The sequence below is a fragment of the Pinus tabuliformis genome, chromosome 5_1 (genome assembly GCF_031772625.1).
Source record: "Pinus tabuliformis cultivar Carrire ecotype Pingquan chromosome 5_1, CPIR1, whole genome shotgun sequence".
NCBI lineage: Eukaryota > Viridiplantae > Streptophyta > Pinopsida > Pinales > Pinaceae > Pinus > Pinus tabuliformis.
The window spans coordinates 663,913,404-664,057,582 of NC_142305.1; positions in this window are offsets into that span (position 1 = coordinate 663,913,404).

The following is a 144,179-nucleotide window of genomic DNA, read 5'->3' on the forward strand; positions in this document are numbered from 1 at the left end:
TTAAGTTGTGTATTTTACACAATCAAAGTGTCCAATGAAATTTTCAAATAGTTGAATCCATTTATGCATCCAAAAATCCAATTTAACTTATATATATGGATCAAATTTCTAGAAGTACAAGCAATATTTTATTATTTAAAATTAGTTTTCCCTTTAAGGAGTTTGGTCCCGCTCCGAGATTTTCTAGATTTGTAGTTAAGATATCTTTCTCACACATCCCATATTGTCAAAAATTAACTATATTATAATATAATTTTAATATATGAGGAAAATATATATACAGTTCAAAAAAACATGTAACAAGATTCTTAGCCATGGAGATTTAACCCCATTTTACCATGGAGATACTTAACTTGTACATAGGATATGCTACAATACCATGGGCTAATACTATGTCTTACTAATGAGGTATGCCTCAAAAATCATAGCTTATGTTCGTATAACCTTTTTTTATTAATCAACTCAATAAGAGAATAATTTTTTTTGACATAAATCATAATCTTTAATTTCTCGCTATCAAAAAATAAACAAATAAGATATTACATGGAGGTTGAATCCCTACCATTCACCTTAATTATTTATTATTAAATTAAAAATTTAGAAACTCTATTCCAAAATAAAAACATATATGAACATAATTAAATTGAAATTCTAAAAATCTTATTTCAAAATAAATACACTTCTCGATATATATTTTTTAAATATAAAATATCTGTGAAAATTCATCATAATCAAATTTTCCATTTATAATTTAAAAATATAAGAATGATGGTCAATTATTCTCAACCCATCTTGAAGATAGGTGTAACACCCCTCGGTAAAAAGTTGTAAATGATTTGTTTTACCGCAGATGATTTTGTAAAACTGTGGGCAATGTGAAAGGCCAAACATCGATGATAAATGTTGTCTAATTTTCATAAATAATATTAATTGTGGTTAGCCAAAAAACTATAGGATGCTATATTAGAGTTTCACTTACCATAAAGTTAGAATACAATTATCCTCTCCATAGAGATAAATAATCTCAATTGGGGATAATGGAGTGAAGAGGGGAGAGAGAAGAAAACCTAAGGTTACCTTGGAAACTTGGTACCCAGTTCAAGGAGGTCTAAGAGAGGAGTGGAGGCTTTAAGCCATGGAAACTAAAAGAAAAAAACATTTTTGAAGGTCGTTAGGATATTTCCAATTAGGGAATTCTTGAGATGGTGGGTGGCTAGTGGAATCCCTAAACCAGACTTGTGGGGCTAGAATTCTTGGTCTAGACTGGTAAAGTCTTGATGCCTTGGACAAAACTAGCTAGATGACTATCAAGATGTTCTGGAAGGAAGCTAGCTTGGGGGTGGGTCTTGTTGGAAAACAAATTACTCATTGGTTAGGAGAAGCACTTCCATGCCGTAGTTTTATTGCTAGATTAGAATGATTATTAGAGATAAGTATATGACTTAATGTTTTTGCAATGAATTGTTTTATTTTGTCTCATTTATATGATTTTTCTCTTTATATCCATTATGTGCACCGTGTAAAGAAAAAGACTAAAATTTACTGGTGAGCAGATCAGTAAAGTAGGTTAACACTGGGCCACTGGTTAAGATTAGCCCTGAGCAGTCTTGGATTTTGTTTGATAGAGGTATGGAACTCTGAGAAGGCCCTTTCGAACATGCCCCGATTGAGGAAATTCCTGAACCATGAGAGTAAATTGAACATAGCTATAGATGAAGTTAATAGCTAGTGAGTGGAAAAACATTAATTTCTACGATATAAACCTTGACTGTGATTAAAGATAAGAGTTTTCATCTCTCAATGTTGTAACAAAATAATATGTTGAAATAGATATACGAAATTGAATTATATATAAATATATATTACAGCGAAGAAATATCTACATGTTCCAAAAATTAGTGGTTATGTGTTACAATATATCTGTATAACTATAAACTAATGTTGCAATATGAAAACCTTTAATAAAAAGAAAACACCTTAATAACAGAAAATGACATACACCAAGTTTGGTAGCACTAAGAAAGCTCCATATTGGTAACTAAGGAAAAAATAATATTCCAACGACATCAAATATATATATATATATATATATAAATAAGAATTCCAAAATTAACTACCAAAAGAACTGTTAGTTCAGGGTTTCAAATTTAATGTGAGTGAAAAAAAAATTGGACTAGATTACAATAAAAGGTACTTAAAATAGTTTAATCCATAAAAAAGCTACAACCGTAATACAAAATTCATAGGCTCATTCAGGCTGGAGACCGAAATCTGAGCTACAAGAGTTTAATATAACTGATAATCCCAAATAACCCTTGCACCGAGAATAATTTACGAAGTTAATATCTCGGCTCCTTACAATATTAAGATCCCATGAACCTAATTCAAGAAAAAAGCCCAGATAGAACCTTGAGGAAAAACAAGTTAATGAAATAGGGGTCGCAGAGACAATATTTTTCCTGGAATATGGATATATTTATAATGCAATATTATACGGGAGGAAAAGATTTTTATTTCGAAGCCAAATTGTAACGTTACAAGTATGCAATTGAAAGTACAACAAAACAATAACATTAGAAATTATGTGTGGAAATCTCATAGTTGATGTACAAATACACTTCATAAGAAAATCCCCTTTAAAGGGTAAATAGAAATTAATTCAAAAGAAAGAGGTTGATTTCCATGCGGGTGAGGGCCACTGACCATCTTCACTAGAAAATCAATGCATGACAAGTATCTAAATTTAGGACTCAATCTTAGACCCTAGCCAATCCCAAACTCTAGATTCAAACATTTGGATGAACTTTTATGAAATTCCTGTGAAATAACTCTAACCATGTGAGTTCTCCAAACTCATTCCATACATTTAAAGTGTGACACTGTAACAAGATGTAATTTTCCAAGAGCGATACTTTTGTTTTTTGCACCCATAACTTACGTATTATAAATAATAGAAAGAAGTAGGAAATACTAGAAACCACTTCATGCCTCATGTAATGTAGGGAGGAAACTGATAAGATGTTCTGAGTAGTGGGTTACTTGTAAAACACCGTCTCTTCCTTATGATGCCTCCAACACAAAGCCTGAAAAATAGAAGCTAGGGTTCCTCAGAGGGAAATACATAGTTTCATATTGAAGTATGAGGACTAAAGGAAGGCGTATAATACCATAATGGAATCCATCTAGTACTATAACCTTGAAGGAACTCGCAAACCACAGTCATGGCTTGATTATTCTAGTAATCCCAGCATCATTGTCCTCCCTTCTAAAGAAAACACAGGTATTAACGTATCAACACCAGGAAAATGAGATTAGAACTTGAAATTAATAAGAAAAATACCCTCGATTTTAAAAAAAAATCTAGAGAACCAAGGTTACTTGTTATAGTCTACGTCAGATGAGAAATTGATCCAGGAGTTTGGCCATGTGGATATTTTTCTTTTCACCATTGTTGCAGAGATGAGAACAATGGGGAGCGAGAAGTTGAATGAGTTGTCTCCAACTCTAGGAGAGTGCGCATATACTCTACAACCACCTCCTCCACATCAAATTTTCCAAGGATACCCTAGGTGCTATGTACCATATATCAAATTTGCTAATCCCAAGAATGTCAAATTACTAGGTGCGAGGTGATCAGATCGCGAGAGTTTGTAAAACATTCTCATTATTTCATGGTTATGGTCTATGAAGGTTATACAACATTGTTTAAATAAGGAAAATATACAAAGATTGTGACATGCATATAAATATTCAAGAATAAGCATATCCTTTTATCATTCACACAACAAGTCAATTAATAAGTAATATTGCAATGAACATTCTAGGGTGGAAAGTGTGATGTTAATGGGAGGATAATGTAAAAAAAATTAATTAAGTCTTCCTTTTGGTCGAGGATGTTGCAAGTGGTATAAGAGCCATATGTTTCAATATTGATGTGTATGAACTCATCTAGTGGTAAATAAGCCACCAATAAGGAACCAAATAAATCTCTATGTTAATGAGACAAAGAAACAAGAAGTGAAAGAACCATGTGAGGGGTAAATTGAAATAAACTTTATTATGTAAGTTAAGTTGTGGATCCAGTTCGGTTCAGAGAAAGCGCATCCTAACCAGCGCATCTCGGTTTCGGTCTGTTAGAAAGAGCGGTACGGCGCTAAGCGTCGGTCCCTCTCCTCTCCTTAAGACTAGTTCGTGTCTCCTTGCACTAGGACCCTTTAGGGTGCGTTAGCACACTCGACTAATAAGGATGCGTAAGCAGGCTCGACCATAAGGGAGAGGACCCTTTAGGGTGCCAAGGAAGGCAAGAGTAGTTCGCCAGAGCTGAGAATCCTCTACCGGCCACTGAGCTCTCGAGAAAGGAATTATTACAGGGGGTACCTTTTCCTGCAAGGAATGATGTGTTGGGAATCTAGGACAGTGAGTAGTTGTTTGAAAGACTTATTTAGTCTTAATCTATCACTGTTGAATGGTGAGAAACTGGTGAGAAGATATATAAAAAAGAAATATATGCAGAAGAATCAAGAGATAAATATGTAAAGTAGCACTTCTTATATTGTTAAGAAATTAAATTATCAAGAAAATTACAAAAAAATACATGTGGTAAAAATTACCTGATCAATATAAATGACCTCCATACATATATATAAACTATTGATTAAGAACAAGAACCGTGTAGCAAAGGAAACAAATACATAGTGTGTTGATGTAATCAATAAGGCCATTTGTACATACTTAATGAAAAAATCTTGTCAAATTTGAATGGAAACATAAAATTCTCATGATTACAGGTATGTACGAATTGATTGGGGTACCTTGGGGATTAGTAAGGATGATTCAAATAAACCCCCATAGATTAAGAATTAGTAAGTGATGATAGATAACATTAAATAATATCATACCAGTAAGATAATGATGAAAACCATATGTAATAGTCTAACCTAGGTTTGAACTAGTCCATACAGTGGAAGTTAGTATGAGTGAGTTTGGAATTTAGGGTAGAAAAAAAAGAATTTATGAACCTTACTCTGGAAGGTCCTTTCATGAATAGATTCACAAGTAGTTGCAATAGTAGGATAATTAGCTATATTAGCTTCTGTCACTCGACAAAGTTCTAAATCATAGCGTTTCTTGTGTGGGGAAGAAGCTTGGGCATATTATAGCTGCTAGACTTTCAAAAGAAATGTTTTTTTTGGGACTGCAAGAATCAATCCTTCAATAAACATAACTCTAAGTGCATGTCAATGGGATGGTAGGGAATCATTTCCAAAATAGGTTAAACTAGAATGTGTCAAGAATATTTTCATGGAGCATGGTTGATAAATTTTTCTACCAAAAAAAACAAAACAAGTAACTGGTAAGTGTTGTAGAATTGTGAGGAAATATTCTTGTTTAGAAATAGAAAAACATAAGTAAATTGTGATCAACTCTTGTCGTAGAAAAGGGGTGGACCTAAGAACGAATGGAAATGGAGGAAAATATTTGAAACTTTTAAGTTGAAAATAAAATGATGCCAGTAACTTGGGTACTCCATGGTACCCAGTAAACACAGAAGAGCATCATAACAACACTATGGATGTTAAGAAAAATATTAGCCTCACACCAAATTTAATAAGTACAAATAAAGCATGAGTAAAGTCAATACGAAAATTTATTAGAAGGGAAATGAAACAGAGCTAAATATTTGAAGCAGTCCAAATAGCCTTGAAATTTGTTTTTCTACTTGATGTAGACAGAGGTTTCTAGGTCGCAATGAGTTTGAGATTCATAACACTAAATCATGCAATGGTTCATGAACTGGTCTAACCTGTAACAACTTCTATATTATAAAAATTCAAGTTTGATTGAAAATAAGATAAAAAGGGAATTTTGATTGAAATGATTTCAAAATTCGACATCTCAAAATTTGATATGAATTGTGCAACATGAAAAAATAATACAAGCTAGATTCCATCTATGGGTAGTCTAGTAGAACTAAAATATATATGTGTGTGTGTGTGTGTGTGTGTGTAGGTTGAATGATACAATCGCAATCTATGAGAGGAAAAAAAATAAAACTCTTAATTTGGTCTTTGTAAGTCTAACACTTTTGGAAAATATCATAACTTGAAAGGAAATATAGAAACCTATATTTATATGTGCATATAGGAACACTTGAAGAGGAAAAATTATTGAACGCTCTGAAGAATTTGTTGTCTGAACATGGTTGAGACATTTTCTAGTAGGTATAATTGAAGTGTGATTAGAAATAAGAGATAAATATGTGGCACAAGATCTTAAGATAATTAAAGGTGTGATAAAAGAAAATGTTCGTAGGAAATTGTCATAAGCATAACCTAAACATGTTATCGTATGATGTATTAACATGGAAAATGTAGATCACCACCAGTTAATGGCACCTAGATGAGTGAGTGAAAATTTGAAGTTGGGTTACACTTTTGTGAGAAACGCCTCTGAAAAATTCCCAACCTCATTTTTTTGGCTGAATTCCCTAAATTTATACGGCTGAACTATTATACAAACATTCGGCTGAACTTTTGGCCATTTAGACTAATGCTGATCGTTAAATGAAATTTTCACCGCAGATGAAAAAGTCAACAAAAAAATTGTTCGGCCGAATAAATAATTTGGCAAAAAATATTATTCAGCTAAATTAGGTTTTTTAGCTGAAATATTTATTCGACCGAAAAAATGTTTATATATATGTTGGGCCATATATTGTTGGGAATTTTTCCACTCTACTGATTTTTCTGTTGTGTGTAAGCCGAGCGTTGTTGTGTTGTGTTGTGTGGTCTATGATCAAGCATTATTGTGTTGTGTGGTATGCTATTGAGCATTGTTGTGTGGTTTGTTGCCAAGCGTTGTTGTGTTGTTTGTTGCCGAGTGCTGAAACCAACCAGGTGATTGACACATTTTGTTTTTTATGAATTTTTTAATTTAGTGAAATATTTTTTAAGATATTTGTGTGATGTTTTTTGTTTTCTTTTCAGCGTGGAACATTTCTCGCTTTGCTCATCCACCCTCGTAATTGTAATATTTCTCTCCTCATCCATCCTCGTTGTTGGAACATCTCTCTCCTCATCCACTCTCGTCGCTAGAATATTTTTCTACTCGTCCACCCTCATTGTTGGAAGCTCCTTGTTTAGACCAGGTAAGTCATCATCGCTAGTAAATTCTTTTAGTAGAGAATAAGATGCTTGTATCTAGTATGAAATGAAGGCAAGCAATAGAGGTTGCTGCTATGACATCCATCATTGGATCTGTTCATATCTCCTGGTTTTCTTTTCTTTTATAGCAATTTCCTAATAGGAAACCGAATCTTGTATTTTCCCTTATTTTTAATGATAATGGGCATCTACTGTTCCTCCCATTTATACCATTGAAAAATAACAATATCAAACAAGCTTGCTAGAGTTCACCAGAAAAGCACTACAATTTTAATCAATCTCAAATTCTTCTCCTCTATGAACCATATGGACCCCTCCTTTCTCTATCATCATAGGAACATCATTCATTGTTAGGTTGGGCCTTATGATTATAACATCTCCACTTCTCATGGCTCTGACCCAAAATACATCAACAAAGAATACGTGCAAGTGGATAATGTTTGCATTCTCCATATAATAGTGAGAAACATGCCTTGTTCTTTCGTCATGCTGAAGATAAAGATCTAGCATAATGAAAGCTTAATATGATCCAAGTGATTAGGGAAACCTGAAACCCCTGCTCATTTCTATACATGTCATGTTCAATCTTATGTAGGAGTGTGATAAGTACATGTAACCAATTATGGAAACAATGCATATAGGTAGTGTTACAACAGAGTTAGTAAGCTTAATCGTACAAGAAACATAGAGACATTATCATTCTTACTTAGATTAGGTGAATAGCTCATATTACACAAAGGTATAATCTTAGTTATGATATATGTCCGATGTATTGAATATTGGAACACTAGTAATTAATGTACACAATAGATATGGATTATTAAGTTGTAAGTAAGTCATGTTTGATTAGAGTTACAAGCTTAGATCGTCATAATACGAATAATATATTCCTGTACAAGCTCGTAATACACTCTCTTTGTTCGATGGGATTTTAAATACTAATCCATGTCCATATTTTTCTCTTCCATTCAGTGAAAAGGCTTCAGCAGTTGACTCAGTCCTTTGTTTAGATCTGGGAAAATTAAATCTGCACTTATTTTGATTTCTGCTAGAGAGGGCAATCTATGTTTACAAAAAATAGATAAGAAATATCGATATGTTTTTCAAACTTATAAGGATTTAACTTATAATACAAATCTGAACAACAACCAAATTTACCTTTAACCATTTGCATTGTCTTTGAAGGGCTTCGTGGTTTGCACCCATCCTTTTTCTAGCATCATAGGAACATCATTCATTATTAGGCTTGGACTCATGATTATAACATCTGCACTTCTCATGACTCTAACCCAAAATACATTAACATATAATATATGCAAGCGGATAACATTTTCATTCTCTGTATAATAGTAAGAAATGGGGCCTTTTCTTTCATCGCAATGAAGATAAATATCTAACGTAATGTAAGCTTAATCTGATATAATTGATTAGGGAAACCTGAAACCCCTCTTCATTTATATACATATAATGTTCAATCTTATGTAGAAGTGTGATGAGTGCATGTAGCTTATTATGAAAACAACGTATACAATTAGTGCTACAACAAAACCTGTAAGCTTAATCACACAAGAAACATAGAACCATTACCATTGTTACTTAGATTAGGTGAATAACTCATATTACATAAAGGTATATGCTTAGTTATGATATATGTCCCATGTATTGAATATGGGAACATTGGTGATCAATGTACACAATAGATATGGGTTAGTAAGTTGTAAGTAAGTCGTGTTTGGTTAGAGTTACAAGTTTAGATCGTCACAATAGGAACAAGAAATTCATGTACAAGCTTGTAATACACTCTTTGTGTCCACTGGGATTTCAATTTCTAATCCATGTCTGCCTTTTTCCTTTTCCATTTGGTGAAAAGGGTTCAGTAGCTGGCTTGGTCCTTCACTCGAATCTAGGGAAATTGAATCTACAGTTATTTTGAGTTCTCCTGGATTGGGCAATGTTGGTTTACAAAAAATAGAAAACAAATCTCAATATGTTGTTCAAACATATAAACATTGAACTTATAATATAAATCTCGACAACAATAAAATTTACCTATAACCATTTGCATTTCCTTTGAAGGGCTTCATGGGTGACAAAAATATCTAGCACCTCAAGCCTACCTGCACATTTTCAAATGCGTCATATAGGGGCTTCCTATTTCGCATGGAGATCCACTCGAGTACAATCACAGAGAAATCATTAGTATAGATAGACCTTAAGTTTAATTGATCATTTAGCATGTGGAATATGCACCTATACAAAAAAAATTGTTGATCATAATAAAAATTTTGATCAATGATTATTGCTATTCGCCTACTGATTTCTCCTTATGCATACTATTGTTGTTCATATCCTCTCTTATTGAATGAACAATTCGTCCATCGCGGTAAAATACTATGTATGCCTGAGGGCTAATCCAAGCATGATTTCTTCAGTTGAAAAATCACAAATAAACCATAAAATACTCTCTCAATTTTACCAAAAAATCCTTCCCAATATTACCTTAGAAAATTCTAATTACAGGTTTATTTTTCTTTCTGAAACTTCTAAAATGTTGTGTTCGTTTAATAAAAAATTAACAGATTAATGAATTTAAAAGATTCAAATAGGAACGAAAAACACTGAATGGATAGACGTGATACTTGAGAAACTCCCTGCCAAGGTTGAACAAAATGTATCTCATTTTAAGATGTCCAGGTTAAAACATTGCATAAAATAAATTCCATGAGGTGATAAGAAGAATAGAGTTTGTCTAAATCCTCCTAAGATATAAAATCACCAGAGTATTAATGTATCTGCATACTTCTGGAAGAGGATTCAACTACCACATTAAATCATAGTACAATTAAGAAATATCTAAATTAAAAAAGATTATATGTAGGCAAAATACAATATATATATATATATCATATATAATAAAAAATTAAGTGGATGATTCCACATTACAAACTTATAATGAATCAATGAATGTACAAATCCTCTACTAAAATTAATTGAAATAAAATTAGCCAAATGAAAAAATGGACAAAGATTTAAAAAGCACTTTTCAGAAACAGATATTTCCACTTGAGTTGAAATGGTGGCCTGGTCACTATCATTTACTTACATCTTGCAATAACATTTACTTTCCTATATGAATTAATTTCGTTACTTGTTTGAATGGTGATGGAAAACATTAATGAGTAATTGTAGTGTTGGCATTGCTTTGCCATATTTTTCTGGTGTTTTAATTTTAATGTTATTGGGTTGCTAATTACAGTGTTGGAATTTCTTTTTCATGCTATTTTTGGTTTTTTAATTTTAATGTTATTTTGTTGACTTGATCTAACTTGATTTATCTCCTAGAACTATTGTCAGATGCTCCATAATTCTTCGAAGAGAAGCCCTACGATTACTATGAGCCCCCACTTGATCAAAACGTTTTATGATGAGAATATGGGCATAGGATGCAGTGCCAAAGAACTAGAAATTATGCACTATCAATAATGCTAATATCATATCCCCATCTTCTCAACACATAACATTTTAATTGACAAAATGAAAAAAATGATCAATGAACAAGACACCAATGAAAAAGTAGATGATATCATGGCCATTGAACAACCTTGATGCTTCTTGGTAACATATTTTCCATGCTTTTGTTGTTATATGTTCATTTATGTTTCTTTTTTCATCATGTGTAATTCACGTTGCTTCCTTATTTTCTTGGAACGTTTCCTATTAGCTTCCTATGATGAAACATAATACACTTAATTGAAGGTTATTGTACTTTCTCTTTTCAAGTAGTAGTTTCTTTTTGAGATACATCTTTTAAATTTATATTTTTTTGGGTGCATGAGATTGAAACTGATTAGAGTGTTGGCATTGATTTGTCATCTGATTTTTGTGTTTTATTTTAATATTATTGGGTTTCTAACTAGAGTGTTGACATTTATTTGTCATCCATTTTTGGTGTTTTAATTTTAATGTTAATGAGTTGACTTGTTCTACCTTAATTTTCTTCCCTAATTGATAGGAACATGGCTCATATCATCTTCCTAAGATGAGGAAAAATACACTTAATTGAAGGTTCTTGTACTTGATTTTTTGAATTAGTAGTTTCTTTTTTATATGCATCTTTTTCATTTCTATTTTGTTGGGTGCATGAGATTGAAGCTAATTAGAGTGTTGGCATTGATTTCTCATTTATTTTTGGCTTTTTAATTTTAATGTTATTGGGTTGACTTTTTCTACCTTAATTTATCTCATAGAAAAACCTTGATGTTTCTTTTCACATACTTGTCTTTGTTGTTATATGTTCATTTATGTTTCCTTATCTCGTAGAACAACCTTGATGTTTCTTGGTAACATGCTTTCCTTGTTTCTGTTGTTATATGTTCATTTATGTTTCCTTATCTCGTAGAAAAACCTTGATTCTTCTTGGTAACATACTTTACTTGTTTCTTTTGTGATATGTTCATTTATTCTTCGTCAATTGAAGTTTCTTGTACCTTCTCTTTTCAAGTAATAGTTTTTTTTTAGATACATATTTGTCATTTCCATTTTGTTGGCTGCATGAGACCGAAGCTAATTAGAGTGTTGGCATTCCTTTGTAATCTATCTTTTGTGTTTTAATTTTAATGTTATTGGGTTGCTTATTAGAATTTTTGCATTTCTTTGTCATCCCTTTTTGGTGTTTAATTTTAATGTTAATTGGGTTGACTTGTTCTACCTTGATTTACCTTGTAGAACAATCTTGATGATTCTTGGTAACATACTTTCGTTGCTTTTGTTATTATATGTTCATTTATTTTTTCTTTTTCATTATTTATATTTCACTTTGCTCCCATAATTTATTGGAACATGAGCCTTATCATCTTCCTAAGATGAGGCAGAATACACTTAATTGAGGTTCTTTTACTTGCTCTTTTCAAGTAGTAGTTTATTTTTGACAACATGTTTTTCATTTATATTTTTTTGGGTGCATGTGATTGAACCTAATTAGAGTGTTGGCATTGATTTTTCATCTATTTTTGGTGTTTTAGGTTTATCGTTATTGGGTTGCTAATTTTTATTTTGTTGAGTGCAAGGGATTAAATTAAATTAGAGTGTTTGCATTGCTTTGTCATCTATTTTTGGTGTTTTAATTTTAGTGTTATGGGGTTGATTTATTATACCTTGATTTATCTCATAGAACAACCTTGATGCTTCTTGGTAAGTTCATACTTTCCTTCTTTATGTTCATATATGTTCATTTATGTTTTCTCAATTGAACGTTCTTGTACTTTCTCTTTTCAAGTAGTAGTTTCTTTTTGAGATACATCTTCTTCATTTCTATTTTGTTGGGTGCATGAGATTGAAGCTAATTACAGTGCTAGCATTTTTTGGTCATCTATTTTTTGTGTTTTAATTTTAATTATTGGGTTGCTAATTAGAGTGTTCGCATTGCTTTGTTATCCACTTATGGTGTTTTAAGATTAATGTTAATGGGTTGACTTGTTCTATGTTGATTTATCTTGTAAAACAACCTTGATTATTGTTGGTAACATTATTTCCTTTCTTTTGTTGTTATATGTTCATTTATATTTTATTTTCATCATGTGTATTTCACTTTTCTTCTGATGCAGGTGCAATATGTCGAGCACATAAAAATGATAAGTTACTGAAGTTAGATCAAGAGCCTAGCAATGTGATGGATTGATCACATGCCAAGGCTAGAACATTTTAAAGTTTATTTGTGAAATTTTTTTGACATTTAGTTAAGATTAGTTAGGAACATCTAGTTAAAAAAATTATTTCCTAGCTAGTAGGGAGTTAGAGCTAAGGGAAACTGGTTAACATCTGTGAACTCATTTCTTCGACACTTTTTTTTTAAGTTTTGAAAAAAAGAGCAACATTTTTATGAAATACTTTGGAGTGTGTATTGGAGGAGGGGGGTTTTATTCTTTGTGTGAGATTGAAGTTAACTGAACAACACTTCTTAGACAAGTGGTCTTTTTTATTAGCAAGTCGAATTTGTAAGCGTGTGTGAGATATTTAATTGTATGAGCATTTGTGAGGCTTGTCATATTAATATCTGGTGTTCAAAATTGTTTTGGTCCTTACTCTTTATTATATCTCCCAGAGAAATCACTGTGTATAGTGAGTAATTCGTGCATTGCATTCTTTCTATTATTTACATTTAAATGAGAACTTGGAGAATCACATTTCAGTTAATCCTTTCATCTAGTGATTTTTCATCCAATATTGTGTATGGGAAAGAGCCATTTAGTTACAGGTTCAAGAAAATAGAACACTTTGTATTAAACCAACATAAGAAGTGAAATTCATAAGGGAAAATCTTCATCAAACTTGCAGGTAAATTTCTGATCATAGGAAGACGAAATTCAAAATTCCGCCATCTGGGTTTTGTGTAGAGTAGGGTCTATTTAGTAACTCAAAGTGATTTTCCAAAAAAATATTTGGTTGAGGAGTCTCGAAGTGATATTTAAACTGTGTTTTTATAAACTACGTGACTAGGAAAAAACGATTTGTTGTTCCCTTGCACCAACGCTTGTGTTTGTGGAAATTGAAACTGAAAAAAATTACTTGATGTTCCCTTGCACCAATGCCTATGTTTACAGAGATAGAAGCCATCAATTTGTGGTATCAAAGCCTTGAATGTGTTGGTCTCTATAATATAGAAGGATGAATAGGCAAGCAGGAAGGCATAAGGATGAGGAGGCAGACTAGTCGGTAATGTAGAACATCAGGAAGAGATAAGGAGACTATAAGTTTGGTTATAAGCCATGGATGTAAGGATACAATGAGATCGTGAAGGTGGAGATGTTAGTGAGGACGAAGAGGAACTTGAAGAAAAGGGAGCAACACTTGTTGAATAAGCCGCTGAGATTAGGTTGTTAAGAGCAGTATTGGGCTCAAGTTCAAGGCCAAAGCCTAAAATCTCTATTTACGACGGGAGTTTGAAAGATGAGAATCTAATAGATTGGATCAGTAAGATAGAAAAGTATTTTGAGTACGAGGAAATTGATGAGGAGAAGATATTCAAGCTTGTTGTGGCAAGGTTGAAGGGCCATGCTGCACTATGGTGGGACAATGTACAGGCTAGAAGAAGGAACAAGGACAAACCATCGATCAAGAGTTGGGATAGAATGGTGGAAAAGATGAAGAGTAAGTTCTCGCCAAATGATTACCATCTAACTCTTTATGAATAGATGCAAAACCTTAAACAAAAGATGATGACAGTGAGGGAATACACTCAAGAGTTTTACAAGGTGAATTAGAGAGGAGGATATGTAGAAGATGTTGGAAATAATACTGAGAGGGGGGTGAATCAGTATTATCAGATCAATAATTTTATTTCCCAAACAGATTTATACACGCTACTTCAGTGAAGTGAACTAGTGTGTACACACGACTGTACTTAAAGAGACCAGCGTATATGCAGAGAACTTGTGATTTAGACAGTTTATCATATGTTGAGCTTAAACCAGTATATCAGAGATTTATTAGACACTAGAGTAAAAGTAGAATAAATCATCACACATAAGCAATACACATGAACACCAAGATTTGAGGTGGAAATGCAATGTGGGTAAAAACCACCTGCTGCTGTCATCTCTGTTTCTTTTAATAATAATAAAATCTATTTACAATCTTGTACTGGTGCAGACTCATACTAGTACGTAGGCTTCTACCTACAGAAGGTTACAACCTTCTCTCATTTTCCAGCTTCTATTGGAAGGGAGCTCCAAGCCCCTAGTTCTTGTACTAGCCAATATGTTTACTAGTACGTAGGTGTCAGCCTACAGAAAACTCCACTCTTCCACCAGGGACCAAATTTCATGAATTTTAAGGTTAGACACTTCTGGATCACAACACCACAAGCTAAAGGCCATGTCTCATCAAATTTTCACACTGGACCCATTAAAGCCTTATGAAGTTAAACTACATCAACCAATATTCAGATAATCTAAATAATCAGATCACTGACACCAGAGCACTGTTCTGAACCTAGAACATTGCATCATCATCCAGAACTAGTTGTAACCTCAAAAATCACGCATTGGATTGTATACGCTACTTGGTTAAACCCAACCTGCGTGTATACGCTCCTTCCTTTAACCCAACCTGCGTATATCTCTAAAGATACTAAATCATAAACTTCTGAACTAAAAACTGTACCAATCATTGACATTTTGAAGATCTATTGTCATATTACATAGTTCAAAATAGATAGCAACAAGGATCACCCTTCCTTCTCAATCAATCAATCAATCAGATTCAATTTCCTTATACAATAGTTCTATGTTTAGATCTAAGAATACTTCATTGACAGACAACAGCAAGACAATCAAATTTGATCAGCTAGATTAGTCAGATTTGAAAAGAAGCTTTTCTTTTTGTATACGCTACTTGAAAAAGTCGAACATGCATGTACATGCCCTTTGGCCTGGACAAACCTATGTACAGATCTGCCAATTTTGACATAGAAATTTGCTGCAATTCCAGACTTCAGACAAGCCCAGATCATAATACATAACAAATAAAACATGTGCAAAACATCAAATATGGTTTGAGCCAATATCAGATCATTCAAGAATAAGTCATTTCAAGTTTCATGATTCCTGATCCAATGTTGAACTCAAGGTGCACATGAATATTTCATATCCAATACCAAACATAACCCTACAACATAATATATACTTCAGATAGAAGTATTCCTTAGAATCTCATTGCTTGCACACCTTGGACTAATGATCTTCTCCCCCTTATATACTCTTAGGCCTTTCTCATTACCTTGGACCAAAACCACTTAGGACCAACACCTTCGACCCAATACCTAGGGTCAATACATTGGACCAAATGCCTCAGACCAATTACCTTGGACCAAAATACCGTGGATCAAATACCTTGGACCAAAAACTTGGTTTTCCAACATGGATGCACTTTTCCTCCTGTGAAAGTGCGAGTATACGTTATACACTACTTTTGTTCTATTAAAATGCATGTATACACACCTTAGACAAAGTGAACCAGTAGATATCTCTCTTTCTTCATTCTTTGGAGTCTGATCTGTAATCCTTTGTTGTTGACCTACTGCACTGTGAACTTTCATCTGAGTGAGTTTGTTATAGACATTTTTGTGCCTTACAGCATTGAGCATGAAATGTACATAATCTAAGGGATCCAAAGTCCCTAAACATGTTGTTCCTACCCCTAGAGGAACAAGGCTAACAAACCGCAGCAATTCACAGAAGTTCTCCACCAGAAACTGCTCAAAAACAAGTCAATTCAGGATCAATTCAGTGGCTCCACTAGCTGTCTGCACTGAATGTCAAAGCCAACACTGGCTACCTCCACTGCAACGCAAGTAGAAGCACTACCAGGGTGCGATGAGCGAGAGTTGACAAATGGCAAGTTCATTCCAAGAGGTGTCAAGACCCAGGAAGCTTCCAGAATCTTCCTCAATGACACTTGCCTCAGTGAATTCGACTATGATGAGTAAGAGGTTCCCAATCTCCAAGTGGAAGCAAGAACCTCCAAGTGGAATCAAGAACTGACAGAGGGAGAGGACACTAGTCAGATCTCAAGCTGACTCATCCTCTCTCCAAACATCTATATATGGATCTCTCCTCCATGAGATCTAGGGGCTGAAATTTCGTTATTGCAAAGAATTGCTGTTGGTTTGAGATTGGAATCATTGGATGCTTAATGCTTTGAAGGGGGTGAAGATAGGAATTCCATTTGTTGGGAAGGAGATGCTGGATTGGAGCCCTCTGGGTTGTATCTCTTCCTGAACCTTGTTATTCATCAATAAAGCTATCTTGGTTTCTCCTATATACTGATGTATCTTTGATGTATGATTGCATTAGTATGTTTAGTTCATTTCTAATCCTGAACTAGTTATGAATATGAATCCATGTCTTTGTGTAGTGTTCTCTTCTTGTGATCTTGCAGAAACCTCTTGAAGCTGGGCGAGCGAGAAGGCAAGTAGCTGGGAACTCCCAAAGAGAAGAGAAACCGGATCGAGGGACAAACGGAAGACACCGGTTAGTCCATCCATCTCTCTTCATTCTTAATTCATAAAGGAAGAATACTAAAATAGCTGTCTCTGTTTGTTGCTAAGGCACTGTCACACCTTAGGTGGATAGGATCGTCCTGCATAGGCATTTTTCCCCACAACAAATTGGCGACTCCACTGGGGAGATCTATTTAGTCATTTTATTTGTGTCTCTATCATTGTTTGTTTCATAGACTCAACAGCAGCAATCGAACTGCATCTGCTATTCTCAGATGCAAAGTAGACAGCTGCTGCTTTGATCCAATCACTGGATTTGTCTATGATCTGAACCATGGACTCACAAATGATTTGATGATCCTTTGTGATAGATCTTAGTACCCCCTCAAAGCATCCCTTTGATTGTACCTTGCTTGTTGCTTTTATTTGGCCTGAAACAGTAGATTAATCAGCAATCTGTGACCCAGAACCCAGTGAGAAACTCTCGTTTCTCCTTCAGCGCAGACCCTGTTAAGAGGTTCTGCATTTCAACGCAGGTCTCGTGAAGGCTACCTGCGCTGAATTTCAAAACCCCTGTGTTGAGGTTGCGCTGATCCAGTTAGCCCTTGTGCAGCTGGGGTTCTCTGCTCTGTTTTTCCTTGTTTTGATCTCTGATTTTTGCAGCCTGTAACCAGCATAGGTGCCAGTCTGATAACTCCTTTTCTCTGCTTAAATTCCGCCTCCTTTTGTACAAAAAGACTGTGAGTGTTTTTATGTGTTTGTGGTGTCATTCGCAGTTTTCCTTTGCAAGAGTGAAATAGTCATCCAGTAGCCTTTGATTCAGATCTGTTGATTGTGATCTTAGGAGAGAGTTCAATGGCTGTGTGCAGTTGATTATACATTTACTTTTGCTTTTGGTTTGAGTTTGTCTCTTTTAAGTGTCGAAACAAGTATTCATTTCGGAAATCGTTGAGTGTTGTAATCTCTTCTACCCTCTATGATTTCGAAAAAGTAAAATTGTTTGTATTTGTCATTTAAAAGCAAATTCAAAGTTGTACAAAAAGCTTTCTTTGTAGGCATCAATACTAAGAAAGCGGAAAACAAACACCTGCATTGTGCATTTGCATCTTGATAGTTTGCATGTTTGATTTAGGAAAAGTGCATTAGAGTGTGCTGATTGCTCTTTGAGAAAAGATGGTGTCTTTATTTTCCCTTTGTAGCTAGGATTTTCATAAGTTGAAAAGATATAAAGCTTGCTTATCATCTTTAGACTGCATTTAGGAATTGTATCATACATCTCGTGGTGAACCTCAAAAGGCAAACTTCTAAAAAGATCAACCTAAAATAAATTGAATGAACTTAACAACGCTTTGCAACATAACGCACAACATAGAGGTCTAGGCTAGAGACGTGTTCCGGCGTCGTAAAGCCTGGTGACTGTCGATCTCGTTGATGGTGGGTGATTCCTCCTGAGGGACGATAGCGCCAGTACGGATTGTGCTCCCACATACCGTCGCGTATATATTGGGAGACCCCTATAGGCATAAAACCTTTATCCTTAGGAAGCCGTGTCGGCCGCCCTACTGATCGCAATGCACTGAACACAACATTCAGGAAGATCGACCGCCCGTACCCTAAAAAGTATTCTGCGGTTTTGCGAGAAGTTTGGCACACCCTCTGCCTAGAACTCCAGAGCAGTTCCTTTTGGCCTTTTTCAGACTCTGTAACGAAAAAAGTCCATCCGAGCATTTGTCACTTCGGGTTCGTTAAAACATCGAAGGAGACTAGAGTCATCTTTAGCTTTTTCTCGACTCTTTAAAAGTGAAAAAGCAAGTTGTGTCTAAAGCGTCGTTAAAATTTATTTTAAACAGAACAATCACCCCTATTCCTGCGTTGATCTTTAGGTTGAGAAAATGGAGCACACAAACCAAGGAATTCCCCTTGGTGGAAATCCTAGTCCCTTCTCCTCTTGGGGAGATGTTGGTGCGCCCCATATGGCCACATTGTCGCTTCCAGGACTGACAATTGGCCTGCCGGTCTGGCTCTTTTCAACCAATGTCATTCAGAACACCATTATTCCTGAACAGTCGAGTCAACAGTTAGACCAGACCAGAGTTACCCACCAGCCTTCGACTTCATCTAATTCTCCCTCTGCTCCTTCCTCTTCGCTTGACGGAATTGGTAAAACAAAAAACCAAGTTCCTAAAGAGAAGAAGGAAAAGAAGAAGAAAGAGAAGAAGAAGAAAGAGCCAAAAGCGACTGGGGGCAAACAAGTGTCGTCTGACAAAAATCCACACACAGCACTGACTAGGCCTAAATCGCCATGTGTCATATGCAAGGGAAACCACTTCCACAGAGATTGTCCCTGCATCCCTCGGATACTAAGGGATTGGTCTCCCCATTTGCACAATTCCGTGGCGTCAACCTCTGATAGCCATGTTGACTGCACACCCTCAACTAGTGAAAGTGAAGCCACAGGACAGAGAGGGAAAGCTAGATTTCCCTGCAAACTGTGTGAAGGTGATCACGCCATCCACCGTTGTCCCTTCTTAGACGAGGCTAAAAGAGTTTTGGAAGATCGCCCGATCTTACGAGCGCAACTTCCTCCTGGATATCAAAAACTCCTGCCAAGTCCTTCACTAGTTGAGAACCCGGCTGGCCCGCTTAGGTGGTCAGCCAAAGCACCTATCATGGAAGATGAACCGTCTGAATCCATACCTGAAAAAAGTCAAAAGGTTGAGGCGGCAGTTGACCCGGTTTTGCCTTCAGAGGCTCTATCTTCGAATGATACCATCACAGAGGGGAATAAAGACGACACCGTCCAAATTCTTTTCATCAACACAGACTCCGATGAACAAGGGGGCAATTTGCCGATTCCTTTATCGCAGGAAGGAACTTCGTCAGAGTCATATCCGGCCGTCTATTCGGTCCCACCACCAAGCAACCTAGTTGTCTCGTTCGACTGGAACCAACTAGGCAGACCCCGTTTGCCAGCAAGCATACCATTCAGAATTATCGTTCAAATATACATAATGGTAATGGCTGGCACTATCATTGATGAGGGGGCATTTGTGAGTGTCCTTTCCTCTATTGCTTGGAAAGCGCTTGGTTCGCCAGCGCTTTTGCCTGAAATGAGAAATCTATCAGGATTTGATAAAGGAACCAGTCGACCTTTAGGGATCCTCCCCAATGTGCCCATAACACTGAAAGGGAAGACCGTTCAAATGAACGTGATGGTCGTTCAAGGACCCTTGGATTATAACCTACTCCTTGGACAAGACTATATATATTGCATGGGAGCCGTCGTCTCCTCACTCTTTAGAGTAATGTGTTTTCCGCATGAAGGAAGAGTGGTCAAGCTCGTGGACCAACTTTCATTTCCCGGATCACGCATCGCAAATAGTCATGTACCATCCCTAAATGGTCTCTTCACGCAAGAAGTGTCTCAACCCACGGTCCGTCCTCCTGATGAGCGCGAGTAATCCGGGAGGATATGACTAGAACCCAGGGGGCATGCGTCCTGGTCTGCTTCGGCAGGAAAACTTTAGGTATAGGGTAGGTTTCCGCGGGAGAATATGACTAGTCCGTACCTCATCCGTGAGTGGAAGAGGGGTGGTTCTAGAATAAGATTCTTTTGTCAAAGTTATGTGAGTTGGCAGGCATCGTCGCTCACCTTTGTCTGTTTCGGTAGACATCGCCGAGGAAGTGTTTTATTCGTGGCCGCGAATGGAGCAATCTTTGGGTAACCTGAAAGGGGTAGGCCCCTCTCGGTAAAACAATTGTTTTGGCGGAAGTGAAGTAGAGGTAACCTTGAAACTCTGTCTTATACCTGGGGGCATGCAAACCTTTTGGAGTGCAAGCAAGGGGCGGCTATTTATTTTTTAAATTTTTAGGTCCTCCCTTTAAACCTGTAGGTCTAACCCTTTAAACTCGTAGGATTAGTCGTTTCCGAACTTGCATAACGAAAGGATCCGAAGCAAAGCTTCGTGAGATGAAGCTCCATAAAAAATAGAATCTTGATGAGACACTCTTATAATATGACTGGGTTAATCGAGCAGTTTTAGCACACAGTTCATGCTCGTTAAAAAATAAACGCAAGATCCGAGCAGTTTTAGCGCATAGTTCATGCTCGTTAAAAAATAAACATAAGATCGAGCAAATGTTTCCACCCGCGTTTAAGCTCGTTAAAAAAACTATCCCGGTAAATAACCACAGTGAATCTAATATCACCAGCCATTAAAGCCTTGGTCGTGTTTGCACCGTCACCTCCACTTTTCCATTGGCCGATCTTTCACCTCCATATGATTGTTTACCCATTTTGAGGAACAACTGCGAAGAGTGATTTCACTAGCCATCCTTGTGACACTGCCGTGATTGGAAAATTCCAACCCGTACCTGGAATCAGCTGCTAACCCGTTTTATCACTCGTTCCTCAGAAGACGAGTCTTCTTTAAGCTCTTTTCATCTGACTCGTAAAATATGAAAAGATTGCCGAGTTTTGGCCTTCCAGCTCGTTAAAGCGACCAGAAGTGCTATCCCTCCTATAGATTTTAATCTTTTTGGACCTGAGGGATTATTGCACAAAAAGATCGAGCGCTTATTTTATTCGGCTTGTTAAAACTATCGAAAACTCATCCCTTCTGTATTGTTTTATACTTTTTCGGACCTAAGGGATTAGATGACGAAAAAGGACTTTTGGAGTTAACCTTATGTACCTTTTCCGACTCTCTAAAAATGAAAAGGACTGAGTTATCCTTGTCGTTAGACTCGTTAAAATCATTAAATAGCGACAAACTTGTCTTTAGACGAGAACGAGTTTCACTATCGCTAGGCTCGTTAAAACATAGCGATGGGCTTGCCCGAAGGGCACGTTATAGAACAAGCATATGTTATCCTCCTCAAGCTTGACAAAAATAAAGAGGTACTGGTCAGCAATGACTGGGGAAAAATTGGGAGAAACTCAAGAAAACTTTGATGGTAGCAAGTCGCTCTTGAACATGACACTTTTCCTCCGTACCACAATCGGGTTGGGTTGTTTCATTCACTAGTCACATCACCATGGTCTCGCCATACCATCCATATTTGGGGTAATGCTACCGATCCATCACATCAGTGTCGCCATATGTTCAAGAGAAGTCGTTCAGAAAAGTCAACCATGTCCCATCCACTGCCGTACATTATCCTTCATCCTTTCGTGACCGCCACCCTGAATCATATGTCACAGATCGTTTTCACCTCCATCAAAATCATTAGCTCCGTTCCGTGTCATTGATGTGGGATTCATTAAGGCTCTCCTTTGACGGATCGCTTCTTGTCGACATCAGCTCATTATCCAAGAAGTTGATCTAGGAACAACCTCTTCAGTACTTTGAAGCTTGCATGCCTCAATGGAAAGTTTCTCACTTCTGGCGACAGGTATACATCAATGACCTTCGACCGAAAGATTTTGCATGGTGTTCGACGCCAAGTCCTTTATTCACACCACGTGAATTGTACTGCAGTACCTTGAGGGTCATTATCATTATCGGTGATTCCTCTCGCGCTTGTTAACGGTTTACCTCATTGACCGGTAATCAAGCGATGTCTTTCCATGTTCGACTTCAAAACATTTCTCACATGGATTGACTTGTACTTAGAGTGAAGATCGAACGAGTTTGAAGACCCTGGATCTAGTTTCATCCACCCGGGTTGCGATATATATTCAGGAAAGATAAAGACATTGACATGTACATCATTGCAGCAGATAATCATCCTACCCAAAGGATGATAATTTCATCAAAATTATCAGTCTACCACCAGACGATTGTCTGTTCTATGTACAGAAAAATGAATTTATAAAGTTGAGCATGGGAATGCCTGCCTTAGCTAGATCATGAAAGCAGTGTGAAAAATAATGTATTGTATTGTATCTTATTACAGGTCTCCTCCCAACATTGGATGAACTTCGGATCCTCCTGATAAAGCATTTCACCCGATAAACGACCTCATATTTTAGGGGGCAACTGTTACAGACATTTTTGTGCCTTACAGCATTGACAACGAAATGTCCATAATCTAAGGGATCCAAAGTCCCTAAACATGTTGTTCCTACCCCTAGAGGAACAAGGCTAACAAACCACAGCAATTCACAGAAGTTCTCCACCAGAAACTGCTCAAAAACAAGTCAATTCAGGATCAATTCAGTGGCTCCACTAGCTGTCTGCGCTGAATGTCAAAGCCAACACTGGCTACCTGCACTGCAACGCAGGTAGAAGCACTACCAGGGTGCGCTGAGCGAGAGTTGACAAATGGCAAGTTCATTCCAAGAGGTGTCAAGACCCAGGAAGCTTCCAGAATCTTCCTCAATGACACTTGCCTCAGTGAATTCGACTATGATGAGTAAGAGGTTCCCAATCTCCAAGTGGAAGCAAGAACCTCCAAGTGGAATCAAGAACTGACAGAGGGAGAGGACACTAGTCAGATCTCAAGCTGACTCATCCTCTCTCCAAACATCTATATATGGATCTCTCCTCCATGAGATCTAGGGGCTAGAATTTCGTTATTGCAAAGAATTGTTGTTGGTTTGAGATTGGAATCATTGGGTTTATGTGGGTTTAGTCCATTTAGGAAGGTTGATTTTACATCCATTTGGTATACTTTGAATTTCTAAAAGCTAGAAAGAGAAAGAAACATCCTTATGGCTTCAAGTCTGGCAACAAGTGCAAAAGTTTCTTCAAAATCTATACCTTCTTATTCAGCATACCCTTTACAAACAACTATGGCCTTGTTTCTCTTGACTTCTCCATTTTCATTCAGCTTGTTTTTGAATATCCATTTAGTTCCTATAATATTTTTATCATGAGGTCTACGAACTAATTCCCAAGTATCATTTTTTTCAATTTTCTCAAGTTCTTCATCCATGGCCTTGACCCAACATTCATCTTTGCATGCTTCTTTTACATTTTGAGGTTCGGAGGAGGATAGTAATGCTAGATAGCTTGAGGTCCCTGTAATAGTTCTTCTTGTCTATACACTTGCCTCTTTTTCCCCTAAAATTTGAGTTTCTGGATGATTTTTCTGAACATACCTGGACGAAGTCTTTTCTTCTACCATTATCTCTTCTTCTAGTGCTTCATTGGTTTCTTCTTCAATATGATTTTGATTTGATGTGGGAAAATAATCCCCATCTTCTTCATTTTCATAATCTTTTGTTGGTTTCATCTGTTTTGGATTTTTGTATGCTTCATCAACTACAACATCAATGCTTTCAACAATTTCTCCAAGTATTTTATTGTAACATTTATATCCTTTACATCTGGAAGAATAACCAAGAAGAATACCTTCATCTACTCTGGCTTCAAACTTACCAAGTTTTTCATCAGTCCTTTTGAGATAACATTTGCTTCCAAAAACTTTAAAGTATTTTACAGTAAGATTCTTACCATACCAAAGTTCACGTGGAGTTTGAGTGTTGTTTACCCGAACATTCTCTTGGTTGAGAATAGTTACGACAGCGAATGCAGCGTCACCCCAGAAGGTTGTAGGAGTTCCAGAATCATCTAGCATAGCTCGAGCCATTTGTTGAACTGTTCTGTTCATTCTTTCTACCACACCATTTTTTTGAGGAGTCCTTGTGGTGGAGAATTTCCTTTTTATTCCATGTTGTTCACAAAAGTCAAATAATTCATCTGAGGTAAATTCCCCTCCTCGATTATATCCGAGGCATTTGATTTTTCCATCTGATTCATTTTCAACCAAAGCTTTGGAGGCTTGGAACTTTTCAAAAGCTTCGTCTTTATGCTTTAGAAGAACTATCCAACACATTCTGGAAAAATCATCAATGAACAAAATAAAGTATTCTTCTCCACGAGGTGAATTTTTCCTTGATGGTCCACATAAATAAGTATGGACAAGTTCAAGAGGCTTACTAGCTGACCCTTCTTTTTCCATGAAGTGAACTCTGGTTTGCTTGACGATTTTACATGGTTTTCATATTCTATTTTCTGGGATGTTGATATCTGGAAGATCATGAATAACCTTGAATCTACATGCTTTTCTTATTTCAGAAAAGCTTAGATGTCCCAATCCTCTATGCTACAACTAGTTTTCGTCATTTTTGCTTAGATAGCGTTGTTATTGTCCTCCCTTGAGTATGTATAAGTTGTTTGGAGTTCTTGTACCTTTGAGCATGGTATCTTCTATATCAAGATCATGAGAAACACATCCGTTTGATCGAAAAACCACTTCATTACCTTAATCACACATTTGACTGACACTCAACGGGTTATGCTTTAAACCGTCTACATACATAACATTTCCAACTTTAACCTTTTCTTTCAAGAAAACAGAGCCTTTACCCTTTATTACAACCTGTTACATTCCTTTGATTTCATGCTTTTGTTGTCATGATAGTTTTGTAATAAACACATTGAGCATCTTTGTGTCCAAACTTATGACATGAAAAACATTGCCCATTAAAGAAATTCCCGCGACTATCAAATCTATTGACCTTGTGATTGTAGTTTCTATTGATATTCATCTTTGGAGCAAATTGAGTATGATTTACCTGAGGTTGGTTGTGGCTTCTATTCATTCTTGGAGTAAATTTAGGTTTATTTACCTGGTGATATGCTTTATGCCTTTGCTGATGATTGCCATACTGTTCACTGGTCTTTGCTACATCAAGATAGCTTTTGGTGGAAGTTTACGGTTTCTGTGATTGAGATGCTTCTTCAGTATATCCAAGACTTGTCTTTATTAGAGGAGAATGCTAGACTTTTATAATTTAATTTAAAGTTTCTGATCCTTTAGCAAATCTAAGATTGAGAGATTTTGTTTTCTCAAGATCATTTCTTAGACCCACAATTTCACATTCTAGTTTTTCATTGTGTTTTTCCTTTTCAGCAAGTTGGTATGTCAAGGTATCTATAATCATATTCTTTTCTTCTAAACAAATTTTGAGTTTAAATATTTCTTCATGAAGGTCTTCCTCCTCTAAAGCATCCAAAAAATTATCATCATCATAAGCCATGAGAAGTCAGTAATCTTGTTCAGTTTCATCTTCATCACTATTAGATAAACTATCTCTATCTTCATGAGTATAGTAACTCCTTTTATTCACAACATGTTTTCTATTCGCTTTTGCATATTCCTTTCCTTTTTCAAATTTATCTTTATGAGGATAGTTGATAGCATAATGACCGACTCTGCCACAAGAAAATCATTTGAAGGGTAACTTACCTCTAAACCTTCCAGAACCCCGTTGAAGCTTTTTGACAAAATTTGCCTCATCTTCTTCTTCTGAAATATGTCCTGATTCTTTGTGTTCTTCCTTTCATTTTTCTAAAGCTTTAAATGCAGCTTCTCTCATATCTGATGGTCCTCCTTTTCTCATCTCAAAGGCAATTAAGATTCTGTGAAGCTGCATCATAGTGATATTCTGCAGATCCTATTTTTCTTCTATGGCAGACACTTTGGATTCAAATTTAGAAGACAAGGATCTCAAAAATTTCTCAAATAAGGTAACTTCCTTAATTTCTTCATCCATATTCTTCATACAATTGACAACCTCATCTATACATAGGAAGTAACCAACTATACTTTCATCACTATGAATCTTAAGAGTTTCATACTAAATTATGAGAGTTTGAAGCTTAGCACGTTTTACCTGAAAGTCTCCTTCGTAGGTCAGAATGATTTTGTCCCATATTTCTTTGGCTGATTTGAGTTGCATGACTTTGACAAACTCTGATTGTGACAAACTTCCCAATAAAGTATTGACAACTTCGGCATTGGTTTCATATTGCTTTTTACCTGCCGTATCTGTTGGAATTGCTATTGGAAATGTATATTCTCCTTTCGCAATTTCCCAGACATCCGTTCCAAGCAATTGTAGATAGGTTGTGATTCTTATTTTCTAATAAACAAAGCTTCTCCCATCGAAGTTTGGCCGTCTAATGGATCCCATGCTTTCTTGATTATTCATGATGATGGATCTCCCTTCAAGTGATCAAGCTTCTTCTGAAGGACCTGCTCTGAAACCAATTGTTGGAAATAATACTGAGAGGGGGGTGAATCAGTATTATCAGACAAATAATTTTATTTCCCAAACATATTTATACACGCTTCTTCACTGAAGTGAACTAGCATCTACGCTCGACTGTGCTTAAAGAAACCAGCATATATGCAGAGAACTTGTGATTTAGATACTTTATCATGTGTTGAGCTTAAACCAGTATACCTGATATTTATTAGATACTGCAGTAAAATAAGAATAAAGAATCACACATAAACAAAAAACATGAACAACAAGATTTATGGTGGAAACTGTGGAGCGATGAAAAGGTGTCTTTTGAACTCCTAATTAACTTCACATTAATTATCAACCCAGGGACGACTTTTTATTTCAAGAGTGTACTCAGTCTGAGGCGGCTATTTACTCAAGAGTAATGTTTTGTAGTATAGTTCTTAAAATGCAAAAGTAAATGAAAGCTGGAAACAAAATCTAATTGGAACAACAAGAAACTGAAATGTTCTGAACTAAATCATTCACTCAAACAACCATCAATCGAGGATACAGTAGCAATAACTCATTCCTCTGGATATTGATGTGATTGAAATCAAACTGGAACAAGACAATCAATCTGGGAACAAGGAAGCAATAACCAATGTTCTCTACAGTTGACAGTCCTGCTTTAAGGCAATCAAAAGGAAATCGAAATTGAACTAAAGCTGCCATTGAAAGTAAACTATGAAAACTCTTTAAAAGCAAACTATTGCAATCAATCAATAGAAATGAACAACAAAGTAAATGGCTGCATGTCTATAACTTAACTACTTCAAAAGGCTAAATCACACCAAGCATTGCATTAGTCGAAGGTTCGGTAGCAATAACCCATTCTTTTCATAACTGATGAGAACAAATCCGAGGTCTGGGAGCTAAGTAGCAGATGTTGGGGCTCACTACATCCTGAGATCGTCCTTGATGAATATAAATGAAACAAGTAAAGAAAATAACGATGAAATAGAACAGCTCATCAGCCAAGGGTTTGGTGGCAATAACCTATCCCTTTCATAACTGATGGGAGCAGATCAGAGGTCTGGGAGCCAAATAGCAGAAGCTGACACTCACTACAGCCTGAGTCTGTCCTTAAGAAATGGCAAGTAAATGAAACAACAAATCAACAATCTTGAAATAGACCAGCAATTAAAAGGGAACAGCAATTCAGAAATGGAACATCAGCTAACTATGAATGTACAACAATCCAAATCAAGCACACAACACACTTATCATTAAAAGGGACAGTAATCTGAGCTTCGATACAATATGCATGAATCACAGTTATAAAGTAACAGCAATTGTAACGGAACAACAATCCCGAATAAACAACAGTCACAATTTAAGAATACATCATACAGTTATACCGATTTAGGAACATACAGCGCGGTTAATCTGTAATCGAATGACAATCTGTAAGGAGCAGCAATGTTATATCAATTATCAAAAGGAACAGCAATGTGATACAAAGTTAAAATGATAAGATAGCATTCCTGTTGCAGATAACGATAGTATCCAATCAAGTATATCTAATAGCGCTGATATGTAAAACAGTAAAGTGCGTCAGATTACTGAACAGAGTAAAAGAAGGAAATCAAACCACACATGAAGCATAAAGATATAATACAGCAGCAGCGTACTCCACCAGAGGCTGGGCCCTTAGCCGCCAGCGGATGCTGCTAGGTTACTTCAGGATCAAAGATGGAATTGCAACTAGATTTATATTAAAATATCAAAGCAGAGTTACAGTGGATTACAACAAGAAGTCTCTCAATCTCTCATCCATTATCCATTCTCTCTGCCATCCTCAATTCTGAATCTCTAATTCATCCTCAATTCCATCATTCGAATCCCTTTGAAATCCCCCCCATCTCTGATCTCTGTTTTCATTTAAATAGAGAGAGAGATCAGAGAGCAGTTACAATAGAGATAACTACAACATGATTTCTATTACAAAATTGGATTGTTTCCAACCAATTGATAAACAAGAAGATATATTTCCATCCAGCTTTCAACAAGAGCAAGACGAATTTGGCTTTTGCAGCTGAGATTTGGAAAACGGCCACACAATGAATCTGAGAAAATCGTGCTCAAAGAACCCTGTGTTTCTCTCAGTACAAACCGAATTTGGCAAACCGTTCTTTGTTAAAGTTAACTCGATCCGTTCTGGACAAAACCCATGTTCCGGATTTTCCAGATTCTGCTTCATTTGCTCAGAATCTCAACCACAAAACCATAACTTCTTATTCCAGCGAATTTCTGAGTTGGCACTTTTAATGATCAAATCTTCAATCTGGAAATTATCTTGGAGGCTAAAAATAGTGAATAATGTTACAACTGATTTATTAAAACTATCATTGATAAAATCATGCATAATCATCAATTTATTAGAAATAAAGGAGAATAAATCATATTCATCCATAGAAGCATAAATCGTCATAAAATGGATTTATATAATAAATTATAATAAATGACATGATGAAGAATAGTAGAAATGGGTGGAATAAGTGTTCAAAAGCGATAATAATAATGGCATATTAACGGCCCAACATACCCCCACACTCAATATGTTGCATGTCCTCATGCGACGAAAATTGAATATATTGCATGTCCTCATGCAACCCAAAGACAAAAACCCATGTGTTAACCAAGCAATAAAAAATATGTTCATCTCAGCTCATGAAATGGATAGAACAAATGAATTCTTCCTTAATTAATGAATATTCACTTTTAGTAATCTTGATGAAGGCATAACAATTTTTACATTGACATTCAAATATATGTATATATGAAGTTGCAACAAAATATGATATAAGTAACAAAAAACTTCATTAACCATTTTCTCAAAAACTACAAACCAGCTTTTGTTGAAATTTGGCAAGTAAATTTATAATATATGAATTCCTTTATGATCCAAAAAATCAGACTGTTTTGATGCACGGATCATGAGATATAAACAAAATGGCTGTAGGTGAGAGTGCATGATTTCCGAAATTTTATGAACCAATTTATCTTGAAATTATCTAGGTATGTGTATTTTAATAGTATGTCTGTGTTTCCTAGAGATCACAAGAATTGAGTTCATAGTTTTAAAAATATTATGGAAATCAATTTCTACACTGAAATTGTATGCCTTAAATGAGAAAGAAAATAGAAAACATCCATCATGCGTAGCAATTCCTCCCCCGCTTTGAAAAATTAGCATGCCCTCATGCGATGCTAGAAAACAAATAGAGGTGGTTGCTACCATCTGTTGAATTCTATGCTTTGTGTAAAACAACATGGAATAAGGGAGGTGTTGAGAATGAATAAGAATAGCAATGGATGATAAAGAATATGAATGACATGGTCATAAGAAAGAAATGAATGAAAGCAACACTCCCCCAAACTGAAAGATGATATGTTGGTGAAAAATGGGAAGTGGTACAGATGTGGAGTGAAGGATGATAAATAATGCTCAAAATGGATTTTTATGAAATTCTCCTAAATTCGTAATAAATCAGAAAATTATGTGATTTTACCTCAAGTTTTACCTCCAAAGATGTGGAATGACATATATGCACTGGCAGTTGTTGAAGCTGATGTAGACAGAGTTGGCACTGAAAGTGATGCAAAAGGTGGAATCCAGGTAAGCACATCATGTCTAAAGAATTGTTCACGTTCACGAGTTGCTCGAGCCTCTTTTGTTATGTGCAATAGTGTGGTCATGCTATGAATAGAATTCTGCCCATACTTGTTGTTCTCCTGTAAACAAAGCACTAGTTTGCATACAATGTTCTTGAATCCATAGTGTTAGCTTTGAATAGAAACAGATAAGATGCATGCAAAATTTCAATTAAAAAACTTATGTATACATGCCATACTAATATGTTGTCAAGTCAACAAGGTATGGCAAAGTGCAGTAATCATATCGCATGCAATCCCGTAATGCATACATTCCCCCCTCCAATTGGAAAATGGGTTCCATAACCATAAAGCATATGAAAGGGGTAGTGTTGACGGCAAGGCAATGGAATGAACAATATATCAGTAAATGAAGCAGAGTACACTTATCAATGATAGGACGGTGAAAGTTATGGTTATATTGAAAGCAAAGTGTGTAAAGATAGTTATGAATAAGAGATAGGATGCTTGGAATTGATGATAGGTTATGAAAAAAAGAACAACAATATGCCAAAAAGATGCTTTACTGATAGTATGCTAACTGAAAATGATGCAATTGATCATAAAACAATTTCTCATGCATAAAGGTTCAAAACAGGGAAAAAGTTAAGGAAATAACTTCTCTGATAAAAAAAATAAATAAGAAAAGGGTATTATAATAATAATTGACGATAAGATATAACTTCAATACCATAAGCAAAGCCGCTGCTGCCAGCGGGCGTCGATAGCCTCGGCAGGGTTGCTTTTTAACCCATATGAGCCAGGATCCTCAATTTATAAATGGAGAGTTACAATGCTGTTCTACAGAAGAGATCAGTGTGCTGGCGTGGTAACCAGATAATCACACTGCCATTCACTGGGATGTAGCAAAAGTGATCAAGCCGGCTCGTGATGAGACCTCTTGTTCCAAGGATAATTTGGCTATCCAATGGATCATAACCCTGGTGTGGTGGCCATAATGGGAATGTCATTTTCTTACAACCTTATGAACATGGTAGGCTGGCTCATAATGAGACCCCCTATCCTCCATCTGCGAACAAAATTTTGTTGTTATTACACATTTTTATGATAAAAAGAGGGAGGCTCAGTACTCCTTAAGAGCAGGGATGGTGGAAGAAGTTGAACATGTCAATAGAAAAAAAAATATACCCATAATCTCATTTATTACAGATAGAGAAAATTATAACCAGGGAGGATGGAACCAGCATGGTATTAAGATGATCAATCAGTATCATGTACAACAGAAAACAATGCAGTAAAGTAATATATAAATAATTGTGTCCCTTTTGAAAAGAATCTATCATCAAGGAGCTGTCTTGTTAAAGATCATAACGTGAATGATATTAACTCGCTTCAAAAGAATCCATAATTCTTGTCCTCATAAAAGTAGTGTACTTCATTTCATAAAATGGAATCAGTAAACTGTGGTTGAGATGAATTAGGAATAATCCCACAAGAGGAAGGAAGGGTTGCTCTCAAAAATACTCCCAAAGGGTTGCTCTTTTGAAGGAACAACAAAAACACTCAAAAAGTGGTGTTCCGTGTAGGGAACAACAAATCAAATGCACACCAAAAAGCAAAAATACACACAAAAAAAAGTGTGAAAATGCGAATGTCGTTCTTTTGGAAAAAGGAACAGCAAAAACTAAAAGTGTCGTTCCTTTAGAAAAGGAACAGCAAAAACGCAAGTGCCGTTCCTTTGGAAAAGGAACAACAAAAATCAAAAGTGTCGTTCCTTTGGAAAAGGAACAGCAAAAATGCAAGTGTCGTTCCTTTGGAAAAGGAACAACAAAAATGAAAAGTACAAAAGTGTTGTTCCTTTCGAAAAGGAACAACAAATCGTGAAAGTGCAGAAGTGTTGTTCCATTTGGAAAGGAACAACAAAACGTAAAAGTGCAAAAGTGTTGTTCCATTCGAAAAGGAACAACAAAAAGTGAAAATGCAGAAGTGCTGTTCCATTTGGAAAGGAACAGCAAAACGTAAAAGTGCAAAAGTGTGAAAGTGCAGAAGTGTTGTTCCATTTGGAAAGGAACAACAAAACGTGAAAGTGTAGAAGTGATATTCCATTCGGAAAGGAACAACAAAAAGTGAAATGCAGAAGTGCTATTCCATTTGGAAAGGAACAACAAAAAGTAAAAGTGCAGAAGTGTTGTTCCATTCGGAAAGGAACAACAAAAAGTGAAAGTGCAGAAGTGTTGTTCCATTTGGAAAGGAACAACAAAACGTGAAAGTGTAAAAGTGTTGTTCCATTCAGAAAGGAACAACAAAAAGTGAAAGTGCAGAAGTGTTGTTCCATTCGGAAAGGAACAACAAAAAGTGAAAAAGGAACAGCAAAATGAGTCGTGGAAAAGGAACGACAAAATGAACCGTGAAAAAGGAACAGCAAAATGAGTCGTGAAAAAGGAACGGCAAAATGAACTGTGAAAAAGGAACAGCAAAATGAATTGCTGACCAAAAAGGTGTTGTTCTTTTGGAAAAGGAACATTAAAACGAAATTGTTGTCCCTTTGAAAAATGAATAGCAGAAACGACAAAAGTGCACACAAACGCTGTCCCTTCAGAAAAGGAACAGCAAAATGCACAAGCATGAAATGCAAGCACGCAAAGAATGAATTAGTTGTTCACTGTATTGATGCTGAGGATGGGTCACAGTTTGAATGAAGCAACACCTGAAACACAAAATATAAGAAATATCAGAAAAGAAACAACGTTTTATTTAAAAACAATATGTAAATAACTAAATTAAGTTACAACAGCTTATGATGTTATGTCAAAAACATGATCTCTTTGAAAAATGTTTTGGCAACTGTGATATGACACGAATCTTCAAATTGAAATCAATTCTTCATTTGTTCTATTATGAATCCGTTGGGTAATGAGTTGGATGAAATTCCTTTGTTTTATTAAAATTTGTTTCAAGAATCACTCGTCCATAAATTGACCTTCTTTTTCTCCTAGGACCTGCAAAAAAACGAGTGTCTACCTGCAATAAAACATTAAATCATGGAGAAAGAGAGGTGATCGGGCTCCCCTAATCCAAGAATTATGCAAAAAACAACAAGTAGTTACTCTGTATAACAAATCCATTGAGAAAATAACAAAGTAAAATTTATCTGTCACTTGCGGGAGAGCAGTGACCAATCATGCTAACCCGCAGTGTTTTAATCACAACTTCTTTGTTTTTCGTCGAAATTGAGTGATTCCAAAGAAAAATGAGAGCTAATTCAAAGGGTTATCTCCAGTAGCAACAGGTTTTAAAAATTCAATGCTATGATATGTCAAATTTGTCTAGAACAACCTGCATAATAGAGTCATTTTCGATTACCCAATCTAGACCAACGATTGATATTTCAAGCATAGATTCTTCGTTTGATGTCGGATTCAAATGATTAAAATTGGAAATGAAATTAGATTCATTTATTTATCTCCAATAGAAACAGGTTTTGAGGAAAAGAAGAATTGATAGGTCAAATACTGTAAGGAACAGCCAGAAAGACATAGTTTTAAGGGTGCTGATTTACGATAGACAGTCAGTATTTTGATCATAACTTCCCCATACGAAATCGAAAATGAGTGATTTCAATTTCATTGTAAACTATATTCACAGGAGAATCTATCGTAGTAACAGGTTTTAAAAATTCAAACATTTATGCCTCCAAAAACTGACTGTCCCAACTCTGTCCCTGAGCTGCCCACTAGACATCCTGTCAATGTTTTGTTTCTAACTTTTTCGTTTCAAATCCAAATTGAGTGGTTCAAATTGGGTTAGAAAGTAGACATCAAGGGACACCTAGGGTAGAAACAGGTTTTAAAAATATTCACTTTTGGTCCCTCAAAACATGACTGTCCCGACTGTTTTTCCAGAAATCTCATCAAGCCCGAAAGCCAAAAAAATGATATTCAATCATTTTTTCATATTGATGATAAAAATGAATACAAGTGTTTGAGAAATATTATTTCCATTATAAGTCATCTACATACACAAATGAATTTAAAAAAATTATCACCGATGTTGATTTCCATAGCATGTTGCAACAAAAAACAACTAGCTTTACAAAAATAAAAATAAAAAAGATGTGTTTGTTTTATTTGTTTATTTATTTTATTTTCTCCACTATCCTACTCTTCTTTGAGAATCAAATATGTTTATGTATAAGAGTACTTCCAGTGGAACCATTTTAGAATTAAGGTTTGACGTATGCACATACCCAAATTTGAAAAATGTATGTTGATAAAAATTAGGGTATGAGAAGCCAACTTCCCTTGAAAAGATGGTATCAAAAATTGTTGAAGTATGGAGTGATGATGCAAACACGTGATGGAATGAAACCAATCTTCAATATATCCGTTACTTTCTTTATTTCCCATCATACCATGAAGTTCTTGAGCTTTTAAAATGGTTTGTTGGTGCAACCTACAAGAAACCTCATTTTCTTCCATAGCTTCTACAATTTTTGAATTTAAAACATTCTGAATCTCATTGTAAATTTTCTGTAATGGCACATGTGAGATAGAATGGGTGGGAAGGCTGGGTAAATTTGGCAGTTCAACACTGTAAGCATGTTGTACTAGTTTATTGTGGTGAGGGTGTGGAATTAGTTGAGCAGGAAATTCAAAAAAAATGTTGGGCAATTTTCTTACCATAACAGAAGATGTTCTTCATGTGTTCCTTCGAAGCTCCTTCTTCCAATGTTCCTGTCAATTAGTTAGTGAAATGGGTGGTGCTTACATCACCACTTGAACGAAATCATGTGATTTGTTTTTCAAAATTTCTATTTTTTCCTAGTCATTCACACAAAAATTCAAACATCTATTTCTACACAACAAAGCAACAGCAAATCTATTAGGAAAGCGGACAGTGGAGCAGGGCTTTTACATGCTCCGCACACAGGTTCTTACCTTCCGTTTTTAAGATCCAACTCTTCCCTAGCAGACACTCATCAGATTCACACTACTCTTTAGAAATGGCTAGACTCTCCCTCGTAACGGCGCCAAAATGTGGAGCGATAAAAAGGTGTCTTTTGAACTCCTAATTACCTTCACATTAATTATCAACCCAGGGACGACTTTTTATTTCAAGAGTGTACTCAGTCTGAGGCGGCTATTTACTCAAGAGTAATGTTTTGCAGTATAGTGCTTAAAATGCAAAAGTAAATGAAAGCTGGAAACAAAATCTAATTGGAACAACAAGAAACTGAAATGTTCTAAACTAAATCATTCACTCAAACAACCATCAATCGAGGATACAGTAGCAATAACTCATTCCTCTGGATATTGATGCGATTGAAATCAAACTGGAACAAGACAATCAATCTGGGAACGAGGAAGCAATAACCAATGTTCTCTACAGTTGACAGTCCTGATTTAAGGCAATCAAAAGGAAATCGAAATTGAACTAATGCTGCCACTGAAAGTAAACTATGAAAACTCTTTAAAATCAAACTATTGCAATTAATCAACAGAAATGAACAACAAAGTAAATGGCTGCATGTCTATAACTTAACTACTTCAAAAGGCTAAATCACACCAAGAATTGCATCAGTCGAAGGTTCGGTAGCAATAACCCATCCTTTTCATAACTGATTAGAACAAATCTGAGGTCTGGGAGCTAGGTAGCAGATGCTGGGGCTCACTACAGCCTGAGATCGTCCTTGATGAATATAAATGAAACGACAAGTAAAGGAAATAACGATGAAATAGAATAGCTCATCAGCCAAGGGTTTGGTGGCAATAACCTATCCCTTTCATAACTGATGGGAGCAGATCAGAGGTCTGGGAGCCAAATAGAAGAAGTTGACACTCACTACAGCCTGAGTCTGTCCTTAAGAAATGGCAAGTAAATGAAACAACAAATCAACAATCTTGAAATAGACCAGCAATTAAAAGGGAACAACAATTCAGAAATGGAACAGCAAGTAAATATGAATGTACAACAATCCAAATCAAGCACACAACACACTTATCATTAAAAGGGACAGTAATCCGAGCTTCGATACAATATGCATGAATCACAGTTATAAAGTAACAGCAATTGTAACGGAACAACAATCCCGAATAAACAACAGTCACAATTTAAGAATACATCATACAGTTGTACCGATTTAGGAACATACAGCGTAGTTAATCTGTAATCGAATGACAATCTGTAAGGAGCAGCAATGTTATATCAATTATCAAAAGGAACAGCAATGCGATACAAAGTTAAAATGATAACATAGCATTCCTGTTGCAGATAACGATAGTATCCAATCAAGTATATCTAATAGCGCTGATATGTAAAACAGTAAAGTGCGTCAGATTACTAAACAGAGTAAAAGAAATAAATAAAAACACACATGAAGCATAAAGATATAATATAGTAGCAGCGTACTCCACCAGAGATTGGGCCCTTAGCCGCCAGCGGATGCTGCTAGGTTACTTCAGGATCAAAGATGGAATTGCAACTAGATTTATATTAAAATATCAAAGCAGAGTTACAGTGGATTACAACAAGAAGTCTCTCAGTCTCTCATCCATTATCCATTCTCTCTGCCATCCTCAATTCTGAATCTCTAATTCATCCTCAATTCCATCATTCGAATCCCTTTGAAATCCCCCCCATCTCTGATCTCTGTTTTCATTTAAATAGAGAGAGAGATCAGAGAGCAGTTACAATAGAGATAACTACAACATGATTTCTATTACAAAATTGGATTGTTTCCAACCAATTGATAAACAAGAAGATATATTTCCATCCAGCTTTCAACAAGAGCAAGATGAATTTGGCTTTTGTAGCTGAGATTTGGAAAACGGCCACACAGCGAATCTGAGAAAATCGTGCTCAAAGAAACCTATGTTTCTCTTAGTACAAGCCGAATTTGGGCAAATCGTTCTTCGATTAAGTTAATTCGATCCGTTCTGGACAAAACCCATGTTCTGGATTTTCCAGATTCTGCTTCATTTGCTCAGAATCGCAACCGCAAAACCGGCACTTCTTATTCCAGCGAATTTCTGAGTTGGCACTTTTAATGATCAAATCTTCAATCTGGAAATTATCTTGGAGGCTAAAAATAGTGAATAATGTTACAACTGATTTATTAAAACTATCATTGATAAAATCATGCATAATCATCAATTTATTATAAATAAAGGAGAATAAATAATATTCATCCATAGAAGCATAAATCATCATAAAATGGATTTATATAATAAATTATAATAAATGACATGATGAAGAATAGTAGAAATGGGTGGAATAAGTGTTAGAAAGTGATAATAATAATGACATATTAACGGCCCAACAGAAACCAATGTGGGTAAAAACCACCTGCTGTTATCATCTTTATCTTCTTTTAATAATAAGAAAATCTGTTTACAATCTTGTACTAGTGCAGACTCATACCAGTACGCAGGCTTCTACCTACAGAAGGTTACAACCTTCTCTCGTTTTCCAGCTTCTACTAGAAGAGAGCTACAACCCCCTAGCTCTTGTATTAGCCAATATGTTTATTAGTACGTAGGTGCTACCCTACAGAAAACTCCACTCTTCCACCAGGGACCACATTTCATGAATTCTTAGACTGGATACTCCTGGATCACAACACCACAAGCTGAAGGCCACGTTTCATCAAATTTTCACACTAGACCCATCAAATCCTTTTAAACTTAAACTGCATCAACCAATATTCAGTTAATCCGAATGATCAGATCACTAACACGAGAACATGGTGCTGAATCTAGAACCTTGCATCATCATCTAGAACCAGTTGTAACCACAAAAATCATGCATTAGAGTGTATATGCTACTTGGTTGAACCCAACCTATGTGTATATGCTACTTCCTTTAACCCAACCTACGTATATCTCTAAAGATATTGAATCATAAAGTTCTGAAGCAAAGACTGTACCAATCAGTGACATTCTAAGGATCTATTGTCATATTACAGAGTTCAAAACAGATAGCAACAAGGATCACCCTTCCTTCTAAATCAATCAATCAATCAGACTCAATTTTCTTATACAATAGTTCTACATTTAGATTTAAGAAGACTTCATTGACAGACAACAATAAGACAACAAAATTTGATTAGATAGATCAGTCAGATCTGAAAAGAAGCTTTTCTTTTTGTATACGCTACTTGAAAGAGTTGAACCTACATGTACACGCCCTTTGGCCAAGACAAACCTACGTACAAGCCTACAAATTTTGACTTAGAACTTTCTTGCAATTCCAAAATTTAGACATGCCCAAATCATGATAGATAAAAAATAGAGCAGGCACAAAACATTAGATATCGTCTGAACCAATATCAGATCATTCAAGAATAAGTCATTTCAAGTTTCGTGATTCTGATCCAATGTTGAACTCAAGGTGCACATGAATATTTCAGATCCAGTCCCAAACATAATCCTACAACATAATATATACGTCAGATAGAAGTATTCCTTAAAATCTAATTACTTGCACACCTTGGCCTAATGATCTTCTCCTCCTTATATACTCTTAGGCCTTTCTCAATACCTTGGACCAAAACCAGTTAGGATCAACACCTTCGACCCAGTACCTAGGGTCAATACTTTGGACCAAATGCCTCAGACCAATTACCTTGGACAGAAATACCTTGGACCAAAAACTTAGTTTTCCAACATGTATGCATTTTTCCTCTTGTGATAGTGCGTGTACACGTTATACGCTACTTTTGTTCTATTAAACCGCGTGTATACATGCCTTGGACAAAGTGAACCAGCATATACCTCTCTTTCTTCATTCTTTAGAGTCTGATATGTAATCCTTTGCTATTGACCTGCTGCACTATGAACTTTCATCTGACTGAGTTACCATTAAGGATAGCACATGTATCATAATGGAAACAGAAGATACCCTAAAGAATACAAGAAGGTATATCAATGGTTTGAGGCTATATATCCAAGTTGAAATCAACATAATTTCTCAAAGGACAATAGAGGAAGCATGCCAGTGCACCTTGAAGGCACAAGAAAAGATATCTAGGAAGTGAACGTCTGGAAGAGGACATGCTTTTTCCAAAGGGAAAGGACAGATAAATGGAAGAGGAAAGCTTTCGGTGCAAAAGAATGATGAAGGAAACTCAAGTAAGAAAGGGCAGTCAAAGAAAGAAGGTGACAGTAGAGGAGGAATACCTTATCAGAGAGGTAGAGTTAGAGTTAGAGGAAGAGGAGGAGAGATTGTCTACCGGTGTTATAGATGTAACAAATTGGGTCACCAATCTTTTGGATATACTAAGAATGACAGTGCGGGAAAATGAGGTTCCTACATAAATGAAACTAAAGCAGCAGAGGCACAAGTACCTGAGGTAGAGAATGTGCCAGGGACGGGAGAGGTGTTGATGATGCACAAAGGCTTTTTAAAACCAGCAAAGGAGACTGTTGAACCTGTCCAAAGGAAATCCTTATTCAAGAAAATATGTAAGGCAAAGGGAAAATGCTGAAAATTGGTGATTGACAGTGGAAGTACGGATAATCTTGTCTCCCAGGAAATGGTGGAAAAATTGGGATTGAAAAATATTAATCACCCCACACCTTATAAGGTATCGTGGTTGCAAAAAGGACACCAATTTTTGGTGCATGAAGAATTTGAAGTTGTTTTTTAGATAGGCAGGTATAAAGATGAGGTGCTTTATGACATATTGCCAATGGATGCTTGTCACTTTATTTTGGGTCACCCATGGTAGTTTTATAGGAAGATGACACATTATGGAGTGAGGAATTGTTATAAGTTTGAAAAGGATGGCATCAATCACACTCTTGTACCATTGAAAGAGGAAGGTATATCTAAAACAAGCAGCCCAAAAGCACTGCTTTTTAGTGGAAAGGAATTTCTACAACAGATGGAAGAAGAAGTGGTAAGCTTTGCAGTGGTTTTCAAGCCAAAGGTAGTACTTTTGCACAGTGAAATTGTAGATTTACCTATTGAATTTCAGGAGTTATTTCATGAGTTTCATGATATTGTAGTTGATGAATTACCAAGTGAGTTTCCATCCAAAAGAAGCACCAGCCATCACATAGACTTGATACCGGGAGCAATTATTCCAAACAAGGTTGCATATCGAATGACACTAAAAGAGAATGAGGAAGTGAGGAAGCAAGTCCAAGAATTGTTGGACAAAGTACTAATAAGAGAATGTTTGGGTATGTGTGTCGTACCTACAGTACTAAGTGCAAAGAAGGGTGGAGAATGGAGAATGTGCACTAAATATAGAGCAATCAAAAAGATCACCATTCATTATAGGTTTTCATTGCCATAGATGGACGATATGATGGATTTCTTCTGTGGGGAAACTTACTTCTCAAAGATTGACTTGAAAATTGGTTATCATCACATTCGGATCAGAGAAGGAGACGAGTGGAAGACAAATTTGAAGACCAAGGAAGGCTTGTACGAGTGGATGGTCATGCCATTCGGCTTTTCAAATGCACCCAGTACCTTTATGCGACTGATGAATGAAATCTTGAAGGAGTTCACAGGTAAGTTCGTCATTGTTTACTTGGATGAAATTTTAATTTTCAGTCAAACTAAAGAAGAGAACTTGAGACATTTGAAGTATCTTTTAGAGAGATTCCAACAAGAAATGCTATTGATTAACATGAGGAAGTGTTATTTTATGAAGAGTGAGCTTCTATAGTTTGGTTTTTTCAAATTAAAGGGTGGATTGAAAAAGGATTCGGGGAAGGTAGAGGAAATTGTAAATTGGCCCTCACCTAAGAAAATTTTTGAGGTGAGAAGTTTTCATCGCTTAGTCAGCTTCTACAAAAAAAATTATTAGGAATTATAGTGGCATTTGTGCACCTATCATTGAAACCATCAAGAAGAATAGGAAGCTATTTTATTGAATAGCAACAGTAAAAAAGAAAAAATCAACTATTGAAGAAGAGGATCACTGGGAAGCTAGTGTTGAAGTTGCCAGACTTCAATCATCCCTTTCAAGTAATATGTGATGCCAGTGGGACATCAATTGGAGATGTACTGAGCCAAGAAGATAAGCCTATTTCATATTTGAGCGAGAAGCTAAATGAGTCAAAACAGAAATACTCTTCCTACGACAAATAACTTTATGCGATGGTTCAAGCTTTGAAGCATTGGAGGCATTACTTGATGCCTAAGGAGTTTGTTCTATACACAGATAATTTTGCTCTACAATACATTATGCAGCAACATAAGTTAAATCATAAAAATGCAAAGTGGGTGGAGTTCCTTCAAAATTTCACTTATGTTTTGAAGCACATTAGTGGGAAGGAAAATAAGGTTGTCGATGCCTTCAGTAGGAGATGCTTAATCATGTAGGAAAGTCAAATACACATTTTAGGCTTTGATTATTTTAAGGACTTGTATGACATTGATGTTGATTTTAAAGAAGATTTTGTAACGTGTAAGAATGCAGTCTGTTATGCTCCTATACCAATAGGTGTCATATTTCATGATTGACTTGATTAGCTCTGCAATATGTACATACCTTTTCTTGTTGCAAAGGTTTTCCATATTCTCAAAAAATAAAAAATTAAAAAAAAATATAAAGAGGGTATAAACTAAAAGAAAATAAAAGGGTAAAAAAGAATAAAATGGTCAAAAGAAAAAATGAAAAGAAATGAACCCCAAACAAAAAGACCAGGAAAGTGTGCAAGTCAAAGTGCCACTACTATTTCACTTTTTGTAAATAGAGCATCATGTGCAGCTTGTAGAACTTTTACCACAATTGATGACTGGCCAAATAGCTTAACCTTGGCCAGGTCATGTGTGAATTTCCTGTTTTAGAGATAGAGAATATAAATCTGTCCAAACTATTTAATCTTGGCAGATAAGTAGATAGGTAGAGAAGCAAAGGAGCTCAACTGTTTAATCTGAGCCCTTGGAAGAAATAAGTATAGATTTAGATAGGCTTATCATGTAAAGAAAAGAAAATTGATGAGGGTTTGCTAGTCCAAGTGCACCCAATGGAAAAAGAAGAAAAAATGTTAGGTACAGTAGGCTGGGTAGGTAGTTTTGGTGTTGCAGGAGCATACTTGTGATTAATTTTGTTTCTCAAAGTTGTTCATCTTACTGTTATCACAAGTACCATGGCAGATGTTTGGATACAGGCCAAGCAAAGCATAACTAATTCCCCCTCCTTACTTTCCCATATCATTTACTAATTCCCCCAGAGATATTGAGATCTACTTAATATCACCAAATCACTCCATCCCATTTCATGAAAAGCCTAAGTAAAACCCTTTTTATTTAGGAGATTGTACAAAATCACATAGAAACCTTTTTTCATTAAGCCTAAGTTGTTAAACTTTATAACTTAGCACTTGTTTTTATATCATTTCTCATATTAACATAATAACTATAGTATTTAAATCCCATAATTCTTTCCCAAATCCCGCAATATGTATATATATAAAAAACCCCAAAACTTTATTACTCCCTCCCTGGCTAAACTATAGCCATATATCATTGTTTTAATGGAATTATAGGTTTATTTGAAACCTTATAATAACCATTCCCCGTGCACAGTTTTGAGATTAATTAACCCCACGTTAATTAATTAACAAATCACCCCACCAACCAATAAACGCAGCCCCGATATGATTTATTAAAATTTATTACATCGGGCCCCTCACGCATTAACCCTCTGTCACCTCCAACGAGCACCCACCGTCCGATCGGCGCCCTCCCATCGAACAGCCAATATACATATCGTGACCCCCTCCACTGCTGTATTTTAACGCCTGAGAGACTGGCGGCATTGCACCTGTACCATGGATGCATGTCAACCGCCCGCGCTGCTCGCGGCCCTCCCGACCGAAACCACTTAAGCCCATAAGTGGTGCGAACAAAAACTACTTACAACCCTCTCGCTGACCCCTCGCTCATGTCACTGCCACGTCACCATCTCGTACCCCCTGCTAAATGACAAACTGTCATGTCATGCTGATGTCATCTGTTCAATAATTTCCAAAAATTACTCGCCAAACCAAATTTCGTTAAAAAGCGATGAAATATCATTTTCACTGTGATTTTGTTTGTTCACTCTCCCATGCAAAAGAACGACTGAAGCCACTGTACCAGTTTTTCAACCACCACCCAACCGAAGAGACCACAGCAGAGCGTTCTGCACCCCGACATCCAACCTACAGTTACTCAGTTTGCCTCCATAGTCTAGGTATTTATCGATTTTACCAGTAACCCTGTAAATTCCGCTTTTCTCAATTGAAAGTTCTACCTATGAAACCAAATTCAAGTTAAGAGAAGTCTATTTAGCCCACAAAAGGACTCCTGGACCTACTATTCTGTCCAATTTTCCACAACAATCCTAAATTCCAGTTTGAAAATAGAAGAACCAAACATGGAAGCCCCGCAGCCCTGATTGCCGCACCTGTAAATGCACCTCACAAAGACTCGAATTATTTGCCTCTTGCAGACAAAGACTTTCAAATAAAGGACTTAACCACTAATTATAATCATCTTCAGGCCTTCTACCAAATTAGGGATAGTTATCTAAGCCATTCTGATATTTTTGGACTGTGGGAATCAAACCTTCCCATGTACTTCCTCCCCTCAGTCCATGTTTTCCCAGATATCATCCACCAATGATGTGCTAACTATGACCCTATCCTTAGAGCAGTCATGTCACCTTCTCAAAATGTCCTTTTCTCTATAACTGCTGAATCCATCAATGATGTGATACATTTTCACTCCATTGAGCCTTTGGCTCCTCTTTCCATGGGATTTTTGCTGGAAAAAGCTTCTCAATTGCCTAGCTCAGAGATAACCCATATTACTCAGATGTTCATGTCACCAAAGAACCAACCTAAAGGCCCTCCCTTATCTGCGTGTTTTATTCATTGAAACTGGTAAACTCATTCTTTACACGATATCCTCGGTCTTGGGATTTAGGTCCAGTGAATATGTGGATGATATCACCCTGGTTTTGTAATAAAAAATTATTCCAGGATAGCCCCCCACTGTTAAATATGACTATGCCACTTTCATTGCCAACAAAATCCATGCTCAGTTCATGAATTTGGAGAGGGAAGGTGTCTTAAAATACACATCTTATATATACCATTTGTTGTTATATTATCAGCCAGACAGCTTTCCATTTCCCATCAGGAACTTAGATTCAAAAGGAAATCAGAGGTCTGTGATCTTTTGGAGCTCGGTCTTCCATGATACTTATGAGTGCCCTTATACTTATAGTGAATTCATTGACCTGTTTGTACACCTAACCTCTACTCTGTTGGTAGGAGCCCCTCCTCCCAGGATCGCTGACGACATGAGGAAGATTTTGCAGTTGTCCAAAAACTACAAAATAGGTGACTGGTACCTCTACCAAAATCACACAGAGATCAGAATGTATGGGTGCGAACTCTGGCCTTTTAAATTACCTAAATATGTGCCCATGAGGTTATTTGCATTAGAATATTTCAGGCAGATCATCCATGCAGATTTAACCCATTTTTGTAATGTAAAAAATAAAGCTCAGTTGAGAATCAAAAACCAGTTAGGCACTTATGTTATCCATGATAGGGATGCGTGGAAAGATGTTGAAAAGATCTTAGAAGACCACCTTAGATTAAAGAAGAGTTTTGGGTGGGCGTCTTATGACCCACGTAGTTTCATAAGTGACAGAAGGGTAAAGTACAGGCTATCAGTGTATATACATCATAGCATCCCAGAAATTGAACAGTATGCAAATCAAGAAGAATGGGTAGAAGGGACCTTCATAGAAGAAATTAGTGAGCAAGAAAAGATGGAAAAGGCTATGAAAGGTCTTGAAAAAACCCTTCACGTGGACTCTTTTGGACAAGTATCTTCCAATTTGCCTCAACAATCAGGAGTTGGAACATCTTTTGCTGGAACTTCTCAGTAGCCTGCACAAAGAACCAGTGCATCAATCAGATGGACCTCAAAGGGATAAGAGGTAGAAACTATAGAGCATCCAATCATGACTGATAAGCCAGGGGGGTCCAAAGAACAGGAACAAGTAGAAATTCCTCCTGCCAAATCTACTGCACTAGAAATTCCAGCACTGCAAAATCCTTTAAATGAGGAAAGAAGCAAAAAGAGAGACAGAGAAGAGGCCGCACCTATTAGCGGACCTGTAGAACAACCAGCTACAAAGAGGCAAAGATTAGGTCCTCTATCAGAAGAGGAAATCATTGAAGAAATGACAGACAGCCTAAGAGGTGAGAGGGTGGTTAGCCAGCAGACCTCCCCAGTAATAGATACATCGACTAGCTCACACAGGTAGGAGGTAGAAAGGTAGCACAATGTTGAAGTATCATCTACCAGGCCACAGAGCAAACATCCCTGTGACATCAAAGGGACCTTTACAGAAATTAAGGCTAAAAATGATCCCGTGAGAATTCAAATATACAATCAATACTTAAATATGGCCCCCTCAAACCAGCAAAGGTTAATGTCTGCCTATGACATTAAGGAAGGCAAAATGATAATGAGTTACTTTAATCCTAAGGTGCAGCAACCCCAATCAATAGCAGATTTCATTAGAACAAACTTGGAGGTCCTAGCCAAAGACATCCATCCAATGGACCAGATAGAACTCTACAAGCCGACTGGAGAAATGGTTTATTCTACATTGGCTGACAAAACAATGTTGCCCCACGAGTTGAAAAGTTCCTTAGACAACACAACAGCTCAGTTAGATTGGGAAAAAGCTTCTTCTTTGGCCAAAGATAATAGAATAAAATCTTTGGAGCTGATCATCATGGAACTGGGACATGATCCCAAAGATGCTAAAGGCATAAAGGCTCTAATCAAGAAGCAGAAAGAGGAGATTTCTTCCCTGAGGAAACAGTTGAAGCTACCTCCCTCAAGGCACCCTCAGACTATAGAAATTATAGAGCAGAAATCAGAAGAAGACATGATGGACTTGCTCATGAAACTCAATGAAAGATTAACTGATACAGAGTAGGCACTTGAAAAATCATTAGAAGAGAAGCAGGGAGAGTTGACCTCCCAACCACCTGAGGTAATTCCTACAGTCACAACTGCAGTCCCCTCAATAGTTCGATCAACATTGGCCCCAAATGTCCCACCAGCCACAACTGAGGTAATCATAGGTACAACATCAGCAGGAGCAGCACCAGGCAGCAGTACAGGTATGATTACAGAAGAATTGATAAAAGCCATGGAAGAATTGAAACTCCAAGTATCAGAGCTGAAGCAAGTAAAGGAAAAATTGGCAAAGATGGAGAAAAGTTATGATAAATCCAAAATAAGTATGGCAGAGAAAATAAGAGAGGTTAAAGCTTTAGAGAATAAAATGATAACATTATAGAAAGATCTCACTATGGATAAGCCTCTGGCAAAAATTAAAGGAATTCTCTGGACCAACATCAATCAATCCCTGAGTAATGTTTGGCCATCTATCCAAGAAATTTATGAACAAATTGATTTGGTGAATGTGGCATGTGGTGAAATCCAAAAAGAAATAGCTTTACTAGGACAAATGCTTGATCAGGCCAACCGGCTCATACATTTTTTGAATTACAAAAATAGAGAACAGCTGGAAGAACTTGGCATCCTAGATAGGATAGGAACCGTTCTAGATATCAAAAGAGTTTTGACCAAGAGAACTTTAATGCAGAATTTGGAAAAACGATGCCAGGATATGCAAGTAGAAAATAATTCTTTGATACAGAGGTTTGGAGTGTTGCAGGATAAAGGGCTGCCAAGTCCTTTAGGAACAAATGACTGGCTTATGAAACACGCGGATTATGTACATAAGTTGAACACATATGCTGTTGATCAAGTTAATTCATCAACAAATGCTTCAGGAGTAAAAGCACTCAACACAGGCCAAACTCTCTATGATAAATTAGAAAAATTATTTTATATTGAGCATGAGGTAAAACATCTGTTTTAGCTCCAGCCCAATTTTGTCAGATTTACAAAAGCTGATGAAACCTTAAGAAAACTTCAAATACATAAGTTGCCAGATTAACAATGGTGGGAAGACATGCTGGGGATTTTGTAAGTTTCTCTTGGAAAAAGCAGAGATTTTGGGTTATTATTCCGCAATAAGATAAATAGATATGAACGAGAATCAAATGTGTCAAAGTGTATTGAAATAGGACTGAAAAACATCTGACTGAAGATGGAGCAGCCAGCACAATGTATCAGTGGAAGACAACTACAAACCGACTCGCAGAACCTACCTCCAGTACATCCCATAAAGATGGAACAACCAGCGCAACAACAATTTATTGTTTCCCTGTTTTTGAGACTGTTTGTCTCTATCTTTTGTAAAAGAGGGATTAGTCATCACTAGATATTATTTCTACCAGATATTTTGTAAGATATTTTGACATTTTTGTATAAATACCCCCCCAGACGAAGTATTTGGGGTTGGTTGGTGGAGAGTATTCTCAAACTTTGTTGTAACTCTGACTTTTGAAATAAAAAGGTTGTTGGAACCATTTTTTGCTTGGCCTACTGGATGAGGAATTAATGCTGAGGACCTGTTACAGAATTCTTAAATCAACTTATGGATCAATAAGTCCATTCTAACTCGTGTTTTATAGTTTCTATGTTTATTATATCATCTATGTTTCATGATCTCAATAATAATGAAAAATCATAATCCAGAATTTGCTGAACTGCACTCTGTTTTTAGTCTTTATTATTCAATGTCTTTTCTTCAGAATTAGTATAAGCAGTGAATTCTTAATTTCTCCTACTTCCCGGTTCTTACATTTTGACTATTTCCTAAGGAATTCTTAGTTGCTCCTTAACCATAGTCAGAAATTTTCCCTCTGTCAATATGATGAAGGATTCTTAATTGCCCTTCATCCGTCTGACTCCATTCCATCTGATTTCAGCCTTTAAATTGTTCCATATTTGAGTACCTCGCTCTATGATGCCATCCTCAGTAGATACTGAATCCAGGAAGCTATCCTTGTTTGACTCCATCATGCCCAATGGAATGAACTCTTCATGTTTCTCCTCACTGTTCTATTGAGTTTTTCCACCACCCAAACATAAAACAAAACCCTTGTACTTCATAAATAGCCTAACACCTTTCAAAACAAAGCTAAATCATAAAGAGAGAGCCCTCTCTAGATGCAAATTGGCTAGAATTTGTATCTAAAAGATTGGTTTGTGGTTACCTCGGCCGTATTCCCTTTCTTACAACTTTGGGGAACAACTTGAGTGATAACATCATTGGCGACTCCACTGGGGAAACTTACCTAATTTGTTTGTTACTGTTATCTACTTCATAAGCTACAGATGGAGCCTGATGTTAAACAGGTAGCCGTTGAAACTGCCTTTGCCTTGCATTTGCAGAAGTAAATAAATGATGCTTCAGGCTATCTCCAATCTAGTTTATGTTTTAAATAGCTGTTTCAAATTCTTGATTAGTTCCTTTCTCAAAAGTCTTTAGGAAAATTGAAAGTTATCATATCTTAAAATCCCTACAAGATACTGTCGAAGTTGTATTGTTAAAACATTTCAAGAAAAACCAAAAATATAACCTAGAAGCTGGCTCCAAAGAAGAAGATTCGTTACACCAGATTAAATTCAGATCCAAATCCCCCACCTGCTTTTGAAAATCCTAATTTGATCCCTAGGATCCTTAGAAGCCAAGAGAGCCAAGAACATTCTGCTAGTTCACACCTTGAAAAACATTTCAGAACCCTATCCAATCTGAGCTTACCCCTGGGAAAACACCAAAATTTTAAGCCATTTCTACAGCTTCTTCAAGTTCACCATCAGCACCTCAAGCTACTTTTTACACTCCTCGATCTGCAAAATATCTTTCCATTGTTTTCCCTACTCTACCAGCTGTCACACTTATATCTACAAATATGCAAACCAATATGATCCCCTCCAATTACCTGCAAATCCAAGGGCCATGCCTCAGGATTATAAAAGTAAAATCACTTATTTTGACGGTACTAGCACTTACACAACTCAACAACATACTAAGAAAATGACTGATTATTTTGAAAACTATGAAATTGATGATGATGATGTCAGAATGAAAGTCTTTGTTCAAAGTTTAACCGGAGATGTTAGAACCTGGTTTAGAGAACTCCCTGAAAACACTATCAACGACCCAGAGGCTCTTTATTAGACCATCTTGAACAGATGGGAAAAGAAGAAGGATCCTCTACACATTTTATCAGAATATGAAAACTTGAAAAGAGGCCCACAAGAAACTATTCAAGATTACTGTAGCAGATTTAATAATGTATACAATGCTATTCCTCAGAATCTCAGACCTCCTCCAGATTTGGCCTTGATCAAATTCCCTAATGCATTTGAGTCTAATATGGCATACCAGCTTAGGGAAAGAGCTCATCGAAACATAGAAGAGAAGCAGAGTATAGCTGTCAGTGTTGAGGGCAATATGATTTCTAAACGAACTCAAACCAGAGTTGAAAGGAGGAGACCTTTTAAAGAAGAACCTTCTGCCTTTGAACAAAAATTAGATGCTATTATTAAAGGAATGGATAGACTTGGTGATAGAGTAGAAACAATTGGGAGGAAATCCCCTTGGGATGGTCAACCGAGCAACATTGGAAGAAATCCAAATTTAAAAAAAAACCAGAATTCTAATACTGGAAAGGCTGGGCCTGACCAAAATATTAGACCTCCATTCCAGGAAAATTATGTTGAAGCTTCTACTTCTAGCGAACCAACAGAAGATACTCAAATTAACTTAATGGGTCTCAATAGTGAGCAACAAATTTTCTTGACCCAAGAAGACCAAGAGGCTCACACTCTTAATCAATTCCAAATTCAATCAAGTGAATCATTTGATTTTAGGGAGGGATATGATACAACCATCTATGAAGTTCACAAGTAGTACAATCTCAGGAGTAGGAGGACATATGTCCCTCAAAATAATAAACAGAAAGATACCAAGCAATCAAACAAAGCTAAGATCAAGAACCCCCCTGTACAAACTTTTCCTAGAATAGGTCCTAACCCAAGTAATCCAACAGTTGAAGATGTATCAGACGATGAACCACCTAACAAACAACCTTCCACTTCCATTCCTCCCGAAGAAAATGTGGAAGAACCTCCACAAATTGAGTTGGAAGTAACTTCAACTCATAACACCACTCCTAAAAAAAAAAGCACTAAAAATACAACAGAAAAAGACAATCTCACGGTCCCAAATGCAAAATTTCAAACTGAAAAACATTTCAATCTTGAGATTGAAATTGGAAAATTAAAGATAGCTATCCCATTGTCAGAATTGGCTAAGAATGATGCCTATAGAGGTCAAATCTGCAGATCACTCCAAATTTCAGAAAACAAAGATTTAGTAAATGTCTTGGATGACCAGCCTGAATTAACTTTTGGCCCCGAGGTAAACAAAAAATCAGTAGATGGAGGGGTTCCTCCTTTCTATGTAAGTCCGAACATACATGATAAAATACTTCACAATGCCATGTTTGATTCTGAAGCTTTTGATAACTTAATGCCTAAATTTGTAATGGAGAAATTGGACCTAGATATTACTAGGCCATACAAGGACTTGTTCTCTTTTGACTTAAGCCAAGTCAGATGTCTGGGCTTGATCAAAGATTTATGTGTATCATTAGTTCAATACCCTGCCAAGACGATTTTAATGGATGTAGTGGTAGCTGATATCCCACCAAAATATGGCATGTTGTTGTCTATATCTTGGGGTGCAAAGCGACAAGGATCTTTACAGTTAGACATGTCCTATGCTACTATTTCAGTATTTGGCTAGCCAAAGAGATTGTACTAAGAAAATTTAATGAAATACTTGGTGAGCAGCCAGGAGAAACCTCAGAACTTTCCCATCTATTCCATGCACTCTGACATGGACTCCTTCATTCCATACAATGCTGAAAATAATCCTTCAACTGATGTCAAGGTTTTAGCGATTGGACAAGAAGAAATTATACACCAAAACTCCAGTGTTCAACTTTAAGAAATTTCTGTGAACAATGATATATCATACACTCAAGAGAAACCAGATGAAACTAAAATTCTAGATTTCCCTAGTAAACAAATTTCAAGACTCCTGATACTAACCATGAACATGAGATCCTATGGTATTTAGAATTTGATGGATCAGTTAATAAATTAGGGGTAGGAGTAGGAATTTGGGTTCATAACCTTGAAAATGATCATGCTGAAGGGCATGCCTACAGATTAAATTTTAGATGCACCAATAATATGGCTGAATATGAAGCCCTGTTACTAGGACTCAAATTGATCAAAAGTTTAGGGGAAACTAGGGTATTAGTCTTGGGAGATTCTGATTTAGTCACTCAACATATAAAAGGAAACTTCCTCACAAATGATCCCAAATTAAGATCTTACAGAGAAACAACAATTGAGATCCTTAATGCATTTCTGGAAACACAGCTCGCCAAAATTCCAAGAAAACACAATTTGCATGCTCACAGTTTGGCAACATTTGCCAGCACTTGTAAATTACCTTTTGAACCCAATCATCAGTTCACAGCTGATATTAAACTCAGGCCAACCATACCAGACAATGTAAAGAACTAGCAAGTGTTTGACAATGATATTCAGATTAACAATTTCTTGACCCTGGAAGAAGAGTTTTCTAACACTAATATAGACAGGGATACTGTTGGTGAGGTTGATCAGAGAGGTAAAATTGAAACATACATTACAGCAAAAAGTGCAACTCAAATACTTCACCCAACAAAATTTACCAAGAAAAAGCTGCAAGAGCTTAAAGAAATAGACATTGATGAGATTATCAAAGGAGAATTTGAAGTTATTGATTTAAAAGATAATTATTTGCCCACAGGATTAACTCCTTTGGAAGATTTCTTTGATTCTAATGACATCCCAAAGAAACCCAATATGTAGCCTCTAAACTCAGACATAGAAGACTATAACATAGGAACTGAAGAAAATCCGAAAATGATAAAATTATCCAAAACTTTGCCTCCTGACGAAAAGCTTAAATATGTTCACCTGTTCAAGGAATTTCAGGATGTTTTTGCTTGGAGCTATGAAGATCTCAAATCTTATGACACTTCTGTGATTCAACATACAATACCCCTCAAAGAAAATCAGAAACCTTTCAAGAAAAAACTCAGAAGGGTCAACCCTGTACTACTCCCTTTAATTGAAAAAGAAATCAAAAGAATGTATGAGGCTGGGATAATTGCTTCTATTAGGTTTTCAGAATGGGTGTCTAATTTAGTGCCCACAAGGAAGAAAATAGGAGAAATCAAATTGTGCATTGATTTAAGGAATGTAAATAAGGTTTCTTTGAAAGACCACTACCCGTTACCTAAGATGGACCACATTTTACAAAGGGTAGTGGGTGCCTCTAGGATTTCAGTTTTGGATGGGTTTTTAGGCTTTAACCAGATTCTAGTCCATCGTGATGACCAGGAAAAGACTGCTTTTACAACACCACGGGGAACTTTCAAATATGTCAAAATTCCATTTCGGTTGAAGAATGCAGGAGCAACCTTCCAATGAGCAATGGACATAGCTTTCGCAAAACAAATTCACGATTTTCTAGTCATATATCTAGATGATCTTATTGTGTTTTCTAAATCAGATCAGCAACATTTGGATCATTTGAGACAAGTGTTTTTAACCTGCAAAAAGTATGGTATTTCCTTGAATCCTAAGAAGTCCCTGTTCGATCTAGAGGAAGGAAAACTGTTGGGCCACATAATCTCCAAAGATGGCATCAAAATTGATCCTGATAGAATAAAAGCCATTCTACAAATACCCCATCCCAGACATGTCAAAGGACTCCAAGCTTTCCTAGGAGAAATTAACTTTTTAAGAAGATTCATACCTAATTTTTTTGAATTAAGCAGATTGTTGAATAATATGCTTTGAAAAGATTCCAAGGTTAAATGGACATTAGAAGCTAAACAAGAATTTCAAGAAATTAAAATGGCTTTGACCAAAACACCAGTCCTTACAAGCCCAAAATTTGACAGAGACTTCATAATATTTTCATTTGCATCAGAACACACTATTGTTGTTGTTTTACTACAGAAAGATGATCAAGGATGTGAAAAACCCATAGCCTTCTTTAGTAAAGCACTCGGAGATGCACCACTAAAATACCCAATCATGGAAAAACAGGCTTATGCACTTGTGAAAGCTATCAAAGACTTCAGGGTCTACATATTATACTCCCATATAATAGCCTATGTAACAAATGTTGTTTTCAAAGATATCCTGACCCAAGAGGGGATCGAAGGTAAGAGAGGTAAATGGATTGCTAATATGTTGGAATATGTTATTGAAATGAAGCCTACAAAGCTTATAAAAGGATAGGGATTGGCTAAACTCATGACTGAAAGCAATTTCCAAGCCCTGAATATTAATGAACTGGATAATGAACATGAGATGACGACTCCACAAATTAGCCAGGCCTTCCTAGAATCACCTTGGTATGCTGACATAACTCATGTATTATTAAACCTGCAGGCTCCTCCAGGGTTATCCAGAACAAAGAAGAGGTTTTTGAAAATGAAAGCTTCAAAATTTTGTATTTTAGACGATGCTCTTTTTTGGAAAAATCATGAAGGTATTCTATTGAACTGCTTAATAAAACATGAAGCTGATAAGGTACTAAAAGAATTTCATGCAGGGGACTGTGGTGGACATCTTTACTGGAAATCAACTGTTGACAAAATCCTAAGGGCTGGATTTTACTGGCCAACTTTGTTTTTTGATGTTAAGAAGTTTGTCACTATTTGCCATAAATGTCAAATCTTTGAAGGCAAGAGGAAACTTCTACCTTTACCCCTTAGAGCAATTTCCACTAAAAGACCATTTCAGTAATGGGGTTTAGACTTCATTGGCGAAATCCATCCTTCCTCTTCTAGTCAACATAAATGGATCCTCACTACCACAGATTATTTCACCAAATGGATAGAAGCCATCCCTTGTAGACAAGCCAATGAAACGGTGATCATACAATTCTTAGAAACCAACATCTTGTATAGATTTGGCTGGCCTGAAAAGATTATAACTTACAATGCTGCTGCTTTCAAATCCAAGAGAATGATCAGTTTCTGTAACAAATACCATATCACCTTAGGCCACTCCATGGCCTATTACCCTCAAGGTAATGGTCTAGCTGAGTCCTCCAATAAAATCCTGATCAATATTATTAAGAACGTATTGGAAGAACACAAGAAAAATTGGCATAAGAAGCTTATCAATGCACTATGGGCACACAGATTAACTGCCAAGAGATCCATTCAGACTAGCCCTTATGAATTAGTCTATGGTATGGAGGTTGTATTTCCTTCATCTTTAGGAGTCCCTGTAATGAAATTGTTGCAAGAAACTCAGGTACAGCCCAATGACATTCAAAGAATGATAAATCAGACCATCCACTTGTAGCAGACCCGAGAAGTGGTGTACCAAAGATCCTCACTGTTACAAGAAAAACTCAAGAAAATCATTGATAAGAGGACCAAGGCGAAAGATTTTTACATAGGAGACAAAGGTTTAAAATGGGACTCCAGAAGAGAAGACAAAGGAAAACATGGGAAGTTTGACTTCCTATGGAAGGGACCTTTTATTATTCAGGCCTCACAGGGAAACAATACCTACTTTTTGAAGAACCTGGATGATTCAGAAATAGAAGAAGGGCCAGTTAATGGCCGAATGTTGAAACACTATTTTGATCCAGTTTGTTGATATATCCTGACTCTAACATGTACATAAGGAAGTTCAGTTTTTGCAGCTTGAAAATAGTGATAGGCTTGTTTGTTACAGCAATAAGAATAGGAAGGAATGTGCAGAAAATTTTGAGAAATAGTGAAGGAATTTTACCATTTTTGTTTTGCTCAAGAAAAATGCGTATATTGTACATGATCTGTTTGTACAGTTTTCTACTTTCAGCAAGAGAAGAGTTTAGAGCACAGCAAGAGTTGTTTAAAAGGCCATCTGACCTACTGTTCTTGACTTTCCACCAAGGAAAGCTATCCCCAAGTGGAGCGAGTGTTATGCTCCTATACCAATAGGTGTCATATTTTATGATTGACTTGATTAGCTCTGCAATATGTACATACCTTTTCTTGTTGCAAAGGTTTTCCATATTCTCAAAAAATCAAAAAATTTTAAAAAAATATAAAGAGGGTATACCCTAAAAGAAAATAAAAGGTTTAAAAAAGAATAAAATGGTGAAAAGAAAAAATGAAAAGAAATGAACCCCAAACAAAAAGACTAGGAAGGTGTGCAAGTCAAAGTGCCACTACTATTTCACTTTTTGTAAATAGAGCATCATGTGCATCTTGTAGAACTTTTACCACAATTGATGGCTGGCCAAATAGCTTAACCTTGCCCAGGTCATGTGTGAATTTCCTGTTTTAGAGATAGAGAATATAAATCTATCCAAATTGTTTAATCTTGGCAGATAAGTAGATAGGTAGAGAAGTAAAGGAGCTCAACTATTTAATCCGAGCCCTTGGAAGAAATAAGTACAGATTTAGATAGGCTTATCATGTAAAGAAAAGAAAATTGATGAGAGTTTGTTAGTCCAAGTGCACCCAATGGAAAAAGAAGAAAAAATGTTAGGTATAGTAGGCTGGATAGGCAGTTTTGGTGTTGCAGGAGCATACTTGTGATTAATTTTCTTTCTCAAAGTTGTTCATCTTACTATTTTCACAAGTACCATGGCAGATGTTTGGATACAGGACAAGCAAAGAATAACAAATTCTCCCTCCTTACTTTCCCATATCATTTACTAATTCCCCTAGAGATATTGAGATCTGCTTAATATCACATAATCACTCCATCACGTTTCATGAAAAGCCTAAGTAAAACCCTTTTTATTTAGGAGATTGTGCAAAATCACATAGAAACCTTTTTTCCTTAAGCCTAAGTTGTTAAACTTTATAACTTAGCACTTGTTTTTATATCATTTCTCATATTGACAGAATAACTATAGTATTTAAATCACATAATTCTTTCCCAAATCCTGTAACATGTATATATATACAAAACCCCAAAAATTTATTACTCTCGCCCCGGCTAAACTATAGCCATATATCATTGTTTTAATGGAATTATAGGTTTATTTGAAACCTTATAATAACCATTCCCCGCGCACAGTTTTGAAATTAATTAACCCCACGTTAATTAATTAACAAATCACCCCGCCAACCAATAAACGCAGCCCCGATATGATTTATTAAAATTTATTACATCGGGCCCCGCATGCATTAACCCTATGTCACCTCCAACGAGCTCCCACCATCTGATCGGGACCCTCCCATCTAACAACCAATATACATATCGCAACCCCCTTCGCTACTGCATTTTAGTGCCTGGGAGACTGGCGGTATTCCGCCTGTACCATGGACGCGTGTCGACCGCCCACGCTGCTCGCGGCCCTCTTGACCGAAACCACTTAAGCCCATAAGCGGTGCGGGCCAAAACTACTTACCACCCTCCCGCTGACCCCTCGTTGACATCACCGTCCTATACCCCCCAGATAAATGACAAATTGTCCCACCATGCTGATGTCATCTGCTCAATAATTTCCAAAAATTACCTGCCAAACCGAATTTCGTTAAAAAGCAACAAAATGTCATTTTCACTGTGATTTTGTTTGTTCACTCTCCCATGCAAAAGAACAACTGAAGCCACTGTACCAGTTTTTCAACTTCCACCCAACTGAAGAGACCACAGCAGCGCATTCTGCACCTCGAGATCCAACCTACAGTTAATTAGTTTACCTCCATAGTCCAGGTATTTATTGATTTTACCGGTAACCCTATAAATTTCGCTTTTTTTGACTGAAAGTTCTACCTGTGAAACCAAATTCGAGTCAAGAGCAGTCTGTTTAGCCCACAAAAAGACTCCTAGGCCTGTTGTTCAGTCCAATTTTCCACAAAAATCCTAAATTCCAGTTTGAAAACATAGGAACCAAACATGGAAGCCCCCGCAGCCCTGAATGTCGCACCTGTAAATGCACCTCACAAAGACTTGAATTATCTGCCTCTTGTAGACAAAGACTTTCAAATAAAGGACTTAACCATTGATTATAATCATCTTCAGGCCTTCTGCCAAATTAGGGATAGTTATCTAAGCCATTCTGATATTTTTGGACTGTGGGAATCAAACCTTCCCATGTACTTCCTCCCCTCAGTCCATGTTTTCCCAGATATCATCCACCAATGCTGTGCTAACTATGACCCTATCCTTAGAGCAGTCATGTCACCTTCCCAAAATGTCCTTTTCTCCATAACTACTGAATCCATCAATGAGATGATACATTTTCACTCCACTGAGCCTCTGGCTCCTCTTTCCATGGGATTTTTGTTGGAAAAAGCTTCTCAATTGCCTAGCTCATAGATAACACGTATTATGTAGATGTTCATGTCAGCAATGCACCAACCTAAAGGCCCTCCTCCTTATCTGCATGCTTTTTTCATTGAAACTGGTAAACTCATTCTTGACATGATATCCTTGGTCTTGGGATTTAGGTCCAGTGAATATGTGGATGATATCACCCTGGTTTTGTTATCAATATTTACTCCAGGACAACCCCCTGCTGTCAAATATGACTATGCCACATTCATTTCCAACAAAATCCATGCTCAGTTCATGAATTTGGAGAGGGAAGGTGTCTTCAAATACACATCTTATATATACCATCTGTTGTTATATTATCAGCCAGACAGCTTTTCATTTCCCGTCAGGAAATTAGATTCAAAAGGAAATCAGAGGTCTGTGATCTTTTGGAGCTCAGTCTTCCATGATACATATGAGTGCCCTTATACTTATAGTGAATTCATTGACTTGTTTGTACACCCAACCTCTACTTTGTTGATAGGAGCCCCTCCTCCCAGGATCACTGGCGACATGAGGAATATTTTGCATCTATTCAAAAACTACAGAATAGGTGACTGGTACCTCTACCAGAATCACACAGAGATCAGAATGTATGGGTGTGAACTCTACCCTTTAAAATTGCCTAAATATGTGCCCATGAGGTTATTTGCATTAGAATATTTCAGGCAGATCATCCATGCAGATTTAACCCACTTTTGTAATGTAAATAAGAAAGCTCAGCTGAGAATCAAAAACCAGTTAGGCCCTTATGTTATCCATGATAGGGATGCATGGAAAGATGCTGAAAAGATCTTAGAAGACCACCTTAGATTGAAGAAGAGTTTTGGGTGGGTGCCTTATGACCCATGTAGTTTCATAAGTGACAGAAGGGTAAAGTACAGGTTATCAGTGTATATACATCATAGGATCCCAGAAATTGAACAGTATGCAAATCAAGAAGAATGGGTAGAAGGGACCTTGATAGAAGAAATTAGTGAGCAAGAAAAGATGGAAAAGGCTATGAAAGATCTCGAAAAAATCCTTGACCTGGACTCTTTTGGACAGGTATCTTTCAAGCTACCTCGACAATCGGGAGTTGGAACATCTTCTGCTAGAACTTCTCAGAAGCCTACACAAAGAACTAGCGTATCAATCACAGGGACCTCGAAGGGCAAAGAGGTAGAAACTACAGAGTAGCCAATCATGACTGATCAGTCAGGGGGGTCCAAAGAACAGGAACAAGTACAAATTCGTCTTGCCAAATCTATAGTACCAGAAATTCTAGCACTGCAAACTCCTTTAAATGAGGAAAGAAGCAAAAACAGAGACAAAGAAGAGGTCACACCTGTTAGTGGACCTGCAGAACAACCAACTGCAAGGCGACAAAGATTGGGCCCTCTATCGGAAGAGGAAATCGTTGAAGAAACGATAGACAACCTAAGAGGTGAGATGGTGGTTAGCCAATAGACCTCCCCAGTAATAAATACATCAACTAGCTCGCATAGGCAGGAGCTAGAAAGGTAGTACAGTGTTGAAGTATCATCTACCAGGTCACAGAGCAAACAACCCTCTGACATCAAATGGACCTTTTCAGAAATTAAGGCAAAAAATGATCCTGTGAGAATTCAAATGTACAATCAATACTTAAAGATGGCCCCCTCAAACCAGCAAAGGTTAATGTCTGCCTATGACATTAAGGAAGGCAAAATGATAATGAGTTACTTTAAGCCTAAGGTGCAGCAACCCCAGTCAGTAGCAGATTTCATCATAACAAACTTAGAGGTTCTAGCCAAAGACATCCATCCAATGGACCAGATTGAACTCCACAAGAAGACTATAGAAATGGTTTATTCTACATTGGCTGACAAAGCAATGTTGGCCCACCAGTTGCAAAGTTCCTTAGACAACACAACAGCTCAGTTAGATTGGGAAAAAGCTTCTTCTTTGGCCAAAGATAATAGAATCAAATCTTTGGAGGAGATCATCATGGAACTGGGACATGATCCCAAAGATGCTAAAGGCATAAAGGCACTAATGAAGAAGAAGGAAGAGGAGATTGCTGCCCTAAGGAAACAGTTGAAGCTACATCCCTCAAGGCACCCTCAGACTGCCAAAATTATAGAGCAGAAATCAGAAGAAGACATGATGGACCTGCTCATGAAATTCAATGAAAGATTAAGTAATACAGAGCAGGCACTTGAAAAAGCATTAAAAGAGAAGGAGGGAGAGTTGACCTCCCAACCACCTGAGTTAATTCATATAGTCACAACTGCAGTCCCCTCAAGAGTTGGATCAACATTGGCCCCAAATGTCCCACCAGCCACAACTGAGGTAATCATAGGTACAACATCAGTAGGAGCAACACCGGGCAGCAGTACAGGTATGAGCACAGAAGAATTGATAAAAGCCATGGAAGAATTGAAACTCCAAGTATCAGAGCTAAAGAAAGTAAAGGAAAAATTGGCAAAGATGGAGAAAAGTTATGATAAATCCAAAATAAGTGTGGTAGAGAAAATAAGAGAGGTTAAAGATTTAGATAATAAAGTGAGAACATTGGAGAAAGATCTCACTACAGATAAGCCTCTGGCAGAAATTAAACGAATTCTCTGGACCAACATCAATCAATCCCTGAGTAATGTTTGGCCATCTATCCAAGAAATTTATGAACAGATTGATTTGGTGAATGCAGCACATGGTCAAATACAAAAAGCAAGACCTTTACTAGGACAAATGTCTGATCAGACCAACCGGCTCTTACATATTTTGAATTACAGAAATAGAGAACAGCTGGAATAACTCGGCATCCCAGACAGGACATGCACCATTCTAGATATCAAAAGAGTTCTGACCAAGAGAACTTTAATGCAGAATTTGGAAAAACAATGCTAGGATATGCAAGTAGAAATTAATTCTTTCATGCAGAGGTTTGCAGTGTTGCAGGATAAAGGGCTGCCAAGTCTTTTAGGAAATAATGACCGACTTATGAAACACGCGGATTATGTACATAAGTTGAACACATATGCTGTTGATCAAGTTAATTCATCAACAAGTGCTTCAGGAGTAAAATCACTCCCCACAGGCCAAAATCTCTATGATAAATTAGAAAATTTATTTTATATTGAGCATGAGGTAAAGCATCTGTTTCATCTCTAGCCCAATTTTGTTAGATATATAGAAGCTGATGAAACCTTAAGGAAGCTTCAAAGACATAAGTTGTCAGATCAACAATGGTGGGAAGACATGCTGGGGATTTTGTAAGTTTCTCTTGGACAAAGCAGAGATTTTGGGTTATTATTCCGCGATAAGATAAACAGATATGAATGAGGATCAAACGGGTCAAAGTGTATTGAAACATGATTGAAAAACATCTGACCGAAGACAGAGCAGCCAACACAGAGTATCAGTGGAAGACAGCTGCAAACCGACTCGCAGAACGTACCTTCGGTGCATCCCATATAGATGGAACAACCAGCGCAACAACAATTTATTGTTTCCCTATTTTCGAGACTGTTTGTCTCTATCTTTTGTAAAAGAGGGATTAGTCATCACTAGATATTATTTCTACTAGATATTTTGTAATATATTTTGACATTTTTGTATAAATACCCCCCTAGATGAAGTATTTGGGGTTGGTTGGTGGAGAGTATTCTCAGACTTTACTATAAATCTGAATTTTGAAATAAAAAGGCTATTGGAACCATTTTTTTGCGTGGCCTACTAGATGAGGAATTAATGCTGAGGACCTGTTACAGAATTCTTGAATCAACTTATGGATCAATAGGTCCTTTCTAACTCGTGTTTTATAGTTTCTATGTTTATTATATCATCTATGTTTCATGATCTCAATAATAAAGAAAAAGAATAATCCAGAATTTGCTTAACTGCACTCTATTTTCAGTCTTTATTATTCTATGTGTTTTCTTCAAAATTAGTATAAGCAATGAATTCTTAATTTCTCCTGCTTCCTGGTTCTTACATTTTGACTATTTGCTAAGGAATTCTTAATTGCTCCTTAACCGTAGTCAGCCATTTTCCCTCTGTCAATATGATGAAGGATTCTTAATTGCCCTTCTTTCGTCTGACTCCATTCCATCTGATTTCAGCCTTTAAATTGTTCGATGTTTGAGTACCTTGCTCTGTGATGCCATCCTCAATAGATACCAAATCCAGGAAGCTATCCTTGTTTGACTCCATCATGCCCAATGGACTGAACTCTTCATGTTTTGCTTCACTGTTCTATTGAGTTTTTCCACCACCCAAACATAAAACAAAACCCTTGTACTTCATAACTAGCCTAACACCTTTCAAAAGAAAACTAGATCATAAAGAGAGAGCCCTCTCTAGATGTAGATTGGCTAGAATCTGTATCTAAAAGATTGGTGTGTGGTTACCTCGGTTGTATTCTCTTTCTTACAACTTTGGGGAACAACCTGAGTGATAACACAGTCAATAGGGACAGTGGTCGATGGAGAGCGTTTATCTTTCAAGATTGGATATTGTTAAAAAACAACCAACTATGTATTCCCAATTTCTAAATGAGGGAAAACTTTGTCCAAGAAAAGCATAATGGTGGGTTGGATGGACACTTTGGTGTTAAGAAAACACTTGGTCATCTGAGTCACATCTACTTTTGGCCTAAGATGAAGGCAGATGTAAAAAGGTACATGAGTAAGTGCAGGGTATGTCAACATGTGAAAGGGAGAAGTCAGAATGATGGACTATACATGCCATTACCCATTCCCAATAGACCTTGGGATTTGGTGAGTATGGAATTTGTTCGAGTAGAACTCAATGAGGTAATTATTCGATCCATCTATTTTTGGATAGATTTACTAAGATGGTTATGTTCCAAAACTAGTGATGCTACCCATGTGGCTAATTTGTTTTCTGATGAGATTGTTTAGTTGCGTGGTTTGCCAAAAAGTATAATCTCTGACAGGGACACAAGATTCACTGGACATTTCTAGAGGACCTTGTGGAAGGAATTTGGCACTAAGCTAAATTTTAACTTAGCCTATCATCCACAGTCTGATGGGGAAAGAAAGGTTATAGACAGGAGTTTGGGTAATTTGTTGAGGAGTTTAGTAGGTGACCAACCAAATAAATGGGACCATGTCCTAGCTGAGGCTGAGTTTTCCTATAATAACTCACCAAATAGGAGAACATGAAAGATTCCATTTTAGATATTTTATGGCATGAATTTGAGGGGAATTTGTGAGCTAAGAGAATTGGGAATGTTTGAGCATAGAAGTGCTAATGGAGAGGATTTTGCAACAACCATGGGTGAGCTGCATGAGCAAGTAAAACAAAGATTACAAGATACAAGCAAAAATTACAAGCAACGACCAAATTTACATAGGAAAGAGGTAAACTTTGAAGTGGGAGATGCAGTACTAGATCACCTAAGAAAAGAGAGGTTTCCAAGGCTAGTATACAAGAAATTGAAAATGAAGAAGATAGGACCTTGTAGGAACCTCCACAAGTTTTCAACGAATGCTTATGAGATGGAGTTACCTTGAGGAATTGGCTTTTCACCCATTTTTAATGTAGCAAATTGGTATTCCTACAAAGTTGGTGATGCAGATCAATCTTCTGGGAATCTTGATGAGGATGAAGGAAAGACAAAGTAGTGGTTGAAACAAATGCATGTGGAAATGAGTTTAGAGGCTAAATAGATTTTTGATACATTTGTTGCCAAGAACCAGAAGGAAAGAATACTTGGAATATCTTGTGAAGTGGAAAGATCATCTGATGGAGGATTCTTCTTGGATGGATGAAGCAGCACTATAGAAAGAAGGTCATTATATAGAATATCTTATGAGCATGAGCTTATAAACTTTTTCTTTCTTGGAGAGTCTGATGCAAGTGCATTAAGCCGAGCACATAAAATGATAAGTTATTACAATCAGACCAAGAGCCTAGCAATGTTATGGATTGATCACATGCCAAGCCTAGAACATTTTAAATTTTATTTCTAATTTTTTTTTTTTATATTTACTGAAGATTAGATAGGAACATCAAGTTAAAATATATGATTTTATAGCTAGTAGGGAGTTAGAGTTAAGGGAAATTGGTTGACATTCGTGAACTGATTTCTTGGACAATTTTTTTCAGCTTTGGAAACAAAAAAGAGGAACATTTTTATGAAATATTTTGGAGTGTGTATTGGAGGAGGGGTTTTTTGTTCTCTGTGTGAGATTTAAGTTAACTGAACAAAATTTCTTAGAAAAGTGATTTTTTTATCAGCAAATCAAATTTGTAAGCATGCATGAGATATTTAATTGTATGAGCATTTGTGAGACTTGTTAGCAGTAATATTAATCTCTGGAGTTTGAAATTGTTTTGGTCTTTACTCTTTAATATATTTCCCAGAGAAATTACTGTGTATAGTGAGTAATTCGTGCATTGTATTCTCTCTGTTATTTACATTTAAATGAGAACCTAGAGAATCACATTTCAGTTAATCCTTTAATGCAATTATTTTGTGTCCAATATTGTGTATTGGAAAGAGCCATTTACGTTACAGGTTCAAGAATATAGAGCACTCTGTATCAAGCCAACAGAAGAAGGGAAATTCGTAAGGTAAAATCATCATCAAACTTGCGGGTCAATTTCTGATCAAAGGAAGACAAAATTCGAAATTCCTCCATCTGGGTTTTGTGCAGAGCAAGGTATATTTTGGTAATTGAGAGCAATTTTCCAAAAAAATCCTTGCTTGAGGAGTTTTGAAGTGATATTTAAACTGTGTTTTTATAGACTGCGTGACTGGGAAAAAATGACTTGCTGTTCCCTTGCACCAACGCTTGTGTTTGTAGAAATTGAAACTGAAAAAAATGACTTGTTGTTCCCTTGCACCAATGCATGTGTTTGTAGAGATAGAAGCCCTCAACTTCCCTATTTTCTTGGAACATGGGTCTTATCATCTTGCTAAGCTCACTAGTACAAAATGGCTAATTAGTTACTAAAACAACAAACAAAATTTGCATATAAATGACTATTTTTCAGTCAGTGACCAACAATAGCTAATTTACAGTATCTTATAATGCAACCAACTTTTAGTCGTTTTTAGCTTAGTCATTAATTGATTGTCTCAATTTTATCATCTAGCAGTATATTTAGTCATAAATTTGGTCATTAATTTAGTTATTGATTTAGTCATTAATTGCCACAATTAATGACCAAATATACAACAAAATATATTACTATATGATCATATGAGAAAACCAATTAATGACCAAAGAAATATGACGAAAATGTTGGTCTTGTTATAAGATATTATAAATTAGCTACTAATAGTCATATATATGAAAATTTTAGTCGTCGTTTGAAACCAATTAATGACCAAAGAAATATGACTAAATTTTTGTCGTGTTATAAGATATTGTAGATTAGTTACTAATAGTCATATATATGCAAAATTTAGTTGTCATTTGTAATGAAAAATTAATCATTTGCAGTAGTCGATTATATTTTTTTTGGTAGTTTCATATTCATTATATAAACGATTAATTTAGTGGTTTATATTAATTTCATTTATTTTCGTTAATAACCATTATAAATGACTAATTTAGTCATATATTCATTTTATTTGTGTTCATCATTAATCAATATAAACTACTAATTTAGTAGTTTTAGATTGATTTTATGTGTTCATTATTAATAAACATATATTAATTAGTATGATTTTGTGACTAAATTAAAAAAACATCATACAATGTGAATTGGCTCATCTAATATGAAGATTCAAAATTACATATGTTAGTTAAAATACTAAACAATATCAAGTGCAACTATAAATATTTTCAACCACAAAAATTATATTATATGAAATGTTGAGTATTACAATATGAGTTTCCAACTTAACATTGGTTGGACTACAATTTACACATGAAATGTTGTTTAATCACTATACAAAATTATCAGTGTGCTATGAAGTCATTGTAGGTGAATTCACCAACTATGAAGACTTGAACATCGGTATCTATGTGTGTGTTGTATGTGAGATACTGGCTTTAAGGGTACCACTAGACCGATTCTCTTCTCTCTCCTTTTGCATTTGTCACTCCAGTGTTAGTGTTCTCCTCTTTCTTCAAATCAAACTGCTTACCATCAATATTTAGTTCCTTTCCTGGAAACAAAAGAACCTAGAATGAAGAGTGAAAGACATGAAAGACGATGAACACTAGAAGATAAATGAAAGTAGACTATAAAGGATTTATATTACATATACCTCAACAACAACAATGTTAAAGCTATTCTTCCCCATAAAAGCAAGAAACTCGAACAAGTTTTCTTAATTTGAGCGATAGTGGCCACTATGTGACCAGATGACCTGTATAAATAAATTAAAGTAACCATAGAAAAGAACACCTTAGTAACTTAGTATTCAACCTTCAGGTAAATCTTAGACACAATCATGCCAACTAAGTTACATGCTAAAAATATTACGTTGTAAATAACATGTTAAAACAAATAATCTGATGTGTGATGTCCAATCCTTGTCATTTTATTCGCAACAACAATTTGTTGTCTAATGTGTGAACTTGGTCAAGCATATAAACAACATGTTCTCAAATAACAACATGAAAGTAAAATTTTCTAATAATCATGAAAATTTGTCAATACAAAATAGTTAAAAGGATTTTAATCAATATCCTGTAATATTAATTTCATCTTCAAGCTTTGGTTGTTGTTTAAACAGACATAATACCAAGTACTTTCAATTTCATAGTTAAAATGTAAAGCAAAATCAAAATAAATGTTCAAAATACAATGAAACAATAAAGAGAGGATATCATGGAATGGACATTGCAATTATAAAAAAATTGTTTACCTGTCCATCGATATCTTATCAAGCATTCCTAAAACATTTGCTTGCCCAAATAACCATGAGGTGAAAGCAGCACAACATTAAAAACCATAGGAATACTTACTAGAAACATTTCCAAAGTTGATGGTTGAAGTTCCTGAAGGATCTCCAACAACAAATCAATCATATCCAACACATGATCTCTATATTGTCTCCCCATCCATTTTCCAATCACATTTCATGTAACCTGCCCACACTAGAGTCAAGTAACAATCACACGAAGGAATTGACATTTGTTTTTATCTTTTATATGTATAAAGTTTGAATATAATTTGTTTAGGTAACATATTAATTTGTATTTAAAGCCTTGCTGTCATGAGAATGTATCAATCAAGTAGAACATTAGAAAAATTGACCTCAATGAGGCCCTCTAACAATTTCTATAATATCAATATTTGTCTTATTTTGATATCTTGGATGGAAAAAAGAACACATCTGCAAACGAAAAAGCCATATATTACTTATGTTCAAACTATGTATATGGTGTATTCTTAGGTAACTTTATAAGATGTCACTCTACCTTTACCAAAGCAGATTGTAGCTTGGTTAAACTCTATATCCTTTCATTCAACATCAATTTTTGCAAGATAAATGTCACACATTATTCTTTGCCATTTATCGACATGCTAGATATGATAATTTGAAAGTCATATAAAAGCAAGAGAAAACCATTTTCTAACCAAAAAAAATAAACAAACAATGCCTCTAATAAAACTTCACACCTCAGAAATTACTCTTTCACGTGTTGAGACTAAAGGTGATATTCTTTGAATCATCTTTAGGTCATATTTAATGGGATATTCGTACTTTTACCATGATTTTAATTTGGTTCTAAAAGAAATATATAAATCCAGGTTATTATCAGTGAACTTCAAGTATAATTCAAAAAAATAATGTCATAAGGTATGGAGAGAGAAACATCTTCATAACTAGGATTCTCTATTTTAGTTTGGTTTGAGTTGAGTTGGTATTTGAATATATAGTTTTCTCTAAATAAATGAAATAGAAAGATGAGAATCAAAATAACCCTGTAAATTTTTAATTAATTCATATTATATATCTCTAAAATAGCGAGATCATCCTTCTCTCCTATTTGATAGAGATTTATTGGCATAGGATAATAATGAATTAACTATCAAACACAATGATGCAATATATTAACCAAGGAAGGAAAAATTACATGGCTTTGGTATTTGTGTGCTCGATGGAAATCCAACAATGGTTGTGTTCTTTCTTTATCATGAAATAGCATTGAAGAAAAATGTTGGTTCAGAAATTGAACTTCGTTACCAATAAGAGATGGTCATGTTGGGTAAGGAAAGGATGAATGAAAGGGCTCAAGGTCTAGCTCCAATACATAGTTATCATTGCCACTACAAAATACAAAGTTTTCATCATTTGCTTATCCAGGTAAAAATAAAAGTGATTTTTTATTTATGCACTTGTGATAGTATATGAAAAATAGAGCACTAGTGGAAATCAAAGTGTCTTGTCCCATCATTCAACCCAACAGAAAACTTATATATTCAGTTGTTGACTACAATGGAAATCGAATGTAAAACCCACTCAACTTTATCTTTACATGACATAGTCGTAACGAACTAGTAAAATAGAAGCATGCTAACTCATAAACAAGAGGTGATACAAAAGAATAATGGAACATTATTTCCTGCCACATAATTGGCATGAATGAAATTTCCACAGAATTCATCCAAAAAATGAGAAGAACTTATGGCAAAAGAACATATCATTAGTGTTTTGTACCCTCTTTAACACATGTAGCTTAGGGAAGCAGAGGAGGCCAAATGTAGCAGGACTCCAATTGTGTGGGATATAAAAACAGAAATGTGGAAAAACATGCCTGCCAATTCACGAAATCTCACTCTAAATAATAGAACATGTTGAGGATAGTAATGATGAAAATAGATCATGTATTAAGATCAAGACCCTTATTGGTCATCAATTAGCAAGGCGGCTGGTAATATTTACTCGTAAAAAAATATATATCATAATTAGTGTAATGAATGTGTGGATCTTTTTGTGATTTTTATTACATTTATACGAGAGAGTGATGAAAGTTCTCCAGGTTTGGTCAGACTAGCTTCTCCTTTCATATGCTTACGTGAATGGACAGAGAGCTACCTTTCTTCGGTTTGGAAATTCAGGTGTCCCTCCCTTTCATTCAATATGTGGAGATGCCGCACCATTGAAGGACCTTGATAGTTTTGAATCCATTCTTACGGACATAACAGATGGATTTGGTCCAAATCAAGATGTTGCTATGGTGATTGGAGAGGGAGCAACAACTCGAGAATTGTTTAATATTCTTCTTATAGAGCTTCAAAGATAGTGTAGGAAAAATGGTTTATCTATTTATGGTGGTAGGGAGGTAATGGTTTTCCAATTTCTTAGCTTAGAAGAGGAAGAGAAGCATAAGAACCAAGATCAAGATGAGGATTTCAGGTATGGGTATAACTTTGCAATCGGAGGGAAGCATACAAGAGAAACTGATCCTTATATACAATTGGGAGGGGGAAGGCAGAGAACGTGTGAAGAAAGAAAATCCATACTTTATGATGATAAGGACTATATATCATTATCATCATCTAGGAAAAAATTTCAGGAAGAATCATATTTACGGTCACGGGTTGAGGAATGTGAATCAGTGGATGCCTCTTGCAGTGGAACTTTACCAAAAAATGTTGGTGTGGTGATGGTAGTGTCATGTGATGTTCCCCCAAAAGTTCAAAATATTCTAGGCAATGTTAACGAAAATTTCTTTCTCTACTCCTTAACTCATATTTCGTCCCATCCATGTTTTGATGGACCAATTATCAAGATCATAGAATGATCTTTTGTTTAATGAAGGAGTCCAAGGGCTAACAATTTAAGGATATGATTAGTTTTTTTTCTAAATGGATAGTCTTGTCTGACTTGTAAGGACTTGGTGTCAAACTTGTTGCCGAGACAATGTTATTCACATGTCAAAACTTTGAGTATGACTTGCGGTTGAGTTTGAATGAGAGGATTTTGCTTAATATTGTTTAGTAAAGGAAAAGAACCAAATTCAGAGTCCATTTGAATTATGATTCATGAAGCATAGTAACAGAGTTGGTGAGATTAATAGGACCCATCCTTGTTGCAATGTGTTACATTCGAATGGAATGAATGCATGAACTTCAAAAGGCTGAGATATGATACAAATCATGTGAAATTTTGACCAAATAAATAACCCAAACCTAACACTTGAGATATGATATAAATCTTGGGAAATTTTAACCAAATACACAACTGAAACCTTAAAACTAGTAATGTGAAATCCATTGTTTGAAGTGTGGCTACTGAAGAAAAATTTCTTAAATACTTTTAAAAATTAACATACAAATAAATTGTAAAATCATGGAATTTCGTTGTCAATCAAATGTCAAATCGGATAACAATTAAAGCAATAACTCGCAATAAAAATCCAAAATCAGCAAGGCATATTGGACAAATGTTCAAAACTCATTGGGAACATCCTAATCCTATAGGCTGCTCATCTAAAGTAATCAGAAATGTTACCTTACCTCGGAAACATGGAATGTTAATGATATAAATGACAAAAAGATAAATAATTAAAACTGACTATTAGAACTAGTGCAAACAATGAATGATAAACAAAATGAAAATTGGGCAAAATGTCACATACCCACTCCATGAGATTGTCGTCCGCTTCCATACTCAATGTTTCCCAGGACTAAGCAGGTCATTCAACTAGTTTCCACATCCTCGAATCCATAGTATAATTCATGCTTGTATCCACATACAACCTGCATTGGTCATACCCTTTCGTAAAGAAAAAAAGAAAAGAAAATGAAGCCAGAAAACCATTTTGCTAGTCAATGGTTTAAAGATTTTGAAGCATGTATTTAAAAACAAGATTCTCATACCAATATCCTTGCTTGCTTTGAAACTCTATTCAAATACATCGCTTCCTCCAAAAACTTTACATATCATGGATCGTCATAATTCAAGTCATCAATTAAATGAAGTTCTATCATCTCTAGAGTAGGGGTGCTCTGAGGAAAGCAACCTAATACACTAATTTCCCTATCATGAAATTCAATTACGTCTACATAAACCTGTATATACAGAGATGAGAGAGTGGGGATCTGAGATGTCGAGTTATGGGATATTTTGAAAGTTCTTGCATTCCATTTCAAAACCATAATAAGTCAAATTTGCACTCATTTATGAGGTAAAAGACATAAATAATCATTATTGGCATCATGGAAAATAGCCATGGAAGAATTTTATGGTCTTTTCACATCTTTAGCTGGTTAAATTTTTTAATTTAGGTAGTGTAGATTTTGATTAAGGAATAGATATGAGACAATGTCGTTACTTGGTTTTGTTTCATATCTATTGGATATACTAAATCTGCAAACAGGACATAATAATGAACGAAAACATAATAGTCAACCTAAGCTACATCAATATATGCTTTTTATAATTGTTTTTTCATGCTATAGCTGACAACTAAATAGCAAATGCGAACATTCTTAAGCATTGGAACATGTTGTTTGTTGCACATGTAAAAGAAAAGCAGAAATTCTACTTTTACTAAGAAAAAGTTGTCACCCATTAACAAACATCAGAGATTAGGAAGCCTCTCGAACAACAAATTGAGAAGACAATATTTCTTTAAGCAAAGGCAAAACACATATGGCCATCTCCTTTAATGATTTAAATCTCCCCATCACCTCAATCAATATGTCCACAAAGAAAATGTATGCATTATCCAGATATGAGTCCATTTCCAGTATGGTTGAATTACTTCCACATTTCATATTGAGTCTCAAGATAGAGCATGAAAGCTCTTGAAACCATATCCCATTCACTCTAAAATATCTTATCATGTATGCCCCTACATACACATACAAGACAACCTGTGTTCACATTGGTTTATATTTTATCCACATACAACCTACATTTACACAGGTTTCATTGTAAAGCATTGAAAGTAATAGTAAAATCCAGACTTACATGGTTGTAGTTTGAAGCAATGCGATTGAAGAGGTTTTGTCCTTATCTAGTGGTTGTTTGATGAAAATTCAGTGATTCCTCTACTGAGGACCACAAATGCAGGGAGTGCACAGAAGGTCGAATACTAACGATCAAATATTCTTTATGGTTTGGCTAGTCGAGTGGGGCATCTGATCAAATTGGATGAGCATACAGCTAAGCCTCAAAAGGGGCCCTATGAAAGAGCTTTTAAATGATATCCCTTGGAAGCTTCAATATAGTACTCATTACATCATATAAAGGACCACCCAAAAACAAACCATCTGATCCTATCGATGTTTGAAGAGCCATGTCACCCTTTTTTAAATGACCATTGCTACTGTCATTTTGAGAAATTACTTTAATGTCAACAACTAGGATTTTTGGTTGCACTGACCCTTAATGTACTTTCCTGGGCACCCCAAAAAAGAAGGAATAGAAGGTTGGCAGCCATCAATTTTAACAACAACGTGCTAAATTCTGGGATAAAACCTTTTCAAAACTATTTTTCTCACTAGAATTCCTTTTATCTCTCAGAAAAAGACCATTTCATCATCAAGATTGGCCCAATGAGTTTACTGATACACAACAATGTTGCTTGGTCCATCAGCACTTGAAACAAGTTTGACATTATTGATCATATCTATAAATGCACCCTCCTTTTTCCATTTGTCTACAATAATACTTCGAGACAACTCATTTTCCTTGGGATAATAACTTGAATCAACATGTATTTCACCACTCAGTAGATAATTTTCACCAGTCAAATATATAGGCTTATGGTTCAATACATTGAATTCTAATGAAGACATTCCAAAGAAAATGCACGAGTTCAATAAATGAAGCAATGTGCACACGAGAAGCTTCTAAGCACATTTGTTACCATTCTTTCCCAATCAACAATTCATGGGTTCTTTGTTTGGCTGTAGGATGTAAGAAGCCATAGGATGAGTAGACATAATATGCAACCAATAACCTTTTTGGATAAAAATTATCTCTAAATGATTAGAAACACCAACATTGACATCAATAACCTTCCTCTCCCAACACCAGTTATCATCCCAATCTAACAAATTAGATGATGGTCCATGTTTTACCTCAAGAAGCAATGCACAAGGTAGGACTTTCTCAAATATGAAGTCATTGCTCTCATTTTTTAAACTTAAAGAGTTAAGCTTCTCTGAACCCAGAGTTCAACAGCCAGAGAAGTAAGTGATATAGAAACCTAGTAGTCACATCCTTTCTTGCATATCACTGATCCACGAATATCAACAAGGGCCTTTATAAATTCAATGCCAAACATTGGTCTAGTTACTATCACATCAATATGTGATGGTGAAAATTGAAGACCAGAATCACATTCTGTTGTTGTGGTCATTGGGGATATTCAATATTAACCTGGTTGAACCTCAAAGCAGAAGTTTCCCATATCATCAATCATCTTTAGTTGAGGCTTAACATTGTCTGGCCCATGTGTCAAGCCAACTTGAACCTTGCCATAATAGCCTTTCCTCACTAATTTTATGGAACCACAAATATTATAATGTGTTGCTTCTATCTTTGGGATTGAAGCCATGTTTGGAAAAACCATGAAATTCTCCAAACTGCTAAACTCGATGTGATCCTTGTTAGCCTTGATTGTGTAGCGTGTTGATGTTGCATGATCAAGTTTGTAATAACCCTATACATATGTTGTAGCTTTTTCTCGTCCATCAACTAATATCTTAACACCTCCAAAAAGGACTCCTTCAGAAGTCACCACAAGTCCTCCAACTGAGAAACTTGTGACTTGAAATGGCTGAGATATATTAACATGACTATGCTCAGCAAGAACCTTTATAGATGGAAGTGAAACATCAAATATTGTATTCTCACCCTTGTAGAATGGAAACAAACTTTACTTTCCATGTCGAATAAAATTAAAAGCAAATTTCCCATCTACATCAAATATTGCATGAAAAAGCACTTGATTTGGCCAAGGAGATTCTTTGAAGGAACTTCACCTCATGGACATGATCTGAATAAAGTTATACATGAACACCTAAAATAGGGTTACCCTGAGAAACAACTAAGCCATCCATACCATAACTTCAGATAGAAAAGATGTCATCTACTACCATATTTCCAAAGCCGAACTCCATCTCTGGAGAGCCTCTTTGGAAAATTGTTAAGAGAACATGAGAATCATGTATTTGAAAGAGAATATTATAGAAAATATACTCTATAACCCTCAATCATTGTACCTCATGCGTAGCACCATCCTAGCTAGGATCGGCATTATGTATGACCTTGTATCTTATTCTTTTGTTTAACAATTAGCTCACAGAACCCTATCTTTCTACTTCTTCACATTTGATTTCGTGGAGGGCTACTATGTCCTCCAGACACTCATCCTTAAAGAATCTCCAAACTTATTATGTGTATCAAATGAAGGAAAAGAGAGAAAAATATCATGGCCAAGTTCCTTTTTGAAGAAAAATGTTGGAAATAATACTGAGAGGGGGGGGGGGTGAATCAGTATTATCAAATCAAACACTTTTTCATTTTCATACTCAGATTCATATATGCTACCTTAGTTAAGGATACCCACGTATATACACAACTGTGTTTAATGCAACTAGCGTATATCCAGTAAACTTATGATTCAGTTAATGCTTTATATGTTGATTTTAATCAGTGCATCAGAACTTCATTAACCATATGAATAGTAAATAGGTGCAGTAAAACAAAATATATCATCACACATAAGAAGCACACATGAACACCATGATATAAGGTGGAAACCCAATGTGGGACAAAAACCACCTGCTGTTGTTTTCTTTAATATAAGAAAAACCTATTTACAATCTTGTACTGGTGTAGACTCATACCATTACGCAAGCACCCACCTACAAAAGGCTATTACCTTCTCTCATTCTCTAGCTACTACTAGAAGGGAGCTCCAACCCCTATCTCTTGTACTAGCCGATGTATTTACTAGTACGTAGGCGCCAATCTATAGAAGGCTATAACCCTCTCTTTTCATCCAGGGACCATGTTTCATAAATTTTCATACTGGATCCATAAATACAAAACAATCACCACTCTAATACAATCATCAACTACACCTGCAGCATCAATCTCTGAATTACCCAATACTGAATCACCGAAACCCTGTCATTAGAACACAGTAACCAGAACACAGAGCATAACACAGAACTCTGTAATAACAACTAGACCCAACTGCAACTTCAAATATCATACTTCATAATGTATACGCTACTATGATGAACCAAACCGGCGTACATACGTGCTTTTACCAAAGCCAACCTGTGTACAGATATTCCAAGCCTTATGATCCCGATCCATCATCATCCACATAGGTGCATCCTTGATTCAGAACAATCACAACATCACAAACCCATAACCAGCGTGGTAGATCTCACACTTCATCAGATATTCCATCCTTTCCCACACCATCTTGGCCTAATGATCTTCTCCTTATATAGGTTTAGGCTTCTCCCAATACCATGGTCCAAAACCATGTAGAACCAACACCTTGGACCCAATACCTGGGGTCAACACTTCGGACCAAATACAATGGACTAATACCAAAATACCATGGACCAAAACTTCTTTTTCAACACGTACGTACCTTTCCTTCTGTGAACCTGCGTGTGTACGTATACGCGCCTTTTGTTCTACTCACCCACGTGTATACACACTTTCATCAAGGTTAACCTACGTATACCTCTCTCTTGACCTGCTGCACTATGATCTATCATCTGAGTGAGTTGCCATCAAGGACAACACCTGTATCATACCTCTGAGTGAGTTGCCATCAAGGACAACACCTGTATCATAATGCCAAGAATCTCCCCCTTTGGACTTGATGGCAACAATCACAACAAGTCACTCTCCCCCTTTGACATCAAGGACAAGGGGCGGACCAAGATATTCTCTTCCTTGGTATACCTTCTATTGTCCATACTACCCCTAAGTACCTACTGAAATCTCTGATTGAGCTCCCCCTTTATACATGCCAAGATGTACCAATCCATCCATGCTCCCCCTGAGCACATGAAAGGTCTGAAAAAGCATAACATGACTCTATACATACATCAATCTCCCAACCAAGTGGGAATACACCATTTTTTACGCATCCATCCAACCAAGTGGGGATATATCAAATGATTATACATGACTCAAAGAAAAGAAACATTACATCATCCATCCCATGGATAGTGGGGTAACAAAATACATCATATGACTCACAAAGACCAAGGACCTAAACAAGACCATGACAGTTATCAGCAACTATCATACAGCATATGATCTACACCATAAGCATCAACATTTAGTCTCGTAACTTGCAATACCATTCTTTTGACCTACCAGCAAGATGTATTATTTAGCCACATAAGCATCATCACCAAAGACTTCTAAACATAATGGCAACAATATATTATTTGAAGTATATGCTCCCCCTCAGCCTGTGCCATGCCATCATCAAACTGTGACTGAGCCATATCATACTTTTTTACTGCTGCTTTTCTTCAGAACATCATATACGCGACTGTGCAGCGTCTAACTTGCATATATACGTGACTTGTCTTCATGAAACCTGCGTATGAGATTTAGAACACTGATGTTCCACACTTTCAGCTTACTCTGAGTCTGTTATGTCTGTGTACTCTGCTATGCCACATCTTTCTGGTTGTACTTCCTTTTTCTTCCATATCTTCAACTGTGATGATGTTTTCGTATTTTGGTATGGTGTCCAAAGTCTTTTACTGCATTCCTTTGCTATATGTCCAGGCTTGTTACATGCATAACATCTTGCATGTTTCATATTCCTCCTAAAACAGTCAATGGCTTTGTGACCAAACATTTTGCAAGCAAAACAATATCCCTTGAAGTACTTCGAACGTGATGATCTTTCTGTGTAATGGTATTGAATCATTCTACTTCTGCATCTAGCTGCAACATGTCCAAGATTATGACATATATAACATTCAACATTATTCATCAGAGGAAATAATCATCTATCAATTCCACAGTTAGGAGCAAAATATTTTCTTTGAGGAATTCCTTTCCTTGGCTGTTGATGGAGTTGTCCTCTCATCTCCTTTTTGAGCTTTTCAAAATTTTCATTAGAGTTCCTTGCCTCACCTTGTGAGCTAGATTCACTTTAAATAGATTCATAAAAACCAAGACCAGTTTTGATAGCAGGCGACCTTTGACTACTAAGAATACCATCCAAAATCTTAGTACTATCTTGAAATCGTAATAGATTATCCTTTTCTTTTAATTTACGTTTTGACAAGATATTTACGTCAACCTGATGTTGTTCTTCCTTTTCCAGGCATTGCTTCTTCAAAATTTCTTCAGACATTGTTCCTTCTTCCACTTGTTGCCTTATTTTGAGAATCTCTTTTTCTTGTTCTTCATTCAGCTCCTGCAACATTTGACAAATTCTAGAGGCACATTCCAGCTGAGCTTTTAAGCTGATAACTTCTTCTTTGAGGGCACTCTCCCTTTTGCTAAGTAGACCTTGTTGATCTATGATTTTATCTGATACTCCATTTCCTTGTTCATCGTTAATCTGAGGTGATTCAGAATTTGAATACTTACTTTCACCTACTGGCAGGCTGTCACTATTCCTTTGAGTTGTCTTCCTCTTCTAACGCGCTTTCTTTCCCATTGTTCTGCGGATGTCCTTTAAGAAATGAAGCTTCTACCAAAGGACCTGCTCTGATACCAATTGTTGGAAATAATACTGAGAGGGGGGGTGAATCAGTATTATCAAATCAAACAATTTTTCATTTTCATACTCAGATTCATATACGCTACTTCAGTTAAGGATACCTGCATATATACGCAACTATGTTTAATGCAACTAGCATATATCCAGTAAAATTATGATCCAGTTAATCCTTTATATGTTGATCTTTAATCAGTGCATCAGAACTTTATTCATCATATGAACAGTAAATAGGTGTAGTAAAATATAATAGATCATCACACATAAGAAGCACACATGAACACCATGATATAAGGTGGAAACCCAATGCGGGACAAAAAACACCTACTCTTGTTTTCTTTAATATAAGAAAAACCTGTTTATAATCTTGTACTGGTGCAGACTCATACCAGTACGCAGGCACGCACTTGTAGAAGGCTATGACCTTCTCTCGTTCTCCAGCGACTACTGGAAGGAAGCTCCAACCCCCTGGCTCTTGTACTAGCCATTATACTTACTAGTATGTGTTACACTAAAAAATGTCACCTTGACTACTTACAGTTAGTATGGCTTAAATCAACAGTCATGCTACCCTCTTAGGCAAGTCTCATGCCTCTGTTATCCATCTCAAACTCAAAGAAGAGAGAAAGTCTTGTAAAAACTATGTTTATCTCTGGGGTCGCAGGTTCTCTCTAGCCTTACCTGCGGGGACGCTGACCATGTTCACAAAATCTGCGTCCATGGACGCTCTGTATGTTAAGGGACAGGTGCGTCCCTCTGTAAAAGGCAAAATGCGCGAGTTTTATCTTAAAAAAGTTACTTGTGGTTACTTCTAGAACATTCTAGAGGTCGGTTTGATGAAATGGATGCGCCTCCAGTTGGTTCATGTATCTCTATTAAGAGGGAACTTATCCCATCAATAAGGGAGCTATCCCACCCAAAAAGGGGGATGATCCCATTGATAGTGGACCTGAATAACCTCTTTACAGCACTATAAATAAAGACATTGAGCCAGAGGGAGAGGAGGTTGGAGCTATACATTTTCTTTGGGTAAATGCTGCAGGATTTAGGTCTTCCATTAGAGCCTTTGTGAGGAGAGATTGTCTTTACTTGATTCTACTTGGAAGAGGGTGAGCTTTGTCAAAGTAGAGGAAAACCCTTGATGGACCCTGGGAGGAACTTGCACAACACCAAGGCCAGGTTGTAAGAGTTTCTTTGTTTCGTTATTAATACAAACTGGTTTATTTTTCTCAATAGCTTGTGTTAATGAGTTATTTCATGTGTTCCTTGGTCTGCATGTTGAATATATGTTTTATTATATGAAATGCAAGTGCTTGGTAATTGTTTGATTGTTTGTGGTTGCAGGAATTGACTTGAAGGAGGAGCTCATCCGGATCGTCAAGAACGGACTTCAACAACAGCGTTTTGGAATAAGGTAAGCCTAAACACTTGTAGTTTTCATGTTGTAAAAGGTGTATTTAGAGAAAGATCACTCCATTTTGTCTTGTTTGTCATTAGAACGTCTTAGACTTCTAGGAAGGTCAGTCGTGTCCGCACCCTTGACAAATTCCGTGTGACAAATTGGCGACTCCACTGGGGAATCCATTAATGAGAGAGTCTTTTCCTTTATATGAACTTTGCTTTGAGAAAATCATTTTTATTTTCTGGTTTTTGACTGTGAGAATTAGTATTTGGGTGGCTTAGCTTTAGATTTAGTTAGATTTGGTTTTTCTTCATTTTTTCAGAAGGACGCACTCTCTGAGTACTGCACAGTGCGTCTTTGGACGCGCTGTTGCCGTTTGCACAGAGCGGGGCCGCACCTGTGACAACGGGTTGCCTGCGTCTTCCTGTAAAACTTAAGAAAATTCCATTTTTTGCTTTAATTGCTTTTAGATTTTGATTTTTCCTTGTATTTTCTGCCCAGATCCTTTAGTACCCTGTCAAGAATTTTCACCTGAACTTGTTTTGTGAGCTTTGAGTGTTTTAGTGGTTTTCAACGAAGTTTAGACCTAGGGTTTGATTTTTGGATAGGTTTTGTAGTGACTTTGATAGTAGAAAGTTGTCCAGCCTTAGATCTCTCTGGTTAGTCAACCTTCTTAGAAGTCGGGCCTGTCGTAAAGTCTCCTTGTGTGAGCAACTTGCCATTTAAGTTGTTTTGGGTCAAATTTCGAATTGCTTGTTTATAAAGTATTGATTTCCATTTTACAAAAAGAACAAAAAGATTAGAGTTTTGTTTTGACTAGTTTTTGGTTCTGCAATAAGCTAGTCCTTGATTTGATTGTGATCAAGTAAAACACCTTAGAAATAATCATTGTTAGTTTTGGCCTCGTTAAGATTGCTTAGAGTAAATTTGCCTTTAGTTTGCTTATGAGTGCATTTTCATAGATTTTAATAGTTGTTAAGATTGATTTTTGGTTATATTAGATTTATTTGCTTTATTAAAAGAAAAATACAAAAACATCTTCTTTAAAAGTCTTGTTTCAAGTAGCTTTTTGTTTTTGAAAGAAGAAAAGAGTTTTTTCGTGCATGTAAAGAGAGGTTATGTTTTTATGCTTGGAAAAGAAAAACGAATTGTTTCTTTGATTGTCTTCAATTAAGAAGTTGCTTTTATAAAGATTGCATTCTCTCAACTTTTTAGTTAAGCAATTCATCGAAAAAGTAAAGTAGTGGATAAATCATTCTAGGTGCATTTTGTAGTGGTTTCGAGTCGAGTCAACACACCACTGGTTTCACTTCCATCACCTTTTGACTTAAGAAACAACCTTAAAAGTAACGCTTAAATTAAAATCAATCTAGTAATCTTTATTTTTCTAGGGCTCTGAAGCACCAACATAGCTTAGGCTAGGGTCTTGGAGTAGGTGAGTACTTAACTCTCCAAGACTACAAAACCAAACAGATAGTCTATCTTGAGTAGAACAAATCCAATTGTTTCAGTTACATTCTGGGAAAGCTCCTCTTAAAGGAGAAGCACGAGCTCGTGTCCGAACCAGTGAGGGGATCATTCCTCCCTCGTTGGGAACGACGCCAGGCAGTACGTATTACAAACGGTAAACCTCGGATTAACCATTGTCGAGGAGCCAGGGGTCACTTATCGGTAAACCTTGGATTGTTGTCAAGGAGCCGGTAAGGGGATTGGAGCTTGCTACTCTGCCCTTGCGTGCTGTCGGAGTTTAGACTGTTCCCCCAGGTGTAATTGTTGTGATTGGTAACCTTAGTGGCCATAATATCTAGGATTCTACCCAAGGTGACGGTGGAGGGAAGGTCCCACTGTACCTGGAGCAGACGTCGGTTATACTCACTTGGATTTTCTGGGGGGTTCGCTTCACTTCGAGACGGTTAAAGTGGAGGAACTTGTGCCGGTCTATTCATTAAGCAGGTTGCCGGGGTAACTGTTCCACCCGCCATTTCTGTACTGAATCCTGCGAGGTTGGGCCTAATCACCAACTAGCGCTTTTGGTCCGGAAGACTACTGTTTGTGTGTGGTTTGACGCTCTAGATTATTTAGGCGTGTGCTTCAAATTTGTTTGGTTCTTTAGAAGACTTTAGGTGGTTTGATTTGAAATTTTTACTTTGTTTTCGTGTGTTGTAGTTAAAAATCTTTAATTGTGGCGGAATTACCGAGAAGGTCCCGTCGAATTGCGGGCCAATCTCCTGAAGTTGTTTCTGTGGCCGAATTGTTGAGAAGATCCCGTAGACTTAGGGGATCCCCTCCTCGAGACGACCCAGGTAATTTAGAAGGGTTAAAGGTCCTTGTAACTCCTCCTAGTGGCAGTAGAGTAGGTTCACCTGAAGAAGGAGAATCTTCTTTGGTAGTCCATCCAGATTACCAAAGATTAGAAACAGGTTACAATCCCGAAGCTGTTACAGTTTCCGAGCTTGCTGGTAGTTTTTCATCTGCCAGTGAAACAGGCGAAGAACCTGAAATTTCCGAACCTGTTACTCCAACTCCTAGTGTTCCTGATTCACCAAGAATAGAAAGAATTATCACCGAAAATCTTCCTGTTGGATTAATTGCTATAGAAGAACTTGTTCCAGAGGAAGAAATAGGCGTTTCTGATTCTGAAGATCTAATTACCCTTGATCTAAGGGAGCGTGAATCCATCTTTTACAGTCCTCCTAGAAGTGAATCTTGGTACCTTGCATTAACCAATTTTTTAGACAACTCAGTAGGTTTTTCTACACCTCGTACTCCTATTCCACCTAGAGGAATTCATTCTCCTGTAAATATGTCTGGTCAGTCATCTGTGTTTTCACAAAGTCCTGAATCATTTTTACATGGCGGTCCTTCTGTTCCTACTGGGTATCAATCACTTTCTGGTACCTTTGCGGGAGCATCTCCTCAACCCATTGATCATGGGTTATTAGTTGGAAACAGTGGTAATGTACCATTGAGTATAGGTGACGTTTATATGATGTCAGGTTCAACTCCCATTAACCAACCTCAAGGTGGCCAATTACCGCCTGGGGGGCAACCTTCGTTAATGCCTGGGGGGCAACCTCAAGGTACTTCATTCGTGACTGGGGGGCAACCTCAAGGGTATCAACCCCAAGGGTATCAACCCCAGCCTCAATATGTACCCCAAAGTCAACCTCAGTATCAATATCAACCTCAAGGATGGCAACCTCAAGGATGGCAACCCCAAGGGTATCAACCCCAAGGGTATCAACCTCAAGGATACCAACCTCAAGGTCAAGGTCAACCCCAGTATTCGTATTTACCTCAAGGTTATCAACCTACGGGTCAATACCCTGGTCAAGGTTATCAACCACCTCAAGGGCAATCATATGGGACTGCACCTTACAGTTATCAACCCTATCCTCAATACGGCTATGGATCTCAGTATCCTCAACCTGTTACGAGTCAATACCCTGGAATGTTAACATGGGATCCGTCACAGGGTCAACAGATGTCGCAACCAAGTATACAGTCGGTACCTCAAGCAGGACAACCTGCAGTTCCTGGTCCACCCCAGCAACCGCAACCTGTCCAGTCAAGTGTTCAGACCCCTGTAACTTCTGTAGTTACTCAGCCGCCAATTGCACCTAGTACTCCACCTCACACGGCTGCAGCAACTACCGCTTCATCTACCATGCTTACTTCTGGAGTATCGGCAGCTCCGGTTTCTACTGTCCCTGTAACCACTCCTCAGACATCTGTACCGTTGTCTGGACCCACGGTTCAAACCACAGTCCAGATGCCTGCAGGCCAACCTGGTACAAGTACGGTTGTTACTACTCAACCTCAATTTGTTCAACCTCCGTACCAGGGACAGTATCAACCTGGGCAAGCTGCCCAACAACCGGTTTACCAGTATCAACCGTATCCTGGGTACACTTATCAACAACCTCAGCAACCCCAGTACGGTCCGGTTAATCCTGGTTTTCCAGGAGGATATAATATCCCAAATGCGACTCCTGTTCCTAGTTATCCTGGATATCCTCCTCCTGGGGCTGGTATTGTGACTCAGAGTTTTAGAGATCCTAACCGGCAGTTACCGTTTATTGCGACTTTAGATTTACCCGACTTGACGCGCCTAACGAACGATCCAATTCAATATCTTCAGTTCTGGCCGCCAATGCCAAATAAGTTGCCCAGCGATATACCCAAGTTCGAAGGTAAGTCTGGAGAGGATCCGTCTAATCACGTGATGACTTACCACCTCTGGTGTGCATCAAATTCCATCTCAGATGATTCCATCCGCTTACGTCTTTTCCAGCGTACACTCATTGGTCTCGCAGCCAAGTGGTACATTGAGTTACCACGGGCCTCTTTTTACAACTTTAGCCAGTTAGCTACCTCGTTCTTAACTCATTTTCAGTTACCAGTCAGATACGATAATGGTACAGAATTATTAACTTCGCTAAAACAATCGACATCCACGTACATTTCTGATCACATCCATGAGTGGAGACGTCGAAGAAGATTAGTGAAAGTTTTTATCCCGGACCAAATCTTAGCTGAATGGTTTGTCAAATCATTATTACCAAGAATTACTGAAGATGTAGCTAAGGCCGGAGTAGTTACTGAGGAGCAAGTCATTGCTCAGGCACAATACCTTGACTTAGTTTACACTCAGTCGGGTACGTTACACGAGAAAATTCCGGATCTTCCAAAGTCAAACCAAATCGCTGCTGCTCCTTCGGGATCTCATGCCGCTGATGGTATGATTGGTATCGTGACTACGAAGAGTAAGAAGAAGTCTTCCAAGGCCTCCAATACTCCAATTATCACTTTGCCTGATTCTCCGACAGGAGAGTCTTCTCCTCCTGAACTTACCGCCGACATTCACGCTGTAGAGTCATCTACGGCCAAATCAAAAAACGGTGGAAAGAAGAAAGGAAAGAAGAAGGCTAAAGCAGACAAGGCTCCAAAGGAGAAAACGGAAAAGTCGGAAACCAATGACGAAAAACGCAAACCTCGATATCCTTGTCTCATTTGTGAAGAAGATCATTTTACGAGAGACTGCCCTCATCGGGCCGAGGTAGTGAAAATAGTCAAAGGTTCTCCCACTCCTGCTGTGTTAAAAAATCCATTTCCAGAGCAGGAGAATAAGATGATAGGTTCTTCTTCGAATGCCAGTGAAGAACCCATTTTGATGATGTCTCATGTCAGGATTGCGACTCGATCGCAAGATTATGGTAGTAAGGCTCCTGTTGATGGTAAGGAAGCAGAATCTTCTCACTCTAACCCATCAACCTCAGCTCCTGGTTCCGATCCACTACAGATCGAAAAACCTAACCCAGACTTAGTGATTATGCCGCCCGTGTACTTCGAAGGTCTGCTTTCAATCCACATGCGAGAGCAGACCAGAATTACAACATTGTTGAAGACTTAGCTGTTTCACCTTCAGCAATGTCGGCACTCGAAGTGCTGCAATCATGTCCAGCGCAACGAAAATTGCTTTTGTCGGCTATTGGAGCTGTCGATGTTCAGGACCCGAACCTAATGATCTTTGATCTAGAAAATAGTACACCGCGTCTCCCCCATCAAATGGCTTTCCAAATTCCAGTGATAGTCAAAAACAGGCCTATTCATCGGACTGTGATTGATGAGGGAGCTTCTACGTGTATTATGTCGATTCAATGTTGGAGATCGCTTGGTTCTCCTTCGTTGAACCAATCCCCCACCATCCTTAAGGCCTTTGATGGCCGTGGGTTCCGTCCGTTTGGTATTCTACAAGAATTGCCTATAGGGGTCGAAGGTAAAACCGTTAGTCTGGATGTGGAAGTGGTTGATGCCCCTCTAGACTACAACCTTCTTTTGGGTCGAAGTTGGTCATATGCTATGACAGCGGTCGTTTCATCGGTCTTCAGAGTCATTAAGTTTCCACATAACGGTAAGATCGTGACTATTGATCAGCTGACATACTTTTCATCCGACCCAACCTCTTCAGAAACTATCCAGCATGTTGGTAAAACGACAATCCCTTATAGGGACATTGGTGTAGGTTTAGTTAAGGATTCCGGTTTACTGGGAACTTTTCCTCTCCCTCCACTCAATGCAGACCCTTCGTTTGCAACAATTCATATGATCACGTCAGAAAACATTATTTATGATGATCCTTGGTATGTTCCATCTGACTCTGAGCTAGACTCACTCGGTGATGTTATGCCGTTGAGTCCGTATGAGATTGCTTATGAAGCTCTTATGTCTTTTACCGACTTTCATTCAACCGAAACCGACCAAATGAATGTGGTCAGTGAAGAGTCACTTTTCACCTCACCCTTAGAACGGATAACGTTTCCCGAAGAAGTGTCATCTGACGAACAACTTCGCGAAATCCTAAGTGTAGATGATCTACCATGGGAAGATCTCCATCACAGATCTTCGTTTTTACCTAAGGATGATGCATTTGAAAATGATTTTTCATCTATCTTTACCGCTGAATATGTCAAAGACGCTCAGGATCCAACGAAACATTCTGATTCAGAGCTGAATTTAGGGAATATTTCTCGTACTATTCCCATTGATATTTCAGTGAAGCCCGGAATCGAGGAGAACATTCATATAGGTGCCGCATGTACTGAAGAAGAAATCCAAACTTACAAGGCCCTATTCCAAGAATTCCGCGACGTGTTTGCCTGGTCTTACGAGGAAATGCCAGGAATTGATCCTGCCATTGTTGTTCATGAAATCAAAACCTACCCGGATGCTAAACCCATTCGGCAACGGTTGCGTCAGATTCACCCTCGAAAAGCGGCTGCTGCAATTAAAGCAGAAGTCGAAAAGCTGTTGAAAGCAGGTTTCATTTATCCGATCCCGTTAACGGATTGGGTATCGAATATTGTTCCCGTCAATAAAAAACAAGGAACAATAAGAATCTGTATCGACTATAGGGATATCAATCGAGCTTGTCCAAAAGACAACTATCCTACGCCTTATATCGATCAAATTATTGATGATTGTGCCGGAAGTGAGATGTTTTCCTTCATGGATGGTTTCTCAGGCTATAATCAAATCAATATTCTACCTGCCGATCAACCAAAAACGGCATTCATTTGTCCATGGGGGACATTTGCTTATTGCAAATTACCTTTTGGGCTTAAGAATGCCGGCGCTACTTTTCAACGGGCGATGTCTTATGCATTTCATGACATCAAGCACATTGTGCAACCCTATCTCGATGATTTGCCTGCTCATTCTTTACATCGAGCTGATCACCTTGTCCACCTACGAGCAATCTTTATGAGGTGTAGGCATTATCGAATTCGGTTGAATCCCCACAAGTGTGTTTTCTGTATAGAAACAGGTCGATTGCTGGGATTTGTTGTTTCAAAAGCCGGCATTCGCGTCGATCCCTCGAAAGTCGAGGCTATCATCAAATTGCCTCCTCCTTCGAGTTTGCGCCAACTCCAAAGTTTGCAAGGGAAAGCGAACTTTTTACGCCGATTCATCCCAAACTACGCCGAGGTCACTAAAGGTTTTACACGGTTGTTGAAACAGAACGCACAATTCTTTTGGGACGAGATTGCCCAACAATCTTTTGATGCACTGAAACACGCGTTGACCCATGCACCGTTATTGCATCCTCCCAACTACAACCAGGACTACTTCTTATACCTCGCAGCTTCGCATTCCACCATTGGAATGGTGTTAGTTCAAGAAGATGAATTCAAAGCAGAGCATGTGATATATTATCTTAGTAGAACCTTAAATCCCACTGAGTTAAAATATTCGCATGTGGAGAAATTGGCCCTGGCAGCCGTTCAAGCTGTCCAGCGTTTTCGTCACTACATTCTTCTCCGCAAAACTACAGTTATTTCGGATTGCAACCCTATGATTTATATTTTGACAAAACAACTGCTAGGGGGCAAGTACTCTAAATGGATTGTTATCCTGCAAGAGTTCGACTTGGAGTTCGAGAAGTCCAAGTCTAAGAAATCTTTAGTTTTTGCGGAATTGATGTGTGATTTCCCGAGTGCTGACACAGAGACTGTGGCAGAGGAGTCCATTGCGGACGAATCTTTGTTTCTTATTAGCACTTTAGATCCGTGGTATGGGGATATAATCATCTATCTCCAAACCCAAACCTTTCGGCCTGAAGCTTCCAAGGAAGACCGTCGAAAAATTCGGTTTCGATCCCAGCAATACAGAATTATTGGAGATACACTTTATCGCCGGGGGGCAGACTTAGTTTTTCGACGTTGTTTAACTCACGAAGAGGCTGAGAGAGTTTTGAATGATTGTCACTCTGGAGCATGTGGCGGTCATATGTCTGGGTATGCCACAGCTCAGAAGGTGTTGCGCGCTGGCTATTTCTGGCCGTCTATGTTTAAAGATTGTATCCTTGCCGTCAGAACATGCCACAACTGTCAAGTGTTTGATCGAAAGATGCGCGCTCCACCTGCTCCTCTCCACCCTATAATTGCCGCTGGTCCATTCGCCAAATGGGGCATTGACTTTATTACTTGTAACCCTCACTCGGCCGGGGGGCATGCGTATATCATCCTCGCGGTTGATTATTTTACAAAATGGGCCGAGGCGATGCCTACATTCGACGCAAGCGGCAAGACAGCTGCAGTTTTCGTATTCAATCATATCATAACTAGGTTTGGTGTCCCACAAGCAATCATTACTGACCATGGGAGCCATTTTCGAAACGTCATGATGACTGAGCTTACAAGCCAGCTTGGTTTGCGCCACGATAGCTCTACTCCTTATTATCCGCAAGCCAACGGTTTGGTTGAGTCAATCAACAAAGTTCTAGTCATCATGATTCGACGGATCATTGGTATCCATCGAACGAATTGGCATAACATGTTATTTTCGGCGCTATGGGCATATCGAACTTCAGTGAAAAATTCAACAGGTTTCACCCCTTTCCAGCTAGTTTATGGCTTAGAAGCTGTGTTACCTATTGAATGCGAAATCCCATCACTTCAAATGGCTGTCGAATTACTTCCAGCTACTTCCGAAGAGGAGAAACGGTTATTATACTTGGCTAAATTAGATGAGACTCGACGTGACGCTACTTTAGCTATCGAGACTCACGCGAAACGAATGAAAGCTCAGTACGATAAAAATGTAACCCCTCGAAGTTTTTCGGAAGGAGACCTAGTACTATTATATGATCAAGCTAACGATAAGCTAGGTGCCGGAAAATTCGTTCCCATGTGGCATGGGCCCTACATTGTAAAGCGAAAGCTAGCAAAAGGGGCTTATGAGTTAGTTGATTTTGATGGGGACTCTTTGGGTAAACCCAGAAATGGACTTTACCTAAAGAGGTATTATGCTTAAAATGATGGGTATGGAGAAATTTTTAGATAGGTTAGATTTCCTTTCTAGCTAGCAAGTGTGTTAGTTTAGTCAGTGTGCTTAGCTTAGCGAGTGTGGTTTTTCGTCATTATTCTGGCTTATCTTGGTTTTACTCTTGATATTGTAGATGTCGACGCCTCTCCAAACATACATTGGATTTGCTGATGGTGCTTGTCGTAATACACGGAATATCTCTTCCGCAGCTTGGGTTATCTATTCGCCCTCTGACGAGTTAGTTTCTATGCATGGGGTAAGCCTCGGTCAAACAACGAATAACATTGCAGAATACAGTGCAGTGGTTGAATTATTATCCGAATCTATTTCATTTGGAATTCGACGTTTGATAGTGAGGTTAGATTCTGAACTTGTTGTATTACAGCTTAATAGAGTTTATGCCATTAGAAATCCTGTGTTATTAAGGTTGTTTTTGAGAGTGCGTCTCTTGGAACGTGAATTTGATTACATTGAATATCAACATATTCCAAGGTCTTTGAATACATTAGCAGATGCAATTGCTTCTCGAGTGTTGGACAGACATTTATAATAATCATGCAAGTAAATTTAAAAACATTTCATCATACATGTTAAACAAGATAAGCCGGTAATAGTGATATATATAGATAGAAGTGTGTCAAAAATATATACATCGTCTTCGATCATAGGTTGAAAACACCTTATGATCGGCAAAATGATAGTACAAAAAGTCAAAAATGTCACATGTGACTACAAAAGTGACTAGTCAATCACTGGTGGTGCTCTCTGTACGACACCACTGCGCGGGCTACCTTACGCAAAAATCTCCTAAACGGTCCAGGGACCGCGACTACGAAGCGCTGAAGCCTGATAGGAATGTCGTCCATAGTAGTCTCAGGTATATCTGCCGTGAGACGCTCTAGATCATGCTCCAACTCAGCTAGTACTTCTGCTGTCGCATCCTGTGGGGCCGGTACCGGTGCAGCTGGATGTAGTCTATCATAAGGCCGGAGGTTGGCTGGACGCTGTGGACCAACATCTGCATTTTGAAAAAGTTTTACTATTAGTTTTGAGACGATATATATAAAAAATACAAAAAATACATAACTAGAAAACTTGTGAAAATAAAAGTACCTCTGTCGTCCCATTGTTCTCCCTGTGGAAGAACCATGTCCGGATCACCTCTGAAATCCATTCCGGCATACGGAAAGTCCTGTATCACAAAAAGCTGGCCCTCTAACCAGTCAAAATAACTATCTGAGAATCGAACTACTGTCGCGCCCTCGTCAGGATGCCGGGCCATCACCGCAACCCATCGTATCAGCTTTGGCTGCCGAGGACCCAAGATATCAACAGTGAGTTGCTGAGGGATCAGCATTGGAATTCTCTCCAAGGCAAAGCTCACGACTATAGGCCCATATCCAAAAGTCTTTAGTCGTCCGTTCTTTGCCTTGGTCAGTTGGCTCTTCATATGAGCCGACACAGCTTCACACCAGTTGAAAATGGTGCCTTGGTAACAGTCAATTGCCATCCGCATTTGGGATCCGGAAGCAATGTGTAAAGCGGCCGCGCCGCAAATTCTGGTAACCGTGAACGCTATGACTTTGAGTTCCGGTAGAGTGATGTGTTTTATCTCTATGCCTTTTGAATGGTGAGCCCCACGTGTGCACCAATCCTCGCGGAGACTATCAAGGGATTGGCCACCCGGCCTAGTCCCCGCAAGACTGAGTTGCTCACCTCTGTTTGGCAAGCCAGTGAGAAAGTATACATCCGAGGGCTCTATCTCGAGCTGGTGCCCTCCTATGTAAAAGCATTGTTCTTGAACGTTCCATCGCTCAACCAGCCATTCCAAGAATCTTACCTGGCCCCTCATGCCCGGTATGGTCCAATATTTGTATAATCCGCATGCTCTTAGGGCATCCAGGGAAGGTTGATGATTTATTGCAGCTTCATCTTCCTCTACATGCTCTCTTTCTCTCCAGTCTAACATGATTAATGCCCTGCATATCAAAAATAGCAATTAGAAATTGATTTGGGAATTTTTGGTGGTTTTTTGAGAGAGTTGGGGTTTTGAAATGCGCGTTTCTCGGAAGACGCACCCCGGCTTTGTAGCACAGGGCGCCCGGACGCAGCTGGCCTGAAGGCGGGCTGCGTCTTCCGACCGTTTTCCCGTATGAGAAAAAGTCGGGGGACGCAGGTCACCCGAAGGGCACCTGCGTCCGCCGAGAGGCGCATTCCAAAACCAAAACCCCCCAAAAAATGAAACTAAAACCTAAAAATTGATTCTAAACGGATAGAAATGCAGAGTAGGATGTGTAAAATACCTGGATGAGACGGCGTTCGATTCCGACGGTCAGATTTTCCGCAGCGACCACGGGAAGTTTCTTGTCAAAAGCTCCTTTTTCAACCTCAACAGTGAAACGGTAAAAATGACATGGTAAAAGGTCTTTTTATAGGTTTTTTGGATGAATTAGTTCATTTTTTACCATGAAAAGATGTTTTTGAATGTATTTTTGCCTATTTTAAACAGGTATGAGTAATGTGTTGCTTTTGTGCAGGACAAAGGGATTTCGAGGGAAATTGTAATTTTTCACAAACAAAAATATCAGAGTCATCTTTTAAGCCCTTTTCTGACTCCTAAAACATGAAAAGATCGCCGAGTGTTTCTTTTTCACTCGTTAAAACGGAATTAAAAGACGGTCCCCTTTTAGCTCTTTTCTGACCGCAAAATCAGGAAAAGATTGCCGGGTTTTTGTCGTTTCGAACTCGATAAGGAAATAAAACGACGTGTCCTTGATCGCTTTTTACTTTTCAGGTCAACGACACTATTATGAAAGTACTCCTTGGTCGCAAGATCAAGCGGTTCCCCCAGGTATTATTTTATACTTTTTCGGGCTTGAGGGACACAAATATACGAAAAAGTTCAACGTGGAGTCTCCTTTAGTTTTTTCAGACTCTCTAAAATTGAAAAACGCCGAGTTTCTCCTATACTGGGCTCGTTAAACTTTTACAGTAGAGGACCTGTTCAATTACAAACAGGAACGAACCACTCCTTCCTAGGGTTCGAATTTAAACTAGGTTGGACTCGTCCGAAGGATGAGCTTATAATCAAGCATATGTTATCCTCCTCAAGCTTGTTAAAAATAAAGAGGTACTTGCCAGAAATGGTGGGGGAAAAAAGAGAAGAATGAACCTATTTGTCACCTTTTGTCTCAGAAGAAACTTTATTACCACTCTTGAACACGACACTTTTCATTCACCTGGGTTGGGAAATCTTTTACCTCACAGTTGACCAAACCACTTTGAAAGTCTTTAACCGGGTTCCGGGGATTAACTTTGAGTTATTCGTCACCAAGCCATCTGTTGTGTCGTTATGTGTTCAAGAGGTCTGCAAGCAAAACTTTCATCTGCAAAATACTTGTCATCCATTTGACCATCCCTGAGTCAGTCCTTACAGCAACATTTCTTCAACTTGAACAATGATTTCGTGTTGCGGGCTTGCCTGCAACGGGTCGCTTTCTATCGACATCGACACATTATCTAGAAAGATGACTTAGGAATCGACAGTACCTTGAAGTCTGCATGCATCAATGGCAGGTTTCTCGCCTTTGACGTCAGTTTACATCATTGACTTTCGATCAAAGGATTCCGTGAAGTGTTCGACATCAAAACATCTATTCACATTTCACGGGTTGTGCTTGGTACTTTGAGAACCATTGACATTACTGGTGGTTTCTCTCACGCTTGTTAACAGTTTACATCATCGACTGGTAATCAAGTGGTTTCTAACATGTTCGACATCGAATCATTTAATCACATGGCTAGAATCGTACCAATTCGGGAAGTAGAAGTGAAGACCCTGGATCTAGTTTCTACCATCCAGGCTGCGAGGAGTTTTGTATTCATTATCTATGTAGACTAATCATAAACAGATGGCTGCGTCCATACTGTGTCTACAAAAGTCTATAAAAATGATGTACTGCAAGATCATTCCTGTATCAGAATAGTTAGTCCATTAGTTAAAGTTTTGAATCTGAGTATGGGAATGCCTACCTCAGTGATGATATAATCTTATCCATGTATTTTGTGTTGAAAATTGCAGGTTCCAACCAGGCCATCCACAAGACAATCCTTGAAATGATAAAGCGCTTCACCCTTCCTAGAATTACAAAACCCTACTCTATTCCAGGCTTCGCACTTTAGGGGGCAATCTGTTACACTAAAAAATGTCACCTTGACTACTTACAGTTAGTATGGCTCAAATCAACAGTCATGCTACCCTCTTAGGCAAGTCTCATGCCTCTGTTATCCATCTCAAACTCAAAGAAGAGAGAAAGTCTTGTAAAAACTATGTTTATCTCTGGGGTCGCAGGTTCTCTCTAGCCTTACCTGCGGGGACGCTGACCATGTTCACAAAATCTGCGTCCATGGACGCTCTGTATGTTAAGGGACAGGTGCGTCCCTCTGTAAAAGGCAAAATGCGCGAGTTTTATCTTAAAAAAGTTACTTGTGGTTACTTCTAGAACATTCTAGAGGTCGGTTTGATGAAATGGATGCGCCTCCAGTTGGTTCATGTATCTCTATTAAGAGGGAACTTATCCCATCAATAAGGGAGCTATCCCACCCAAAAAGGGGGATGATCCCATTGATAGTGGACCTGAATAACCTCTTTACAGCACTATAAATAAAGACATTGAGCCAGAGGGAGAGGAGGTTGGAGCTATACATTTTCTTTGGGTAAATGCTGCAGGATTTAGGTCTTCCATTAGAGCCTTTGTGAGGAGAGATTGTCTTTACTTGATTCTACTTGGAAGAGGGTGAGCTTTGTCAAAGTAGAGGAAAACCCTTGATGGACCCTGGGAGGAACTTGCACAACACCAAGGCCAGGTTGTAAGAGTTTCTTTGTTTCGTTATTAATACAAACTGGTTTATTTTTCTCAATAGCTTGTGTTAATGAGTTATTTCATGTGTTCCTTGGTCTGCATGTTGAATATATGTTTTATTATATGAAATGCAAGTGCTTGGTAATTGTTTGATTGTTTGTGGCTGCAGGAATTGACTTGAAGGAGGAGCTCATCCGGATCGTCAAGAACGGACTTCAACAACAGCGTTTTGGAATAAGGTAAGCCTAAACACTTGTAGTTTTCATGTTGTAAAAGGTGTATTTAGAGAAAGATCACTCCATTTTGTCTTGTTTGTCATTAGAACGTCTTAGACTTCTAGGAAGGTCAGTCGTGTCCGCACCCTTGACAAATTCCGTGTGACAGTATGTAGGCGCCAGCCTACAGAAGGCTACAACCCTCTCTTTTCTTCCAGGGACCACGTTTCATAAATTTTCATACTAGATCCATAAATACAAAAGAATCACCACTGTAATACAATCATCAACTACACCAGCATCATCAATCTTTGAATCACCGAAACCCTGTCATTAGAACACAGTAACCAAAATGCAAAGCAGAACACAGAACTCTGTAATAACAACCAGACCCAACTGCAACTTCAAATATCATACTTCATAATGTATACGCTACTATGATGAACCAAACCGACGTACATACGTGCTTTTACCAAAGCCAGCCCACGTACAGATATTCCAAGCCTTATGATCCCGATCCATCATCATTCACATAGGTGCATCCTTGATTCAGATCAAGCACAACATCACAAACCCATAACCAGCATACTAGATCTCACACTTCATCAAATATTCCATCCTTTCCCACACCATCTTGGCCTAATGAACTTCTCCTTATATAGTTTTAGCCTTCTCTCAAATACCATGGTCCAAAACCATGTAGAACCAATACCTTGGACCCAATACCTAGGGTCAACACTTCGGACCAAATGCCATGGACCAATACCAAAATACCATGGACGAAATACCATGGACCAAAACTTAGTTTTCCAACATGTATGCACCTTTCCTTATGTGAACATGCGTGTGTACATATACGCGCCTTTTTTTCTGCTCACCCGCATGTATACGCACTTTCATCAAGGTTAACCTGCGTATACCTCTCTCTTGACCTGCTGCACTATGATCTGTCATCTGAGTGAGTTTCCATCAAGGAAAACACCTATATCATACCTCTGAGTGAGTTACCATCAAGGACAACACTTGTATCATAATGGCAACAAAAAATGTAGTGGGATTTGATATGACATTATATTTGTATATTGCTCGAGGATTGATGAATTTTATGTATTCATGATGGGAAGAAACCAACCTATATTTCCTTGGAGTAATATTTGTAAACTTGTAATTGCAAATGTAGTTGGATTTGATATGACCTGATATTTGTATATTGCTCGAGGATTGATGAAGTTTATGTATTCATGATGGGAAGCAACTAGCCTATATTTCCTTGGAGTAATATTTGTAAACATGTAATTGCCTCCCTGTGACGTAAACACAACATTAATGAGATCATTGTTGGTGGAAATGAGTTCAACCTTCACATTGGCACCACCTCCATTTATATCTAGACAACTTTATGCTCCAACAGACCCCATCACTCTCCCAGAAATAGTGAACCCAGTGAAGTGAAAATTGATGTCTTCATGGCCATTGCAACCATTGTGATCCAATGATACATATTCACCCATTTAAGATATATTCACCAAGTCAGGGAATATGAATATTTCTGATGTAATTTTTCCACTCGATAATCTTAACATCAAATCCGAAACTGTCTCGTTCATCTTCAGAGAGCTCTTGAAACAATTTTTCACTATTGTATCGAATCTGCACAAATATATTAAAAAAATTATTAATGTATGTTGCTTGATTACCAATCAAAATGTTTAAAACAATACAGCACCAACAAATTTGTATTTCATCTCCATTGCACATAGTTCACCTTCCTTTGTAGAATGCATATGGCTCGTAGATCTTTTCCAGGTACTTCAATTATTGTAACATATATTTTATAGATGAATTTGATAACCCTACTATCTGCAATATGACTATCAATTTGCGATGATTTTTTTTTATGTATTTTTTTACTAAAATTATGGTGAATCAATAATTCTTTAGATTAAATAATGAATCTACTCCTTGAATAGATATTATATGCACATATTATATGCAAACTAAAATTTACATGAGTAAATTTTTAACTTTTCAAATTCCACTTATATTCATCAAAATTTCGAGTAACAAACACAGAGTATCATTACAACTTAGTTTGTTTGGTGAACTAACCACTGCGTTGAGAGCCTGCCCATAATTCTCCATAGTATTAACGTAGGTCAATTTCTTCAACAATTTTACAGGGTTTCCTTTCCCATCAATGTATGGATTAGATTTAAAATGTTCAAATATTATTTTTTAAAATTCTTTAATTGTTATGGGATTTACCACCATAGAAGCAACCTGATAAACCTTTATGCCATGCTTTCCTGCGTGTTTGGCCATGGCTACTAAAGTTGGCCCTGGCTACTAAAGTTTCATTCACAACTATGTCTGCCGATATCTGCAATTTGAATTCAACCAAAAAAATAACACATTTAAGAGAAAAAGGATAATGGTTTTTTGAGTCAAAGTTTTGAAGACATATATGGAAGATCTGATCTCCCAAGAGAAATAAATAATGTAGAGAAGCTCCAGAAAAATAAAATAAATATGATTTAAATAATTAAAAAATGTGAAATCTAAGTTTGGAACCATCCACTATCATATTCCAGATATAGATGAAAAACGTAATCTAATAAAAAAAATTAATATGGAAATACTCCAGAAAATCTAAAATTAATTACGAAATGATTTTTCACACTTTGTTAAGAGTTACTCACCAAATCTAGCACAAAATCTGGATCGGCCAAGAAGCAAGATAGTTGACCTTTGCCATAGTGTGTAACGATTGGATCAAGCATTCTGCATCATTCTGAAAGCTAAATATTTGATTTAACTCAACAACAATGTGAGACTAATCGAGCATCAGATCCGAAGTTTTCCTCAACTTTGTCAAAGACTGAATTTCGATGAAACTTTGGCATCCATTGATTCATCGACAGTGGTTCAAACTACCAGACATGTAACCAACATCTTAAGCACCCACCATGTCTCCATTACAAGGAACTTCGAATCTAAAAACCTATGTTGGGTATACGACCAAAGTCCCACATTGACTAGAAGTGGAGAGGATCATGGGTATATAAGGATGGACAAATATCTCCATTGGTATGAGGCCTTTTGGGGTAAAGCCCAAGAGCAAATCCATGAGGGCTTAGGCCCAAAGTGGACAATATCATACCATTATGGAGATATGTGGTGTCCAGAGTCCTTACAAGTGGTATCAGAGCCAAAGTTCAAAGTTAGCCAAGTGGATGAATCCTCGAAATGCCGGACGAAGGTGGTGGGCCTCGATAATATCACGATGGGATCCGTGGATGAGCTCAGTTAGATAGGCAGTGTGCTCCGGATTCTTCGTGGACGTGTCCTGGTCCCAACACGGTGAAGAGGAGTTGACCTGGGATAGAGCAAGCTCTCGAGGCAGGTGGTGCTCCATGTAAGACGTGTGCTTCCAACGCATTGGAGCAAAGAATCCTGGTTAGTAGAGAGTGGACGGATGGATAATCGTTTGAGGGGAGGCTCGATGGTCCTTTGTTCGAGGGGAGGATTGTTGGGTATACGACCAAAGTCCCACATTGACTAGAAGTTGAGGGGATCATGGGTATATAAGGATGGACAAATATCTCCATTGGTATGAGGCCTTTTGGGGTAAAGCCCAAGAGCAAATCCATGAGGGCTTAGGCCCAAACTGAACAATATCATACCATTGTGGAGATATGTGGTGTCTAGAGTCCTTACAACCTACTAGTTTTTTCTAGGTTTTAGCAGCTCACTGCATCTCTCTTTCTCTAGTTCCCAACTAATTGTCAGTAGTTCAATCGCAATAGAATCTCAAATCATTCTAATGGTTGAGATGTCGGTTTTCATGGGCGCCAAACACATGGATCCACTAAAAATCTATCTGCATGATCTGGATTAGTTTTATCCTCCTAGAGATTTGGATAGGTGTTACCTTGGTAGAAACAGTGCCAGATGTAAAACAATGCCTTTACATTGCCAATTATCAAGGCAGGATGAACTATAACCCCTACAGTTTAGGGAAAAATCACCCGAAACCCCAAATTTATTGTAGTTTAAATTATTAAATTATTAAGTTATTTGTAATTCAAAGTCTAAATAAAATAACTACAAATCTCTTTACTCTCTTTGAAAATAGAAAGAAACTTTTCATTCAAATAATATTATTTTAACTTTCAATTAATTGAAATTTGTTTTATTTCAATTAATTTAAAACTATTTTTAGTTATTTATATGTATTTTTCAAAGTTATTTATAATTTCAGATTAAAAATAAAATAATTATTGTGCCCATGGGGTGGATCTTTTGTAAAAGTGCAAACATGTAAACATAAATGTAAATGTAAACATTAATATTTAACATTTAACACTGTTAATCTAATGTCGGCCCTATTTAAAAATTAATCTAATTATTATTATTATTATTATGTATAAAGGTAACATAAATTTAAAATATAAAGAGGTTTACGAATAGTAAAAGAAGAGCTATGGTAAATAAATAAAAATATAAATAAATGAGAAGTATGGTAAATAAATAAAACTTTTTTTATATTTACTCCAGAGGTATTTTAAATAAAAAAAATAAAAATAATCTAGAGGTATGGTAAATAAATAAAACCTCTTTTTGACTTTACCCCATTAACCTCTTTATATTTATGAAAACTCAAAAAATAGGTTTTATTTACATGGATCAGTCCATCGAAGATCTTCTATCTTCTACCTTCTACAGTCCGCCGATCTGGGCATCTTCTACAGTCTGCTACAACACATTAAAATATTCTTGAAGGGTTTATCTTCGTTAATATTCCTACTTCCTCCTGATCTTCGTTGATCTTCCAACTTCCTCCTGGGCATCTTCCTCTTTCCCTTATGAGTTCACCGATCTTCCTGCTTCCTCCTGGGTGTCTTCCTCTTTCCCTTATGAGTTCATCGATCTTCTATCTTCTACAGTCTGTCGATCTAGCTATCTTCCTCTTTCCCTTACCGAAATCCATTAATCAAGAGGTCCCTTAATGAAGGAAAACTTACGAAACTAGCAAATCGTTCGCTGCAACACATTAAAACAGTCTTGAAGGGTTTATCTTTCGCATGGTTAGCTTCCTGGTTCTCTGATCCTGAGGTCATTCACACCGTAGTGATCCTGAGGTCATTCACACCCTGGTCTTCAGCTATCCAATCTACGATCATATCCTCATGCTTTGCCGCCGGTGATCTGCAAGCGGAGAGATCTAGGGTTCCCGCAGGGACATCGCCTCTTATTCTTAATTGTATGAGGGTGTTCGCGTTTGTTATTAGCTTGCAGCTGTGTGTAAGGATTTCTCCCGTAAAATTTATAGCTAGCCTTTCAATGTTATCTTCCAGAGGCTTATCTTCCGTAGGGTCCAGATGGCTCTCGGCTTCGTGAAGATAGCGGTTGGCTCAGGTCCGTCCACCTCTGGGGGGCAGGCTCCTACCCATATCATTAGTTAAGCCCCAACTCCCACTTTCCAGGTGGTCCAGGCCTCACGCGATGAGGCTTTGAATTTTTCTGAAAGTGCTCTAATCTACTGGTTCAATGGTTTTTGGCCATGGCTGACAGCTCTCCACAGTTGGATCTTGGAGGTATGGAAGCCTATCATTTATGAGGAAATTAATATCTACCATTGTGCTAGGGGTTTCTTTATAGTAGATTTTGAAAACCCTAAAAGCAGACAATGCATTCTAGATTCCAGCCCTTGGTTTTGGGAAAACTTAGGCCTGTTCATGAAGCCATGGAACCCATCATTTGATCCCTCAACAACAACCATAACCTCAGCACCAGTTTGGGTGAGATTGCCAAACCTTCCCTTGTATCTCTGGAATTTCTCCTCACTAAAAGCCATTGGAAATGCAATTGGGAAATTTTACTACAGGTGCCCAGAAATAGACGAATATGTCAGAACCACCTATGCATGAATCTGTGTGGAAATGAACTTCGACACTGGATTCCCAGCTGAAATAAACCTAACAAGTAAAGACTATGTGTGGAACTAGAAACTCGATTATGAAAGTGTCCTCTTCAGATGTCGATCCTGCTTTGAGACAGGCCATCTAGGAAAAAATTGCCCAAAAGCATCCCAGAAAAATTATGCTAGAAAGAATCACCACAGATCTACATGGTGGGAAGGAGCACAAAAAGAACATTACACTGTCATCAAGGAAGAATACTCTCCACAAAACTCTAAATCAAAACAAATCGGGCAAGAAAGAAACAACTCTCAAGATAGGTAGGGGGATAGTCCCATCCAACAACAAACAAGTGAACTCGACAACCCCTCAAGCATCAACAGTTATGAGGATTCGAATACCGCAAAAAATAAATCTTCATTTAACAGCAAAGTAGATCTGCCAAACCAAACTTCTTGTCCGACTATCTTCAAAAGGATGAACACAACAGATCACAAAGCTAAGACACCAATGTCCCAAGAACTAGAAGAGATGACAGAGATGCAAGATAAAGGAAGTTGGAAGGCTGTAGATAAAAAAAAGAAAGTGACAGCAGCAATCTCGCCAAGAAAGACGAGAAGCCAAAGAATTAAAAACTAAGAAAATTATAGGTCCGATAGACCAATTTGGTCTCAGTGGACGTTAACCACCACCATAATCATCATCATCATCATTAATACCGTGGGCCAATTACCATATTTATAAAAGAGGTATGATAAATAAAAAAATATAAAAGAGGTATAAATATGTATGGTAAATAGATAAAAACATATCAAACAAGATTAGAAATCAACATCTAATTATATATCGAGCCTATGGGCCAAATACCATTGTAAATAAAAGAATTATGATAAATAAATAAAAATATAAATAAACAAGAGGTATGGTAAATAAATAAAACCTCTTTTTATATTTGCTCCACAAACCTCTTTACACTTACTAACACTCAAAAAATAGGTTTTATTTAGGTGAAGCCTATGGGAAAAATACAACGGGCCAAATTATTATAAATACCATGCAAAAAAATACTATTAACCATAGTATTAATATTAAAACATTATTATTATTATTATTAAACCTAATATTCATATTAATATATCATAATATTGATATTATTAAATATAATAACTTTGTTTTAATCCAATATTAAATTTGTTATATTATAATATATATTAATATATCATGATATATATTAACTATATATATACGGGAGGTAAGAACAAAGACATAAAGTTATAGAGGTGGAGAGATAGGGGGTGTGACAAGGGAGAGATGGAGATAAACTGAAGGAGAGAGGAGAGGAGGAATACAAAGAGAGAGAGGTAGAGAATGGTAAAAGAGAGAGAGGGAGACACAAATATGGAGGGGGAAGAGAGAGGAGAGTGGGAGGGAGATAGTGACAGGATTGGAGGGCAGAGAGAGAGAGAGAGAGAGAGTCGGCAGAAGAGAGATAAACGTAGGAGAGAAAGGGGAAAGAGGAAGGATTAGAGAGAGGAGGAGAGAGGGAGGGATAGAGATATGGAGTTGGAGGGGGAGAGAGGGAGGGAAGAAGAAAGACATATAGAGTGAGAAGTGGAGAGAGAGAGGGAGTGAAAAGGGAGAGATGGAGAGAAAGAGTGTATGTATAGGGTTGAGATGAAGAGACAAATAAGGAGAGATAGAGAGAAGGGGGAGAGAATGAGACAAAAGGATAGAGGGAGGGATATAGTAACATAGTTAGAGAGAGAGAGAGCTGTGTGGGAGGAGATATGATTGGAGGGAAAAGAGCGAGAGAGAGAGAGAGAGAGAGAGAGAGAGAGAGAGAGGAAGAATGAGAGATAATACTTAAGAGAGAGAAGGAGAGAGATGGGGTAAGAGAGAGGATTAGAGAGAGAGAGAGAGATAGTGATGGGGGAAGAGAGAGGGAGGTAGGAGAGAAAGGGAGAAAGAGGAAGTACGAGAGAGAAGATTTGAGAGAGAATAGGAGAGCGGGAGGGAGAGAGGAGGAGAGAGGGAGGGATAAGGAGATGGAGTTGGAGGGGGAGAGAGGGAGGGAAGAATAAATACATAGAGAGTGAGAAGTGTTGAGAGAGAGGGAGTAACAATGGAGATATGGAGAGAGAGTGTGCATGTTTGGGATTGAGAAAAAGACAAAGAAGGAGAGATGGAAAGAATGGGGCAGAGAAGGAGAGAGGGAGGGATATAGTAATAGAGTTGGAGGATAAAGAGTAAGAGAGAGAGAGAGAGAGAAAGAGAGGAAGTAAGAGAGAGAGGATGTGAGAGGGTGGAGTGAGGTAGGGAAAGAGAGATGGAGTTAGATAGGGAGAAAGAGAGGTAAGAAGAAAGAAATATAGAGAGAAAGGTGGAGAGAGAGAGAGAGAGAGAGAGGGAGTGATAAAAAGGATGGAGAGATAGCGAGAGAGAAAAGAAGTAGGGAGGAGAGATAGAAGTGGGGGCGAGGGAGAGAAGGGGAAGAGAGATAGAGATAGAGGGAGAGGAGGAGGGAGGGATAGGTAGATAGATTGAAGAAATAGAGTGTATGTTTTGGCGGTGATATAGAGAGGAAAATGGAGATAGAGATATAGATGGAAAGTGAAGAGAGGAAAGAAGAGAGAGATGGAGAGAGGGAGGGAGGGACAAAGAGATTGATATATATGAATTGAAATAGCATGTGTGTTTCGGGGTTGAGATAGAGTGGAAAATAAGGAGAGATGGAGGGAGATATAGATATATATGGGGGGGAGGGGGGAGAGGGAAGAATATTTCTTGCACTAGATACATTGATTTCAGTGTAGACGGTGATTTCTAATCCAATTTGATTTCTTGCACTAGATGCATTGATTTTAGTGTAGATGTTGATTTCTAATGATATTTGATTGCTTTCACTAGATGCATTAATTTCAATGTAGATGATTTCTAATCCTATTTGATTACTTGCACTAAATGCATTGATTTCAATGTAGATGGTGATTTATATTCCTATTTTATTGCTTTCACTAGATGCATTGATTTCAGTGTAGATGGTGATTTCTAATCTTCTTTGATTGCGTTCACTATATGCATTGATTTCAATGTAGATGTTACTTTATAATCCTATTTGCTTACTTGCACTAGGTGCATTAATTTCATTGTAGATGTTGGTTTATAATCCAATTTTGTTATGTGCACTAGATGAATTGATTTGAGTGTAAGTGTTGATTTCTAATCTTATTTGATTGCTTTCATTAGATGCAATGATTTTAGTGTAAATGTTGTTTCCTAATCTTATTTAATTGCTTGCATTAGATTCATTAATTTAAATGTAAATGTTGATTTCTATTTTAATGTAATTGGATGTATGATGGTACATTACTTTTAAAGTGATTGGACTAACATTCTGCATTGATTTTAGTGTAAGCACAAAAAATTATTGAGAATGTACATTGATTTTTGTGTTATAGTAATTCAACCTATTAATATTGGAGAGAAGGAGAGACAAGTAATGGTGTTTGCTACAATAGATTGAGCTAAATATTTAAATGGTTTATGGTTTAATGTGTCATTTTCATATAATCGATATGAAAATATGACAATCAATATGAAAAGATGACAAAAGTAACAAGGGTGAGAATAAGAATAATAGAAGAAAACAGTTTTAGATTAACCACAATGAAGACTATTTGTAATTGACTATATTCTTATTATTCACATTTTCTATCATTCAACATTATTACATTGTCCCTTTACATTGAAAATTTATATTTCATCATTTTTCATCATTAAGGTTATTATCATCACAACAAACTAAGGAAACTAAGCAAATTTAAAAGTAAAATATACAAATTAATCTGAGACATATTGGCATATTTAAAATGATTATATTAATATTAGACGAATTTACGTATTATTGATAAAGTTAATCATATGTTCATTAGATTTTATTTGGCCGCACATGACTGAAACCAACCTAGATCCATCTTAACTATGGATCTATCAAGTGCCGAGAGGGATCAAATCTCTCGAGGTACATACCTTTCCTCAAGTTTTTCACTCAATAAAGAGGTTTTCACCTCAAAAGATGTGATCCCTCTCATCACTTGATAGATGTGGAGTTAAGATGGAACTAGGTTGGATTTATTTTAAAATTGAGGAAATTACAAATAGTTTTGAAAGTAACTTTTCATTAAAATAATAATTCTTTACTTTCAATTACATAAATTGATATAAAACTAGCTTGGATCTATCTTAATTTTAAATCTTAATTTTGGATTTACCAAGGGTAGAGGGGATCAAATCTCATTTCACTTTAAAAAAGGTCTGTATATGAAGAGATTTTATGCCTCTAACCTTGGTAAATTAGGAGCAATATGATTGAATTATTAATTATAATTATAATTATTAATTTTATATTTCACTTTACTTATTTTTATTTTAATAGTTTACCCTAACTTTATTTTTGTTAACATTTTTCACATTAAATTTTATTTTACGGAGTTTCCTCAAATTAAATGTTAAAATTGATTTTTAAGTAAAATAAATAAGCTATATTTTATTAATATTAAATGTTATTTTAAATTTGGCCCATGGTGTAGATTAGTTTATGATACAATGGGTTGTTAAGGCATTTCTCATGATGTTATTGGTTTAAACTTCGATTAGCTCAATCTGCCACGTGTGAGGCTATGTGGGTACAGTTGGAGGTGATTGTGGTAGTGGATAGAATCAATCATTAAGTACAAACATACTATAGTTGTCTATTATTTCATATACAAAATAATAATAATAATAATAATAATAATAATAATAACCTTATTCTTTTAATTTTATTCAATTAATTATTTATCAAAATTAGATTTTATTAATAGCACATGATTTTATTGGAAGTAGTTTAGGTGATGGAAATAAAGGAAACTAGTTTTCTTGTAAGCATTTTCTAAATTGTATTTCCACTCAAACACTCATAGAAAAAAAAAATTCTTGACCCCACCCATCAAGAAAGCCACCCAATGTCCCCTTGGTGGCCTTCTCTCACTCTCTAGACTACAAGAAGGATATCCTTATCTAGGGGGGAATCCTTAAATATCGAGCTAAGCTAGGTCATTGAGTAATGCAAGGAAGTTCCTTAACAAAGACTAGTGATTTGAAACTACTCACTCCCAAAGTAAAAGGTTAGGGATAAGTGTGTGAATAGTCAAACATACCATGAAGTATTAGAAAATTTTGAATTATTTCAATTACACAGCTATGCTTATTCATGCAACCAAATTATACTTGAAAAATGAAAAATAAAGGTTGCTCAATTAACCATATAGCATGAGATGCTAGTGAAGCATATATACAATGGAACAATAAAAATATAAAATGAATCATAAATTGTCTATACAAGTAAGGAATTAGATCATTCATTCATCATATTCATGAGCATTGGAGATTGAGAGTTTGTTATCATCATTTAGAGACCATTCCACAATTAAGAGATCATACACCGACAATATTAACTATGTTCGGGACAACAAAGAGTTATGTGTTTACGATGATAAATAAAGGAAATATTCAAAATTGTTGTTGTTACTAAGGACAATGAAGACAACAAAGTTGAATGTGGACTACTTGCACCTTTGTAACATTCATATGTAATCCATTTATCATAATGCAAGTTACATGAAGGAAATTTGGTACTAGTACTAAGTGCACATTCTTTGATCAAAGTTCATACCCTCTCCTTAGCACTACCAGTTTGCAAGATGAAGAAGAAATTTGAACTATATGTGAAAACAACTAAATAAGTTGGAAAGGTTGTTGCAACATATATAGGTGGTCATGTCGTGTTGCAAAGGGAGGTGTTGGCCCACTCCCCTTTTCAATAATTTGTCAACCTTTGAATTTGATTCCCTGTGAATGTGATCAAATGTTATGACCCTAAAGATTATAATAAGCTCCATAATCTTAATCATCCTTTGATCCAATAAAGAAGTGTACAAGAAGTATAACCTTTCATCCAATATAAAACAACCTTTGAATCTTGTATGACTTGTATGTTTAAATTGTTAAAGTGATGCAATTAAAATAACTAACATAAATGACTAATTCGTATTATTGTATTTTTTGTTAGGTAGTCATCTTTCTTTTCCTAGACTGAATTAGTCATTTATGTTAGTCATTTTTAGTAGTATTACATATTATCTAGTCGTATATTTTAACTGGTGACTAAAATAGTCATTTATGTTAGTTTTTTTTAGTTGGTTCTCTTAATATTGCTAATTTTTGATAGTATTTCACTTGGAAAAGTTGTGGTGACTAACGTTTTTAGTCACCTAGTCACTAATTTCACCAATTCCTACTAGTGGATGAGGCTGAATACACTTAATTGAAGGTTCTTGTACTTTCTCTTTTCATGTAGTAGTTCTTTTTTGAGATACATCGTTTTCATTTCTATTTTGTTGGGTGCAAGAGATTAGAGTGTTGGAATTGCTTTGTCATATATTTTTGGTGTTTTAATTTTAATGTTATTGGGTAGTTAATTACAGTGTTGGCATTGCTTTGTCATCTATTTTTGGTGTTTTAATTTTAATGTTATGGTGCTGATTTGTTCTACCTTGATTTATCTCATCGAACAACCTTGATGCTTCTTGGTAAGTTCATACTTTCCTTGTTTATGTTGTCATATGCTCATTTGTGTTTCCTCAATTGAAGGTTCATGTACGTGCTCTTTTCTTGTAGTGGTTCCTTTTTGAGATACATCTTTTTTATTTTCATTTTGTTGGGTGTATGAGGTTGAAGCTAAATATAGTGTTGGCATTGCTTTGTCATCTATTTTTTCTTTTTTAATTTTAATGTTATTGGATTAGTAATTAGAGTGTTGGAATTTATTTTTCATCTATTTTTGGTGTTTTAATTTTACTGTTATTAGGTAGCTAATTAGACTATTGCCATTGCTTTGTCATCTATTTTTTTGTTTTTAATATTATTTTTATTGGGTTGCTAATTATATGTTCATTTATGTAAATTTTTTCATTAAGTGTAATTTACTTTGTTTCCCGATTTTCTTAGAACATGGATCTATTAGCTTCTTAAGATGAGGTAGAATGCCCTCAATTGAAGGTGCTTGTACTTGCTCTCTTCAAGTAGTAGTTTATTTTTGAGATACATACATCTTTTTCATTTATATTTTGTTGGGTGCATGAGATTGAAGCTAATTAGAGTGTTGACATTGCTTTGACATGCATTTTCGGTGTTTTAATTTTAATGTTAGTGTTTTAATTTTAAGAAGGAAATGTATAGAGATTAAATTTACTAGAATAAAATTGGGTCCATCATTTTTCATTTTTTTTTTTTTCCTTCTCTAAGTATAGTTTTTAAAGTAACATATAAATAGACCCATATATGGCATATAAATAAACATGTATTATAGATTTAATAAACAAATTTTATAACAAGGCATGACTAAGTGTTAAATTTCCAAGAATGAAAATATAAATAAATTAAGAACTATTTTCAAACTAGGCATGAATAAGTGCTAAATTTCCAAGAATGAAAATATAAATAAATTAAGAAATACTTTCAAATTTGTATTATTTGAGGCTATGTTTAATTATAAATATTTGTATATGTGGAATGAACATAAAAATAAATTAGTAAATACTTTCAATTTTCATATGAGTCGAAGCTAAGTTGAATGAATTCGATATTTGTAGTTTAGTTGAATTAGAGATCTCTAGTTGTCTTCTTCTTGCAATTCTCCAACCATCCAACCAAGTAGAAATGACCTTTCTTGCTACCTCACCTTCCGAAATATTTGTTTAAACAATAATATTTTCACAAACTCACAATACATGTATAAATATATTAAATTCATTTGATTGAATTTACTTCTTTATAGGGATCAGAAAACCCATTAAATATGGTTAAAAAATGGACGTTATGCATATAAGTTTCTTGTTATGCCAATACAGGGAAAGAAATGATTACTTATGTGCTATGCACTATTGTGATGAGCAAATTCCTCGAAAGTAAAAGGAATGTACCTATAAGAACAACAAATAATGAAGCATATAATATTGCATTGATAAAAGGCTTAGGAAAAGCTAGGGAGTATGGATCCAATGCAATTGTAGTCTTCACCAATTTTGAACTTGTGTGCAACTAGATGAAAGGTGTGTACGAAGTTAAAAAAGAGAGGTTAAAACAACTGCATGGAGAAGAAAAAAATATTGTGAGTCAATTTCAATCATTTAGTAGAAGACATTGTGAAAATGTTAATAGGATGTTTAGTTATCTATTGTATGAGGAAATTCCAATTCAATATTTGTGTGTGAAAGATGAATTATTGTTAAGAAGTTCTCCATCAATATTATTGATGGACATTGTAAGATATATTTGATATATGTGTGTGTTTTAGTTATCAATGTTTCATTTTTAATGACCATGTGTTTTTTTTCAGTTCTATAATGAGTGTGGCCCCACTATGTAAGCACAACTTCATCAACTTGACATGTTTTAGAAAAATCTGTTTTTAATTTTCAAAATGTGCATGCTTCAACACTTGTGTTTTTAGCCTTTCAATGTTTTTAAATATCAATTGATCTTAAGATGTTAAAATGAATGATGTAATTTCAAGGGTTAAATCAATTAAATGCATGAGGTAACATCAAGGGTTATTTCAATTTTCAGATTTTTTAACCTTTGAAATAGAAATTTCAATATTTTTAAATTCATCTTGTAACTTGAGGAGTTACAACAATTTTTTTAATTCATAATGTTTTTAAATAGCATTTTTTTTAAAATTGTAAATCCACAAGGTTAATTTTTAAATATCATGCATGTTTATATATCTATAGATATCCATATCATGGATGTGCATTTGACACATGATTCTTTGAGGCAAACATCAACAAAGTGTCACGCATCTACTAGAGTGGGAGGTCGAGGTCGTGGATCAAAGAGAATATCAAATGAATTGGGTGAGGTCAATCATTCACATCATGGTATATATATATATATATATATATATATATATATATATATATATATATATATATATATATATATATATATATATATATATATATATATATATATATATATATATATATATGTTTGTGCATTTACTTAAATGATAAATAAGTAGAATCATATCTATGTACATATAAATATTGAAAATTGATTTTCTGTTTTTTTAGATGATTTGCTCACAATGTTGTCGCGTGATGGTGGCCAACATTCTCCGAATGATCATCAATCTCAGGGTTGTCAATATTCTTCGAGTGATCATCAATCTTAGGTTGGTCATCAATCACAGGGTGATCAACATTCTCCAGGTGGTCAACATCATTTTGGTAAATTATACATGTCTATATTGCATACATGTATGAATACATTTATTCATATGTTTTTATATTTATGAGATTATATATATATCTATATATATATATATATATATATATATAGATATATAGATATAGATATAGATATATATATAGATATATATATATATATATATATATTGATCCAAAGGGTGAAAATGTTGGTCCATCTAATATTTTGAATGAGCTTGCTTGGGAGACAAACCTCTTACAATGCACATTACAAAAGTGAAAAACTCATTATTTTAAATTGGGGAAAGACCTTGGGAATTTGGAGCTCCCTGTAGAGAGTAGAGAAAGCCTATAAATAGTTACACACTCTCTAATCTCATTTCTTGAATTTTACGAGAAGCTTGGGCCAACCACAGATTCATTTATAAATATGATGACACATAGAAAGGAAGAGGTGATGGGTCCTGATACATGGGCCAAGGTTAACAAAAGGGTTACAAAAGAAGATGAAAAATCTATGTTTAATTTCAAAGAAGGTCTGAAAAGAAAAATTTTGAAGATTCAATATTTCAAGAACCCTGATATAGCTTGCCATCTGTATGACAGGTTCCTTGCAGTGTATGGAAATCTTCCATGGAATGATGAGGTTCCAGTTTATTTTGAAAAATTATTTTATGTAGTTTTTTTTGGGTTTGAAACCCGATTACAATGACCTTCCATCTGAATATTACAGTACTGGGAAAGGTCAGTTATAAAATTTTAAGGCCGCATTACATGATGCTAAATTGCGTCACCGTCAGCCACCTTTGGTACACCAACCTGCTCATATGGTAACTTTCTGGTCAGAGATGGATGCCACTTCTCAAATTAGTCAAGAAGGAAGGGATGCCATTATAGATAAAATACAAGGTACATTGTCTGGATTTAATATCAATCTAAATCAAAAAAGAGAAGGAGCTAATGCACATGCAAGTTATGTATATAAAATAGATGAGGAGATAGATAATATGAATACTTAAGAACTTAAATCATATGCAAAGGTTGTCATAATGGTTGGAAACACCTAATTGTTCGTGAAGAAGAGGGTGTGGGATCAATATGTGTTGATGCTCAGGGTTGATATTTTAATGTAACTTGTAATGTATGTGTTAGTGTTGATTCACATACATTTTTTTATTTTCTTAGATATAATCTAACAAAAATGTATCATATGTTCACCATTTGTAGTTAACTCATTTGTTGAATGAAAATTTTGATAATTTCACGGTCTCAGGTTCACATTCCAATGAAGATATTTTGATAGATGTTAGTTTTTTTGAAGAGTTCATGTTTATATAGTTATTATTCTACTTTTATTATATCCATATATTTTGAGCTGACATGTTTTTAAAAGAAATAATTAAATGTATATATAATTAAATGTTAAAATATTCTGATTCTGATCGATATTTTCAACATAGCGCCACACTCTTCCTCCCTATTAGGAGACATGCCACAACTATTGAAAATTTCACTTATGTTTTGTTATAAATTGAAGTGAAAGTTTCATTAAAATATGATTTGTAGATTTATCTTATAATTTTAAAATTTTGGAATTTTAGGTTTGGGATTATTTCATTGTCCAGGGACTTTAGTGATGGAGTTGACAATGAGGATAGGATCATCTAAACAAATTGAAAAGGTCATGTAACGATTTTTATAATATTGTGAGTTTATGCATTTTAATACATGAAATTTAAAATTTCTAATATATACATGTACATGTATTGTACAAGACATCTAGGAGGGTGAAATGCAAGATGAACACAAAAAGGGCACAATGGAGGGCGAACACCATGAGGGATTGCATGGAATTTGTAATTTTTTATAATTTTGTTTTGATGATCTTGCATTCTCATTTAATTTTAAAACATTAAATTTTAATTCTAAAGTACATAATCTTATGTATATATGCAATTAAACATTTTGTGCAAGGCACCCATGATTCATATCAGAGCACTAGGAGGTTGATAGATCATATATTAGAGCAAGATTGTCTAAATTTATGCAACTTTTATTTGACAATTTTTTAATGTTATATTTACTTATATCATGATACAATTTTTGGATATATTTAAAGTAAAATTGTTTATTATGAATTGATGCAACTTATTATTTGACAACTTTTTATTATATATTTTAAAAATTTGGAAATATTTTAAATGTTGAACTCTTTATTATGATTTGATACATGCTAATTTTGGAGTTTATTTACATTTTTCATGGTACAATAGATGTATGGTTTGATGCTTAAAACTTGGTTTTACATATTTAAGTTCATGAATATATAGTGCAATGAAAGTAAATTTGCATTTAGTACATGCTAATTTTGGAGTTTATGTACATTTTACATGATACAACTGATGTATGATTTGATGCTTAAAACTTGGTTTTACGTATTTAAGTTCATGAATATGTAGTGCAATGAAAGTAAATTTGCATTTAATACATGCTAATTTTGGATTTTATGTACATTTTTCATGCTACAATTAATGTACGGTTTGATGCTTAAAACAAGGTTTTACATATTTAAGTTCATGAATATGTAGTTCAATGAAAGTAAATTTTCATTTAGTTGGTACATTTTGCATTCAATCATTCGTATAATGCTAGTAGATGATTCTTAGGTTTTGCTTAAAGTTGTTTTGTCTTGATGTATTTAAAATGAATCTATTAAAATTGCAAATTACAAAATGTGGTCTACATTTTGTATTTGAATGAATCAAGTATAATTCGATGTAGATGTCTAAAAAAATGATAACTTAAAATTGCATTATAAAATATGGTACATGTACATTTTTCATTCATGTATAGAAAGGCTACTATGGATGTCGTTCGATAGTTAAATTTTAATATAAAGTTCTTTGATTGCACATTTACATAAGTTAGATAAAATTTCATTATAAAATGTGGCCCACAATTTGCATGATGCATGCATGGCTTGATGCTTTTAAATGTTTTACATATTTGCATGTAGTTGGTACATTTTGCATTCAATCATTCCTATAATGTTAGTAGATGATTCTTAGTTTTTTTTTTTAAGTTATTTTGTCTTGACTTATTTAAAATGAATCTATTAAAATTTTAAATTACAAAATGTGGTCTGCATTTTGCATTTGAATGAATCAAGTATAATTCGACGTAGATGTATAAAACAATGATAACCTAAAATTGCATTATAAAATATGGTGCATGTACATTTTGCATTCATGTATAGAAAGGATACTATGGATGTCAGTTGATATTTAAATTTTAATATAGATTTCTTTGAATGAACATTTACATAAGTTACATAAAATTGCATTATAAAACATGGCCCACAATTTTCATGATGCATGCATGGATTGATGTGTTTAAATGTTTTACATATTTGCATTTAGTTGGTACATTTTTCTTTCAATCATTCCTATAATGTTAGTAGATGATTCTTAGGTTTTGTTTAAAGTTGTTTTGTCTTGAAAGCTTATTTCAAATGAATCTATTAAAAATGCAAATTACAAAATGTGGTCTGCATTTTTCATTTGAATGAATCAATTATAATTCAATGTAGATGTAAAACATTGATAACAATTTGCGTGATGCATGTATATGGTTTGATCCTTTTAAAGGTTTGCTTATAATTTAAGTTCATGAATATGTAGAAATGAAAGTAAATTTTCATTTAGTTGGTACATTTTTCATTTAGTCATTCCTATAATGTTAGTAAATGATTCTTAGTAAATGACTCAACCAACCAAAATCACAAATTAATAGAGAAGTAATAGCACTCGACTCAACCGACTACAATGATAAATTAATAGGATAGTAATAATGTAGTATACATCACAAATTAATTGAGCAGTAAATCCCCAATACATGTCTGCATAACAAGCAGTATACATATAACTTTGTAACTCAATAAAAGACCCAATGAAGATCACTTTCACACCATCACATTCTTAAGAATGTAAAACTTAAGAGTGCACAAAAAGAAATCTTGACAATGTACTTGACTCTAATTTCTCAAAGATGAATCCAAGTATCTAAGAAATTGTTGGGTTGTTCAATTCAAAAAATTCTAATGGAATGCCATCTTCAATGATCTATTCATAGTCAACTTTTGAAATTTTCCATTTTTTAATTTTCAATTTTTTTTATTGAACTTCTATAACCTTTATGCGCACTACATACACCGAGTGACTATATTGACAACTTATGACATCAGGTTGATAGTCCTGAAAGTAAACATTACTTTCATTTTGGTGAGTATCTTGGAAAAAATAACCTTTTAGTATAATAAACTCTCTTTCATATATAAAACCGTTATCATCATAGTCTTTGAATAACTTCATTTTTCGTTTAGTACACTACATCAAATAATACTTGACATTTTATATGTTGTTAGTGGGTGAAAGTAAGGAAAAAGCATCTCCTCCACAATAAAAAAAGTGTAAATTTAGGTCATAATTTACATGAAATTAACCTTATGAATATGGACTTGATTTTACTATCTATTTCTAGAGCTTTATATTTTAACTATTATCTAGATACTTTTACACATTGATTTTAAAAACATAAAACATACATATATATATATATATATATATATATAGATATTGAAATCAATTGAAATGTTACCTTCTATAACAAGATCCGAAACTCAATCAGCTTCAGATGATACTATAGTATCCTCTAATTCTATCTATTCAAAGCTTGCAACTCACATTTTCCCCTTTGTATTTAGTTTTGTATGTTGCCAAGGTTTTACATACATATTGTTTTCAGAAACATCATTCGATTGTGTGTCCTTTATGCAAATAGGACAAAAACAAAAATATTTTCTTTATCAAATGAAAACACATTTCGGTAATCTTTTTTTTTTTTAATTTAATAAAATTTTCAAGCCACTTTTATTGTTTCTGCTTCATATGTAAATAATGATCGTGAATATTTGAATTGACCTATGCATCCATCTCACCATATCCAATGTTCATTGAATTTTATTTCACAACCTTTTAATGAGTCATAAATCTGATCAAAACAATGGTGTACAAAATGTGTATCGTTTGTACGATCATTGCTGATATAATAGTGATATTCTTTAATATTATGTCGATGCTCACTAGTTCTTTTCATATCATCAACATTTTTCTCAGCATGTCTATATAGAATATGGACAAGCATAGAGACTTGGTCAGATTGATAATATTCACTTATTATTTCATTTTGTGCAACAAATGTGTAATTCTCTACAAAATCTGTTGGCATTATGATTCTGGTTTGGCTCTATGGTACAGGTGTTGTACTTGATGGCAACTCACTCAAGTGGCAAAACTCTTTTTAGGCCCTTAAAATTATGGAAAATAAGAGGTTCACAGGTGCATTGTTCAAAAGGTGCGGACCCGCAGGTTCGCCGTCCAGGGAGTGCGGACATACCCGCAGGTTTAGCGTTCATAAGGTGCGGTCCCCCAGTTCACTCGCTCCAATGCAGAGGAGCGCACTCACATGGGGTATCCTATGATTTGCCCTTGGTATTTAGCCCGTCTTTTACGATCCTATGGTTTTGGCCCGTGGTATAGGATCTAATTTATTGAACCCCGGTTTGGATCCCTTGTATTAGTTTTTGATGGTTTTGTCCCATGGTGTGGATAAGGGTTTGACTATAAAAAGGGGAAGGACATCACTTGGCTGGTCACTTGTGAAAATTGAATATCTTAAGATCTGAAATTTTGGATGTTTGGTTTTACAAAGCTAGATCTAAATCAAGGAGAAATCTTAAGGCGAATCTATTGATAAGTCGTGAACTCTGGAGCGCATGATCAGATCTGTGGATCTGACTGACTGTGGCACATGGAAGACTGTTAATTTGGCCATAATCATAGGTTCGCAGGTGATCCACAGCGTTGGTGCGGGGTATGCAGTGCAGGAAAAGACGTAGTGCGGGGGTACGCAACGCAACAGAAGGCGTAGTACGAGGTACGCAACGTAGAAGAAAGCAAAGTGCGGAGATACATAGAGGCACAGAAGGAACAATGTGGAGGTACGTGGTCAGATAGACAGTGCAGTGTGTATCTGAGTTGAGGTACACAGTTCAGCATAAGGGGAAGGTGCGGTGGTACGCAGAGTAGCAGAAGGATAGAGTGTGGATCTGCGCAGTTCAGGCACAGAAAGACTGCGGATATCCGCAAGGTTATATCGGTGAAGTTGCGGACCTGTCTTGAATCATTTGTTGGCTGTCTTTTATCTTTTTCTGCAGAGTTCTGGGTTTAGATTTCTAGTATTACTTTTCTGTTTACAACATTCTGAGAAGTTGGGTGATTCATTGGTTGATTGTATAAGGAGATTGGGTGATTTGCATGTACTTGATGATTATTTGATCTTCTTGGATCCAGTCTGAAAATTAATGAAACGTGGTCCTTAAAGAAGTAGAAGAGCAAAGGGGGTTGTAGCTCCCTTCCAGGAGAGACTGGAAAACGAGAGAGAGTTGTAGCTCTCTGTAGGTTGCAGCCTGCGTACTGGTAAAGGACTGTACCAGTAAAAAATCCTTGTAAAAGAAGTTTCTAATTGAAAGAAGATAGAGACATATTGCAGCAGGTGGTTTTCACCCACATTGGGTTTCCACCTTATATCTGGTGTTCTTTGGTGTGATTATCTATTTTTCTTGTTCTTGTTCATTATTATATGGCACTGACATACAAATTAATGATCAATATCTGAAGAATAAATTAAAGTATAAATCTGGAAGGCATATTGAAAAGAATTTAATAATACTGATTCAACCCCCCTCTCAGTATTATTTCCAACAATTGGTATCAGAGCAAGTTCTTCAGAAGAAGCTTGATCGCTTGAAGAAATATCTTGCATCATGAGCAACTACGAGAGGGAAGCATCAATCAGGCCACCGATTTTTGATGGGACAAACTTCGTTTATTGGAAGGTAAGAGTTACTGCCTATCTTCAATCTCTTGTTACAGAAGTCTGGGATATCATAGATACAGGGTATACTTTTCAATCAGCAACTCCTACAGATCCGGCTTAGAAGAAGAAATATGAAACAAATGCAAAGGCGGTCAATACTCTATTAGGATGCCTATCTCAATCAGAATTTGTCAAGGTAATGCAATTTAAATTTTCAAAAGAGATATGGGACAAGATTGTTCTGAGCTATGAAGGAGATGATCAGGTAAAAAGAGCAAAACTTCAAACCCTCAGGATTCAGTATGAAAATATCAGGATGTATAATGATGAAAGTGTGGCTAACTATTTTCTTCGTGTAGATGAGATTGTTAATTGTATGAAAAATTTGGGTGAAGAAATAAAAGAGGCTGTTGTGGTTGAAAAAGTTCTAAGATCTTTGTCCCCTAGGTTTGAATCTTAAGTTTCTGCTATAGAAGAAAAAAGAGAATCTACAAAGCCTTAAAATGTCACAGCTGCATGGAATTCTAACTGCTTATGAAATGAGGAAAGGAGGTCCATCAAACAGGAGAGAAGTTGCCTTCAAGGCTTCAGGCAAAGGCGAGTACTACGAGTCATGACATGTGTCAGAAGAAGAAGAAGAATCAAATTTTGTCAGAAATCTTCAACGGGGTACTGGACGGTTCTGAGGTAAGTTACCTTTCAAATGCTTTGCTTGTGGAAGAGTCGGTCACTATGCTGCCAAATGTCCTCACAAGGATAAGATTGACAAAGGGAAGGAACCTATTAGATGGAACAAGAAACATAATACAACTAAGAAAAGTTACTACACTCAAGAAGACAGTGATGGCCTATCAAATAGTGACAAAGATGAATGAGGTAATGATTATAAACTTTTAATGGCTTTTGAAGATGATGATTACATGGATGCTATAGATGTGGATGACTTTTATGAAGAGATTTCTAGACTCAAGACATGTTTAGAAGAAAAGAATGTGATCATTGATACTCTGCAATTTCAACTTGATGAAAAAGAAAAATCTCTTGAAAAGTTAGAATGTCAAATTGTTGGCCTTAGAAAAGAAATTAAGAAAACAAAGGTTTTTAATCTTAAGTTTGTTAAAGGATCTGAAACTCTGGATGAGATTATCAATGTACAATGTTCTCCTCTAATTAAGACAGGTCTAGGTTATAATGGAGAAACATCTCAAGCATCCACCTCAAAGAGTTATCTTGATGCAACAAGGAGGAATGAGCAAAAGCCCGATGGAGATCATCAGGTAAAGCAGGGACGAATTACATCAAGAACAAACAGAGACTACCAGGTAAACCAGGGGCAATCCATCTTAAGGGTGAACAAAAGCTACAACCAGCCACAGGTAAAAACTTCTCAATTTGCTTCAAGAATGGATGACAGTAGAAATTACAATCATTTGGCTGGTAGATTTGATAATCACAGAAGTTTCTTCAATGGCCAATGTTTCTCTTGCCATAACTTTGGTCACAAAGCAGCTCAATGTGTTGCCTATAAGACAATCATGACTAGAGAAGCTCAAAAACAAAGAAGTATGACCAGGATTACGAAAAGGACCTATAACAACTTTTCGGCCCTTGAAAATGAAATTGAATGTTCTATTTGTAATAACTTCGGTCATGAAGATTTTGAATGCAGGAGCAGTTTTCGGCAGAAAAAGGAACAAGCCTCAAGCACCCGAACATGGAGAATAAAGGAACCATAACCAGAAAGATGTGGGATAATCTTTTATGCAGAAGGACAGGAAAATCTATGGTACATCGACAACAGATGTTCGAAGCATATGACAGGTTATAAAGAAAAACTTGAATCATATACTGCTTTAGAAAAGGGTAAGTGTTATAGACATTTTTGTGCCTAACAGCATGAAGCATGAAATGTCAATAATCTGAGGGATCCAAAGTCCCTAAACATGTTGTTCCTACCCCTAGAGGAACAAGGTCAGCAAACCACAGCACTGAAAATCAGTTCTCCACCTGAAAACACTCAAAAACAAGCTATTTCTGGATCATGACAGCTGCTCCACTGAGCATCTGCGCTGAATGTCAACTGCTCCACTCTGTACCTGCGCTGAATGTCAAAAGAAATGAAGGCTACCTGCGCTGGGTGAGATTGGCCAAGTGGCACAGTCATTCTGCAAGGTATCAAATGCCCAGGAAGCTTCCAAAATGACACTTGGATCAGGGAATTTGCCTTGTGATGAGTAAGAGGATCTAGATCTCCAAGTGGAAGCAAGAAACTCCAAGTGGACTCAAGAACTGAAGTATAACTGAAGTGGGAGAGGACACTAGTTAGCTTCATGCCAAGCTCAAGCTGACTCATCCTTTCTCCAAATCTCCTATATATAGAGCTCTCTCGTGAGGTCTAGGGGGGCTGGAATCTTGTGAATGTAAGGAAGTGTTGTTGGTTTGTGCATAGAACTATTGGGTGATTTCTTTGAAGGAGGTGAAGAGGAGATTTCTTTCTGCTGGGAGGTGTTGCTGGATTGGGCCTCTTATGGTTGTAACATTCTCAGAACTTTACTTCTTCCATTAATAAAGCATTTGAGGTTCTTCTATATGCATGTGTCTTAATGGTGTATTGATGCTTGTATATTTGATTTATTCTAATCCTTGAATCAGTTATGGATGTATGCTTCTTGTAGTTTCCCTTTCTTGTGCTTTTGCAGGATCTTTGTGTAGCTGGGCCAGTGAAAGAGCAAGGAGCTGGGAGCAAGCAGCAAAGAGGGAAGATTGGATCAATCATTAGTGGAAGATAACGGTTAGTGGATCTCTTCCTCCTCTCTCTTACATCTCATAAAGAAGTAATCTTGAATAGCTTTGCATTCAGTTGTTGCTGAGGTACTATCACCCTTAGAGTGGGATAGGGTTATTCCGTATTGGATACTTTTCCCAACAACAAATTGGCGACTCCGCTGGGGAACGTATCTTGTTGGTTATTTGTGTTTTTTCTATTCATTTCATAAACAAAGGGAGTACTGAATCGAACTGTATTTGGATCCTTCAAATACAAAGTAGAGGGCAGCTACTCTAGCTCAGTTTCTGGGCAAGTTTATGATTTGAAGAGCTGATCCACAAGGACTCTAATGAGCTCTTAGTGATAGCTTTTCATCCTCCTTGTCATCCCTTAGTGTGTCCTTGACTGATAGCTTCTGATTTGAGCAAAAACTGTGAATTTTTGAGCAATCCGTGACCCGGAAACCAAGAGAAACGAAAGTTTCGTTCTTCAGTGCAGGCTGTACAAAGGCTGTCTGCATTTCAGCGCAGTTCCTGAAGGGGCTACCTGCGCTGAAGGTCAAACAGACAGTGTCCCACCTGCGCTGGACCAGTCTTGCTTTGTGCTACTGGGGTTTCCTGCTGTTTCTTGCCCTGTTTTCACTCTTGTTTTTGCTGTTTGTTACCAGTCAGTGGACCTATCTGAAACCAACTTTCCTTGTCACTATTCCACCTCGGTTGTATAAAGAAACTGTGTTTGTTCTTTGTGTATTTCTTGTGCATTTACAGTTTCCCATAACGAAAGTGAACTAGTCTTGCTGTGACCTCTTAGATCTAGACCTGTGATAAAGTGTCGTTTTGATCTTAAGAGTTAGTTTGTTTGCTGTTCATAGCTGATTGAGCTTTTGCTTTCGTCATTTGGTTTGAGTTTATATATTTCTAGTGTCGAAACAAGTAAATCTTAAGGTGTCTTTTGATTTTGGACAAGCTTGTTTGCTTTCACTTGAAATTGAATTCAAAATTATACAACAGCTTTCTTTTTGCATTACGCCAACATTAAGAAAGAGAAAAGAAATACTTGCATTGTGCATGTGCATTATGACAGCTTGCATGTTGATTTAGGAAAAAGTGCATTAGTGTGTGCTCTATGATCTGTGTGAAAAGATGTTATCTTTCTTTTCCCTCAGTAGTTAAGATTTTCAAAGTTGAAAGATTGAAAAGCTTGCTTATCATTTTAGACTGCATTTAGGAGTGTTATCATACATATCGTGGTGATCCATAAAGGCAAACTGCTAAACAAGATCAACCTTAAAATAAATTGAATTTACATAACAACGCATTGAAACATAACGCAAACACATAGAGGTCTAAGCTAGAGACGTGTTCCGGCGTCGTTAAACGTGATATCTTAGCGTTGAGTGGTTGGGTGATTCCTCCACGGTGAAGCGATAAGTATCAATATGGACTTGTGCTCCCACGTACCGTCGCGTTTATATTGGGAGACCCCTGTAGGAATAAAGCCTTTATCCAATAGGAAACCGTGTCAGCCGCCCTACTGATCGCAATGCAGTGAACACAGCATTCACGAAGATCGACCACTCGTACCGTAAAACGTATTCTGTGGTTTTGCGAAAAGTTTGGCACACCCTCTGCCTAGAACTCCAGAGCAGTTTCTTTTGGCCTTTTTCAAACTCTATAACTGAAAAAGTTCAGCCGAGCATTTGTCACTTCGGGCTCGTTAAAACATCGAAGGAGACTAGAGTCATCTTTAGCTTTTTCTCGACTCTTAAAAAGTGAAAAAGCAAGTTGTGTCTAAGCGTCGTTATAAAATTTATTTTAAACGGAACATAATCACCTCCTATTCCCGCGTTGATCTTAAGTTGAGAACATGGAACGCCCCAACCAAGGAATTCCACATGATGGAAATCCTAGTCCTTTCTCCTCTTGGGGAGAAGTTGGTGCACCCCACATGGCCACATTGTCGCTTCCAGGACTGACAATTGGCCTGCCTATTTGGCTATTCTCAACCAATGTAGTTCAGACCACCATGGTTCCTGAACAGTCGAGTCAACAGTTAGATGAGTCTAGAGCTGCCCACCAGCCTTCGACTTCCTATAACTCTTCCTCCAATCCTTCATCTTCGAAAGGTGGGGCTGGCAAAAGCCAAGCTCCCATGGAGAAGAAGGAGAAGAAGAAGAGAGAGAAGAAGAAGAAGGAGCCTAAGGCGACTGGGGGCAAGCAAAAGACATCTGACAAAAATCCACACACAGCACAGATCGGGCCTAAATCGCCATGTGTCATATGTAGAGGAGACCACTTCCATAGAGATTGTCCCTGTATTCCCCGGATACTAAGGGACTGGTCACCTCGTTTGCACAATTCGGGAGCATCAACCTCTGATAGCCATGTTGAATGCTTACCGTCAACCAGCGAAAGTGAAGGTTCAAGACAAAGAGGGGGAGCGAGATCCCCCTGTAGATTGTGTGAAGGCAATCACGCCATCCATCGTTGTCCCTTCTTAGACGAAGCGAAAAGAGTTTTGGAAGATCGTCCGGTTTCACCGGTAATGCTTCCTCCTGGATACAAAAAACTCGTGCCAAGTCCTTCGTTGGTTGAAAATACAGCTGGCCTGCTCAAATGGTCAGCTGAAGCGTCAGTCATTGAAAATGAACCTACTGAATCCAGACCAGACAAAAGTCTAAAGGTCGATACGGCAGTTGACCCGGTTCTTCCTTCAGAGGTTTCATCCTCAAATGACACCGTCACTGAAGATTCATCTTCAAATGACACCCTCACTGAAGAGAATAAGGATGACACCATCCAGATTCTTTTCATCAACACAGATTCTGATGAGCATCAGGGCAATGTGCCCATTCCTTTATCGCAGGAAGGAACATCGTCAGGATCGTATCCGGCCGTGTATTCGGTCCCACCACCAAGCAACCTGGTTGTGTCCTTTGATTGGAACCAACTAGGCAGACCCCGGTTGCCAGCCAGTATACCATTCATAATCATAGTCCAAATTTATAGAATGGTGATGGCTGGAACTATCATTGATGAAGGGGCATATGTGAGTATCCTTTCTTCTATTGCTTGGAAAGCACTGGGTTCCCCAGAGCTTTTGCCTGAGATAAGAAATCTCTCGGGTTTTGATAAAGGAACCAGTCGACCATTAGGGATCCTCCCCAATGTACCTGTTACATTGAAAGGGAAGACCGTTCAAATGAACGTGATGGTCGTTCAAGGACCCTTGGATTATAACCTACTCCTTGGACGAGACTATATATATTGCATGGGAGCTATAGTCTCCTCACTCTTTAGAGTAATGTGTTTTCCACACGAAGGAAGAATGGTCAAGCTCGTAGACCAACTTTCATTTCCAGGATCACGCATCGCAAATAGTCAAATACCAACCCTGAATGGTCTCTTCACCCAAGAAATGTCTCCCCCCCCAGTCCTCCTTCCCGATGAGTGCGAGCGAATCGGAAAGATGGGATTGGAACCCAGGGGGCATGCATCCTGGTCTGCTTCGGGCAGAGGAAACCTTGGGTATAAAGTAGAATTTCCGCGAAGGAATATGACTAGTCCGTACCCCGTCCGTGGAAGGAAGAGGGGTTGTTCTAGAACAGGATTCTTTTGATAAGGTTACTTGTCTGACAAAGGTCATTCACCATTGTCTACTTCGGTAGACAGTGCCGAGGAAGTGTTTTCGTTTGATGGTGTTAACAAGACAATCTTTGGGTAACCAGGAAGAGGCAAGCCTCACCCTTCAAAACAAATGTTTTATCGGATAAGTAGGGGCAGCCTTGAAATTGTACTTTATACCTGGGGGCATGCAAACCTTTTGGAGTGCAAGCTAGTAGCGGTTATTTATCTGTTTTTGGGATTAGCCGTTTCCGAACTTGCATAAAGAAAGGATGAGAAGGAGCATAGCTTATGTGAGGTGCAAGCTCTATAAAAATTGGAATCTTGCAGGAGACATTTCTTATCTTATGACTGGTATATCGAGCAGTTTTACCGCGGAATTTATGCTCTTTAAAAAATGGAAAAGCGAGATTCGAGCAGTTTTACCGCGGAATTTATGCTCGTTAAAAAATAGAAAAGCGAAGATCCGAGCAGTTTTAGCACATATTTCATGCTCGTTAAAAAATAAACATAAGATTGAGCAGTGTTTTGGCGCATTCAAGCTCTTTAAAAAAATGAATCCAGTACCGGTAAATAACCATTGTGATCGTAAATTTATTAGCCATAAAAGCCTTGGTCGTGTTTGCACCCGCCACCTCCATTCCATTTGGCCAATCGTTCACCTCCATATGATTGTTTACCCATTTTGAGGAACAGCTGCGAAGAGTGATTTCACCTAGCCATCCTTGTGACACTACCGTGATTGGAAAATTCCAACCTGTACCTGGAATCTGCTGCTCTCCCTGTTTATCACTCGTTCCTCAAAAGACGAGTCTTCTTTGAGCTCTTTTCTCCTGACTTGTAAAATATGAAAAGTTTGCCGAGTTTTGGCCTTCCAGCTCGTTAAAGTGACCGGAAGAGCTATCCCTCCTCTAGATTTTAATCTTTTTGGACCTGAGGGATTATTACACAAAAAGGTCGAGCGCTTGTTTTATTCGGCTCGTTAAAGTAATCGAAAACTCATCCCTTCTGTATTGTTTTATACTTTTTCGGACTTAAGGGATTAGATGACGGAAAAGGAATTTTGGAGTTAACTTTCTGTACCTTTTCATACTCTCTAAAAATGAAAAGGACCGAGTTTTCCTTGTCGTTAGACTCGTTAAAATGATTAAATAGCGACAAACTTGTCTTTAGATGAGAACGAGTTTCCCTATCGCTAGGCTCGGTAAAACATAGCGATGGGATTGCCCGAAGGGCAGGTTATAGAACAAGCATATGTTATCCTCCTCAAGCTTGACAAAAATAAAGAGGTACTGGTCAGAAATGACTGGGGAAAAATTGGGAGAACCTCAAAGCTCTAATGGTAGCAAGTCGCTCTTGAACATGACACTTTGTCCTCCGTATCACATCGGGTTGGGTTGTTTCATTCACCGGTCTCATCACCATGGTCCTCGCCAAACCATCCGCATTTGGGGTAATGCTACCGATCCATCACATCAGTGTCGTTATATGTTCAAGAGATGTTGTTCAGAAAGAGTCAATCGTGTCCCATCCACTGCCATACATTATCTTTCATCCACCCATGATCGCCACCCTGAATCATATCTCACAGATTGTTTTCACCTCCACTAAAATCATTAGCTCCGTTCCGTGTCATTGATGTGGGATTCATTAAGGCCCTCCTTTGACGGATCGCTTCTTGTTGACTTCAGCTCATTATCCAAGAAGTTGATCTAGGAACAAACCCCCTCAGTACTTTGAAGCTTGCATGCCTCAATGGCAAGTTTCTGACTTCCGACGACAGGTATAGATCAATGACCTTCGACCAGAAGATTTTGCGTGGTGTTCGACGCCAAATCCTTTATTCACACCACGTGAATTGTACTGTAGTACCTTGAGGGTCATTGTCATTATTGGTGATTCCTCACGCGCTTGTTAACGGTTTACATTATTGACCGGTAATCAAGCGATGTCCTTCCATGTTCGACTTCAGCGCAATTCTCACATGGATCGACTTGTACTTAGAGTGAAGATCGAACGAGTTTGAAGACCCCGGATCTAGTTTCATCCATCCAGGCTGCGATATATATTCAGGAAATATAAAGACATTTGTTATGTACATCATTGCAGCAGATGATCATCCTACTCAAAGGATGATAATTTCAGCAGAGAATTATCAGTCTACCATCAGACGATCGTCTGTTCTATGTACCAAAATGAATTTATAAAGCTGAGCATGGGAATGCCCGCCTCAGCTAGATCATGAAAGCAGAATGAAAAATAATGTATTGTATTTTATTTTATTACAGGGCACCTCTCAACAATTGAATGAACTTCGGATCCTCCTGATAAAGCATTTCACCCGATAAACGACCTCATACTTTAGGGGGCAACTGTTATAGACATTTTTGTGCCTAACAGCATGAAGCATGAAATTTCCATAATCTGAGGGATCCAAACTCCCTAAACATGTTGTTCCTACCCATAGAGGAACAAGGTCAGCAAACCACAGCACTGAAAATCAGTTCTCCACCTGAAAACACTCAAAAACAAGCTATTTCTGGATCATGTCAGCTGCTCCACTGAGCATCTGCGCTGAATGTCAATTGCTCCACTCTGTACCTGCGCTGAATGTCAAAAGCAATGAAGGCTACCTGCGCTGGGCGAGATTGGCCAAGTGGCACAGTCATTCTGCAAGGTGTCAAATGCCCAGGAAGCTTCCAAAATGACACTTGGATCAGGGAATTCGCCTTGTGATGAGTAAGAGGATCTAGATCTCCAAGTGGAAGCAAGAAACTCCAAGTGGACTCAAGAACTGAAGTGGGAGAGGACACTAGTCAGCTTCATGCCAAGCTCAAGCTGACTCATCCTTTCTCCAAATCTCCTATATATAGAGCTCTCTCATGAGGTCTAGGGGGGCTGGAATCTTGTGAATGTAAGGAAGTGCTGTTGGTTTGTGCATAGAACTATTGGGTGATTGCTTTGAAGGAGGTGAAGAGGAGACTTCTTTCTGCTGGGAGGTGTTGCTGGATTGGGCCTCTTATGGTTGTAACATTCTCAGAACTTTACTTCTTCCATTAATAAAGCATTTGAGGTTCTTCTATATGCATGTGTCTTAATGGTGTATTGATGCTCGTATATTTGATTTATTCTAATCCTTGAATCAGTTATGGATGTATGCTTCTTGTAGTTTCCCTTTCTTGTGCTTTTGCAGGATCTTTGTGTAGCTGGGCCAGTGAAGGAGCAAGGAGCTGGGAGCAAGCAGCAAAGAGGGAAGATTGGATCAATCATTAGCGGAAGATAACAATTAGTGGATCTCTTCCTCCTCTCTCTTACATCTCATAAAGAAGTAATCTTGAATAGCTTTGCATTCGGTTGTTGCTGAGGTACTATCACCCTTAGAGTGGGATAGGGTTATTCCGTATTGGATACTTTTCCCAACAACAGTAAGAAAGTATCTTTTGGAAATGATACCCCTGCAGCCGTAAAGGGAAAAGGCACTGCTCATTTGAAAGAAAAGTTCAAAGCTGGAAATGTTTTATATGTTGATGGCTTGAAGCATAATCTACTGAGTGTCAGTCAGATGTGCGATCAAGGAACCGAGGTAATATTTCGATCAAATGGATGTAGCGTTCGTGATCTTGATACAGGAAAAACAGTGATCAAAGGCAGAAGAACTCCAAATAATCTATACATATTTGAAGAAGGACAACAACAATGCTATTTGAGCAAGGATGATGAACATTGGTTATGGCACTGAAGGTTGGGGCATCTAAGCTTTTCACAAATAAGGAAAGCATGCAAATACCAGGCAGTTCGTGGTCTTCCAGATATCAAAATTCCAGACAACACCATATGTAAATCATGTCAGTTTGGTAAGAAAACCAGAACTAACTTCCCTGAGAAGGAAGGATCAGCCAGCAGGCCTCTTGAACTAGTCCATACAGATGTATGTGGTCCATTTAGGACAAGGTCACCTCGAGGAGAAGAATACTCTATATTATTCATTGACGACTTCTGCAGGATGGTTTGGTTGGGACTTATGAAACATAAGGACGAAGCATTCGAAAAATTCAAATCTTTCAAAGCCTTGGCTGAAAACGAATCAGATCACAAAATTAAGTGCCTCAGGTTTGACAGAGGTGGGGAGTTTACCTCAAATGAATTTTTCGATTTCTATGAAGAACATGGAATAAGAAGGGAATTCTCTATAGCTAGGACTCCTCAACAAAATGGAGTGGTGGAATGGATGAACAGAACGGTCCAACAAATGGCTCGTGCTATGCTTGATGAGTCTGGGACTCCCGCAACCTTCTGGGGTGAAGCAGCATTTGTGGCGGTTGTTATTCTCAACAAAACAAATGTCCGAGTGAATAGCACTCAAACTCCTCATGAGCTCTAGTATGGTGAGACTACTTCGGTAAAGCATTTCAAAATTTTTGGGAGCAAATGCTATATCAGGGACACTGATGAACAACTTGGAAAACTTGAACCTAGAGCAGATGAAGGCATTCTCCTTGGTTATTCTCCCCACAGCAAAGCATATAAGTGTTACAATAAAAGACTTGGAAGAATTGTTGACAACATTGATGTAATGGTTGATGAAAAAGGATACATCCCTAGGCGAGTAAATCATGAAAATATCGAAGAAGATGAAGAATACTCTCCAGATCAGACAAATGATGAAGAAGAACCTCAAGAGGCACCTGAGGAGAAAATAAGGATAGAAGGGAAGACTCCATCCAGGTACGTTCAGAAGAATCATCCAGAATCTCAGATTTTGGAGCAGAAAGAAGCAGGTGTACAAACAAGAAGAACAATTGCAGAAGCCTCAAGCTATTTGGCATTGCTCTCCTCCACTAAACCACAAAATGTAAAAGAGGCATGCAGAGATGAATGCTGGGTCAAGGCGACGGATGAAGAACTTGAGCAGATCGAAAAGACTAACACTTGGGAGTTGGTTCCTAGACCAAAAGATAAGAATGTCATAGGGACAAAATGGATCTTCAAAAATAAGTTGAATGAAAATGGAGAAGTAATTAGAAACAAGGCCAGACTTGTGTGTAAAGGGTATGCTCAACAAGAAGGAATAGACTTCGAAGAAACTTTTGCTCCCATTGCTAGACTTGAGGCCATCTGAATGTTCCTTGCTCTCTCAAGCTTTCAGAAGTTCAAAGTCTTTCAAATGGACGTGAAATCAGCCTTTCTGAATGGAGACTTAGAAGAAGAAGTGTACATTGAGCAACCAGATGATTTCATCCTTGGGAATGATCCAAATCTTGTGTGCGGACTAAAGAAGGCTCTCTATGGTCTTAAACAGGCTCCAAGGGCTTGGTGCTACCGCTTGGACAAATATCTTCATCAACAAGGTTTTTCAAAGGGATTAGCAGATAGCAATCTTTACATAAAAATTGAAAATGACAAATTACTAATACTTGTTGTGTATGTAGATGATATTATCTTTGGCAGCAATGAAGAAGCTATGAGTCAAATATTTGCTTTGGTGATGCAGAAAGAATTCGAAATGTCTTTGCTTGGAGAACTGACATATTTTCTTGGATTGCAAATCCAACAAAATGAAGGCGGGATCTTCTTGTCTCAAACCAAGTATCTCAAGAAGATTTTGAAGAAATATGGCATGGAAGATGCAAAACCAGTATGTACCCCCATGGTGACAGGATGTAGCCTCAGTGAAAATGATGAATCAGCAGCAGTGCATCAACCAACCTACAGATCTATGATTGGAAGTCTACTTTATTTAACAGGTACCCGACCAGACATCATGCATGCAGTGGGAATAGTTGGAAGATTTCAGGCAAATCCAAAGGAAACTCATCTTCAGGCAGTGAAGAGAATTTTCAAGTACCTTCAAGGAACTCAAAACTATGGCTTATGGTATCCTAGAGATACAGATCTCACACTTCATGCTTATACAGATGCAGATTGGGCCGGAAGCGTCGATGACAGGAAGAGCACAAGTGGTGGTGCATTCTTTATGGGTTCCAGATTAGTATCTTGGTTCAACAACAAACAGAGTTCGATTTCTTTATCTACAGTTGAAGCAGAATATGTGGCTGTTGCATCTTGTTGCACTCAACTCCTTTGGATGATGCAGACCTTGCAGGATTTTCAAATCACCTGTACTCCACCTATCTCCATCTTATGTGATAATACAAGTGCAATCAGCATTTCAAAGAACCCAGTCATGCATTCAAAGACCAAGCACATACAGATCAAGTATCACTTTCTCAGGGAACAAGTGCTTGAACAAAAGGTCAAGTTGGAGTATGTTCCTTCTAAGGAACAAGTTGCTGATATACTCACCAAACCATTGCCCAGGGAGACCTTTGAATACCTCAGGCAAAAGCTGGGGGTAGTTGATGCATCATCTTGTTGTTGAATCTCATCTATTGTTGGTTCATTTGGGGTATTCGCATACATTTGCTGGCTTATGGATTGGTCGAAGATCGAATGGCTCAGGTTCAGGGGGAGCACATATAATGCATTGTTGGCATTATGGTAGCATAGAAGGAGAACATGGATGCTGATCTAAATATTGCTGCAATATGTCTCTATCTCTTTCTCTTATGGTATATGGAGGATTATGGTTTATAGATTTGGTTTACCGTTAGGGGGAGCATGATCAAAGATTTAAGCATGGTCTCAGGGGGAGCATAACCCTTTGCCCTTGATGTCAAAGGGGGAGAGTGATTGGTTGTTGTTGCCATTAAGTTCAAAGGGGGAGATCGTTGGCATTATGATTCTGGTTTGGATCTATGGTATAGGTGTTGTACTTGATGGCAACTCACTCAAGTGGCAAAACTCTTTTCAGGCCCTTGAAATGATGGAAAATAAGAGGTTTGAAGGTGCATCGTTCAAAAGGTGTGGACCCGCAGGTTCACCATCCAGGGAGTGCGGACATACCCGCAGGTTCAGCGTTCATAAGGTGCGGTCCCCTAGTTCACTCACTCCAATGCAGAGAAGCGCACTCACGTGGGGTATCCTATGATTGGCCCTTGGTATTTAGCCCGTCTTTTATGATCCTATGGTTTTAGCCCGTGGTATAGGATCTAATTTATTGAACCCCAGTTTGGATCCCTTGTATTAGTTTTTGATGGTTTTGTGCCATGGTGTGGATAAGGGTTTGACTATAAAAAGGGGAAGGAGATCACTTGGCTGGTCACTTGTGAAAATTGAATATTTTAAGATCTGAAATTTTGGGTGTTTGGTTTTACAAAGCTAGATCTAAATCAAGGAGAAATCTTAAGGCGAATCTATTGATAAGTCGTGAACTCTCGGGCGCATGATCAGATCTGTGGATCTGACTGACTGTGGCATATGGAAGACTATTAATTTGGCCATAATCAGAGGTTCGTAGGCGATCCACGGCGTCGGTGCAGGGGTGCGCAGTGCAGGAAAAGACGCAGTGCGGGGGTACGCAACGCAACAGAAGGTGCAGTGCGAGGTACACAACGCAGAAGAAAGCAAAGTGTGGAGATACGCAGAGGCATAGAAGGAACAGTGCAGAGGTATGCGGTCAGACAAACAGTGCAGTGCGTATTTGAGTTGAGGTACGCAGTTCAGCAGAAGGGGAAGGTGCGGTGGTACGCAGAGTAGCAGAAGGATACAGTGCGGATCTGCGCAGTTCAGGCACAGAAAGACTGCGGATATCTGCAAGGTTATATCGGTGAAGTTGTGGACCTGTCTTGAATCATTTGTTGGCTGTCTTTTATCTTTTGCTGCAGAGTTCTGGGTTTAGGTTTCTGGTATTACTTTTCTATTTACAGCATTCTGAGAAGTTGGGTGATTCATTGGTTGATTGTATAAGGAGATTAGGTGATTTGCATGTACTTGATGATTATTTGATCTTCTTGGATCCAGTCTGAAAATTAATGAAACGTGGTCCTTAAAGAAGTAGAAGAGCAAAGGGGGCTGTAGCTCCCTTCCAGGAGAGACTGGAAAACGAGAGAGAGTTGTAGCTCTCTGCAGGTTGTAGCCTGCGTACTGGTAAAGGACTGCACCAATACAAAATCCTTGTAAAATAAGTTTCTAATTGAAAGAATATAGAGACATATTGTAGCAGGTGGTTTTCACCCACATTGTGTTTCCACCTTATATCTGGTGTTCTTTGGTGTGCTTATCTATTGTTCTTGTTCTTGTTCATTATTATATGGCACTGACATACAAATTAATGATCAATATCTGAAGAATAAATTAAAGTATAAATCTGGAAGGCATATTGAAAAGAATTTAATAATACTGATTCAGCCCCCCTCTCAGTATTATTTCCAACAAAATCAACTATTGAAAAAATGATCCTTGGTGGAAACATTTCACAGGATTTTTGGAACTGTAGGTATTGTCATCAAGCTCTATGTGAATGCTTGGTGTACTTATAAATTTTTGTCTCAAATTTCTTCAAAAATTCTATCATAGGAATTTCTTCTTCTTGTGAGTCAATCCTTTTACACTTGTACTATTATTTGAACTAATCGTGTATGGATACACTAGTCGAAAATGGCTAATTAGTTACTAAAAATGACTAAAATTTGTATATAAACGATTATTTTTCAGTCGGTGACTAGTAGTAGCTAATTTATAGTATGTTATAACATGACCAAATTTTAGTCATTTTTAGCTTAGTCATTAATTGGTGGTCTCAATTTTATCATCTAGTAGTATATTTAGTCATAAATTTGGCCATTGATTTAGTCATAAATTTGATTATTTATTTAGTCATTGATTTAGTCATTAATTGTCATAATTAATGACCAAATATACAACAAAATATATTACTATATGATCACCCAGGAAAACCAATTAATGACCAAAGAAATATGACCAAAATGTTAGTCGTGTTATAAGATACTATAAATTAGCTACTAATAGTCATACATATACAAATTTTAGTCATTGTTTGAAATCAATTAATGACCAAAGAAATATGACTAAATTTTGGTCATGTTATAAGATACTGTAAATTAGCTACTAATAGTTGTATATATGGAAAATTTAGTCATCATTTGTAATCATAAATTTATCATTTTCAATAGTCATTTATCTTTCTTTGGTAGTTTCATATTCATTATATAAATGACTAATTTAATAGTTTATATTCATTTTATTTATTTTCATTAATAATTGTTATAAACGACTAATTTAGTCGTATATTCATTTTATTTTTGTTCATCATTAATCAATATAAACGACTAATTTAGTAGTTTTAGATTGATTTTATATATTCATTATTAATCAACATAAATTAATTAGTATGATTTTGCGACTAAATTAACAAAACAAAAAAATAATCATATAATGTGCATATTCATCTAATATGAAAACGTAAAGTTGCATATGTTAATTACAATACTAAACAATATCAAGCGCAACTATAAATAATTTCAACCACAAGTTATATTATATGAAATGTTAAGTATTACAATATGAGTTTCCAACTTAATATTGGTTGGAATACAATTTACACATGAAATATTGTTTCATCACATCAAAACATTATCATTGTGTTGCCAAGGCATTGCAAGTGAATTCAAGTGAATTAAACAACTCTGAAGATTTGACCATCAATTTCTATGTTTGTGTCTTATGCGGGTTAATGGATCTAAAGGTATCACTAGACCGAGTCTCTTCTCTCTCTCTCTTTTCATTTGTCACTCCAACGTTATTGTTCTCCTCTTTCTTCAATTCTTGCTTCTTACCATCAATATTGAGTTCCTTTTTTGAAAAAAAAAGAAGATACAATGAATAGTGTAAGACATGAAAGACAATGAACACTATAATATAAAATAAAGTATACTATAAAGGATTTATATGACATATATCTCAACATCAACAATGTCAAAGCCATTTTTCTCCATAAAAGAAAGAAACTTGAACAAGTTTTCTTTAGTTGGGCGATAGTGGCCACTATGTGGCCAGATGACATGTATAAACAAAGAAAATAAAACATCACCATAGAAAAGAACACTTTAGTAACTCAGTATTCAACTTTCAGGGAAAGCTTAGGCACAATCATACCAACAAAGTTACATTTTAAAAAACTCAAGTTGTAGACAACTTGTGAAAACAAATAATATGAGGTATGATGAATAATCTTTGTCATTTTACTTGCAACAACATTTCATTCTTTAACACATGAACTTGGTCAAATACATAAACAAAATGTGCTCAAATAACAACATGAAAATAATTTTTTCTAATAGTCCAAAAAATATTTTAACACAAAACAACTAAAAGGATTTCAATCAATATTGTGTAATACTAATTTCATCTTCAAACTTTGGTTGTTATTTAATTGGACATGATACTAAGTATTTTCAATTTCATAGTTAAAATACAACAAAATCAAAATAAACATTCAAAATACAATCAAACAATAAAGAGAAGATATCATGGAATGGACATTGCAATTATAAAAAAATTGTTTGCATGCCCACCGATGTTTTGTATGGCATTCCTAAAACATATGCTTGCCCAAAATAAACAAGAGGTGAAAAAATCACAACATTAAAAACCATAGGAATCCCTAGTTGAAACATTTAGAAAGTCGATGGCTCAAGTGCTCGGAGGATCTCCAACAACAAATGATTCATACCTAAGACATGCTCTGCATTGTCTCCCATTCTTTTTCCAATCCCATTTCTTGTAACCTTTGGACACCAGAGTCAAGTGACAATCAAACAAAGGCATTGACATTTGTTTTTATCTTTATATCTAAAAACTTTGAATATGATTTGTTTCAATAACATATTTGTTCATATTTAAAGTCTTCCTATCATGAGAAAGTATCAATCAAGTAGGATATCAAAAAACTCGACTGTAATGACGTCCTCAAACAATTTCTGCAATATCAATATTTTTCTTCTCATGATATATTGGGTAGAAAAAAGAACATATATGAAAAAGAAAAATCCATATATTACTTATGTTCAAACTCTATATATGGTGTATTCTTAGGAATTTTTTTTAAGATGTTCCACTGCCCTAACCAAAGTGGATTGTAGCTTGGTTAAATTATGTATCATTTCATTGAACATCAATTCCTGCAAGATAAATGTCAAATATTATTCTTTCCCATTTCTAAACATGCTACAAATGATAAATTGAAAGTCACATAAGACCAAGAGAAAACGATTTTATAACCAAAACAAACAAATAAATAATGCCTCTAATAAAATTTACCACCTCAGAAATCACTTTGCCAAATCCTTAAGCTAAAGGTGAGATTATTTGAATCATCTTTAAGTCATATTTAATGCAATATTCATACTTTTATCATGATGTCAATCTAGTGCTAAAAACAATATATAAACCATGTTATTATGAGTGAAATTCAGGTATAATTCACAAAAAATAATGTCATTGAAAGGTAGTGGAGAGAGAAACATATTCATAATTAGGCTTCTCTATTTTAGTTTGATTTGAGTTTGTATTTGAATATATAATTTTCTCTAAATAAGTAAAATAGAAAGATAAGAATGAAAATAGTCGTGTAAAATTTTAGTGAATTGATATTATATATCTTTAAAACAACCGAAACACCCATCTCTACTATTTGATAGATATTTATTGTACATAGAAGATTAATGAATTAACTTATCAAACACAATGATGCAATATATTAACCAAGGAAGGAAGAATGACATGGTTGTGGTATTTGTGTGCTCGAAGGAAATCCAACAATGGTTGCATGCTTTCTTATCATGAAATGGTCTTGAAAATGAATGTCGGTTCAAAAATTGAATTCCATTAGCAATGGAATATGGTCATGTTGGGCAAGGAAAGGATGCATTGAAGGGCTCAACGCCTAGCTTCAATACATAGTTATCCTTGTCACTGCAAAATACAAAGTTGTCATCATTTTCTTATCCAATTAAAAAGAAGAGTGGTTTTGTATTTGTGAACCTGTGATAATATATGGGAAAGAGAGCACTAATGAACCTTATAACACCATATCTCTTTCCTCCAAAAATACTAGTGTACCCTCAACAGTGCTGTACAAACCACTAAAATATGGCACTATTTATTATACTTAACACTATTGTACAATGTTCTAACTACTACCATCCTAAATGAAGATCACTCTGGTTGGAAAACTATTCAAACCACATGAATAAAATAACTCTAAAGACATGGAAAAAATAACAACTTGAAAAGCCATGAAGTTTTCATAAGATACATGAATAACACCATTTTGAGAAGAAATTTACCAAAGAAATAATTGTTCATAACCTACTTCTTACTTCCCATATTTATCCTCTTTTTAAAAAATGAACTAAATCCTACTCCCAATGCTCTACAACATAATTACAATAGTTGTCATGGTTCTAGTAGCACCTGTTGTGAAGAAAAATGAGTGATCGGAAGAGGCTTCTTACAGGTAAATGTATTAAAAAAAAACTTTAACGACAATAACAACAACAACAAATGTTGATCTCAGTGATAGATTCAATTCAATTCATTTCTAGATGAATGATTGAACAACATAAAGGCATTTTAACCTTAGATTTACTATACTTGGAGAGAGAAAAAAAACCAAAACACAAATTTTTTAATACTTAATAGATCTCGATATCTATATATATATATATATATATATATATATATATATATATATATATATATATACTATTACTTATTTGTTTATTTTTGTGGTAATATTGGCTTCAATTTCTTATTTTATTTATAAGCTTTACCCAGCAACATATCTCAACTATATTGGCCATATCATGTACCTAGCCTCTTTAAATTCAATTTTATAACCCCCACTTAGTTACATCTTTCATCCATATTGAGCTATAAAGAGGACCTAGCTACAGTAGGTGAAATTATAGATCCTTCATCAGACATAACTAGCATTTCATCATTTGGCAAGGGAAAATGTTAAAATTGGAAACTACGACTAAATTCCACCTTAGGACAGCTTAGTTGATGTAGATGATGTTTGCATTAAATTCCTCTTTTCGAGATGACCAAAATTGATCTAAAAATCATCTCATTTAGACAAGTAGAACTATGATTTTGAATCTATGACCACACATGCATAAATTAATCAGGTCGGCTTCATCATTATGTAGGCTCAAGAAGCCCAATGGATGTGTCTCTTGACCCACAATGAAGTGTATAACTACAAGAGACCTCAAGCCTCATTTTGACATCCATCACTCACACATTCTTCTCTCTCTTCATCATATTCGTTCATATAGATTGGGAAGCCTCTCTCTCTCTCTCTCTCCGTCTCTCACGGGTGGCTAGGAGGACAATACTTCTAGGAAAAAATTACAAGTTTAATTTCAGACTTCAGGGATAGTTTCACCACCATTGACCGAGGAGGTTTTGACAGTTTTTACTGTGGTTTTTTGGGTATAATTTTGATTTTCTGAGGCCACATTGACTGGCATAGAAATTGAGGTTTTCTGGACTATTTGACTTGCGTTAATCACATGCTTGTTTGACCATAGGTTGATGGTGTTTGACCAAAAAAAATGTGGTTATTTTGGGTTGACTTTGACCACTATTGTAGGTCGATTTTGATTGCTTTTTACCAAGCTTCAAAGGAGGTGTTTGGTTGTTGTTAGTGTTGACTTTCTGAATAGGGTTGAAGTTTCACTACATAATTTGACAGGGTTGCTAAAGGAAAATTGAAGTAAATTGTGCTAAGCATAGAACATACCATTTTTATCTAAAATTAACATGGTATCAAAGCTCAGGTGAAGACAAATCCAAAGAAAGGGTGAGAAAATAAAAGACTAAGGAAAGATGTTGCATAAGAATTTTGAACTAGCTTCAATGTCGACTGCATCATACTTCAAATCCAAGGACAAGCTCAAGGAAAAATCTGACTATCATGCATGGAAGATGTCTCTAGATTTGAATTTGGAAGAGAATGATGTTATGGACTATGTAAAGGGAAGAGTGGTGGAGCCTCCTTCAAATGTACCTGTTGCTGCAAAAACAAAGTACAAGAAATGTGAGGTCAAAGCTAAGAAAATTATTGTAGATTCCATTCACAAGCCTTTGGTTGCCTATATTTCTGATTTGGAAACATCTAAGGATATGTATGACAACTTGGTTGGGATGTTCAAAGTAAAAAATGCAAATCAAGTCCTCTTTCTCAAGAACAAGTTGAAAGACATCAGGATGGATAGAGGAGAGTCCATTCAATCCTACTTCATGAGGATTACTGAAATTAAGAATGATATCCTATCTATTGGAGAAGTTGTTGTTGAGAGGGAGCTCACTCTTATTTCACTTGGAGGTCTTACAAAAGAATGGGATGCATTTAACACCACCATCCTCAACAATGAGAGAATTCCGAGTTTTGATGAATTATTGTCTAGATGCATTCTGTTGGATACCTATACTAATAGGTTTCATATTTCATGATTGACCAAAGAAAGTCCAAATATGCTCTGCTTTGGTATTACAAAGATCCCATATTTCCTAGAGAACAAGAGGTGGGTAAAGTGTTTCAAGTACTGAGGACCTTATTTCAATTTTGTGGATGATTCAACAGTCTAATCTGGATCATGCCATGTTTCAATTTTGAGTTATAGAATAGAGAAAGAAGTCTGTCCAAACTGCTTAATCTTGGCAGACAAGTAGTTTAGGTAGAGGAGTAAAGGTTCCCAACAGCTTAATCTGGGACCTTGGAAGAAATAAGGGTAGAAGTAGATAGTAAAGAATAAAGAAAAAGCCAAAGAAAAGAAAAGGCAAGTAAGGGTTTGCAAGTCCAAATGCACCCTCTATGGAGAAACAAAAAATGCTAGGAAAATAGCTGGGTAGGCAGTTGTGGTTGCAGAAAGGGTATTTTCACCATTACACATATGTCAAGAGGTGTTTTGCCAAGGCAAAATCTATCAATGAACAAAGTGGTTAATCCCATCATATTACAGCAAGGAGCATGACTAACCTCCCTCTTCCCCTCTATTCCATTACTAACACTCCCTTTCTTTAGCTGAGATTTATGAAGAGAGATCATGGTTTTACGGTGGTTCTAGTTCATTCAGAATCCACATTTCTGGTCTAAGATCTTTCATTTTGATCTACTCTCAAAACCAAGTCAATTTCAGATAAACTCAATAAAATCCCCTTCATTTGCTCCCTTCATTCATATTAACCTCTAATTCTACTATATAGCTCCCCTATTCTACTCCTTCCCCTAATAATACTAACACTATGGTGTATAAAGCCCCAAATCTTATAAATACTCCTTCCCCTTGGCATTATAGCCCTATATTCTTCAAAAGGGACCAAAATGACCTCTGGTCACTTTGGTGAACCTGTCCCATCCCATTCCCCCTTGCTGCAAGTCAAACTGCTCCTCAAACCATCATTTGCATTGAAAAAACCCTTATAAAACCCTCTTCCGCCTTTAAATCCTTTGCAAAAAACTACCAAAGCCAAAAAACCCGCCTCTGGCGCATTTCCAAAGGTTAGCGCATTGTTTGTTTTAAATAAAAAACATTGAAAAACCAATGAAAAACCAACGAAAAACCCTCTACCCAAAGTTTTCCGCCCACATACAACTCGAGCATCTTGCTGCTCCGCCCACCGTCGGATCGAGGCCCGAGGATCCGACGATCCACGTTAATATCGGAGTGGCCCCCACTGCTGTCCTTTACCGCCCGAGAAGGTGACGTTGCGTCACGTCAGTACCTCTCCACGCGTCAAACGCTAAAGCCTCTCGGAGCAAGGCCTGACACATTCGGCGTCGTACCTAAACCGCCCCGAGAAACCGTAGCGGTTAAGCTTAACCGTAACCGCTACGGTCCTAACCGCCAACTGTTTTCCGCCAACGAATCGCCACGTCACATCCACCTGTGCTCGCTCCCGCTATTCGTCCACCTGGCCGCTGACATGGCTGCCACCTCATCGCCCCCTTGGACCAATAGTCTACCGCCACGTCACCCGATGACGTCAGCTGACGTCACCTCACCTTGACCCACCAATGACGTCATGCTGATGTCATCACTAAAAAGCGCCAAAATGGTAAAAAAGTCTATATTTACCCGAAAAACCCTGTTTTTCCCACTTTTCACTCCTGTTGCTATTATTCTTTCTGCATGACCGTTTACGTTCGAATTTCCGCCAACCTGCTGAGTTAACCCGGGCGACCTCCTCAGCATCAACCGTGCACACCTGCGCAACCTCTGTTCGTCAATTAACAGGTATTTACCATTGTTCTGCCCTCCATACGACTGTTATTGAAATTTAAGTTGCTCAGAAGGCTTAAGACACCTTGAACTACATTTACACCGCCCATTTCCCTCTGCACGTCCACCATTGTAACTGTGAAGTCCAAAAAAGCACCGGCCGAGCCTTAATACTTGTAATTTCGCTCAAAACCACTGTCCCTCTGCATTTCCCGGCAGATTTCTTGATAAATACAATTCACCCGCTGGAAGGGGACAGTTAGACCTTAGAGAAGCTCTGCTCCTAAAAACAAACAATATTTCAATTGCTGTTGAGTAAATTCCCCTCTGGTATCCAAAATACAAACTGTTTTCACAGAGAATCACCTCTATTCTGTGTTGCTTCCATTTTGACTATTCACCTACAATTGTTGCACTTTGAAGAACTATGGAGACTCCTATTGCTCTAAATATCAAGCCCCTCAATGCTCCTCACCAGGAATTAGCATGGAAAGCTCTGGGAGACATGGATTACCAAATGCTGGACTGGTTCCCTATGGGAACCAAATACAATATCCAGATGATGAATGGGTTAAAAGCCCAGCACCTGAGTGGGGCAGACATCTTGGGAATTTGGGACTCAAATTTGCCCATCTACAACCTTCCCCAAGTAAATCCTATGCCAGAACTGATCTACAGCTGCCAGGAATGCTATGACCCAAACCAAAGAGCTATCATCAGCCCCACAGGCTCAATCCTGTTCCAGATTACCCCAGAGAGTATAAATGGAATGCTGCACTTCCAAACTGCCAAGCAATTGACCCCCATCTTTATGCAGAATTTGATAAACAAAGGGACCAAGCTGTCAAATGACCAAATCATTAAAATCAATCAGTTGTTTGTAAGACCAGGCTCTGAAACAGTCAGAACCCCTCCTATTGGGTATCACTACTTGAATGATTTGGGCAGGATGTTAGTGGATTTAATCAGTTATGTCCTAGGATTCAGGGGGATGAAGGACGTGGATGATAGCCTAATGGCAATGCTGTCTATAGTCTCTCCTGGTAAGCCCCCAGCTGTACATTATGACTATGCAACCTACATTGCAGATAAAATCCATGAGCAGTTTATGAACTTGAAGAGGGAAAGACTATTCAGGTATACTTCATATATATACCATCTATTCTTGTTCTATCAGCCAGCCACCTTCTCTTTTCCTTTGAAGCAACTCAATGCCCAGGGAAATCCAAGATCAGTTGTGTTCTGGACTTCTGTTTTTCATCATACCTCTGTATCACCTTACACATACACTGAGTTTATTGACTTATTCATTTATCCAGTCATGACAGTATTGCATGGTACTCCTCCTCCTAGACTAACTGATGACATGAGAAGAATTCTCCATTTGAATAAGTCCTACAGCATTGGTAATTGGTACTTCTACCAAAATCACACAGTCATCAGGATATATGGCTGTGAGTTGAACCCATTTAGGTTGCCAAGGTATGTCCCCATGAGGCTTTTTGCCTTGGAATATTTCAGACAGTTTGGGAACTCAGACTATCTTCATTTTCAGAGCAACAACAAGAAGTCACAGTTGAAGGTAAGGAACCAGCTGGGTCCTTTCCTATATAACAGAAAAGAAGAGGGATGGAAAGAGGCAAACACTATCCTGGAAGGCCTCAGACTGCAAACCAGCTTTGAATGGATACCCTATGACCCCAATCATTCTATCTCCCTCAGGAGGATTAGATACAAATTGGGTAGCTATGCACACAAGAGACAACCCGAGATTGAACAGTATGCCAATGCATCAAATTGGGAAGAGGGTACCCTAGAGGAGGAAATTACTAACGAAGAGTTACTTGAGAGAGAGGCTAGAAATATGCAAAAGGAAGCTGACTTGGAAACTTGTGGACAGGTGCCCCTCTCCTACAAAAAGCAACTTGGAGCAGCTGCTACATCATCAACAGCACAGCAGCAAACTGCCGAGAAAGCACCATAGACAGCAAGCAAGGATAAAGGGAAGCAGGTGGAACAGCCACCTCCATTGACAGAAGAACAAGTGGACACATTGCTACAGCAGCAAGAAGAGATGGAGCAGCAGGAACTTGGGCAGCAACAAGAAGAGGAACAGTTTAGTGAACAGCAGCCCTTGCAGCAAGAAAAAGTGATGAATGCTCCAAGCTCCACTGAGCAACAGGCTCAGACAATAGTGCCTCCTAGGGCAGAAACTACTGTTGATACCTCAGTCCTCCAAACCCCACAAAAGGAGGACTTAACCAGGAAAAGGGATAGAGAGACTCCCCTGACTTCATCCATCAATCGGGGAGAGAAAAGACAAAGACTAAATGACTCTCAAGAGGATGACATAGCAGTGAGGCAAGCAATGGGCATGAGCCCACCCAGTGGAGAAGTTTCAGCCAGTTCATTTCAGCATGAACATGATAGAGCCGTGGGAGGAGAGGTCAGCTCCTCCAGCCAGCATAGAGAAGGACAGTCAAGCATCAAACAGCAATTTATTGACATTAAGAGGAGGAGTGATCCTATTAAAGTACAGCTGTACAATCATTTGCTGAACCTGGCTCCTACCAATCAGCAAAGACTCATGTCTGCCTTTGATGTAAGTGAAGGCAAGATGATCATGAGTCACTTCATGCCCACAACGCTGCATCCTCAAACTACCTCGGATTACCTAAGAATCAACATGGAGGTTCTGGCCAAAGACATACACCCTATGGATAAGATTGAATTACATAAACAAACTGGTGAAATGGTGTATGCCTCCTTGGCAGATGAAACATTGGAGAACTACAAATTGAAGAGTAGCCTTGATAACACAGCATCTCAGCTGGAATTGGAGAGAGCATCATCACAAGCCAAGGACAACAGGATTAAGTCCTTGGAAGAGGTAATTATAGAAATAGGACATGATCCTAAAGATGTTAAGGGTATCCAAGAACTCTTGAAGCTAAGGGATGCAGACTTGGCGGCCTTAAGAAAGAAAATCAAGCTTCCAGCTACCATCCATCCTCAAACAGATGAAGTTGCCCAGCAAAGGCAGGAAAAGGATGCTACAGACCTACTGATATCCCTGTACAAGGAGCTGGTTCGAACTCAAGACCAGCTAGGACAATCAGAAGCTGCAAAGGCAGCACTACAAACAGCAATGAAGCAAAGAGAAGAGGGCCAACCCTCCCAGCCTCCTCCTGTGATAATTAATCTTGAGGAAGTCCCTCCAACAACTACTCCTCCTCCTCAGCAAACGGGAACTACAACACCATCTACAGCAACAACTACACCAACACCAGGACAGACTCCCAGTCTGGATATGCAGAAGCTGCAAGCTGAGATCCAAGTTCTTGAATCTCAAATGAAAGAGCTTGATGAAGTCAAGAAATCTTTGGCCAAGGTGAATGAAAAATTTGACAAAAGCAAGCAGAATGAAGCAGCAAAGGAGAGAGAGATAAAAGCTCTAAAAAAGAGAATAGCTGAACTAGAAAAAGAGCTTGCACTAGAAAAAGTAACAGCAGAATTGAAAGCAGTCCTCTGGGGTAACATTGGGCGGTCCATCACCAATCAATGGCAGTATATTGAGACTATGGATGAGCAAATAGTACTCATCACCAAGGCAAACAAGGAAATACACAGAGCCAGAGCAAGCCTTGGCCACATGCCAGATGCTGCCAGCAGAATGATCAATGTTTTAAATAACAAAACTAGCTCTCAACTAGCTACCATGGGAATTACTAACAGGACTGAAACAATCTCAGTAGTTAAAAGAGTCCTGACACTAAGAAGTCTAGTTGGTACGCTGGAGAGGAGGACACAGGATATGCAGACCGAGATCAACAAGTTCCTGGACAGATTTGTGGCATTGCAGAATAGAGGCCTCCCCAGCATTTTAAGCAGTGTAGGAAGACTGCTCACCCTGGAAAATTACATCAAAAGGGTTGATGCCCATGCTGCAGCACAGATTGCAAAACAGCCCAATACCTCAGCAGACACAGGGCCAGCATCAGGGCAGAATTTGTATGATAGGGTGGATAACTTGTTTTTTATCATGAATGAAATTGATCATCTGTTTGATACACCACCAAATTTCTTTAAGTATACTGAAGCAGATGAGACTATGGGGGCAATCATAAATCATCAATTGCCCACACAGGAAGAGTGGAGGAATTTGACACAGGTAATCTTATCAGGCCCGAACCCGTAAGGTTGGTTTTTTCTCCAGTTTATGGGCAGTCATGCACAGGCAGAATTTTGATAGATAAAATCTACAAGGAAGAGACAGATGCTGAGCCAACTCAGCAGAGCTATTTACTCACCACAGCAGCAGTCACAATCACAGGTGACAAACCCAGAATACAGCGTACAAGCCATAAAGTCGGGTTCCCCAGCATTTAATCAAAGTATCTCAACCGACTCAGCAGATCCCAAAGGCCAAAATATCTTCTGACAGAACATTAAGACGCCTTTATCTTGTATTCAATGCGGTAATAAATTTCTGATAATAATATCTCAAAAGTTGGTGAGAATATTAAAGTCTGAGATAACTTAGAACTCAGATATTTTGTAAACAATCGCAAGTATATATTCACCCCTCGCAGAAGCTGAAGGGGTTGTTGTTATTTTCCTTTTAGAAGTCTCACTTGCTGTAAGATTCTGAGAGAAGTAATACAAAGGGAGAATGGAATTTCCAAAAGCTTGGTGTATGTGATGCGTTGTGATGAATGGTGAATGTTGCAGGATTCCAGAGTGTTTCATAAAACAATAAGTTTTCTTAAATCTCTGTATTACATGTTTTCGAGTCTTTTGTTCTCTTTTGTTGTTTAAATGTTTTACACTTAATAGCAAAGTAGAAGAATAGTTACAGGATTTAATCACTGATTACCCTGAACTCAATCTGAGCTATTATCCATGTTTTCTTCAGATACAGTGAATGAAGTGTAATTCTTAATTGCTGCACTTTAAAACTATATCTTTTACAGTGATAGACATCCCCAGGATTCAAGTTTTGCTCCTGAGGCATCTATCTGTTTCTCATACCTAGTTTGGTGGAAATACTCGAATACTTTAGTGAAAATTCTTAATTGCTTTCACTGGTTTTTTCACCTGTTTGTGTTATAAATCAAAAATTTTGTTGTATGAAGTATCCAAATGGCCCTGTAAGTTTCACCAGTTCACCTCAAGGTTTCTAGACACCTATACAGCCATAGACTCCATTGCCCAATGATATTTGACTCTTTGAATATTACATCATAAGACCTAAAAGAAACTCTTCAACCAAAGCATAAACAAAACCTGTGCATAATAGCTAGCCTAAAACCCTATCATAAACAGTTACAAATCATAAAGAGAGAGCCCTCTCTGATCACAGTTTGGCTAGAAACAGTGATCCAAAGATTGGTTAGTGGTTACCCCGGCCGTATTCCCTTGGGAGTCATAGGGAACAACCTGGGTGATAACATAATTGGCGACTCCACTGGGGACCCTAAAATTTTTCAATTACTATCTATCTCCCAAAGCTGCCATCAAGCCTGAAATTAGCCAAGAGGCCTTAGGACTGTTTCTGTGCCACAGGAACAGCTTTAGGGAAGAGCTGATTAGGGAATCTTAATCCTAGCTTTGGAAAATATATAGCCATTCCAAAATTTTCATCCAGTCCTTGCATATATATAAACTTCTTGTACAAATTCAAAAGAAATTAGAAGCTGGCTCCCAAAAGAAACCCAAGGCACACTAGGGCAAACCCTGACCCTAATCAACCCATCATTGTTGATAATCCAAATATCATTCCAAAGAACATAAGGAGACAGCAAAAGCAGGAGAAGCCTGCTGATTCAGATATAAGTTCAGACCAACCTATCCTCATTCCAA